We start from the raw sequence: 126,454 nt of genomic DNA on the forward strand, positions 1-126,454 counted from the left end.
TTTTCTTTTTCTGAAATGAGAGCACATGTTTGCAGTGGAGTTATTTTAGTAACCCGTTTACTGCCTGTAGAATGTTGGGGGTCCCATGGCCTTCTTTCCTTTAGTCTTATCTTTCTGCCTGAGCTGGCAGTGTTTCTACTGATGATACATTCTCAAAAACCATATGGGTCTCTCATGTGAGTTGTGAGAATTCATCCTATTAAACACAGGTCTTTGCTGGACAATATCATCTCCATGCTTGGCTTCTGCAGAGACAACTGAGGATATCCATGAGTCACACACCTAATCTCTTTGAAGAGCCCTCTGTGCAGTGGAATATCCAAATATATATGCTCCTTTCCAGGTACTAGCAACATGTTGTCCAGCCACATCCATGACTTTCTCTCCCGAGTATAGTTTCCTTACACTGAATCTTCTAAATTTTTCCATTTCTTGCAAAGTGGATAGGCTGAGAATTTCCCAAAAGTCCTGGTTCCCCTCCACCTTTTTTCAGACAGTTCTTCCCTAAATTTATTTCTTACCTCTCACATTTTACTAAATGCAGCCAGAAGAAACCAGTCCGTACCTTCAACATTCCACTAAGTATCAGAGTTCGTCGAGTACAAATTCTGCTTTGCATGCCACTGTGGGAGGCAATTCACCTAAGCTTCTAACACTATGTCCTAAGGATCTCCTTTCCTCCACTTTTCCGTAATGTGTTTCTCATTTCCCCGTGAGCCCTCATCAACAGTTTGTTTACCATTTTTATTTGTATCAACATTCTATTTATGACGATTTAAGTATTCCCTGAGACGATATACACCTTCTCTTTTCACTTCCTTGTGAACGCTTACCAGCAACATCTCAAACATCCATATTTCTACCAATAATCTCTTGAAAGAAATCTAAGATTTTTCTATCATGTGCCTCAAAATTCTTCCAGCCTCAGTCCATTAACCAATTCCCCAACTGATTTAATATTTTTAATATTTTTTATGTTTACGCCCTCTAAGTTGAATGACTATTCTTCAGGGCATAGAAGTCCAGGTTCATACATTTTTCTTCAGCACATTGAAAATATCACGTCATTATATTCTGTCTATGTTATGGCTGATGAGAAATCTGGCTTTCATTCCCTTGCAGGTACACAGATTTTTCTTTCTGCAAATTGAAGTTTCCTTGTTTTTCCTTTATGTTCTGTGTATTTGTTGAAATATATATAGGCCTGTGTTTCTTTTCATTTATCCTGTTTGCAACTCACTATGTTCTATCAATTTAAGGATTTGTACCTTTTTACAGTTCTGTAAAATTCTCAGTCACTTTCATTTTTAACATTGCCCCCTTTTGCCCCATTCTTAACTTCTGGAAGTTTAATTAGAAGTATATTAAATTGGGGTGCCTGGGTGGTTCAGTCAGTTAAGCATCTGACTCCTGATCTCAGCTCAAGTCTTGATCTCAGGGTCGTGAGTTCAAGCCCCACGATGGGCTTCTCGCTGGGTGTGAAGTCTACTTAAGAAAAAAAAAAGTATAGTAAATATTCTCACTCTATCCTTTTTGTCTTTTAACCTATTAAGTTTTTATATTTATTTATCTCTTCATACTACATTTTCATCAGTTCCTTATCTTCATTTTTTTAAATCTATCTTCCTTTAGTTTAAAAACCACTTAAGTTTTTATATTTATTTATCTCTTTGTACTACATTTTCATAAGTTCCTGATCTTTTTTTATTCATCTTCCTTTTTTTTGAGTTTTCTTTTCAGTTAGATATTAAATGCAATTTAACTTTTAAGTTGGGCTTCTAATTTTATTATTACAAATTTTGTATTACTAGAAGTTATGCTTTTTTATTTTCAAATCTTCCCTCTCCCTTTTGGTAGTCTCTTATACCTACATGTAGTTTCTATAACCTCTCTTGTAAAAAAGGTATTGCACATACTTATGTTCTTTTGCACAGTGACCGTTCCAATGCCTGTCCTTTTTACAGATTGTTCTCCACATTTTGTTCTTTATGTTGATTCTTTTTTTTTTCATCATAATTTATTTTTTTTTAATTTTTTTAATGTTTATTTATTTTTGAGAGACAGAGACAGAGTATGAGGTGGGGAGGGGCAGAGAAAGAGAGAAAGACACAGAATCTGAAGAGGCTCCAGGCTCTGAGCTGTCAGCACAGAGCCCGAAGCAGGGCTCGAACTCACAAGCCATGAGATCATGACCTGAGCCGAAGTCGGACACTTAACTGACTGAGCCACCCAGGCGCCCCTATCATAATTTATTTTATATGTGTGTTTTATAGTTTGGGATGATGAAATCAAGTTCCTTGGAATTTTATGTGTGTGAATTTCCTGAAACCTAGTGTATTCGTTTCTTAGGGTGACCATTGCAAATTACCACAAACTGGGTGGCTTATGGAACAGAAATTTACTGTCTGAGGCTTCAGGATGTCGAGAATTTGAAATCAAGGTGTGACCAGGGCCATGCTCTCTTGGAAGTGCAGAGGAGAGTCCTTCCTAGCCTCTTCCAATTTCTGGTGGCTCACAGCGTCTCTTGGCTGTGTCAGCATGACTTCAATCTCTGCCTCCATATTTACATGGCTTCTTCTTTCATGTATCTGTGTTTCCCTGTGTTGTCTCTTCTTCTTACCAGGATAAGTATGCCAATCATTGGATTGAGGGCCCGCCCTACGTTCAAGGTGATTCATCTTGGGATCCTTAATCACATCTGCAAAGATCCTATTCCCAAATAAGTCATAGTCTGAGGTTATGACTAGACAAATTTTAAGGAATCACTCTTCAGCCCACCATACCTAAGATTTAAGTGTGTTTTGCCAATTAAAGTTTGCTTTTGCTTTTGGAACTTGGACTATCTACCACTTTTTGGTTGTTTTAACCTAATATTTCTCCTTGGATGTTTTCTTTTTCTTCTTCTTTTTTAAATTTATTTTTAGTTATTATTATTATTATTTTTATTATTATTTTGCCTCACAGAAGCCTATGTGAAAGTGGGTTGTTAAAAATTCTCATATTATTTTCCTCATCTGAGGAACACAGTCAACACAGGCTATATCTTCCCCATCTTCTGTGAGATGGATTGCTTTCTAGATTTTTATCAGGGTGCCACTCTTTGAGGGGACTTGGTTTATTTTTATGGTATTCTTTTTTTTTAATTTTACTTATTAATTGTAGTATAGTTGACATGCAATATTATATTACTTTCAGGTGTACAACATAGTGTTTTGATAATTCTGTGCATTACACAATGTTCACCACAATAAGTGTAGTTACCATCTGTCACCATACAAAGTTATCACAATATTGACTATATCCTGTATGCTGTACTTTTCATCTCCATTACTTACTTATGTTATAACTGGAAGTTTGTATCTCTTAATCATCTTCACCTATTTCATCTATCCCCGTCACCTCCTCCCCTCTGGCAACTACTAGTTTATTCTCCATATTTATGAGTCTATTTCTGTTTTCAGTTTGTTTGTTTCTTTGTTTATTTGTCTGTTTCTTTTATGTTTTAGATTCCATCTGTAAGTGAAACCACGTGGTATTTGTCTTTTTCTGTCTGACTTGTTTCACTTAACAGAATACCTTCTAGGGGCACCTGGGTGGTTCAGTCAGTCAAGTGTCCCACTCTTGGTTTCGGCTCAGGTCATGATTTCAAGATTTGTGAGTTTGAGCCCCATGCAAGGCTCTGCGATGACATTTTTTAATGGGATTTTTTTTTTTTAATTGTTGAGTTTTAAGGGTTCTTTGTATATTTTGGATAACAGTCCATGATCTATTTTGTCTATTGCGATTATTTTCTTCCAGTCTGTAGTTTGTCTTCCAGTTCTCTTGAGATTGTCTTTCGCAGAGCAGAAGTTTTTTATTATAATGAAGTCTAGTTTATCAATTATTTCTTTCATGGATCGTGCCTTTGGTGTTGTCACATACAAGGTCATCTAGGTTTTCTCCTATGTTTTGTTCTAGGAGTTTGATAGTTTGGCATTTTACATTTAGGTCTAAGATCCATTTTGAGTTAACTTTTGTGAAGGGTCTAAGGTTTAGGTATAGATTTTTTTTTCTTTTTTTTTTTTTTTTTTGCATGTGGATGTCCTATTGTTCCAGCACATTTGTTGAAGGGACTATCCTTGCTTCATTGTATTGTCTTTGCTCCTTTGCCGAAGATCAGTTGACTATACTTATGGGGGTCTATTTCTGGGCTCTCTAGTCTGTTACATTGGTCTATTGTCTATTCTTTTACCAATACCACAATGTCTTGATTACTGTAGCTTTATAGTAAGTCTTGAAGTCAGGTAGCACCAGTCTTCCAATTCGGTTCTTCTCCTTCAGTGTTATACAAGTTATTTTAAGTCTTTTGCCTCTCCATATAAACTTTTGAATCAGTTTGTCAGTATCCACAAAATAACTTGCTGGTATTCTGATTGGAATTGCATTTAATCTATAGATCAAATTGGGAAGATCTGATATCTTGACAACATTGAGACTTCCTACACATGAACATGGAATCTTTCCATTTATTTAGTTCTCTGAATTTTTTCATCAAATTCTGTAGCTTTCCTTATATAGATCTTACACATATTTTGTTAGATTTATACTTACATATTTCACTTTGGAGGGTGCTATTTATTATACATGGTATTGTGTTTACAGATTTCAAATTCCACTTGTTAAACGCTAGTATGTAGGAAAGTGATTGACTTCTGTATGTTAACCTTGTATCTCGCATTCCTGCTATAACTGCTTATTAATTTCAGGAGTTTTTGTCTATTCGTTTGAATTTCCTGCATAGACAATTATATAATCTTTAAACAAAGTAGTTTCATTTCTTCTTTCCAAATCCACATACCTGTATTTTCTTTTCTTGTTTTATTGAAATAGCTAGGACTTACAGTATGATGTTGAAAAGAATGGTAAGTGGGAAAAACTTTGCCTTGTTCCTGATCTTAGTGGGAAAAGTTCTCATCATTAAGTACGATGTAACCTGTAGTTTACTGTTAATGTTCTTTATCAAGTTGAGGAAAGTCTCTTTATTTCTAGTTTTCTGAGAGTTTTTCTCAAGAATGGGTGTTGAATTTTTTCTGCACCCATTGACATTTGATGTGATTTTTTTCTTTAAATCCTGTTGACATGATGAATTACATTAGTTGATTTTTTAATGTTGAACCCACCCTTGTATACCTGGAATAAATCTCACTTGTTCATAGTGTATAAATCTTCCTATACACTGTTGGATTCGATTTGCTAATTTTTTTGAGGATTTTTGTATCTATGTTCATGAAAGATACTGGACTATAGTTTTCTCGTATGTCTTTTTCTGATTCTGGTATTAGGGTAATGCTAGCCTGATAGAATAAGGAAGCATTCTCTCTGCTTCTATTTTCTGAAAGAATTTTAGAGACAACTGGCATACTTTCTTCCTTCGGTGTTTGTTAGAATTCATCCATGAATCCACCTGGGCCTTGTGTTTTCAGTTTTGGAAGTTTACTAATTATCATTATTTCTTAATTTATATTTTACTTAGTTTATAGTGCAATATCGGGTTTAGGAGTGGGGAAGTTTATTAATTATTGATTCGATTTCTTTAGTAGCTATAGGCCTTTTCAGTTCATCTATTTATTCTGGTGGTTGTTGTGTCAGATTGTTATTTACAAGGAATTGGTTTATCAAATTGCAGGCATAAAGTTGTTCACAGTATTCTTTCATTATCTTTTAAACCATCCATGGAAATTGTAGTGATACTTTATCTTTCATTTTTGATATGAGTCATCTATGTCTTTTCTTTTTCTTAGTCTGGCTAGCAGTTTATCTATTTTGTTGGTCTTTTCAAAGATACAGCTTTTGGTTTTATTTTCTCTGTTGATTTGCACCTTTTAATTTCATTGATTTTTGGTCTAATTTTTATTATTTCTTTTATCTTACTTTAGATATAATTTGTTCTTCTTTTTTTAGATTCCTAAGGTGGAATCTTAGGAATTCCACCTTTCTCTTTTCTAATATATGCATCAAATGCTATAAATTTCCCTCGAAGCCCTGCTTTCCCTGAATCCCACAAATTTTGATAAGTTGTATTTCCATTTTCACTTAGTTCAAATATATATATGTATATATATATATATTTGAGCTATATATGTATATATATACACATATATGTATTTGAACTATATATATACATATATATATTTGAACTATATATATATATATATATATATATATATATATAGTTTGTTTTAATTTTAGAGAGTATTGTGAGCAGGTGAGATGGGCAGATGGGGAGAGAGAGACAGAATCTCAAGTAGGCTCCATGTTCAGTGCAGAACTGAATGCGGGGCTCAATCCCAAGACACTGAGATCATGACCCGAGCCAAACTCAAGAGTCAGATGTTCAAGTGACTGAGCCACCTACATGCCCCTAGTTCAAAATATTTTAAAGTTTCTCTTGAGATTTCTACTTTCACCCATGTGTTTTGGAAAAGTGTGTTGTTTAATTTCCATGTATTTTAGAGTTTTTCAGTTATCTCTTGTATTGATTTTTAGCTTAATTCCATTGTGTTCTGAGAACAGGCATTGAATAATTTATATTCTTTTAATTTTGTTAAGGTGCATTTGATAGCTCAGACTGTGGTCTATCTTGGTGAATCTTCCATGTGAGCTTGAAAACAGTGTGTATTCTGTTTTTGTTGGATGAAGTAGTTTATAGATGTCAATTATAGATGGATCAAAAGTGCTATGTCTTTAATGATTTTTTGCCTGATGAATGTGTCCATATCTGACAGACTGCTGGTAAAGTCAAGTCTCTAACTATAGCAGCGGATTCACCTACTTGTGGCATTGCTACCAGTTTTTGCCTCACGTATTTTGATGCTCTTTTCTTAGATGAATACACATTAAGGATTGTTATGTCTTCTTAAAAAATTGACCCAGATATCAATATGTAATTTCCTTCTTTACCCCTGATAATTTTCTTCCTCTGAAATCTGGTTCCTTTGAAATTAATGTAGCTACTCCAGCTTTCTTTTGATGAGTGTTAGCATGGTATAACTTTCTCCACCCCTTTGCTTTTCCATCCTTTAACTTCTAATCTTTATATGTCTTTGTATTTAAAGTGGGTTTCTTACATATAACATACAGTTGGGTCTTGTTTTTTGATTCACACTGAAAATCTCTTTTATTTAGTGTATTTAGACAATTGATATTTAGAGCAGTTATTGATATAGTTTGATTAAAATGTATTCTATTTGTTACTGTTTTTGATTCATTGCACTTTTCATTTATTCCTGTTTTTTTCTCTTCCCTTTCTGCTTTTTGTGGTTTTAGTCAAGTGTATTACATAACTAAATTTTCCCTCCTCCCTTAGTATATCAATTATACTTCTTTCTAAAAATAGGATTTGCAATATACATTTACAACTAATCCAAGTCTGCTCTTAAACAGCACTATACTGCCTCACAAGTAGTGCAAGTACCTTACAGTAAAAAAATATTTCTAATGCCCTCCTTCCATTCCTTTTATTATCGCTGCCACTCATTTCACTTATACATACCTCTAAGCATCAGACACATATTGCTATTATTATTTTAAACAAACTGGCTTTTTTAAGATCAATAAAGAATAAGAAAAAAAAGTTTTTATTTTACCTTATTCCCTCTTTAAGCATCAAAGATGCTCTTCCTTTCTTTATGTAGATCTGATTTTTTTTCTTACCTATATCATTTTCCTTCTTTCTTTCTTTCTTCTTTATTTTTTTTTAAATTTTTTAACGTTTATTTATATTGAGAGACAGAGTGTGAACGGGGGAGGGGCAGAGAGAGAGGGAGACACAGAATCCCAAGCAGGCTCCAGGCTCTGAGCTGTCAGCACAGATCCAAACACGGGGCTGGAACTCACAAACCACGAGGTCATGACTTGAGTCAAAGTGAGAAGCTTAACTGACTGAGCTACCCAGGGGCCCACATTTTCCTTCTTTCTGAAGAAACTCTTTTAACATTTCTTGTATGGCAGATCTGGCAACAAATTCTACCAATTTTTGTTTTTCTGAGAAAGTCTGTTTCTCCTTCACCTTTGAAAGATAATTTATGAGGATACAGAAGTCTAGGTTGGTAAATTTTTCTTATAAATCTTTATGTATTACACTTACTTTTTTCTTGCCTGCAAGGTTTTGGAGAAGATGGACATAATTCTTATCGTTGCTCTTCTATAGTTAGAACATTTCTTTATATCTGGCCTCTTTCAAAATTTTTTCTTTATCTTTGATTTTATGCAGCTTGAATATGATATTCCTAGGTGTAGTCTTTCGGACCTGTATTTTGCTTGGTGTTCTCTGAGCTTCCTTGACCTGTGGTTTGCTTTATGACATGAATTTGGAGAAAATTTTCAGTCATTTTTGCTTATAGAATTTCTTCTGCTTCTTTCTTTCTTTTGTTCTCTTTCTGGTATTCCCACTACATGTGTGTTACACCTTTTGTAGATATCCCACATGTCTTGGTTGTCTGTTCCTTCAGTCTTATTTTCAGTTTTAGGAGTCTCTATTGACATGTTTGTAAGCTCAGAGATGCTTTCCTCAGCTGCGTCTAGTCTGCTGATGGGCCCATCAAAGGCATTCTTCATTTCTGTTACAGTCTGTTCACCTGATTTATGAAAAGTTATTGGGAGTGCACTGGGAGAGAAGATGGGTTTTTCAACAAGCGGGCCAATTAAGTATCCATATAGAAAAATATAATCCTGATCTTTACCTTATACTTTACACAAACACACATACACAAAAATAACCCACAATGAGTTGTATACCTACTTGTGGAAACTAGAACAATAAAGTGTCTAGATCTATAGTATGCAATATAGCAGCCACTAGCCCAATATGACTATTTATATAAAATTATAAAAATTTCAGTTCCCCAATCATAGTAGCTACATTTTAAGTGTTCAATAGCCACATGAGGCCAATGGCAACCATATTAATATAGTGTAGATATACAACATTTAGTGTAGACATAAAACATTTCCATCATCAGAGAAAGTACTATCATACAACTATATACTAGAATGAAATAAAATAATTTCTTTGTGACTAAGGCAAACATTTGTTAGACAAAATACCAAGTATACCAAACATAAAAGAAAAGATTGAAAAATTGGACTTCACTAAATTGAGAACTTCTCTTTATCAAAAGATACCATTAAAAGAGGGAAAAGCCACACAGAGAGAAGTTATTTGCAAAATGTATATCTGACAAAAGTAATATAGTAATATAGTAATAATATATAAAGGACTCCCACAAATTAATAAGAAAGAGACAAATGCCCTAACCCCCACCCCCAAATAAGCAAAAGACCCAAAGAGGCACTTCACAAAAGAAGATACCCAAATTGTCAATAAATATGTAAAAGGTGCTCAAGAGAAATGAGAATTCAGACTGTAACACAAGATTCTACACACTCACCAGCATGGCTAAAACTGGATTAGCACACAAGATCAAGTATAGGTGGGGATGTGGAGTAAATTGGAGTGCTATTGGGAGGGCAGATTGGTACAACCATTTTCAGAAACCATTTGGCAGCATCTAAAACTAAATAAATGCCCACCGTATGACCCAGAAATTCCACTTTAGGACACATACTCAAAAGAGATGTGTGTTTATGTCCAGCAGTAGATTTGTACAAAATGTTCATAATAGCTGGAAATAATTTCATTATCTCAATAGTAAAAATGAATAAAATAAAAATAGTAAAATGAATAAAAAATAATAGGCTACGGTATATTCATATAATGGAATATTACCCATCAAACAAACCAACATATATACAAGCAAACCAACTGATACATGGAAAAACATGAATTGACCTCACAGACAATATGTTGAATGAGCATACATATCATATATTTCTATTTATATAATGTTTCAAAGAGAAGACAAAATTAATCTATGATTATAGAAGCTAGAGTAATTATTATCCTTGAATGTAACCCCTGGGAGAGGGCATAAAGAGTCTTCTGAGATGTTAGAAAAGTTCTATATCTTGGTTTTTGTGGTATATCCAGTTATACAATTAAGAATTATATATGCTAGGGGTGCCTGGGTGGCTCAGTCGGTTGAGTGTCCAACTTTTGATTTCAGCTCAAGTCATGATGTGAAGGTAGTAGGATTGAGCCTTATGTTGGTCTCTGCATTGAGCGTGGAGCCTGCTTAAGATTCTCTCTCTCTCTCCCTCTCTCTCTCTCTCTTTCTCCTTCTGCCCCCTCCCCTGCTCAATCTCTCTCTCCTTCTCTTAAAATATATGCATATATATATATATATATATATATATATATATATATTACTGTCCATAAATAATCACTTGGAAACATATAAACATATATGTGTATGTGTAATGTGTATCTGTGTGTGTTCATATATGTGTATGTGTGTGTGTCTATGTATGTATACACACACATACAATTGGTAGTAAGTGTTGTATAGGAAACAAAATGGGCAAATAGTAATAAGAGGAACACTATCTCCTTAAAAAAGGAAGTCCTCCGGGCGCCTGGGTGGCTCAGTCGGTTAAGCGACCGACTTTGGCTCAGGTCACGATCTCGCTGTGTGTGGGTTCGAGCCCTGCGTCGGGCTCTGTGCTGACTGCTCAGAGCCCGGAGCCTGTTTCAGATTCTGTGTCTCCCTCTCTCTCTGACCCTCCCCCATTCATGCTCTGTCTCTCTCTGTCTCAAAAATAAATAAACATTAAAAAAAATATAAAAAAATAAAAAAATAAGGAAGTCCACAATAGTCTTGCTAAGGAGGTGGCTTTAGGCCAAGATCTAAATATTGAAGTGCCTTCCAGAGCCTGGATTCAGCAAAAGGAACTGCAAGCACAAAGACACTGAAGCAAGGAAAATCCAGGAATGGTAGAGGCCTTGATGGAAAGGCACTGGAGCTGGAAGGAGCCCCAGGATGGATGTAGTTGGAGCTGCAGTCAGGGGCCAGATCATGCTGGATTTAGATGCTATGGTAAGGAGTTCAGACTTATTCAAAGAACCATGAAGAATCACTGCAGAGTTTTAAACAGGGGACAAATAAGATTCAATTTATGTTTCTTAAAAAAAGTCGTCCTGTCTTAAAACTTGGAAGAAGGCATGGGAAGAAACAAGGAGAATAATTAGAAGGTAACTGCTATTGCATGTAGGCTGTAAAATAGCCGCATCATGTAACAGGGGTGGAGACTGGGGGGTGGGGAGTGGAGTTGTCACAATTTATATGGAATATGGTAGGAATCAGGCTATTAAGAATTTATCAACATTTGGTCTTGTCAGGCAATCATGATTGGCAATTCAGAAGGAGAGAGCTGGACAGATGGCAATCAGATTTTAGAAGTAGCTTTGACAGAATTTGCTCGTTCTCTGGATATGGGAGGTGAGAAAGGCAGCCTTCTAAAATGACTCCCAATAATCCTGGCCTCCTGATATTCAAACCCTTGTGTAATCTTCTCCTCTTGAGTATGAATGAGATGTAATGACTTGCTTCTAGCAAGAAGAACAAGACAGAGTGACAGAATGTCACTTCTGAAATTAGGTTATAAAAGACTGTGACTTTTGTATTGCTGCATCCTACCTCTGACTCTTCTTACAGGCTTAGGCTTTTGCTGATAGAGAGGGTCACCCGACAAGGAACAGAGAGCATCCTCTGGCCAAAAGATAGCAAGGAACTGAGACTCTCAGTTCATTGGCCAGAAAGAAACTGGATTCTTCCAGCAACCATGTACGGGAGCTTAGAAGTGGATCCTTCCCAGTTGAACCTTCAGATGAGACCACAGTTCTGAGCCAACACTTTATTGCAGCCCTGTGAGAGCTTGTGAAGCAGAGGACCTACCTAAGGTGTTCTGGATTCTTGACACACAGAAATGATGAGATAGTATGTGCATTATCTTATGCTACCAAATTTGGGAGTAGTTTGTTATGAACAACAGATAATAATAACTAATAATAGATGATAGGTAACTAATGCAGGAGGTGAGGGAAACAGAGAAATCAAGGATGACTGCCACCTAATTTCTGGCTTGAGCAACTAAGTGTCTAGAGATATCAAAACTCCAGGAGGAGAAACAGATTTCAGGAGTGAGGGTGGGGGTCAAATAAACAAGCATTTTGTGTATTAAACATCCAAGTGAGAAGTTGTGTGAGCCATAGATAGATATGGAGTCTGGAACCCCTTTTTCATGATGTCAGAAGTTGTACTTCTCCGCCAATCAGAGCAGTGAAATCCAAAAGTTGAGTATGGATTTAGGAGAAGGAGGTAAGTCAGTAGAGTTTAAGAAAATTAAGTCCTCTGTTTGGTCAAGCATAATTATCCCAAGTTCCATTCTGGTGTTTGAGGCTAAAACCCCAGGTGCTACTTCATTGTCCCTATGCCTAATTTTATCCTTGTTGTATGTGTCCTCCTTGAGGAAGAAGAGAGGCGGTAAGACAGAGTATGGGAGTTTTTGCTTCACTGGGCCACATAGCAACATGACGGTGGCCATTTCTAAATCTGAAAGGCCTATACACCAAGCTTTAGCATAGCTCAGCATTTCTCCGCAAGGCGTCCATGTCGGCATTTGGCCCAGGACAATTCTTGTTGTGCTATTGTGTCCTGAGCATTGTAAGAGGGTTAGCATATGACAGTAGAACCAGCCAATCATTGTGACAACCCAAAACATCCTTTTCACATTTCCAGATGCCTCCTATTGGAATGGTACCTCACCCTCATAGAGAACCAATGGTGGCCTACGCTTGACCTTGCACTCTGCCATTTCCGTGGTGCCTGCTTTGAAGAGTTTCCAGGTTAGTAAACATTCTCATTCCTAAAATGTTAAATACAATGGGATCCCAAATAATTAAAATATAATGTTAATATAAGAATGATTCAGAATATAATTGAATTTAAGAAAAAAAATTAATGTTTATTTTTGAGAGAGACAGAGAGTGAGTGGGGGAGGGGCAGAGAGTGAGAAGGAGACACAGAGTCAGAAGCAGGCTCCAGGCTCTGAGTTGTCAGCACAGAGTCCGATGCAGGGCTTGAACCCACGAACCGTGAGATCATGACCTGAGCTGAAGTGGGGAGTTAAACTAACTGAGCAACCCAGGCTACCCAGGAATATAATTGACTTTGAAATGATTTATGGGGTGCCTGAGTGGCTCAGTTGGTTGGGCGGCCGACTTCAGCTCGAGTCATGATCTCACAGCTCGTGAGTTCGAGCCCCACATAAGGCTCTGAGCTGACAGTTTGAAGCCTAGATCCTGATTCAGATTCTGTCTCTCCCCCTCTCTGTCCCTCCCCCACTCAGGCTCTGTCTGTCTCTCTCTCTCAAAAATAAATAAACAGTAATTTTTTTTTTTAATTAATGATCTATAAGTCAACATGGAATCTGGTAGAAACTCAGAGACATTGTTATAACTGATCTTCTTTGGCCATGCTGAAAAGAGAGTTAATAGAACATTGGCTGGCAGTTCATAGTGAATAATAACACTTTGTGTCCTCATGCTTCAGATTTGTGACTGGAGATGCCCTGAAAGAATAGTTTGAAAGTTCTAAAACTTAATCTGGTGACTATAGCTGTGAAGGTCTCACAAGACTCTATTTGTACGTTGGGGGTAAAGTATTACTCTATCTCAAATCTGTGTCAGAGAGAAAAAATATTTGCATTTACATATTTATGATAAGCTACGTTTTATTGTAGTGATTATCACAGAGCTTTTATTGGGCACCTATTATGAGCCAGGCACTGTGCTAGTTTCTTTGAATGTGTTTTTAAATTTAATGATAATACTGCCGCTGTGGAGAGCAGTATTATCATTCCCAGTTTGCATGTAAGGACATGAAGGTTCTAATTGTGCAACTTGCTCAGGATCACTAAGCCAGTAGGAGACTGAGTCAGATTTTACACCGAGGCTTTGAAATTTTTTCTATGACTTCTTTAGACTACGTGGACCTGGAGTGATTTGGTCCAACAGATATCCACCAAGGGCCAGGCCCTGCATTGGGCAAACAGAACAGAGATGCCCCTGCCTGAATGGAAGTGTATAAATAGGTGCACGGGTGTGTGGAAAGACGGATAAAAATAAATGAGGGGAGAATGCATACAGTAATGAGATGCAACCGGAGGGTAAGTGAGTGAGTGACCGACCGAATGAGGGAGGAAATGGAATGGTTAGGGAGGGAATGAATGGATGGATGGATGGATGGATGGACGAGTAGATGGAAGGATGAATTAAAGAATGAATGAATGAATGAATGAATGAATGAATGAATGAATGAATGAGTGAATGAATGAAGAGGTATTGAGGCTGCCCTACCTGAAGCCGAAGCGCCAGTCTCCCGGCTGCTGCCGGGTGGGCGGACGGGCGGCTACTCCACACAGTACGGTAGACGCGGGCCGCTCCTCCTCGAGCCCCGCTCGCGCCTCCTCCTTCCCTCCCGCCCCCTCCTCGTCCTCCTCCTCCTTCGTCGCCCGCCCGCCGGCCGGCCGCCCGGACCCCAGTCCCCGGCGGGCGGGCAGAGGAGGCGGCCGCCCCGCTCTACTGCGCTGGCCCCGCCGCAGCCGCCCGGCGCGCAGCGATGCGCAGAGGGGCCGCGCCGCCCGGGGGCCGCCGCCGCCGCGCCGCACCATGAAGCTCCGCAGCAAGGCGGCGGCGCTGCTCCTGCTCGCGCTGGCCGCGCTGCTGCTCGCGCTGCTGTCTCTGCGCGCCGGCCGCGCCGAGCCCCCCGCGCCGCCCGCGCGCCCCGCGTCCGCCCCGCAGCGCCACCCCGCGCCGGCCCCCGCGCGCCTCCCGGGCCCGGGCGCCTTCCCGGGGGCCGGTCCGCGCGCTCGGCGGCGCCGGCCCCCGCGTCCGCGCCCCCGAGCCGGCCGCCGGGGCGCCGCGAGCCTGGAGAAGTTGGCGAGGTGAGTCGTGGCAGCCCCAGAATCCCCTCTGGGACCCGTGTCTCACTCCCTCAGCCGGTGCCGAGTCCAGGGGAGGCTTTGGGCTGGAGGGACGGACTCCCAAATTCACCCGCGGGCTGCCCACTTCTGTTTCTTGCTCCGCTGGAAAGTAAGAGCCACCTTCGTGGAGTCCTGTTGACAGCCCAGTGCTGTTGATCACGTACATTTTTGAAAGAGAAGTGTCAGGGAGGGTGGCTTATATATTACATTTCTTAACAGTCAGGGCAAGGCGTGTGTTTGCATTCTTGCAAACGTGCGCCCTTTGTTTAATCTTTCAAAAGCCATCACGATGCAAGAATGCTTTATCTAATTCTCATGTTTCACTGGAGGATTTTTTTTATATATATACCAAAAACTTAGATGTAATTCAGTTGGAAAAGTTACATGTTTACCGAAGACTAGCTGCCTCTCATTGAACCTTGAATCGCCCTGTGCTTAGAACAGAAGAGGCACTCGACCTAAGTTTATTAAAAAGTTTTCTTCTTGGAAGGAGCGTGGCGTGGCACGGGCAAAATAGAGTGACGGTTTCCCTGTTCCTCGTTGTGTTTCAGACTTAAGTACGGTCCAAGTGTCTTACAAGCAAAACATCTTAACCTTTGACATTATGTTTGATATTCTCTTTCTCTGCGTGGAGTTTAACCCGCCACAGCTTTTCATCTGAGCGTTTTATCTTTGTCCTCAGGGTTGCTGGACCGCCCCCAGGTTAGGGATTTGCGTTCATTTCCTTTGTTGTGGAGAGCTTTTTAACAATCCCCTTGCAGCGAGTCTGTTTCCTCTGCCCTTTGGAAGCTGGTGATGTTTGTAACTGCTGTTGCTGCGTCTGCGTGTGCTGGGCTCCTTAATTACTTGAAATGAGTTGAAGAATTCTTTTTGGCTGTAATGACTAAATCTGTTTTGCCGCTTTTACTGTAAGAGGAAAGACACAAAACGTCAAGAAGTAGCTGTGTCAGCTTTTGTTTCTCTTCTGCCTCATAATAAATGTACAGATGGGTAGTGACAAGTTTTAGAGGGGGAAAAAAACCCCCAATGATCTACAGAGTTGCTTTTAAGCCGTTAGAGCCATTTACGGCATTTTATGAATGTATGCATACTTTAAGGCTATATCTGTTAGGAACTGAGGTTTCTTAGAATGTATTATGTTAAGGTTCAACTGCAAGTTTACTATGATTTGTAGTGGATGGGACAACTTTTACATCAGTAATAATTGACACCATTTAACATAGCTAATAACCTTTTGCCAGGTACAGTGCTCACAGGGGTATGTAAAAATAGTCATTGTTGACATATACTGTGCATATATTAACCATGTCAACCACACGGCAACCCTATGACAGTGGTTCTCAAAGTGCAGTCTGAACCAACAGCAGCCGTGTCACCTGGAGCCTTGTTAGAAATGCAGATTCTCAGGCCCCACCCTAGCCCCATGAAATCAGAACCCCTTGGGATGAGGTCAGTAATCCGTGTTCTAACAAGCCCTCCTACTGTTTCTAACACACACCAGCGTTTGAGAGCCTGCTCTACGAAGTAGGCACTAATATCATCCCTATTTTACAGTTAAGGAAGGTAATGCACACAGTTCAGCCACCTGTTCAAGGTTCATAGATCACGTGTGATAGATAAGGATGAAGATCCAGGCAGCCTGGGCCCAGTACATTCTTACCTGCTATGCTGATGTCCTATGCTAACTAGTCTTGCCTGTGTGTCGTAAGTTTTTCTGAGATTTTTCTAAAGAAACATCATAGATTTTTACAGCGGTCTCATTCTTCAAGGTATTGGGAACATGGGACAGCATCTTCTTGTCTCTATCTGAACAAATTGGCTCTGACTAGGAAGAGATCATGAACAGAATCCAGATGGATGTTTTAGGAAAGGACTATTTCCATGAGCAGCAGTAGCTCCTGAAGCCATTTTTCTTTCTGAACATATCTCTTATATCATCATGGAAGTCATGGCCAACACCATAGGAATATAGAACAAAATTTAAAAACTCAGGGCAGAGTGGAAAACAAAAAAGCCACCAGAAGTCTCAAGCTCAAATGCATAAAGATAAAAGTCTAGTGTCCTCTGGAGAAGTTGACATTTTCTGGGATGTAATAACTTTTTTTTTTTTTTTTTTTTTTTTACTACCTGGACAGAAATGGCGACAGAAGATTCTGAGACACTGAGGGAGCAGAAGGAAAGATCTCTGCATGGGCTCCTTTATTGCTTTCCTAATCCTGCTTGGGTTAAATTTTTGTGGTTTAGAAGGAATTTCATTTTAGGGAGGGAAAAGAAAGCCTCGTGTTTTTAGAAATTGGGTGCTTTAATCTCGTTATGTGGCTAGAATCCAGAAGAGATGAAGGTTACGTGATCTCATTTCTCGGGCCTGGGGAGTAGTGAGAGCAAGCTTGCAGTTGGATGTGATACAGTCCACCACCTGCTGACCATCCGTGGACCCGGCTGCCTTGCCTCCCCCAGGGTACTGTTGGAAGTGAAGTTCTGCCACGTCAGCGCAGGAAACATAGCCCTCTCCTTCCACATCTTGTTTTCATTTTAGAGAAGTTTCCAGGGACTTGCCTAGTTAGCAGACAGACCCTACAATTTTATAACTAGTCATTTGTATGCAATCTGTCCTGCGGTGGCCTCTCCTCTCTATAAATATAAAGCCCGGAGGTAAGGTCTAAGCTTTTAGGTCAGGGGTGGGATCTGAAAATGGATACCACGATCTAAGTAGCAGTTCCAAGCACACAAGAGAAATGAAATCTTCCTTTTGTTTTGGTTTATTGGTGATTTATACCTGGCTGACTTCCATAGAAAATTTGAGATGACTTTCAGTAAAAAAAAAACATATATAATAAGGCCATTGAAATCATCATAAAAAATGAAAAGTCATAAAAAAGAGGAGGAGATAAGCACTGTTTGTCAAAAACTGAGCCACCATTGTTATGAGGATTAAGTATTAAATTTAGCTTTAAGCTTCCTGGCAGCCATGTCAAAAAGAGAATCACGATGGGCTACCTTATTTTCACTGAATGATAAGAGGAAGAGTTGCTCATGAGGGATGATTTGGTTTTCATGGAAATGAATTCCAAAAAGAATTTTACTGGAGAGTAAACTTTAGACGACTGTCTCTCCAGTTTGCTTCTGAAAACCTCCTCTGTGAGCCTACGTATGCTAAAGGCAGTTGAATAGCACTGCTAATCAGTGCAATGTAGAAAAGAATTTGGCATCTCGAGGCCAGAAAATTGGGTTCTAGTCCCCAAGCCATTTCACCTTAATTTCCTCATCTGTGAACTGAGCACATCAATCCAAAAGTTTTCCAAGATCTCTTCCAGCTCTGACATTTGATGATCCCGTGATGAGATCATCCAGTTTAGCTGTGAAATCCCAACAATGGCTCTTGCTAGGCCCTGTGTGCCCTCTCTTGCAAAATCAGTTTCTCATTTATTGGCTGTAGCCTAGAACCCTTACTGATTACTCAATCTCAACCCTCTCCTGAACTTTTTTCTTTTTATTCTTGCACTAGCCTGGATATTGCTGTTTTCTCTCTTAAAATATGGTTTCTACACTACTCTAAACTCTGCAGAGGTCCCCTGCCATTTTATTCTGCATTCAGCAAATGTTTATTGCACGTATATTCTGGACCAAGCACTCATTGTACAGTGGTGAAAGGAGTTGGTGCCCTCCCAGAATTTGGGAGGGATGGGGGCGGGGAGACAATAGAGAAACACGTTACCCTTGGCAGCCGCCCCAGCTGCCCCAGTGAGAGGAAGCATGTTTACTCGCTCGTCAAGAGACACCATTTCCTGCGGTTCCCTTTGGTGTCTGAGATAAGTCTTCTCAGAGGGTTCAAGCCTGAATAAAGGTCTCACTTAAGCAGCATGGTGTTACAGAGCAAAATGCCAACACTGCGGTGATCCTATAATTGTCTGGTAGCGCCACGACACATTGAAGGTACTGTCTGTGATATTCTGTACTGCTGAGTCTTGATTCTGTTCACATTCATTTTTGTGGATTGGTCCATGATTCCTCCTTGTATCGATCAGCAAGCCATTCTGGTTCAATCTCAAAATATATGCCCCCTCTTGGGGCACCTGGGTGGGCTCAATCAGTTAAGTGTCCAACTCTTGATTTGGGCTCAGGTCATGATCTCATGATTCGTGAGATGGAACCCCATGTTGGGCTCTGTGCTGAAAGTGCAGAGCCTGCTTGGGATTCTCTCCCCCTCCTCCTCCCCCACTTGTGCACACCCATTCTTTCTCTCAAACTAAATAAACCAAAAAAAAAAAAAATACCCCCACTCTCACCTTTTCTACTGCTGCCATGCTTACCACTGGCTTCTAACCACCATCTTTTACACGTGGACCTCCACAACAGCACAGGATCAGGTTGGCATCCCTCCACTCTAGCACCCTCTACAGTTTGTTTTCTGTACAGCTGCTGGGATAATGTTAAAGATGGCAGACCACATCAGGTCTTTGCTGGTGAAAGCCCTTCGGTGACAGACTTCTTGTCACCGTGAGAAAATTCAGTTTCTTAGTCCGGCCTTCAAGCCCTTGTCTGATTTCAGCCCCATTTAGGTCTCTGACATCATTTTCTACCACTCTGCTTCAGCCACACTAGCCTTCAGATACCCTCAGCTCATTCCTGCCTCAGCACTTTTTACTTGTTCTCTGTGCTGGAATATTCTTTGCTCACATCCTTGGGTTGCTAGCTTCCTTCTTTCAAACTATGCTTTCTTGTTTTCTTCTCAGACGGATCTTCCCAGCTGCTCTAGAAAAAAGGACCCTTCCCACCATTCTCTACACCCTTACCCTGGTTCGTGTTGTTGTTGTTTTATAGCTTGCGTTATTATATGACCATTCTATTTTATTTGCTCCTTCCCTACAATGTACACTTCATGTCTTATTAATCACTGCACCTTGCCACCTAGAACAGAGTGATCTCCTAGCAGGTACTCAATACATATTTGTCAAATGACCTAATGAATTAATTCAGCACCCACCTTGTGCCAGCACTAGGCTAAGATTTTACTTATATGAGTAAATTACATATTTAATAATGTTCAAAATAATCTCATAGTGAAGAACAATGAGAAGCATAGTGAGGATCTTTAATTATAAAGATCTTTAATTATAAAATCTTTAAAAGAGAGGGGTTCTTTTTTCTTAAAAAAATTTTTTTAAGTTTATTTATTTCTTTTTAATGTTTTTACTTATTTTTGAGACAGAGAGAGACAGAGCATGAGCAGGGGAGGGGCAGAGAGGGAGAGAGAAATCCCAAGCAGGCTCCATGCTGTCAGTGCAGAGCCCTATGCAGGGCTTAAACCCATGAACCCTGAGATCATGACCTGAGCAGAAATCAAGAGTTGGACATTTAACCAACTGAGCCACATGGGCTCTCCAATAGATGTTAATTGTTAGAGCAGTTTGGGATTTTTAGAAAAACTGAGAAAGTAGTACAGGGTTTCCCAATACCCTGCACCCAGTTTCCTCCATCATTAAAGCCTTACAGTAGTATATTATAATTAATGAATTAATAGTATACATTATTACTAGTGTTTCATTTTTTTTACATTTCCTTAGTTTTTATAGAATGTCCCTTTTCTGTTCCAGGGTCCCAGCCAGGATAGCACATGACATGTAGTTGTCATATGTCCTTAGGCTCCTCTTCATTGTGGCAGTTTCTCAGACTTTCCTTGTTTTTGGTGACCTTGAGAGTTTTGACGAGGTCAGATATTTTGTAGGATGCCCCACTATTGGAATGTGTCTAATGCTTCACTCATTATAGTACTAAGTTATGGGTTATTGGGAGGATAGCCGAGAGGTAAAGTACCATTTCCATCACATCATATCAAGTGTATATGCTATCGACATGATTTATGACTGCTATTATCGGCCTTCATCACCTGGGACAGGTGGTGTTTGTTTGTTCAGGTTTTTCTACTGGCAGCTTGCCCTTCCCCCCACTCCCTTTCTATACTGTGAAATTTAGAAGGAAGTTTCTGCATAGCCCACACACCTGAAGAGTGGGAAGCGATTCTCTCTCTCCCTCCTTGAAGGTAGAGTATCTATATAAATTATTTGAAATTGTCCTGCAGGGGAGATTTGATTCTTCTCCTCCATTTATTAATGTATTTAGTCATTATATCACTATGAGCCTGTGGATATTTATTTTATACTTTGAGTTACAAGCCAGTAGGACTATTTTGTTGCTGGAATTGTTTCTTTATTGGCCATCAGGAGCTCTTACAGTTGGCCTCTGTTCTTCTTTGACATAATCCCATTGGTGTGTTTTTGGTTTTTGTTTTCATTTCTACTTTTTTGAGCATTTCCTTACTCTCTGGCCCTACAGGATGCCCCAGGCTTGTCTTGTATATTTTTCTGCTTCATTTTTTGAATCAGCCATTTCTTCAAAGGGCCCTGATTCCTCTTATTGGAGCCTTGTATTCGAAACCAAGATCTGGGTATGAGGCATGCTAGTTGCTACTGGGATACCATTTCTTTTAGACCCTCACAGCTGACAGAGCAAAACATGTATGTGTTAATACTAGCCTACTTATTTACACATATATATATTTCCATATGTAAGCATCTCTGTGTTAAGGTAAACACTACTACCTGGACCATTATAGCTTCCTTCCCTTACCTGTTGGGGAGAGAGAATTTTTTTGGTTCCCAAGCCCCAGTTTTTTCACATCTCATTGACTTTGATTGGCTTAAATGCCTGTGGTATGGAGGAGGGACTGGAAAGGAGTGGAGGGGTAGGATAGGATTGACTACTTGACTGAAACCGAGCAAAACCCAACACCTGAGTTAGAGGTGAGGCCATGACCACCCAAACCACCTGGGGAAGGTGATATGGTAGATCTTATGATTGGCTCCAACCTATATTCCTCCCACCCCTTGCAGTTTGTGGGTGGACCATACATACCTCCAGGAGATGGTCTACGCCAGGCCCCACCACTTTCATGGTATGAACTGCATGTATCTAGGACTGAAACATTCAATAAATTCATTTCTTGGCAATGGTTATTGTTCCACAGGTGTTACCTGACCCTAGTTGACTGAATTGACGGACATATTTTATATTATTAGATGAAAGACTCCATGTGCTAGATATGGACAAGGAAATAGATAGTCCTAGTTACTACCATGATTCTTGTAGAACCACCTTTAGGATGAAGCCATCACTGTGAGCAGTAGAATAGAAAGGAGAATATGGATCCTTGAGGACATCGCTGAGTCCAAGAATCAGCGAATCCTGACTCCTGCCCTGTCTTGGGCCCTCTAGTTACATACTTTGGAGTTGAGGTTTCTGGCATTTTTATTCAAAGTCATCTTGCCCAAACCAGATGGTTCTTTAGATCAAAATCCGCTGCTGTTGATGGAGAGAAAGGGGAATGGTTGCAGGGAGCACATAGGATATAAACGTCCACCACACCGTAGAGCAACCATTTTGTGCCTTCAACCTTGTCCCAGTTGGCAGGTGATTCAGAGATAGGTTCTTGGGCCAAATTAGACCCTTTTTTAGGGATTTAAAAAATTGGAGCAGAGACAGTATAATGGCAAACTGTTTCTAGTGGCTAAGACTAAGGTATGAAATTCAGGATTGACAGCCATGTTTCTGCCATGTGGAGAAAGCTGGTGTGCACTGAGAGTACATGAACCCAAAGTGAGAAGCTACACAGAGCAATGGGGGTGAGGGGCGAGGCCTAATGTTGTTCCCAAGGCCAGCTTCTGCCCATTGCTGGCCATGTTGTTTCATCCCTTTCCTAGAATCCATGAATTGAGTTTCTGTCACTTACCACCAAGGAGTTCTGACTAATTTCGATACGTAGCTACTGCTTTTAACACCTTCACTAAGTTCAGTAAATAGTAGCTATAGTGACTCTTATCCCCATACACATTCACAGATGAGATTCTTTGGAAGAAAATTTGACAACAGATTTTGTTTTTCCCTTTGGAGATACCTCCCTTCACATGATCTCACTGCAAGAAAATAAAAGAATTATATATGTTATATATTTTACTACCATTTAAAATATTTCTTAGAAAAGAGAAAATAAGAGATTTCTGTTGAAGAGGAAATTCCTTTTGTGTTCCTTTCCAAATATTCCCCAGCACTTGATTTATTCCAGATCATGAAATTCTAAAAATTGCCCCTGGAAAGAGGAATTTCTTGACTTGATGCCTTTATTGGGACTCCTTGATTTTGTGCCAGCAAAGAGTGACTTTGATATATATGAAGGTGATGTTTTGATGTTTGCCCATGCCCCCCCCCCCACCTCTTTTGGCAACAGACAGACTGAAATGGTCTAGTAGAAATTCATCACGGTATAATTTAGAATCCAAGCTTTACATTAAGTAAGAGACAATGGAGAACACGACCCCTTTTCACAGGGAAGGAAACTGAAGTCCAAAGAGGTAAAATGATAATAATAATGTACATAAAGTACCTAGCACAGGGCTAGCTCATGGTGGCCGCTCAACAAATGACTCATTGTTCCAAGTACTGTTATTATCCACTGTTGTTTATTAGGCAGGAACTGAATCTTAACTAGACCCAGCTCACTGGCAGTCTAACTTTGAATTATTCCTCCTTGGCAAATCATGGCTTTCTCCTAAGTTCAATGATGAAATGAACTATCGCAGGTAGAATGCTGGCACAGTATGTAGCACGCAAGAAACTTTCAGCAAACGGGAGCTAGGGCTCAGATGCAGATTAGGGCAGGCTTTTCTTGGATTATGAATTGAGGAAATCAAGACTCAGCTTTCACATGTGATAAATAATATAGGGGCACCTGGGTGGCTCAATTGGTTAAGCATCTGCCTTCTGCTCGGGTCACGATCTTGTGGTTCGTGAGTTCGACTCCTGGATCCTCTGTCCCCCTGTCTCTGCCTCTCCTCTGCTCATGTTCATTCCCATTCTCTCTCTCTCTCTCTCTCTCTCTCTCTCATAAATAAACATAAAAAAAAATAATACACCAACCCCAGTCTTCTGATCCTCAGTAGAAGCTGAAGGAGTAGATTAGGGAGGATCATTTTGACTGCCTCTCGGGCAGTTGGACTGTTGATCTGGAGAGTGTCAAGCCTGGAATAGTGGCTCTCTGTAGCTTTGATGTCTCCTCAAGGGCAGGGAGCTATTGTTTGCCAGCTCAGAAAAGTGGAGGGTGAGTGAAGCGTTCACGTTCATGTGCATGGAAATTAGGAGGTTGTTCTCAGGGCACCCAAATGCAGAATTTTGTCCACTGTCGCTGCTATTCAAGGGGTCTGCCTCTCCAGTTGAGCTTGAAAAGGCTCTGCATTTTCCTCCCTCCAGTTTTGTGAGACTCACAAGGACCTCAGCCGTCTGGCTGCCAGCCTTAAAGTAACAAGCTCTGATGTTCGAGTATCAGATTTTACCCCTCAGGGAGAATGGGTTGTTAGGAATTCCTGCCTTATTTTTTTACTTTATTTTATTTTTCTTTTTTAGAGAGAGAGAGGGACTCTCAAGCAGGCTCCATGCTTAGCTTGGAGCTCGACACAGGGCTCAATCCCACGACCTTGGGATCATGACCTGAGTGGAAATCAAGAGTCTGACTGAACTACCCATGGGCCCCCAAATTGCTGGCTTAGAAGAAACACAAGAGAAGTTGGAAATACATTGGAAATTGGCATTTTAGAAGAAACATTTAGAGTTAAAAAGTGTACAAAAACTTCAAATCTGATCTGCAATAAGATAGAGTACTGATACTTAAAGTAATATGCTTTTTACTGCTCTGCCTAGCCTGTTTTTATCATGGATTTGAAATAGAGAAAAATAAAGGCTTCCTATACATTTCAAGTTATTTAACAATAACGATGATGGTAATAATTAATGTTTAATGAAGACTTAAAATATGCCATGCTGCTGTATGAAGCACTTCCACGCATTATTTCATTTCACCTTCCTAAAAGCCTATGAGGTACTATTACTGGATAGGTCAGAACACTTTCTGTTGCAAGAGTTAGAGTCTCAGCTCATCACCTTATACCACTTAGTCATAAAAGGGGGCTTACAGGATCAGTGCATGGGCGCCTTGGGTGGCTCAGTCATGTGAGCATCTGACTCTTGATTTCTGATCAGGTCATGGTCTCAGGGTCGTGGGTTTGAGCCCAAGTCAGGCTCTGCACGGAGCTTGGAGCCTGCTTGAGATTCATTCATTCTCTCTCTCCCTCTCTCTCTCTCTCTCCCCCTCCTCCCTCCGGCCAACCCTCCCCCACTCACATTCTTTCTCTCTCTGTCAAAAAAAATAAATAAACTCTCTTAAACTTAAAAAAAAAACCAAACCAACAGCTGTAAAGTGCAAAGGTTACAGGTGTATCCCGGATTTCTAGCCATCTTGCCTCTGTCTTCAATCTCTGCTGCCTTCTGTGTGGGCCACACCCTCACGTGGGTTTCTCCATTGGAGAATTCCAGCAGGTCTGGGCTTACCTTTTCCTCCTTCAGTCACTGCCAAGGGAAAAACTTCGTCCAACGAGAGTCCCAGAGTTGCCTCTATTGACCTGATATGGATCCCATGCATATCTGATTGTTGATGTCATTGCCTAGGGAGTGGATGAATCAGCCCCTCCAAACCTCATAGACCGAGAGCAGAAAAGGAATGGTTTCCCCAAAAGACAATTAAGGTGCTCTTATCAGAAAGAAACTCTTGGAAATGGATGCTAGTAAGAAACACCAAAACCAGAAGCGGATGTCCACTATAATCAGTATGCCCATTTTACAGATGTGGAAATTGAGGGTTAGAGGTGGTTAAAGCATTTGCCTGAGATGGAGCAGCCAAGAATTTGAAGCCAAGCCCATGTGCTTTTGAAGTCAAACTGCTTATCACCATGCTGTCCTTGGGAACAGATCTTGCAATTTGAGCTACTCGATTGCTTTCTAGAATCCCTTTGAAGAAGATCCTTTGATAAAGTCTCTCTTTATTTTCAAAGATTTTTCGTATTTGTAAGGGAAAAATAGGCTATAAAAATTATCCCTTAAAAATGTTTTAATACGTCAGGCTCTGGGCTGATGGCTCAGAGCCTGGAGCCTGTTTCCGATTCTGTGTCTCCCTCTCTCTCTGCCCCTCCCCCGTTCATGCTCTGTCTCTCTCTGTCCCAAAAATAAATAAACGTTGAAAAAAAAATATTTTAATGTATTTACGTAGTTATATATACACATTCACATATATTGAATGTAACTCTGGAAGGTTATTCCATTGTATGTTAACAGTGGTTATGGAATTGGAATTATACCCCCCCCCCTTTGGCTTGTCTGTATTTAAAATTTTTTCTGTGATGAATGTTTGCATTCCTTCTATAACTTACAAAATAAGTTAAAATATATAAATTATAAAAATTAAAAATCCCTTATTGGTCTGAGGCGTAGGAGGATGGAAATTAAATGGAGAGACCATTTCTCCTCCCCTTAAGTTGGTGTTTCATGTTCTTTTTTCGGAAATGGGCTAGAAGTGTCCATTTGCAGAATATGTAATTCTCATTCTTTTCCCTCGTATGTCACCAGCCATTTATTTATCTCAAACTAGCTCTGCTAGTTCATATTTTGCCATCTCAATAACAGCTTAATTTGAAAAGAAGAGGGAGGTGGAGAAATAGAATCTCCTGTGTGTCAGAAACAATCATAAGGGGAACAAATGAAATGAGAATTAGTCCAGGCAGTATCACAGATTTAGAGGGAGAGGAATATGTATAAATACATTTGTGCATGATGTCAGGTAATGGCGGATGCATGGGTTACGAAGGCAGAGTTGGTAAAGGTGTGCATTAGGCATCCTGCCCGGGGGGGCTGTGCATGGATGGGGTCTAAAATCCTACCCAAGCTCAGATCACTGAGTGTTGAGCCCTGAGTACAGATAAAGGGTTTATTTGCCCAGAGCAGGCTCCTTTTCTAGATCACTGGTGTATAGCTCCAAATAGAGCATAATGATGAAATGATTTTTTGAGAGAATCTCAAAAAAAAAAAAAAAAAAAGCTCCAGCTTTTCAAAGTCCAGCTTCCTGAGTCTGAATCCTTGCACTGCCACTTACTCACCATAAAGGAGGTATATGTGTCCAAGAGTTTCTAAAAGCAGACACGCACACATATAGACATATAGATAAGATTGACAACTTCAGGCTTTGAACATCTCCTATGTATTGGACCTAGACTTTGTTTAGGAGCATAGCCATATTTTAGATATCGTGATCCAAACTAAAAATATGCTATTCATAATTGAGCATACTTATCAAATAATTGTATTATGCACTGCCCCCCCCCCCAGCAGTTTTTTGGCACTGTGTACACACTATTCGTATAATAGCATGGCTTGAAGGCAAACGTCAGCTTCTCTGCCTATCGTGGAAGATTAATGATACTTGATTTAACTCCAAACCATGGGTCATTAAAAGTGATTTAACTGTTAGCACGGTCCTCAGCGTCATGTCTGGGTTTCTAAGTGAAGGCTGTACTCACAGCTCCAGCAGGGAAATTTTTTGTCAGGGGACGAACGTGTTCCCAGACCTGTGGTTTGCAGGGAACTTTATTAGTGCCTCTCACTGCCAACATGTAACGTGGATATAATTACCCATTACCAGACTCCTTCCAGGGGCTGAATCGAGGTGTTTCCACTTCTAACCTGCCACTCTGGCCTCATCTGCAGGCCTTCTGCAGGTTCCAAATAGCTATGGTTTCATCTGGAAGGATTCCGCTTGGGAGGGAATCTATTCTTCCCCTAGATGTGATTTCTTCAAATTCATCTTCTGCCCTTCCCCCACCCCCCAAATATTTCTATATTTCCTTCCCTCTTAAAACAAGTTACCAACAGCACGGTTTTAGACTGTATTTAAAATTTTTTTTCTTTCTAATGTTTATTTATTTACTTATTTTTGAGAGACAGAGAGAAACAGAATGTCAGTGAGGGAGAGGCAGAGAGAGAGGGAGACACGGAATCCAAAGCAGGCTCCAGGCTCTGAGCTGTCAGCACCAAGCCCGACAAGGGGCTCGAACCCACAAACCACGAGATCATGATGTGAGCAGAAGTTGGATGCCCAATCAATGAGGCACCCCTGTGCCCCAGACTGTATTTTAAAGAACTAGGATTTTCTGCGAAGCTTCCACAGCTTGTCTGTATCACAGCATCAGGTTTATCTGAGTTAATTTAGCTTGTCAGTTCAGGAGAAGCCTTGGTAAGAGAGGTAGCAAGAGACAGCAGGAAAGAGGGTCTGAGTGCAACCAATTACTTGCTTTAATAATTCAGTGTGTTTTGCAGTAATAGGCTACAAAGTAAATAGTGCTACACATAAGTGCCGTATTTCATTATTTATACACTCCAGAAATTGAAGTTTAATTAAGTCACACTCCTGAGACTTTTAACGATTAAGGAGACGCCTTGTGTCGGACAGTGTGAAGCTGGTGAGGCAGCTCTCCCTCTGAGCCTTCTCTGAATATCATTTTTCGTTTGTACAGGGAGGGGTTGAGCCAGGACAGTTGAGGCAATGTTTTCCAAACTGCAGGCAATCCCACATCAGAGCCATCATTCTTATAATATGGCTCTACTACCATTGCTAACCTGAAACATTAAAAAAAAAAATTGTCATTAAACATCAGTGATTTATTTACTTAATTAATAGCTTGATAGCGATACAATCCAAATACCCTTTCAAGGTGTACAAGACAGTGGTTTTTAGTTTATTTGCAGAGTCGTGCAACCATGACCACATCTAATTTCAGAATATGTTCTTCACCCAAAGAAGAATCCCTGCACCCAGTAAGCAATCAGTCCACATTTGCCTCTTCCCCTAGTCCCTGGTAAGCACTAATCTGCTTTATGTCTCTATGGATTTTCCTCTTGTGGACTTTTCCTGTGTATGGAATCATCAATATGCGGTCTGCTGTATTTCCGCAAGGTTCACACTTGTTTAAGGTTCATCCATGCTATAGTTACGTCACCACTTCATTCCTTTAATTGGCAAATCATTTTCCATTTTATGGATATGCCACCTTCTGTTTGTCCGTTCATCAGTTGGTGGACTTTTGGGTTAGACTCTTTGGATATTATGAATAATGCTGCTGTGAACCCTTGTATACAAGTTTGCGTGTGGATGTATGTTTTCATTTCTCTAGGGTAGATACGTAGGACTGGAATGGTCAGGTCACATGGTGGCTCTGCGTTTAGCCTTCTGCAGCACTGGGGAACTGTTTTCCAAAGTGGCTGCACCATTTTACAGCCCCACTAGCAGTGCGTGAGGGTTTTAATTTCTGCACATTCTAAGTTTATTCATTTATTTTTGAGAGAGAGGTGGGGCAGAACCCAGTGTGAGGCTCACCATCGGTGAGATCATGACCTGAGCCAAAATCAAGAGTTGAGCGCTTAACTGACTGAACCGCCCAGGCACCCTCTTAGTGTATTTATTTTAGGGGAAACTTTTCTATCGCGGCCATGGATTGTCGGCAGTAACGTAAATAAGAAATAATCATCAAAGGAGACACTGAGAAGATGAAACAACCTTGCGCATTTCTAACTTGGCCGTTGAAGGTTCTGTATCTGAGTTCTGCTGTCTTTTTAATTGAAAGGGAGGATTAGGCAACATTAGAAAGGTGTTCAAGACATGTTAGCACCAAGTTGAGACTCTCTCATTGACATTGTTGAGAAACAACCGGAAGTGGAATAGCTTTCTCACTCAGAGACTCAGAGTGATTTGATGCGGTGTCTTAATGATAATTGTAACTGACGCATCACCCTCTAGAACATGCGGAATTTGGAGGCACAGATGCCGTATGCAAACCCATCTCATCGTGTTTCCACAGTCGGCTCCATGATTATGTCATACAAATACTCAGAGGTGTAGGGGATCGTGTTTGTTATGTTTGGGGGGGGGTTGTTTTTTCTCATGGTATGGTGTTTTCTAATAACTCTTGGGTAAATTTGAGAAACTGTCAAGGTTACTACATTCTTGATAGGATGATGACCCACTAATGTCATTTCTGGGAATGTGGTCAAAGGACATAATGAAAAGAAGAAAACAGTCTGTTGGCACACACACGTTTAGTGTCAGACTTTTTTTTTAAATACGGCAGAACAGTTGGAAACACCCAACAAAAGGGAAATGCTGATAAGCTATGGTGTTTTAGTTGGAGGGAATAGTAGAGAGGCAGTGAAAATGATGGTTCTAAAGACTTAAAAGTGACAAGAAGAATAAAAATCAGATGAGAAACAGAATATAAAATTGAAAACAAAAAAAAATTGAACGCATACTATTAATATAGCTGTAAAAATATGTATTCAGTGGAATAAAGACCAGGATATAACATGAAAAAGTAGTCATATAGGGCAAGATCCTTTTTCATTTACCAACTTTAATGTTTCAACACATATGTTTTATATTTTTTAGCTGGAAGTGTACATTGTGTATTTTTTTCTGATCTTTTTTATTTTTTTTATTATCAGTTTTTTTTTTTAATGTTTATTTATTTTTGAGACAGAGAGAGACAGAGCATGAACGGGGGAGGGGCAGAGAGAGAGGGAGACACAGAATCGGAAGCAGGCTCCAGGCTCTGAGCCTTCAGCCCAGAGCCCGACACGGGGCTCGAACTCAAGGACCGAGAGATCATGACCTGAGCTGAATTCAGACACTTAACAACCGACTGAGCCACTCAGGCATCCCTATTCTGATCATTTTTTTAAAGATAGATATTTTTTGTTTACTTACATGGCCTCATTTTGATGGTATATAATGTGCCCTTGATATAAATTAAAAGGAAAGAATTTGTAACCACCAGCTGAGATAAGATTTTGGAAGAAAATAAGCAAAAACCGTGACAGAGAGTAAAAGGGAGGGTGTTCCCTTGATGAGGTAGTCAGGGAAGCTCATCCTGCTATTTAAAAGAAAAGGAGGATCTGTGCAAAGGGAAGAATATTCCAGGCGGAGGACACAGTTTGTTGTAAAGGTCCAGGATGTGAGCATAGCACTGGGTGTCTCAGGTAGAAAGAAGGAAAGGTGGTGGGTGCAGAGGTCATGAAACACAAGGGTCAGGAGGCTTGAGCATCTTCTGAACAGTGGGTGAAGTCCTCAAGAATGCTAGCAGGGATTGGTGGGGGGAGGAATTCTGTGAGTGAGGAGCTAAGTCTCAGGAAGCTGGGAGATGCCAGCAAGAAAAAGGTAGAAGAGTTTTCATCCACAGACTTCACTCTGAAGACACGTGCCGTGTCTGGGTGTAGCAGTGAGAAACAAGGAGGACACCAGTCCTCTTATTGCCCCGGGGGCTCCCGGGGCAGGGGAGGAAGAGCAGCCTCCACTTGGGGGTTCTGCCGGGGGGGGGGGGGGGGGGTGGCATCCTCACAAAGCGGCCATGTTTTCATTGTCAAGATGCGAAGAGAATTCCCTGAGGAAAAGCTGAGCATAGAGTGGGTTTTCCTGAGGGCCTGGAGGGAGAGTTTGGGAGAGAAAGGGGAGGTGACAGGTCAGCTCAGATCTTTGGTTCTTGGCTATAGCTGAACTGTGGGTGGTTGTGGTACAACTGTGTTAATAAGCAAGCTCCAGGATCTCTCCCAAGCCCCACTGATTCGGAATCTCTGTGGTGTGGAGGTTTGCATATTAACAGGCACCTAGCATGACTATAATGTGCAGCTGGGTAGGGAATCCCCTGCGCTAGATGCTAATTGGTATCTCTTCCAGCTATAAAACTGTAAGAAGGATGAGCCTTTGGATCAGGGCCCTAGCACTGAGCAACAAGGAAGAAATGGATTCAGTGAGCATTTCAAAAGCTGACTCAAGGTGAGAATATGAAAGAGGTGGCGCTAGTCAAAGGGGGTTGGAAACATTTTTTTTTTAATTTTTTTTTTCAACGTTTTTTATTTATTTTTGGGACAGAGAGAGACAGAGCATGAACGGGGGAGGGGCAGAGAGAGAGGGAGACACAGAATCGGAAACAGGCTCCAGGCTCTGAGCCATCAGCCCAGAGCCTGACGCGGGGCTCGAACTCCCGGACCGCGAGATCGTGACCTGGCTGAAGTCGGACGCTTAACCGACTGCGCCACCCAGGCGCCCCATCCATGTGGCTTAAGTGAAAGGAAATGTATTAGCTTAAGAATCGAACTGTATCCAGTTATGGTCAGTGGCACCTGGACGCAAGTATTCAAGTAATGCCAGCAGACATGTGACCCCACCCCACCCCCATCACCTTTTGGCTCTGCTTTCTACTGTGTTGACTCCCATTCGGGTTCTACCAGTGTGGTGGCCAAGATGGGTACCATCACTTCCCGCCTTAGCTGGAAGTTCCTCAAAATCCTGGACAGCAAGTGTCTACTCCAGTCTCCTTTTATAAAGTATAAATAAGAACATAGTTAGGCATCCGTCAGAACAGTGTTCCAGTTCTCTATCACCCATTCCCTGCCCAAACTCTGTAATTCAAGGCGTTAAGGAGTTTTAGGTTCATAGACTGGACTTGCTTGATCCTCAAAGGTCTCAAGTGACATCGGAGAGGTACTGAGTGCGTCATTGGTAGGAGCTGGTGAAAGGCACACCATTTCAGTGCCCTTAAACTTGACTATTCATTGTGATCACGTGACAGAAATGCTTACTACCTGAAGCCTGAGATTTTTAATGTAATGTGAGAAGTAAGAGAGTGGGGGCAGCAAAGGTCTCGTTAAATCCCAACCACTGATACTTGACCTGCCACCAGGAGAGGCCTTTATTTTTCTTTTTTAATACCTGTCACCAGACACCAAGAAAGATTGCAGTCCCTAGCCCCTGCTTTTTGTACTGTGCAGTCCCAAATTATGGAAATCTGCAGAGAGTAGCCTGTAGGTTGCAGAGGAGGGCAAGCTTTTTTTAATTAAAAAAAAAATTGTCTGGACACCTGGCTCAGTTGTTTAAGTGTCTGACTTCGGCCTGGGTCATGATCTCACTGTTCGTGAGTTCGAGCCCTATGTCGGGCTCTGTGCTGACAGCTCAGAGCCTGGAGCCTGCTTTGGATTCTGTCTCTCTCTCTCTCTCTCTCTCTCTGTGCCCCTCCCCTGCTCGTGCTCTATCTCTCCCTGTCTCTCAAAAATAATAAACATTAAAAAAAATTGTCAAATAGTTTGGGCATACAAAATAATACAGATAATAACATAATGAATTTCTGTGTACCTAGCACTCATCTTAAGAAATAAAAATTTAGGGGCACCTGGGGGCTCAGTCGGTAGAGCATCTGACTCTTGATACCTGCTGAAGTCATTGTGTGATTGAGCCCCATGTTGGGCTCTGCACTGACAGCCTGGAGCCCGCTTGGCATTCTCTCTCTCCCTCTCTCTGCTCCTCCCCTGCTCTTGCTTTCTCTCTCTCACTCTCAGAATGAAGAAATAAACTTAAAAAAATTTAAATCCCCAGAGATAACCACCATCCTGCATCTGATGTTTATCATCCTCCCATATGTTTACTTTTACTACACGAGTCTGTGAACAACACAGAGTGCTACTTTGCTTGCTTTCAATCTTCATCTAAGGTATTATTCTTTTGAAAGTTGCTTTTTCCCTCTTTGGCCTTATGTGGATATGTGACATTCTGGTTTGTTCATTTTCACTGCTATGTAGTATTCCTCTTAAGCACATTACATATATTCATGTTCTCCTTTGCATGGACAGCAACGTTATTTTTAGTTCTTCACTATTACAAACCGGGCTGCTGTGAACATTGTTGAATGGGTCTTGTGTAAATGTAAAAGATTTCTTTAGGTTACATATGTAGGTGTAGGACTACAGGGCTGGAGGGTGTATGTGCATCTTCATTCCTCCTAGACATTCCCAAATGGTTGTCCAAAATGTTTGGGTCAGCTTATACTGCCCCTGGTTCTTTCTGAGCTGTCCCCCACACTCATATCCACTCCAAAGCTTGGATGATCCAACGTTTATTTTATTCCTTAATTTTTGCCAATCTGAAAATAAAATGGAATCGCTTTATTGTTTACATTTGTATTTCCCTGATTACTAATGTCAAAGCCTTTGTTCAAGCAGAAGCTCAATATGTAAAGCTAAACTGGACAGAGTTATTTGGAACAGGGCAGTATTTCATATTTAAGGTAGCTATGCTATTACATTGACTGTTTTCGAACCTTTGGATGATACCTGTGCTCCTAAATGTGGAGCATAATTTCAAGGAAACGAGTTTGCGTTGAATCTTATCAGTAGCATATTTTGGCCAGTCTTTTGCATGATTTGTAACTGACTGTGATTTTAGCATTATCTGTGACACAGCCTTCCGATCCTTTTACATAAGTTAATTGGGAGCTGGCTTTAATAGTAGGTATGAAAACCCACCCACAGGGCTCAGGAAGGGAAGACATCAGAGTCCTTATTGCAGGGGTCCTTGAATTTACCAGACATGCTCCTGATTTTGTATCTTTGCTCTCACTGTCTCCTCTGCCTGGAATGCTCCTCACCCAGAAATGCCCATGACTCACATCCTCACCTCCTTCAAGTTGTCGTCAGATCTCACCATCTTAGTGAGTACATTCCCAGCTTTGCACTGCATAAAAATATCTACCAGCCCATCGGCCACTCCTGTATCCCTCCCTGTTCAAGGGTATACCTCCTTCATAGTCCTTATAGCCAGATAACTTTCTATATAAGCTATTTAGTTACTATTTGCTTTGAGTGCTACTTCCTTCTTTGTATTTCCCCTACCACGTTGACAATGTAATTTCTTCAAGGGCAGGCATCTATGTCCGTTTTGTTCACTGCTGTCTTCCTGGTACCTAAAACAGTGCCTGGCACATGGTAGGTACTCAGTATAGATTTGTTGGTTAATAAATGGTCTGAAGTTAGCAAGAAAAAGAGCAGAGGGGAAAATTTCTGAGAGACACACACAGAGAGAAAGAGAGAGAGAGAATACGTGTGCCAAGACCTGGAGACAACTCAGCAGTCTGCTGACCAGAAGTGAAAATGGATGGAAAGTATGAATATGTGACTGTGGCCACGGTTATGAAGGGCTGTCCACCGAGGCTGGAGGTGCTGGAGGCAGTTGCTAGAGATGTAAATAGGAGCCATGATCATCACTTTGGACTCAATCTTGAGGGCAGTCAGGAGCCCTTACCTTATTTTAATCAAAAGAATAACACAATACTAATTGCATTTTAGAAGAACTTCACTCTGGTGCCAACAAGAAGAAATCAGAGGGTGGGAGTTAAGGATAAGACTGGAGGCAGGTGGACCATCTAGGGAGCTGACAGGGCAATCGAAGAGAGAGAAGATGGTGGCCTCATCAGGTAGCAGGAGGAGGACGAAGAAAAGAGGACAACATTGGGAGATGCTTAGGACATCTCTAGTGTCTTCCTGTGATCCCTGAAGTCAGTGGAATCTGAGTGTCTCTCGGCATCTGGACTTCATTGAGCTTCCCCTGAGCATGCTCGTAAGTAACTGAATTGGAAAGATGTCTGGAGTGCCCCACCCACATCTTCACCTCTCCTCTTGATGAAAGAAATCTGGAGCAAGACTTCCATTATTCAGCAGAGCAGTGGATAATGGAGCAGTGCGCTGATTGGACTCGAAGCTTTTGGAAGGAAGGTAGCATTCCTCGTCCAAGTTTCCCTGGCCTCCAACTCTTTTGTGCAAGTAAATTAGTTTCATTTGTCTCAGGGCACCTTTTCCAGGCCAACTCCTTCCAACTTGCCTGCGAATGTCTCTCAGTGGTGTGTTTGAGGCTTGGCTGCGTCTCCTTGTCTGGAACAAATCTTTTATTACAAGGAAATAGCTGGATGATGATTCTAGACTCTTGGACCCTATTCCCCTCTCAGCTGTTGACTCAGTATCTGATACCTTGGTAATTTTCAGCTCAACCTGCCTCCTCTCCTGCCTGTTTCTCATTAATACGACTTACATGCTGGAGGCTGAATTTCAAGTCTGCCACCTCAGGAATCTTGAGCGAGACAGTTAGGATTAACACCTGTTTCTTCAAGACTTTCCGAGGATGTGATGGAGGCACATATGTTCTTTTCTTTGCTCACCTCCTGGACTCGCATGGTTTTCCTTTGGTGCGGTGGTCATGCATTCCACCGCAACCTAAAACCATCCAGATGATGGAAGTATCATGTTGCTCGTTTCACATGGGAAAGCCACGACCCACCCTTGTCTTGTTCATGTTGCGTTCAAATCTAATTTGCGTGGCCTCTCTGAGTGTGAGCACCACAACCCCTGTGTCAGCTGTTGAAGCTTAGCAATGCTATTTCCAAACATGGGCCATTCGGCAGGCAGCAGGCACTCGACAGCTGAGTGGGGCAGAAAAAGTCTCAGACACCTAAGGCAGGCCAAACAGTGACTCATGCTGCTATTGCCAGGATAAATATGGGAATAAATGGTATTTTTCTCTAAGCAGGAAGAATTGTCAAAATGCTTATCACTTTATAAAATATAACAGATTGTGCCTGTTCATGTTTTGAAATGTTCCAACTATTCACTAGCTGGGTTGTTTTGTTTTGTTTTTTTTGTTTTTTTGTTTTTTATGGGTTTAGTAATAGCTTTAACTTGTTTTTCCTCTTCCTAGGAGGCCTGGAGAACTCAGGAGTTTCCAGGCTGTGCTGCCTCCAGAGCTCTGGATCCACTTGGCCGTGGTGGCCTGTGGCAATCGGCTGGAGGAGACACTGGTCATGCTCAAATCAGCTGTACTCTTTAGCCACAGGAAGATCCAGTTCCACATCTTCACAGAAGACTCTCTGAAGCCCGAGTTTGAGAAGCAGGTGAATGTGTATAAATGGCAGCACCATATTCCTGAGTGCAGACAGACTGCATTTTGGGAAATGCATATCCTGGTTGCTAATGTATTTCTGCTGTGGACTCAGCTGTGTGGCCATAAACTCTTGACTGTCAGCCTTACTGTTCTTACTTATAATGCGGGGATCATTACACTTGCCTTACAGAGATACTGTAAGGGTTCTATGTGATGATGCCCTTGAAGCCCAGGGCTTGAGCCTCTGGTGTCGTTAACATTGTTCTTATTTGGGGGACAGGTAGCTTTTTAAAAAAATCTATTTATATATGTTTTTTGAATGACAAGTAATAGATGTTCATTAAAATAAATTCAAATGATACAGATGTTATGAATTAAAAGGTACGAGTCCTTGCTACCCTCAGTCTCACATAAGATACTATCAGAGTTAACGATTTTGAGTTATTTTTCCATATTTTTTCATGTGCAGATGTGTATGTGTGTGTGTGTATGTATGTATCTGTGTGAGTATATGTATATGTGTGTTCATGTGTATTTGTATATATAAACATCTGCATGTTTGGGGAGCTATTCCTGCCCATGGGTCCTATCCCTGTGCTTTAATAAAGTCACCTTTTGGCACTGAAAAAAAATTAAACATCTACATGTTTAACACATGCAATTGTATGTGCCTGGATTCAAGTGTGTTTCTTTTACAAAATCAAAGTTATTCTCTATGTGTTGTTCTGGAACTTGCTTTTCCCCCCTTAAAACCATATTGTCAGCATCATTCCAGGTCAGGACTCAAACCTTCTTACCTCTTCTCTTCTGGTGGCTGAACAGTATTTTGTTGTATATCTGGATCCTTGTTTATTTGACTTTTCCTATAGTGAGGAACAAGTAATGATTTTTTACCAGTACACAAGGAGAGCTTTGGAACCACCTCTTGTCCTCAGTCTAGGTACATGTGTGACTTTGCAGACCAAACTTTGCTTTGTCTCGGAAGTTTTCTCTTGTGGTAAGGCCTCGAGTACTGGGAGAGTGAGACCCTGTTTTGCTCTGTGTCTATTGACTGGGGTCAAAGCAGGGCGGCCTCCTGTCGCCAGGTTGGCCGCACTAATGAGAAATGCCAGAGAGGCATGTTGAGCAGAGAAAGGCTAATAACAGAAAGCTAGAAAACATGTTAGGTTTCCTAAAGAAAAATATCATCTTGACATCCTCACCAAGGGAAGCCAAAGAACAAATAGTCTTGAAGCTTTGAAATTGATTGGAAACTGCCTTGAAAAAGATCTGAGTCAAAGGAAGGGGTCAAAGGAACACACGTGGTTAGCTGCTCTGAAGCTGTGGGGACAGGAGATGGTGATGATGGTGATGGTGATGGTGATTATCATCTATCAAGGGCTTCTGATTTGTGATGTATTCTTCTTTAACCCTTACGGGAAGGTAGCACTCCTGTTTCTGTTTTGCACACAGATCATCGAGGCATAGAGAGTGTTAGTGGTTTGCTCATCAGGTGTCAGTTCAAGGTCACAGACTCAAAGCTCTGTGAGCCTAACCACTGTACCGTACTCCATCTCAAGCTAGTAGGCAGAAGACTCAAATGCAAACCTCACCTCCACTGTGTACCTGCTGCTTGATCTCCAGCAAGCCTGGTGGCCTTTTAGAGCTTCAGCTTCCCTGTTTGTAACTTGAAGCTAGTAGCATTGATCAAAAGAGCTAAGGTATCTGGAATCCGGATAGGCTAGGTCAGGCTGCTGTAACACCTCCTGAAAAGCTCAGAGACTTGCCTTGTGCCTGCTACATGTTTCACACAGGCACTCAGGTCTGGGACCGAAGATGACAAAGACTGTTCATGCTCTTTTTTTTTTTTAAGTATATATATATTTTTTTAGTAATCCCTATACCCAACGTGGGGCTCAAACTCACAACCCTGAGATCAAGAGTCTTATGCTCTTCTGACTGAGCCAGGCAGATGCTCCAAGACTATTCATGCTTTGAGTTGCACCTGCTGGAACATTTGGCATCTAAAGTTCTTGGGATGCCATACAGGAAAGAGAGAGACAAGTGCTTCATGACTATGCGTTTCACTCCCTCAGCTTGACAGCTATGTGAGTCTTTTCTGCTCACATGTAACTGCCCAGAAGCAGTCACGAGGCTCACCCAGCGGCAAGGGGCTGAGAAGTGCTCAGTGTGCAGGAAGGGAGGATAAACTAGCTGTGGGCAAACTCTAGCAATGTCTTACACAATATCCATCTAATAAGTATTTCTTGAGTACCCACTGTGTGCTAGAGGCTGGGACATGAGACGGAGCAGAACAAACTAGACTTGAACTTAAAAAAGATGAGGGGAAGGAAGATGCGTGTATGTACAATTATGTATATGGGGCAGACTGTGTTTTCCAGAGAAGCCCCAGCACCCCCACCTTGTGTTACTCACATCTTCCTGTGCTTCCCTCCTTCACTGACCCAGGATTGGCCTCTGTGACCAGCAGCATAGGGAGGATGTGACGCAACATCAGTTCTGAAGTTAGGATTTATTTATTTATTTATTTATTCATTTAATTTATTTTATTTTATTTTATTTTAATTTTTTTCAACGTTTATTTATTTTTCGGACAGAGAGAGACAGAGCATGAACGGGGGAGGGGCAGAGAGAGAGGGAGACACAGAATCGGAAACAGGCTCCAGGCTCCGAGCCATCAGCCCAGAGCCCGACGCGGGGCTCGAACTCACGGACCGCGAGATCGTGACCTGGCTGAAGTCGGATGCTTAACCGACTGCGCCACCCAGGCGCCCCTAATTTATTTTTTTTAATACATTTTTAATGTTTATTTTTGAGACAGAGAGAGACAGAGCATCAGTGGGGGTGGGGCACAGAGCGAGGGAGACACAGAGTCCAAAGCAGGCTCCAGGCTCTGAGCTTCAGCACAGAGCCCGACGCAGGGCTCAAACCCACAAACAGTGAGATCATGACCTGAGCCGAAGTCGGACACTTAACCAACTGAGCCACTCGGGGCCCCTGAAATTAGGTTTTAAAAGGCACTGCGCTTTCTGTCTTGGTCACATTCACTTTCCCCTTGGGTCACTTGCCGTGGGGTAAGCCACTTTCATGTCAGAGCAGTCCTTGTAGAGGTCGACATGATAAGGATTGAAACTGCTTGTAACACACGAGTGAGCTTGGAAATGGAAGGTCCCGCCCCATGAAGCCTTCAGATGACTATAGCCCCAGTCACAACTTGGACTGCACTCTCATGAGCCGCCCAAGCCAGAACAGCCCAGCTTACAGAATTTTGACTCTAAGAAACTACATGAGAGAATACGTTTTTGTGGTTTTGAACTACTAAGTTTTGGGGATAACTTGTTATAAGATAATAGCTAATGCATACACATCTACTTATGTCTTACATATGTATGTATGTATAAAAGAGAGTATGCTAATGTAATATTCAGGTGACATTTGAGGCTAGGACATGGAAAGGATACAGCTTCTGCCTCACTCTTTCTTGGGTTACCTGCCCCAGGAACCTGGCCAACATGTGAGGAAGCCCAAACTAGTCCATACAGAGGGCTCGTGTGGAGAGACCTGCTCAGAGAGAAGCTGAGGTCCCCAGCACGTAGCTAGCCTCCACTGCCAGGCATGTGAGTGGACCAGATTTCAGATTCTAGCCTCCAGCCTTTAAAGTTCCTAGCCGAGGCCACAGACATCATACAGCAGTTTAAGCCATCCTTCTGTGCCTTGTCCGAACACCTGAGCCGTGGAATCTGGAACATAATAAATGGTTGTTTTACACTGCTAAGTTGGGGGGTAATTTGCCATGAGCCATAGTAATGGGCACATTATAAATTAGGAACTGACTTGCATGGGAAAATTATTGAATTTGAAAAATCATTTGAATTGCTCTGATGACTTTATTCCTTTGATGGCTCATTTCCTCAGGTCTTTGTCAGACCAGTGAAGCTCAACTAACAAAGGAAATTGTACTAGGGTGCTAAAAGACAGGCAGAGCATATGGCCTCATCCCTTTCTCTTCCATGCAAGGATTATGGTGCCAGTTTAGATAAAAAAAACTTGTCTCCTATGTAAGTTACAGAACTTCTCTCACTCACAATTTCTTCACCTGTATCAAAGGGCAAATGAATCTTACTGTAGAGCATACTTGAGAGGCTGACTCAGATCATCTATTTATTCTTTCATTCCACGAAGATTCTTTGGAGTATCTCCAGTATGTTGGGCACTTTGTTAGCTCTGAAGTAGTAGATTAGCAGCGGTTAGGCTGTGTGAAGCCACAGGAGATGCCGGTGTGCAGGGGCAAGTTACGCCTCCCTCCTTGAAAGTGTCCCTTACAAAACCAAGGCATTGTGGGAATATCCAGTTTCTTGTGATAACTTCTGGCGAAGCTCAGGGCCATATATCTTAGGGCAAAACACAAAACAAAGTGCCAGTTGATATCATGACTCCTCTAGAAGCTGTTTTATGGGTGAATTCTATATTTAAGTAGACCTTAAAAAATAATTTTTTAAGCTGTGTGAGTCCAGTAAGTCTGGTGATATTTACCAAGTATAATATAGATACTTAATATTTTGGAGTTTCATTTGGTCTTGTCATCTCCCAATATAGAAGCTGAAAATGCCAGCTGGTTGATTTCCTTGCCTCTCTAGGCAACTCGCGAATCAGACGTGTGCTTTAGGCTTGGCTCATCTGTCAGGAAAAAGTGGGACCCGGAAGTGGGGATAACCACCGTTGCATTCTGGTGATAGGTAGGGCCAGTGGGATGGCAGCCTTCTTTGTGGGTGTGGTATGTGGTTCTGCCACGGGAATACGTGTCAGCAGGAACTTTCAGTGGCTGGAGTTGAAATACATGCATTGATTTAAATGTAAAAGGACTGAACAGTCCAGTTAAAAGACATAGATTGGCAAAGGTAGATAAACCCTTCTAGAAGGTAGGATCCTAAAGATCAAGGAATCAAGGAAAGCAACAGACCATGGGACCTTCCCATTCCCCTTCCAGGGCTGATTTTGGGCTGTTGTGCCGTCGCACAGTTGTGCTGAGTGTTTGTGCCCGGTGTCCGTTCTGATGTGTCAGTGCAGTTGTGCTGGGTATTTGTGCCTGGTTGTGGCTTCTCATTGGTCAGTGGCCTTCATAAATCAGTTATTAAATCCTTTATCACTCTTCCTCTTTCTCATTCTGAGATTTCCCTCCCATATATCCATCTCAAAATTGCAAAGTTATTCATTTTTAAGTTTATTTATTTATTTTGAGAGAGAGTGTGTGCACAGTGTGTGTAAGCTGAGGAGGGGCAGAGAGAGAGAATCACAAGCAGGCTCTAGGGAGCCCATCATGGGGCTTGAACTCATGAACCATGAGATCATGACCTGAGCTGAAATCAGAAGTCAGATACCTAATCAATTGAGCCATCCAGGTGCCCCTCTTCAAACATTTTTATGTGACCATATAAGCATTATATGTACATTATTAAAAAATCATAAAATTATAAAGGAAAAAAATCAACCTTCCTATTAATGGTCAGGGAGAGCAATTTTTATGTATTTATTTATATTCTTTTTCTTTTCATATAAACATCAGAAATGAGATTGTATCCTACATTCCCTTTTCTATCACTGAGTCTTATATTATTGAATTTCTTCTAAAACTGGGGTTAGCTACTTTCTTATGTAAAGTACCAGACGGCAACTTTTTTAGGCTTTGCATGCTGTGTGGTCTTGTAGCTACTCAGCTCTGATATTCACTGTAAAAGCAGCCATAGAAATATGTAATAATTAGGTGTGGCAGTGTTCCAATAAAACTTTTATTTATGGACACCGAAATTCAAATCTCATGTCGTTTTCACATGTTGCAGAATATTACATTTGTTTTTATTTTTTTTAACTATTTGAAAATATCAAATCATTCTTGGCTATGTGCTTGTGGTAGCAGGTTGGATTTGATCCTTGTACAACCAACAGCTTGCCAACGCTCATTGTACATTGTTGTCATTAGTTGCTGCATCATATTCTGTCTGTAGACAAACCCCAGAGCTTATTTAACCAAATTGTTATTTAGGTTGTTTCCAACTTTTCACTGTCACAGACAACATTATGATAAACAACCTTGTAATAAATATGAATGTACTTTTGGAATTTTTCCTTAGAAAATTCTTAGAAGTAGAACTTTGGTGTCAGTGGGGAGGCAGATAAGCATACGGAAGGATGCTCAACATCAAATGTCCTTGGGGAACTGCAGCTGAAGACAGCGAGATACCTACACGCCTATCAGAATGGCTAAAGTCCACAACACTAAATGCTATCGAGGAGGTACAGCAACAGAAAATCTCATTGCTGGTGGGAACACAAGACAGCATAGCAACTTTGGAAAGCAGTTTGACCATTTCTTAGAAAGCTACATGGAGACTGACCATACAATCCAGCAGTCAGACTCTTTGACATTTTCCCTAGATGAATTGAAAAATTGTCCACACAGAAACCTGCACATGAATGTTTATAGCAGCTTTATTTGTAATCACCCCAAATTGGAAGCAAGCAAGATGTCTTTCTATGGGTAAATGTAGAAACAAACCATTGTATACCCATACAATGGAACGTTATTCTGCTCTAAAAAATAAATAAGCTATTGGGGCACCTGGATTTCTCAGTCGGTTAAGCGTCCGACTTCAGCTCAGGTCATGATCTCACAGTTTGTGAGTTCGAGCCCTGCGTCGGGCTCTGTGCTGACAGCTTAGAGGCTGGAGCCTGCCTCGGATTCTGTGTCTCCTCCTCTCTCTGTCCCTCCCATGCTCATGCTCTGTCTCTTGTCTCTCAATAATAAATAAATGTTTAAAAAATTTTTTAAAAAATAAAAAATAAATAAGCTATCAGTCTACAAAAAGACATAGGGAAAACTTAAATGCATACTGCTCTGTATAAGAAGCCAATCTGAACAGGCTATATACTGTATGATTCCAACTATATCCCATTCTGGAAAAGGCAAAACTAAGAGACAGTAAAATAATCAGTGGTTGTAGGGGTGCCTGGGTGGCTCAGTCGGTTGAGCGGCTGACTCTCAATTCTGGCTCAGGTCACTATCTTACGGTTTGTGAGTTAGAGGCCCACATTGGGGCTCCAAGCTGACAGCTCAGAGCCTGCTTGGAATTCTCTCTCTTTCTCTCTCTCTGCCCTTCCCCTGCTCCTCTCTCTCTCTCACTCTCTCTCTGTCTCACAAAATAAATAAACATTAAAAAAAATAATCAGTGGTTGTAGGAATTCAGTGGGAGGGAATGGTGAAGGGATTTTTAGGGTGCTGAAACTATTCTGTAATGGTACATACCTGCCATTATACATTTGTCAAAATCCATAGAATGTACAACACAAAGAGTGAACCCTAAGATAAGCTATGGACTTTACTGGCTAACATATTGATACTAGTTCATCAATTGCAACAATATGCCACACTAATGCAAGATGTAGATAATAGAAATGGAAACTGGGGGGTAGAGAGGGAAAGGGGGAAGGGTAGATGGGAACTCTATGCTTCCTGCTTAGTTTTTCTATAAACATAAAACTGCTCTGAAAACTAAAGCCCATTAATGAAATAACATATGCAAAGAAACTAATATATACTCATTGTAAAAGTTCTAAAGAACACTGAAGTATAAACTTAAAAAATGAAATCACCACCACCACCTCCACAGGTGCCCACTTGTAACAATTCAGTGTCCATCTGTAGAGATTTTTCTCTCCATATAAAATATATATGCATATGTTTTCCAAGACAGAACTTATATTATGAAATTTCTTTTTTATTTTGCTTTTTCTAAAACCTAACTATCATAAACATTTTTCCATGCCAGAAAATATAGATCTACCTAATTTTAACTGTTAACAGTAGTCTATTGTATAGTTCTATCATAATTAATTTTCCCAGTTCGTACTTATTGGTCATTTAGTTTGTTCACAAGGATTTTTTTTTTTAATTACAAAGTAGGTTGTGTTGAAAGTCTTGTGCCTTTATCTTTTGAAGTTCGTTACTGCCAGTTTCCAAAGTGCCCTCTTGGAAGTTTACTCAAATTTATACTCCCCTTGTGTTATTTATGTACCAGCCTCCTAACACCCTTGCTAACTCTGGATGTTATCATTATTATTTTGTTTAATTCTAGCCATGGTCTTTCATTCACTGAGCACTAATAGTGGTGGTGAAGTTAGATTTTCTGTGTAAGTTGCCTGAATAGTGTCCACTTGAACATGCAGAAGCTTCAGATGTTTTCTGTATCTCTGGGGCCTAATCATCCTCTTCTTGTATTCCTTGTTTTTTAGTTACGACAGTGGCCTGACTCATATACAAAGAAGTTCGAGCACCGAATCTACCCCATCACATTTTCGGTTGGAAACCCTCAGGAATGGAAGAAATTATTCAAACCGTGTGCTGCTCAGAGACTCTTTCTTCCGGTAGGAACACGAGCCTTTAATAAGGTGTTCTCAGGAGACAATTGCTCTTGCAAACATGGTGAAATTAACTGGTGTTAAACATTTTACTTAAAGCTGAAAATGTGTTTCTCTTGGATTCTGTAGTTGATTTTCTTACTCTTCAAGATATAGAGAAAGGGTTCTTGTGTGCAAGAAGTTGTCTTTCCAGGGGCACCTGGGTGGCTCAGTTGGTTGAGTGTCCAACTCTTGATTCCGTTCAGGTCATGTTCTGACGGTTCGTGAGTTCAAGCTCCACATTGGGCTCTGTGCTAACTGTGCAGAACCTGCTAGGGATTCACTGTCTCCTCACTGTCTGCCTCTTTCTGTCTCTCTTTCTCTCTCTCTCTCTCCCTCAAAATAAATAAATAAACTTTAAAAAAAAGTTGTCTTTCCACAAGATTGAGGGACTGAGAGCATCCAAAGCATGTCTTGTATTATGAGTCTTTGTGATTATTATTTCTCTTATAACAATAACTATTGCCAGATGTAGCCATGCTAGGGAATAGTTCAAAAAAGGCCCAGAGTTCTGGATCAGGCTTTCAGTTTTTAATTTTTTAATTGAATGCTTTTGTTACCTTTTTAAAAATCCTAAATAGAAAAATCACTGAAGATATATCAAAAATTTTTTTAATGTTTATTTTTGAGAAAGAGACAGAGCGCAAGTAGGTTAGGAACAGAGAGAGGGAGACACAGAATTCAAAGCAGGCTCGGAGCTGTCAGCACAGAACCCAAGGTGGGGCTCAAACTCATGAACTATGAGATCATGACCTGAACTGAAGTCAGATGGTTAATCATCTGAGCCACCCAGGTGCCCCTCACTGAAGATATATCAAAACTGATGTCTATCATGGAGCAAAGATGGCAGCTTTGACTTATGAATTGCACTCTTGACATTTGTGACAGATTCGTGCTTTTGGCAAACATTTACTTGGTGCCCATTAAGTACTAGGCCTTGGGTTAGTGATGGCAATATGGTAACGAGCAAGTTAGCGATAGCCTTGCTCCCTTGGAGTTTGAGCCTAGCAGGGCACTGGACAGGTAATTGAAAGTATGATCTATGCTGAAGTCCCATGGATATATGTAACCTGGGGTTCCACACTGGTCAGAGAAAGGTCATAGAAGATTCTTTTGGGATGTTGCATTTATGCTGAGGCATGAACACCGGAGAAGTGGGGATCACTGAGTGGCAAGGGCCTGGTTGGCAATGAGAGAGAAGAGGGTATTAAGCAGATACAGTAATATGTTCAAAGGCCCTGAATTGGGAAGGAGCATGTTTGGGATAATAAAAGAAGGTAGAGTAACCAGAACATAGAGTGAATGAAGAGGCCAGTAGCAGTTGTATTGTCTGGTCTTTGTGTTAAGGACACTGAAAAGCCATTGACTGATCTCTAGCTTGGAAGTGGCATGATCTGACTTGTGTTTTAAAGAGGACACACTAGTTCATTGCAGTGTGGACGGTGGAATCGCTAGACCAGTTGCTGATGAGGTAGGCTATGGTGGGTGCCCTGAAGATGGATTCAGAACCTCCCCAAGAAGCAGTATTTACCAGTCCTCGTGATTGGCTAGTAGTAAGAGTTGAATTGGGAGAGTGCAGTGATAAGTATTTCACCCAGGTTTCTGACCTGAACAGATATTAAGGCTGATCTGTTTGAAATTGCCTATATTCAGCTATTGATGACCTTGTTATGGTTCATCCTACTTAATGGATGGTGGTCTTCGGAGAGATGGAAAAGGCAAAGGGTGACCAGTTTTCATAGGAGGGAGATGAGTTTAATTTGGGTCCTATTTTGACTCAGAGGTACCTGGGAGATGGCCATGCAGAAAAATCTCACCGTGTGTCAGCTTGAAATCCTAAATGGCAAGTTGGTCCTTTTAGCATTTCTTACCTGGAACCCGTGAGAAGAAAAAGGCCTGGTGGTCCTCTTGGTGTCTGTGCACGCTCACTCACTCATGAAATGGCCTGTTTGTCACATGCCATGGACCTTCATGTGAGGTGGGATTAACTGCGTAAAAGTGTGGGTAAGGAACAACTAATTTAAACTGGAACTAAAATCTGTATGTTGGTAATATAATAACTAATCACCATGTCAGAAGATGAGAAAAAAATGTCAGGTTTCTTTTCCTTATCTCTGTTTTAGGGGGGGAAATGTATTCAAAACCCAGGTTCCTATTGGAAAATTGTCTCTCCCACCTATCCAAAAAATATAAGCAACCCAGTGGAGCCACATTTGAATTTTCCCTGACCTTGAGTTGTGCCTTTATTGCCACGATTAAAAAAACAAACCTACCACATGATGGTTTTTGTTCATTCCCAGCTAAGTAAGCATTCCATTTTGAATGACAAATGAGTGCTGGTATTCCTTATCTGCTTTTGATAATGGAAACTAGCCCTCCTTAAAAATAATAAAGAGGGATTGTAGTTGACAGGACATTTACCTTCTCCAAGTCGTGTATCATAACAGCAGATTATGAGCATGGCATTTTGGGGCATCAGTAGAAGTATTGAACCTCAGGGTAATTTGAAGTAAAGTCTAGGTGATGTTTTCCTTGAAATTCATCTCTGTAAAACCAAATCAAATGTACTACTGAGCCAGCAGAGTGAAGATGGAGGTTCCCAAAATGCAAACATTCTAGCAAGTGGTAGGTCAGTCGATTGAGAACCACAGTCTCACCCATATTCTGAGGCAGTGTCATCTACCCCAAGCCTGTAGAAATAAAACCCCTTCTCACATAAGATCTCACTATCAGAATAAGATCAGAGTACAAGTCTGCATCCAAAGCCTATTAGTTTCTTAAGTACAATTAGTGGAATTCAGATCCCACCAATTCATGATTTATGAAGTCCCAGAAACCAGTGGACCTTTAATTTTCTATTTCTGTGAATAATGGTTCTAAGAGCAGGACCATTATTAGTGCGAAGTAAGCTCCAGCTGGCTTGTACTAGTAAGCTGTCTAAGATGCATACCACTTTCAGGTAGCTCAGAAGCTGAAAGTTTTTAAAACAATCTGTCAATTACAAATAAATCAAATCTGTTCATTCAAATTTATCCTAGAGTACTTTTCCCTTTTCCTTTAGTGACAGCCATAAAGCTTTCACTATGGTAAAAGTAATGGAGTGTCATGAATTCATAATACCCTTCTCCCATTTAATTGGAATTACTGAGATTTTATAATGGCTCTATACATTTTGTTGCACACTCTGCCTCCTTGATTCCAAAAATCTACGTCCTCACTAATTGTGGTCTTCTGGGGACCCTAGAGATATTTAAAACATGACAGGGATCATTGAATTGCAGAATCTTCAGAGACTTTATTGGCAAATGGCATCCATTGTGGAAATTTACATTAGGTTAAGGTGCTATGTAGTTCTCACTCGAGGAGAAAGGCCCCCTTTAACAAAGTTTTGATAAATTCCAAGATTACAATAATGTCTCATGTCATTCTTGCTCCCAACACTTGGCCACAACCATCCATCTCAGAGGAAGAAGTTAGTGAAGGATATTGTCATGAGAGGTAGGATACAATTGCTTACAGCCTTGACCTGTAAATTCTTCCTGAATTTTCTGGACATTTCGATATTTCTAACAAAGTTGACTCATCCTTTAATATTTCAAAGGCATACCATGACAAATAAATAGAAATCTTAGATTGCCTAGGTTTTCTACATCACATCTCAAGTAGCAATATGTAATCTTTCCTTTTTCTGCTTACAGTTTGTTAAAGAGGTTTGTAACTGGTTCCAATATTTGGAAAACTGTATACTTACAAGAAATATTTTAATGAGTCAGCTATAAGCTAATGGACAAGAGAGGTTACCTGACTTATAAGAATTTTCTATAATTAAGGTCAGGCCTCTGTGCTATTATTAATATTATAACTCAGCGTTAGCAGTTAACATTCAGGCTTCCTTGGAACCAGTGCTTTGGACGTCAACAAATACTGACAGATATATGAGAACATATTAAAAATCCTTAGTAAGAGGAATGTCTATTAGAATCACTACAAATGATGTCTCTGTATTTCATTAAACATTAAGAAGCCATAAATTATTAGGATAAGATGAGCTATCAAAAAGATCCCTTGAAAATGACCCTCGATCCCAGTTTGGTTGAACAAGCTTTCCACACTCCTTATCATTTACTCACACACTATTAAAAGCTTGACATTCAGGATATTAGTTACAACTCTTGGTTACCTGTGAAAAAACTCAACTCCCAAGTAGCTAAAGAAAGAGGAAATTTTTTGGCTTAACTGACAGTGAAATGCAGATGATCCCAAGCATAGGACTGATCTGGGTGCTCACATATGTCACCCAGGCTCTGAGTGCCTCTACCTCAGTCCTTCCAGGGCTCACTCCAGGAGTATAATGATTGCTTGAAGCAGCCTGAGATCCAAATGCTAGAAGCTTAGCCTAGTAGAAAAAGCAGAAAAAGCAGAAAGGGTGGCTACTTCCAAAATGGTGGCAGAAGAACTCTGTGCAAATGTTCCCCAGAGAGATAGGCATAAGTGGTAAAAATTATTTTTAAAGCAACTATCTAGAATCTTTGGACATTATGATAAGGACCTAAGCAAATAAAGAAACAGATTATTCAAGAAAATCTACTAATGTAACCAAATCCAAGCTTGCTTTGCTTGCTACATAACAGGCCCATAATCTAGAGGCAAGATATTAGGGTAAGTAAAGTGACTTTATTTGGAAAGCCAGAAAACCAAGGGGATGCAGACCATTGTCCTAAAGAACCATCTCCCCTTGGCAGGAAATTTGAGCTTCTTTTATGTTGTTAGCAAAAGAGGGAACTGAGAGGGAATTGGAGTCCAAAGATGACTGATGTCTGTAGATATCTGAAGAAGGTTGTGTAACTTATTTGTCCTTGGTCAGTGATCTTTGTGTACAGGAATCTGGTCATGTCATTCCTGTGAATGTTAAGCATATCATAGTCATTTCTGTATGTGCTTCCCTATCTCCTCAGGTAAGGTAGATTTTGGGTAGAAAGCAGTGTTTCCAAATCTTAGCCGTAAGCAAAATGTCTTCGCTGATTAACATGGCTACCTCTAGGGCTAAAGCAGAAGTTTCTAAGCTTCCGTCACACTAGCAAGGGAAATAGAAGCAACATGGAGTCAGACATGCTGGTTTTCTCCCTGTTACAGTAAAACTTGGTAAGAAAGAGGGAGAGTCTGTGACATTTGAACCTCCCTCTGGTCTCTCCTTCCAACTCAGCATGATGGAATGTCAGCTCTGGGTAATTCAGTCAAGAATACAGGGATCCTTTCTCCCCAGCTCCTGGTTGAGAGATACGGTATTAACTTAGGGAGGGCAGGCCATGAGGAGTTCTCATCTCTACAGCTATGTATCACAGAGCTTAAATTCCAGGCAAATGTAGCCAACATCCTGGGGCTTCCTTAATTAAGAGGAAGCTGGTACCTTCATGAGAACAACAAACTAAACTATAAGCTAGTTAGTTTACCAGGGAGAACAGGGAAAGAGACAGACAAAAAGTGCCTTCTTGGTGCCAGAACAACGTTCAAAGACTGGCCTCAATAACTATCCCTGCAAATAAGCCAAATTGAATTGGATCAGATGGAGGAGCACTTAGTGCCTCAAAAACAATTAGCTGGCAGTTAGTGGAGGGTAATAGCTGGGTGTAATATCATCAGAGGTAGACAGCTTAACAGAAAGATTAGAGAGTCAGTCAAAGAGAGGTGATAAAACCACCAGCCTTTCAGGATGGCTGTGTGCATGCCCCAGGCTGCACCCAGTGAGGAACAATACCACCGGCTGCATAGAGTGGGTGAAGTGGACTTTCCTAAAATAGTCCAGGCAAGATTCTAAATAAATGAATAAATAAATAAACATCAAAGGGTGCCAGGGTGGCTCAGTCAATTAAGCGTCTGACTTCAGCTCAGGTCATGATCTTGCGGTTCGTGAGTTCGAGCCCCGCGTCAGGCTCTGTGCTGATAGCTCAGAGCCTGGAGCTTGCTTCAGATTCTGTGTCTCCCTCTCTTTCTGCCCCTCCCCTGATTGCTTGTTCTCTCTCTCTCTCTCAAAAATAAATAAACATTAAAAAAATTAAAAAAAAAAGAAATAAAAAACATCAATAAGCCCTGTAGGTTGGAGTTGCTAAAATATATTATCTAAAACATCCTATCATACTATAATACATTAACATGCTAAATACGTTATCCATATTTTTTCATCAAAAAAATTTGAGGCAAAGAAACGGAAAACTGTGACTCATTCACAGGAAAAAATGCAAGCAATAGAAAATGCCTGTGATAGGACCCAGATGTCAGATTTAATAGAAAAAGACTTCACCCCTTGGGGGCCAGGCCTCGCTCTGGTCACTTGATGGGGTCTCATCCCTAGGGACATAGTACAGCCCTGGGGCTCTGCTGGTGTGGGCTCAGGACCTGTGGGTACCAGCCTGATTCCTGAGGGTCTGACCAGGAGGTAGAGACATCACCACCACTTGGGACCCCAGCTCTCCCCAGCTGTCAGTAATTAAAAGCAATCTAACACGCATACACACGCACACACAAATAACAAACGACTTCAAAGCAGCCATTATATTTTCAAGCAACAAAAGGGAACCATACTTAAGTAAAGTAAGCTATGATGACAATACTTCATAAAACTAAGAATATCGGTAAAAAGATGAAACTTATTTTTAAAAACAGCCAAATGGAACTTCTGGAGTTAACAGTTACAATGATTGAAATGAAAAGTCATTAAAGGAGCTCACAGCAGATTTGAAATTAAAGTAGAAAGAATTGGTAAATTTGCAGATAGATCAATAAAGGTCATGCAATCCAAGGAACAGAGAAAAATAATGATTAAAATTGACCAGAAACTGAGAGAAATGTGCAACACATAAAGCAAGTGAGCATATGCATGATGAGAGTGCCAGAAGGAGAGGGGAAAGAGAGAGAGGAATAGAAAAAACTATTTGAAGAAATAATGGTTGAAAACGTGCCAATTTGATGAAAAACTATCTACCCATCAAAGTTCACAGAACTCTAAGTAAGATAAACTCAAGGAGGTCCACATGCAGGCAAATCATAATAAAGATCCTGAAAGACAAGTCTTAAAAGTAACAAGAGAAAAACAACTTGTTACATACAAGGGAACTCCATTAAGATTAACAGCAAATTTCTCATTAGAAACTGTGGAGGCCAGAAGGCCATGGGATGACATATTTGAAGTGCCAAGGGGTGGGGGGAAACTGTCAACCAAAAATCTTATATCTAGCAAAACTGTTTTAAAAATGAAGGTGAGATAGGCTGTGTGCCCAACAGTCCTCTGGATCTGTTTCTTGCTTCAACAGGATTTGGATGGAATAGACCCAGGCATGCCTCTTCTACCAGCCTCCTACCACCCTCCAAATTTTTTTCAGTCTCAACCTTCAGAGCCATCTTCTCAGCTACCCTCTGCCTCCGGGACCAGCCAACACCCTGTACTGAGCTTAGCTCCTTATTAGCAATCAAATATGAACTCTCAGATTCATCAGAATTATTCCACAGAAGTGGATGCTGCTGTCAACCACCTGGTCAGGATGGATCTACCGGCCTCCTACACCTACCTCTTTCTGGGCTTCTATTTCTGCAAAGATGTAGCTCTGGAGGGCATGGGCCACTCTTTCCACAAGTTGGCTGAAGCAGAATGAGCCTACTGAGCTGTCCCTTGAAGATGCAAAACCAGCACCGCAGCCATGCCCAGGATGTGCAGAAGCCATCCCCAGATGAGTGGAGTAAAACCTTGGATGCCATGGAAACAGCCCTTGTTCTGGAGAAGACCTGAACCAGACCCTTTTGGATCTGCATGCCCCGGGTTCTGCCCACGCAGACTCCTATCTCTGTGACTTCCTGGAGAACCACTTCCTAGATGAGGAGGTGAAACTCATCAAGAAGATGGGCAACAAGCTTTCTAACCTCCCCAGGATGGGCTGGGCAAGTATCTATTTGAAAGGCTCACACTTAAGCATGACTACGAACTGCTCAAGCCCAGCAGCCTTTGAGGGGCCCTCTGGCATCCCTGTGGTGTCGGGACTTATGCCTGAGCCTCTTCCTGAGGCCACAAGGCAGCTTTTAAACCACCCTGGAACCTTGAGGCCTCTCCCAACCCTCTCCCAAGCCATGCACCAAATGGAAACAATAAAACTTCTCACAGAAAAAAAAAAAAAAAGAAAAAGAAGGAGAAGGAGAATGAGAAGGTAAAATTGAGTCATTCCCAGATAAAGAAAACTGAGATAGTTTGGTGCTAGCAGAACTGACTTATAAGCAATACTAAAGAAAGTTCTTCATGCTAAAAGCAAATGAGTCCAGACAGTAATTCAAAATCACTTCATAAAAAAGAGCCTTAGTAAAGGCAATTATATAGAAAACATTATAATGAATATTTCTTTTCTTAGTTCTTTTTAAAGTAATTTCTGCACCCAGTGTGGAGCTTGAACTCATAACCCTGAGATCAAAAGTCACATGCGTTACTGACTGAACCAGCCAGGCACTCCTATAATGAATATTTCTTATCATTTATTCTCTTAATTTACTTTAAAAACAATTATATAATACAATATGTATGTAACTGTATTGTTGGGACTGTAACATAGAAATGTAATGTATTTAAAAATAATAACACAAAGGTGGTTGGAGTTGAGCAAAGTTGTGGGGATAACAAAATGATAACAGAGAGTAACTCAAATCCACAGGAACAAATGAAGAAAATCAGAAATGGTAGAAGAAGGTTAATATAACAAACTCCATAAATATATCCTTGTTCTCCTTCCTCTCCTAGCTTCTTTAAAACACGTACAATTACATGAAGTAGCAATTACAACAGTATATTACTGGGTTTGTGACAGGTATGGATGTAATACATACAACAATGACATCACAAAATGGAGACAAGAGAATAGAGTTATATAGGACTGACATTAGTGTACCTTACTGGAATTAAGTTAGTATAAATCTGAAGCATATTTTGATAAGATATATATGGTAAGCCCGGGAGCAACCACTGAAGAAAAATATGGTAAAAACAAATCACTATCTTAAAATGTTACATTAGAAAATATCTACTCAATGCAAAAGAAAGCAGTAAAGGAAGAGTATGGGAACAAAAGAGACAGGAGACATATTGAGAAGAAAAAGTAAAATGGCAGACATAAATTCAACTATATCAATAACATTAAATGAGAGTGGATAAAACAATCCAATCAAAAGGCAGAAATTGCCAGAGATAGGTAATAATAAAAAAAAACCATAATGTGCTATGTACAGGAAACATACCTTAGGTTCAAAGATACAAATAGGTTAGAAGCAAAATGATGGAAAAAGATGTCAATCAAACAGCAACCACAAGATAGCTGGAGTGGCTATACTAATATCAGACAGAACAGAACTGAAAAAAAATTGCTAGAGGAAAACAGGCACATTTTATAATGCTAAAAACATTAACCCACCAAGAAGATATAACAATTATAAATATACAACATGAAGCCTAAACTGACAGAATTCGAGGGAGAAATAGGCAGTCCACCAATAATAATGGGAGACTTTAATGCCCACATTCAATAATGGGTTTCAATAGGTAGATCATCAACAAGGAAATAGACCTGAACAACACTTAAAACCAATTGGACTAACAGATACCTATAGAGCCCTCCACCCAAGACTGGTAGAACCCATGTTCTTCTGAGTGCATCTGGAACATTCCCATGGCAGACCACATGTTAGGCCACAAAACAAGCCTCAATGAATTAAAAAGGACTGAAGTCATGTAAAGTATGTTCTTTGACCACAGTGGAATGAAATTAGAAGTCATTAAGAGAAAGAAATTTGGGAAACTCAAAAATAATGTGGAAATTAAACAACACCCTCCTAGATAACCAATGGGCCAAAAAAGAAATTACAGAAAAAATTAGAAAATACTTTGAGATAAATGAAAATAAGCATACCAAAACTTATGAGAGCAACTGAAGCAGTACTTAGATGGACATTTATAGTTGTAAACTGCTACATTACAAATGAGGAAAGATTTTAAATCAGTATTTTAACCTTCTACCTGATACACTTGAAAAAGAACAAACCAAATCCAAGCAAGAGCAAGGAAGGAAAGAGTAAAGATTAGAGTAAAAAATAATGAAGTAGAATAGGCAAGGAATAGAGGATAACAACAGAACTGAAAGTTCATTCTTTGAAAAGATCAACAAAATTGATAAACCTGTAGCTAGACTGAACAAGAGAGAAAAAGAAGACTCAAATTACTGAAGTCAGGAATGAAAGAGGGGAGATGAATACCAACATTAGTGATATAAAAAGAATTTTAAAGCAACAGTATAAAAAACTGTATGATGGTCAGTTAGATAACTTAGATGAAATGGACAACTTTGAAAATGACAACTCAGCACAGAGCCCGAGGTGGGGCTCAAACTCACAAACGGTGAGATCATGACCTGAGCCGAAGCTGGACGCTCAACCAACCGAGCCACCCAGGCGCCTCTGGTAGAGGTCATTTCAGAGAATGAACCCCAAAGGCAAAAGTTACAGGGTAAAGGCTGACTGTTCTGATCGTCTATTCTTTAATAATCTGTGCAAACAGTAAGAAAGTACTTTTGGGGTGCCTGGGTGGCTCAGTTGGTGAGCGTCCGACTTCAGCTCAGGACTAGATGGTTTCGTCGGTGAGTTCTACCAAACCTTTAAATAATTAATACAAATTGTTTCCAATGTCTTTCAAAAAAAAAAATAGAAAAGAAGTAAATATGTCCCAACTCACTCTATTAGGCCACATATTAACCTGTTACCAAAACCATGCAGTGACATCACAAGATGTCAGACCAATTACAGACCAATTACTCATGAATGTAAAAATTCATGAGATGGAAAAATCCTCAACAAATACTACCATAGAAAATCCAGCAACTCAAAAACGGATTATACACTATATCTAAGTGGGATTATCCCCAGGGATACAAAGTTGGTTTAACATAGTAAAACCAATTAATGTAATATAATATGTAAACAGAATAAAGAACAAAAACGTCATGAATATCTCAATAGATGCAGAAAAAAACTGACAAAATCTAGTACCCTTTATGAAAAAAAAAACAAAACAAAACACATTCAACCCTAAGAATAGAAGAGAACGTTCTCAACCTGATGTAGGGCTTCTATAAAAACTTCACAATTGGTGTGATACTTAATGGCAAAAGACTGAATTCTTTACCTCTAAGATCAGATAAAAAATAGTTAAATGCTCTCAAAATTTCATTTATTTATTTATTTATTTATTTATTTATTTATTTATTTATTGTAGAGAGAAAGACTATGCACACACACACATGCTTTCATGAGCATGGGAGGGGCAGAGGGAAAGAGAATCTCCAGCAGGCTCCACACTCAGCACGGAGCTCTATGCAAGGCTCGATCTCAGGACTGTGAGATCATGACCTGAGCCGAAATCAAGAGTTGGATGCTTAACTGATTCAGCCACCCAGACGTCCCTATGCTCTCAAAATTTCTATTCAGCATTGTAGTGAAAGTTCTAGTTGGGGCATTCAGGCAAGAAAATGGAATAGAATGAATTCTGATTTGAAAGAAAGAAGTAAAACTATCTCTATTGTCAAATGACTTCATATCGTATATAGAAAATCCTAAGGAATCAACTTAAAAAATAATTAGCATTAATACACAAATTCAGTGGGGTCCCTGGGTGGCTCAGTCGGTTAAGCATCCATCTTCAGCTCAGGTCATGATCTCACGGTTTGTAGGTTTGGGCCCCGCATCAGGCTCTCTGCTGACAGCTGGCTTCGGATTTTGTCTCCCTCTCTCTTTGCCCTTCCCCCACTCACACTCCAAGTGTCTTCCTCCAAAATAAATAAATACCAATACAAATTTAAAAAATAAACAAATTTAGTAAGGTTGCAAGATACAAAACCAAGACACAGAAATAAATTGTATTTCTAAACACTTCCAATAAGTAATCCCAAAATAAGATTAAGAAAACAATTCCATGTATAATGACAAAAATAATAAAATGCCTAAGAATAAATTTAACAAAATGAGTGTAAAATCTGTACTCTGAAAATTGTAAGAGTTGTTGAAAGAAATTGAAGAAGAGTTAAATGGAAAGACAGCTCATGTGCATAGATCAAAAGACTTAATATTGTTAAGATGGCATTAGTCCTCAACATTGTCTACAGAGTCAGTGCAGTCTTTAGCAAAATCCCACCTGACTTCAGTGCAGAAATTGACAAGCTGATCCTAAAATTCATACAGAAATCCAAGGAACTATAGTGTCAGTAAACTTCTAGCCAGGCTAACTAAATAAAAAAGAGAAAGGACACAAATTACTATTATTAGAAATGAAAGAGGGGACATCATTAGTACAGATTTATTTTGATGGACATTAAAAGTTTAATAAAAAAATACTAACATTTCTATGACCACAAATTTGATAAGTTAAATGAAATGGATTGATTCCTTGAAAGACACAAACTATCAAAACTCACACAAGAAGAAATAGATCATCTGAATAACCCTGTGCCTATTAAAGAAATTGAATCAATAATTAATACCTTACAAACAGAAAGTACCAGGGCCAGATGGGTTTGCTGGTGAATTCTATCAAACATTTAAGGACAAAGTTATGCCAGTTCTCTACAATCTCTTTCAGAGGATAGAAGAAGAGGGAATACTTCCTAACTCATTATATGAGGCCACCATTGCTCTAATGCAAAACCAGACAAAACGATAATAAGGGAACTATAGACTAATTATCTCTCATTAACACAGATGCAAAAATCCTCAACAAATTATTAGCAAATCAAATCCAAAAAAGCATAGAAAATATTATACACCTTAACCAAGTGGGATTTATCCCAGGTATGCAGGGCTGGTTCAGCATTAAAAAGTCAATTAACAAGGTGCCTGGGTGGCTCAGTCAGTTGGGCGTCCAACTTCAGCTCAGGTCATGATCTCGCTGTCTGTGAGTTCAAGCCCTGCGTCAGGCTCTGTGCTGATGGCTGGGAGCCTGGAGCCTGTTTCAGATTCTGTGTCTCCCTCGCTCTCTGCCCCTCCCCCACTCATGCTCTGTCTCTGTCTCTGTCTCTCAATCTCTCTCTCTCCCTCTCTGTCAAAAATAAATGAACATTTAAAAAAATTGTTTTAAAAAGTCAATTAGCGTAGCCCATCACATCAACAGGCTAAAAGAGGGAAAGTACATGATCTTATTAATAGATGCAGAAAAAACATTTGACAGACTTCAACATTTATTCATGATAAAAACTGTCAGTAAACTAGGAATTAAAGGGAACCTTATCAACTTGATAAAAAACTGTCTATAAAAATCCCTACAGCTGGGGCATTTGGGTGGCTCAGTTGGATGAGCGTCCAGCTTCAGCTCGGGTCACAATCTCATGGTTTGTGAGTTTGAGCCCTGCATTGGGCTCTCTGCTGTTAGCACAGAGCCTGCTTCACATCCTCTGTCCCCTGCTGTCTACTCCTCCCCTACTCACACTCTCTCTCTCAAAAATAAATAAATAAACATTAAAAAGAAACCCAACAGCTAATTTTGTACTTAATGAATCTTACAAAGTAAGCTTTAGGACCTTAATAGGATAGGGAGACTCAATATTGTCAAGATGTCACTCCTTCCCAAGACAATTTATAGATTCACCTCAATTCCAGTCAAAATCCTACCAAGTTACTTTAAAAATATAAACAATCTGTAAAGTTCTTATGGACAGGCAAAAGGCTCAGAATATCCAATACAGTGTTGAAAGAGAAGAACAAAGTTGCGTAACTGATGCTACGCAGCTTTAAGACTTACTCTAAAGCTATAGTAATCAAAACAGAGTTGTATAGGCAAAAGAATAGACAAATAGATCAACGGAACAGAATAGAGAGTCTATAAATAGACCCCCATAAATACAGTCAACTGATCTTTGACAGAGGAGCAATACAATGGAACAAAGATAGTCTCTTCAACGAATGGTGCTGGAACAACTGGATATCCATATACAAACTGATAAATATAGATGCAGACCTTACATACTTCAAAAAGTAACTCAAAATGGGTCAGATACTAAAGTGTAAAATGCAAAACTATAAAACTCCTGGAAGATAACATAGGAGAAGACCTAGATGACCTTGGGTACCATGGTGGCTTTTTAGATATAATGCCAAAGACATGATCCGTGAAAGAAACCATTGATAAGATGGACTTTGTTCAGTTTAAAAGCTTCTGCTCTGTGAAAGACAGTATCATGAGAATGGGAAGACCAGGTATAGGCTGGAATAGAATATTTGCAAATTTCTGATAAAGGATTATTATCCAAAATATACCAAAAACTCTTTAAAACTCAACAATAAGAAGCAACCTAATTTTTTTAATATATGAAATTTATTGTCAAATTGGTTTCCATACCACACCCAGTGCTCATCCCAAAAGATGCCCTTTTCAATGCCCATCACCTACTCTCCCCTCCCTTCCACCCCCCATCAACCCTAAGTTTGTTCTCAGTTTTTAAGAGTCTCTTAAGAAGGAACCTAATTTAAAAGTGGGCCAAAGACTGGGGCGCCTGGGTAGCTCAGTCAGTTAAGCGTCCGACTTTGGCTCAGGTCATGATCTCACAGTTAGTGGGTTTGAGCCCTGCGTTGGGCTCTGTGCTGGCAACTCGGAGTCTGGAGTCTGCTTTGGATTCTATCTCCCTCCCTCTCTCTCTCTGCCCCTCCGCGCTTGCTCTCTCTCTCTCAAATATAAATAAACATTAAATTTTTTAAAATGGGCAAAGACTTTAATAGACACCTAATCAAGGAAGATGTACAGATGAAAAATAAGTATATGAAAAGATGCTTTATATAGTATGTCATCAGAGAAGTGCAAATTAAACCAATAATGAGATACCACTACACATATGTTAGAATGGCCAGAAGGAATGCTGGTGTTACCAAATTCTGATGAGGGGGTGGACCAACAAGAATTCTCATGCCTTGCTGGTGGGAATGAAAAATGGATGGGGTGCCTGGGTGACTCAGTCAGTTAAGCATCGGCTCAGGTCACGATCTCATGGTTCGTGAGTTCAAGCCCCACATCTGGCTCTGTGCTGACAGCTAGCTCAAAGCCTGGAGCCTGTCTTCAGATTCTGTGTCTCCCTCTCTCTCTGTTCCTCCACTGCTCGTGCTGTCTGTCTGTCTGTCTCTCTCTCTCAAAAATAAATAAAAACATTGAAAAATTAAAAAAAAAAGAAAAGAAAAATGGTACAGCCACTTTGGAAGATAGTTTGGTGGTTTCTTACAAAACTAAATGTACCTTTACCATGGGACCAGCAGTTGCACTTTTAGTATTTACCCAAAGTAGCTGAAAACATGCCCACACAGTAACCTGTACTTAGATGTTTATAGCAGCTTTATTCATAATTTTGAAAACTTGGAAGCAACCAAGATGTCCTATGGCAGGTAAATGGATAAATAAACTGGACACATCCAGATAATGGGATATTATTGAGTGCTTAAAAAGAATTGAGCTATCAAGCCCTGAAAAGTCATGGAGGAAACTTAAATGCATATTACTAAGTGTAAGAAGCCTATCTGAAAAAGCTACACATTTTTGATTCCAGCTATATGACTTTCTGTTAAAGGCAAAAAGCTATGGAGATAATGAAGATGTTTGCCTGGTTGGGGGGCAGCCAGGGTAATGAATGAACAGGCAATGCACTGAGGGTTTTTAGGGCAGTGATAATATTCTATATGGTATTACACTGGTATATATATGTAACTATACCTTTGTCCAAACCCAAGAATGTACAACACCAAAAGTTAACCATCATGTAAAGTATGTACTTGGGGTTATTATGATATGTCAATGTAGGTTCATACTTGGTAACAAATATACCATTCTGATGAGCGATGTTGATAATAGAGGAGACTATGCACGTGTAGAGACAGGAGATATAGGAGAAATCTCTGTACTTTCTCTTAATTTTGTTGTGTACCTGAAACTGCTCTTTAAAATAATCTTTATTAGAAAGAAAGAATGAGGGGCGCCTGGGTGGCTTGTCGGTTAAGCGTCCGACTTCGGCTCAGGTCATGATCTCACAGTCTGTGGGTTCGAGCCCCGCATCGGGCTCTGTGCTGACAGCTCAGAGCCTGGAGCCTGCTTCCGATTCTGTGTGTCTCTCTCTCTCTGGCCCTCCCCTGCTCATGTTCTGTCTCTCTCTGTCGCAAAAATAAATAAAAACATTTAAAAAAAAAAAAGAAAGAAAGAATGAAAGAGGGAAAGAAAGAAAGAAAGAAAGAAAGAAAGAAAGAAAGAAAGAGGGAGGGAGGGAGGAAGGAAGGAAGGAAGGAAGGAAAGAAGGAAGGAGAACTCAAGGGACCCAAAATATCCAAAACCAACCTGGAAAAGGTGAGCAAGGTTGAAAGATTCTCACTTCCTGATTTTAAAATTTACTACTAAGGTACAGTAACCAAGCCAAAGCAGTACTGGCATAAGGATAGACATAGAGAGCAATGGAAGAGAATTGAGTCCAGAAATGAATCCTCATAGTTACAGATTCATTCAATGGAGAAATAGTAATCTTTTCAACAAATGGTGCCAGGAAAACTGAATATCCACATGCAAAAGAATAAAGTTGTATTCCCTACTTCATGCCATATTAAAAAAATTAATTCAAGTGGATCAAAGACCAATATAGAAGAGCTAAAAATGGAAAAGTCTTAGAAGAAAATACAGGAGTAAATCTTCAGGACCTTCAATTAGACTGTGTTGTTTTTTTTTTTGTTTGTTTGTTTTAAGATATGATACCAAAAACCCATGGAACAAAAGAAAAACTGGATATTTGGACTACATCAGAATTGAAAACTTCTGTGCTTCAAATAAGACCATCAAGAAAATATAGAGAAAGACATCCACAGAATGGGAGAATATATTTGCATATCACATATCTGATAAGGAACTTGTTATAAATAATTCTTACAACTCAATAATAAAAAGATAAATAGCCCAATTAAAAAATGGGCAAAGGATCTGAATAGACATGCCTCCAGAGAAGATATAAAAAGAGGAAGTATACGTATAAAAGATGCTCAACATCATTAGTCATCAGGGGAATGAAATCAAAACCACACTGAGATGCCACTTCACCCCACTAGGATGGCTGTAATCAAAAAGACATTATAACAAATGTTGGCAAGGATGTGGATAAACTGGAAGCCCTGTGCACTGCTGGTAGGAATATAAAATGGTGCAGCTGCTTTGAAAACAGTCTGCCATTTCCCCAAAAGATTAAACATAGAGTTACCCGATGACTCAACAACTCCACTTCTACATAATGAAGAGAAATGAAAACATATGTACACAAATATTCATAGCAGCATTGTTCCTAAGAGATAAAAGATGGATACAACCCAAAAAGATGGATACAATCCATCAACTGTTGACTGGGTAAATAAAATGCATTATGCGTGTGAAATGGAATAGTACTTGGCAGGAAATAGAAATGAAGTAAGTATTATTGATACATGCTACAGTGTGGGTGTGCTTTGAAAGCGTGCTAAATGAAAGGAGCCATTCAAAAACATCACATATTGTATGATTCCATTTGTATGAAATGTACTGAATAGGCAAATCTATTTATAAAGATAGTAGATTAGTGCTTGCCTAGGGCTAATCAGGATGTGGAAAATAGGGAGTGACTGCTAATGTGTACAGAATTTCTTTTTGACATGCTGAAAATGTCCTAAAAGTAGATTGTGATGATGTTCAGCAATCAAAAAGAATGAAATCTTGCCATTTGCAGCAACAAGGATGGAACTAGAGTGTATTATGCTAAGCAAAATTAGTCAGAGAAAGACAAATATCATATGACTTCACTCATATGTGGAATTTAAGATACAAAACAGATGAGCATAAGGGAAGGGAAGCAAAAGTAATATAAAAATATAAAAACAGGGGCTCCTGGGTGGCTCATTCAGTTAAGCGTCCGACTTCGGCTGCGGTCATTATCTTGCAGTTTATGAGTTTGAGCCCTGTGTCGGGCTCTGTGCTGACACCTCAGGGCCTGGAGCCTGCTTCAGATTCTGTGTCTCCTCCTCTCTCTGCCCTTCCCATGCTCATGCTATGTCTGTCTCTCTCTCTCTGTCTCTCAATAACAAATAAACATTAAAAAAAATTATATATATATATATATATATATATATATATATATATATATATATACAAGGAGGGGGAGAAAACACAAGAGACTCTTAAATACAGAGAGACAAACAGTATTGCTGGAGGAGTTGTAGGGAAGGGGATGGGCTAAATGGGCAAGGGGCATTAAGGAGGACACTCACTGAGATGAGCACTGAGCGTTATATGTATGGGATGAATCACTGGATTCCACTCCTGAAATCATTACTGCACTATATGCTAACTATTTGGATGTAAATTAAAAAAAAAAAAAAAAAAAGATTGGGATGATGTTGCACCACTCTGTGAATATATTAAAAACCATTGAATTGTTCAGTTTAAATGGATGAATTGATATGTAAATTATATTTCAGTAGAGCTGTTAGAAATCAAAAGCATGGTATTTAATAACTGTCATAAAAATTCTGGGGTAGGAGCAACGAGGTGGCTCAGTCAGCCAAGTGTCCAACTCTTGATCTAGGCTCAGGTCATGATCTCACAGTCATGAGGTTAGTCATGAGATCATGCCATACATTGGGCTCTGCCCTGAGCATGGGGCCTGCCTAAGATTCTCTCTTCTTCTCCATCTTACTCTGCACCTCTCCTGCTTGCTCATGTTCTCTCTTTCTGTCTCTGTATTTCAAAAATAGAAAAAAATCCTGTGGTATATTGTGATTGCCCCTGAATGGCTCATGTGCCCATCCCTGAATAATCATTATGGCCAGAAAGGTAAGATACTCTGATTAGCCCAAGTTAAATCACATTATCATCCATGGGCAACAGGGGCCACCTACATGTGAACCACAGGTATTTGATTTTTTCACAGGAGAGAGGGTTTTTCTTCTCAGAAGATGAAGGAAGATATGCTGGAGAGGCCAAACAACAGATTATTATCTGAGTTAAAAATGACTAGTTCTTGGGGCGCCTGGGTGGCTCAGTCGGTTGAGTATCCAACTTCGGCTCAGGTCATGATCTCGCGGTCTGTGGGTTCAAGCCCCGCGTCAGGCTCTGTGCTGACAGCTCAGAGCCTGGAGCCTGCTTTGGATTCTGTGTCTCCCTCTCTCTCTGCCCCTCTCCCACTCATGCTCTGTCTCTCTCTCTCTCTCTGTCAAAAATAAATAAATGTTAAAAAAAAATTTTTTTAAAAGAATGACTTGTTCTATAACATCTCTTCTCAAGCCTTCAGATAGGCCCTTTTACTTTGTTAGGATAAAGAATATATATATGGTGGGGCCTTTAAGAAACTTAATAGCCACAGTACTAGGAAGCATGTAATGGAGATAGAAATTAATTTGAGATATATCAAGGCAATATGGTGTGGTTGTTAAGGCTATAGACTCTAAAGCAGCCCAAATATGTTCAGATCTTGCTTATACCACTTACTGCTGTGTAACCTGAGGAAATTACTTTTCTTTGCCTGAATTTATTCATCTGTAAAATGGGAGTAAGAATATTGCCAACTCACAACAATAAATTTGTAAATAAAATAGTAAAAATTTTAGTTAATACATTTAACATCCTTAAGAATTGTGCCTGGCACATAGTAAGTGTGAGCTTCTATTTTTATTATAGTTAGTGTCATTTTAAGGACTGATATGTGGCAGGAAGCTACTGAGATTATTAACTTTTTTCTCAAAGGGACCTTATCTTGGCTAATAGCAACAAAATTTTTTTTGGTCTATTTGGCCAAGCCATAACCAACACAGAACAATTGGAACATACCTCAGCAGAGAACACCACTGTTATAATATCAGATACACTGTAGAAAATTGTCTTTTTGTCCTCAACATGATTACCCTCCTAGTAGTTCTGGAAGTATCATGTTTGTTATGAAGCATAAGAATCATAACTCATATTTGTTGAGGACCTACTATAATTCTCTGGTTGCAAGCAATCAAAATTGATTCAGACTGAGTTAATGGAAACCCAGAGATCACAAGACATTTGAAGAAACTCTAACAGAAATGACAAAGGTCAAAACAAATAAATGGAAACTATCAACTTAGAGAAAATAATATATGCAGGATAAATAAAACTTCTAAAGAAGTTATCATTAGTATCCTCAGAGAAAGAAGATATTACATGAAGAAGCATAGGATTTTTTTGAGGGGGGGGGAGAGCATGTAAGCAGGACAGGGGTAGAGGAACAGGAAGAGAGAGAATCTTGAGCAGGCTGCATGCTGGGTGTGGAGCCTGATATGGGGCTCAATCTCATAACTGTGATATCATGACCTGAGCAAAAATCAAGAGTTGGACACTTAACTGACTGAGCCCCAAGAAGCATAGGATTCTATAAAAAATTAAACATTTAGAGACCAAAACCAAAATGTTTACAAATTCAAATGTGTAGGGGCACCTGGGTGGTTTAGTAGTTTAAGTGTCTGACTCTTGATTTTGGCTCAGGTCATGATCTCATGGTTTGTGAGTTTGAGCCCCATGTTGGGCTCTGTGCTGACAATGTGGAGCCTGCTTGGGATTCTCTCTCTCCCTCTCTCTCTCTCCCCTCCCCTGCTCACTCTCTTGCTCTCTCTCAAAATAAATAAAAATTTGATAGCAGACATGAGCAACTCAATACAAAAACTGCAGAAAAAGTTGAGGAAATTGTTCCAAAAGTAGAGTGATAAACAATAAAAACCAATGAGATGGAGAATAGCAGTGAAATGAACAGAAAATTAGAGGAAAGATCCAATATATGAGCAATAGTAGTTCTGAAAAGTGAGAATAGAGAGCACAAAGGATAGGAATCAACATTGAAATTAATTCCAAGAAAATTTCTTACAACAGCAAGACATAGATTTCCAGGTTGAGGGAACCACCAAAAGACTATTACATTAAGTGAAAAAAAGTCATACATCATGAGGTAGATTGGCTTCAATTTTCAGGGTTCCAGCCCAAGATGGCAGTATAGGAGCCTCTTGAATTCACCTTCTCTCATGGACACCCTGAGTCTACAGCTACACATGGAATAATTCCCTCTGAAAGAAATTTAGGAACAGCTGAGTGATTCCTACACATTTGGCAAGCAAGGAAATACCCATTTCACCCACATTGAAATGGGTCTTGGCACTCTCAACTACTGGGAGCCACTAAGAACAAAGAAGATGGATTGAATCATCACAAATGTTTGAGAGACATCCTAGAGCTTGAGTGAGATGTATAGGAGACTGGAAGAGGCAGCTGTTTTATCTAATGCACAAAATCCAACACAGAGAGTCAAGGAAAATGAAGAAACAGAGGAATATGTTACAAATTAAAAAACAAGATAAAACTCCAGAGACAGACCTTAATAAAATGGAAATAAATTATTTACTTGATTAAAATGATAACAGTAATAAAGATGCTACCAAAGTCAGAGCACAATACATAGGCAAAGTGAGAATTTCAACAAAGAGATAGAAAGTATAAAAAAGTACCAAACAGAATCACAGAGCTGAAGAATACACTAACTGCACCAAAAAATTCAAAATTCAACTGCACCAAGGGATTCAACAGCAGACTGGATCAAATGGCAGAAAGGACTTGAACTTTGAGAACAATAGAGAAAAAACGTCATATTATGTGTCAATAGTGAAGAAAGGGTCACATCCAAAGGATTAGAAATCAGAAGGGCTCCATATTTCTCAACAGCAATAGTGGAATTGCTAAAATATTGCAGCAATGCCTTTGAAATTCAGAGCGACATCATTTCCAACCTAGAATTCCATACCCAGCCAAACTACAAACCAAGCACATAGGTAGAACCAAGACATTTCCAGATGTGCACAGTTTTGAAATATTTACCTCCTCTGAGTCTTCTCTCAGGGAGCTACTGAGAATGCTCCACCGGAATGAAGGAGTAGATCAATAAAGGAGAGGACATGGGATCCTGGGAGCAAGGAATCCCACAAAAGAGATATAAAAGAGTTTTAGGGGAAAGAAAGTGAGAGCTGCACAGCATTCTGATTAAAGCATATCAGGAAGCTGTGGAATGAACTTTGCTAAATGTGTGTAAAACTAAGCAACACAATAACAGCAAAAAAGGCATTTATTAATTCCAGGGAAAAAAGAATTGTGGTAAAGTATTGTGGTTCACTCCATGGCTTGATTGGAAATAGTGTTCACATGCCATCATAAGATAACAGTGTATATTGAGCTAAACAGTAGTTTGGTATGCTGTATTAGGGGATGAGAAGTGTGTATTTGAGAAGTATGGTGGGGTTGGGAGTTTGTGTGAAAGGGAGCTACATTATCTTCCAGGGTAGAAAGTCAATAGATAAGACATGTGTGATATAGTAAGAAATACATATCTGGACTCTGCCCCTGGTTTTTGATACATAGCTCCTAAAACTCTTGTGATTTCCTGAGTGAGAGGGGTGCTAGGAATACCTTTTGTTCTAGTATTTATTTGGTCTTTGACCCTCTTCCTGACACAGAGGTCCTAAAAAAATCTTGTAATTTCCTGAATGATTAGGGTAATAGAGCATCTTACACAGAGATTCTAAATTCCCTGGAATTCCCTGGGTGATAGGAGTGTTTTTTGTTCCCCTGAGGTGACTCTTCTTGGGCTGGTCATCAGAAAGACGAGGTCATGATTAGAAGCTTGGAACTTTCAACCCTACTCCCCATCCTCCCGGAAGAGTAGAAGGAGATTAGAGATTGAGTTAAACTATTATGCCCCTGTGATGAAGCCTCCATAAAAACATGTAGACTTTGGAGTATAAAGAGATTCCTGGTTGGTAAATATATTCATGTGCCAGGGTGGTGACTTACTCCATGCTTTGTGCAGATGGAAGCTTCTGTGAGCGCAACCCCTCTGGACCTCACCCTATGTACTTCTTCATGGGTATCCTTTATTATATCCTTTATAATAAATCCATGAAAACGTTTTCCTGAGTTTTCTGAGTTGTTACAGCAAGTCATCTAACTTGAGGAGTAGATCATGGGAACTCTAATGTACTTGTAGCCAAGTTAGACGTAAGTGTGGGTACCTGGGAACCAAGTACTATGATTGGCATCTCAAGTGGGGTGCAGTCTTGACAGACTGGGCCCTTATCCATTGGCATCTGCACTAACTCAGGTGGTTAGTGTCATCATTGAATTGTAGGATACCCAGTAGGTCCGCAGTGTTGGAGAATTTACACATTTGGTGTCAGAAGTGCTGTAGATTCAGAGAAATATTTGTTATTTTAACATATTATTTAGTGACTTGAATGCACATATCCAAAACAATTTAAATTGTATTTTAAAAATTTTTTGATGTTTGTTTGTTTTTGAGAGAGAGAGAAACAGAATGCAAGCAGGGGAGGGGTAGAGAGAGAGGGAAACACAGAATCCAAAGCAGGCTCCAGGCTCTGAGCTGTCAGCACAGAGCCCAATGCGGGGCTTGAACCCAAGAACTGTGAGATCATGACCTGAGCCGAAGTCAGATGCTTAACCTACTGAGCCACTCAGGTGCCCCTCAAAAACAGCATTTAAAGAATTGGAATTGATTGTTAGTTGTGAAAGTAGTAAATGCAGTGGGAGACATGGAAATTTTATTTGTCCACTTGTCTCTCTATCTGTATTTAATTATTTACCAAGCCTTTGTTAACTTCAACCCTTGTATTTGTTAAATTGTGGAAAATTATCTACTGGTAACTCTTCAAATCAATTCAGTGGATTACGATCAGATTTCAAAAAAGTAAAATAAAGTAGAATACAATAGTGAGCATGCACTGCATAGAGCACAAATATTATTTTTGAATTTTTTGTTTGTTTCATATATTTATGCACATACTAGAATCATGATGTAAATGCATTTCTTATTGTGAGATGCAGTTGAAAGTAGTTTGAGAAATGGGCTTTAAGATGTATCTTCAGGACGTACCACTGAAACCAAAGAATGTTTGGGATGTGGCCCAAGACCATGCAGTGTCTGTTGCACTTAACACTTGGAGGATCTTTAAGTTTATGGTTTCATTACTCTTCATAACTCTGATTTGTATCCTTTTTATAAATGAGGAAACTGAAATTAGCCCAAGTTTCTTCTATAACATAGGTATTCTGCCCTACTTCTTGCATTTTCAGAGGGCCCCGTTTTCTCCTATACTTACAGAAAACATTACCAAAGTGTTCCAGAATACCTCCCAAGCCTTCCATTCTTCCACTATGAAATGGGTGTAACGCAAGCACATATGTCTTTGCTTTGCTGTTTAGTGAGGCTGTTATATTTAAAATTGCTACACCCCTCACTTTGCTTTTCCCCGATTCTGCTGTCTTCAGTTAGAAGACTGCATGATGTATTTATTTGTTTCTTTTTTTCTTTTTTTACTTTTCCCACTAGCATGTGAGTCCTGTCAGGAGAAAGATCTTTGATATCCAGCACCTAATAACAGATGGCACTCTGTAAAAGTATTTCCGTGCATGAACAGATGGGAGGGAGGGAGGGAGGGAGGGCAGGAGGGAAGGAAGGAGGAAGGAAGGAAGGAGGGAAGGAAGGAAGGCAGGAGGGAAAGCAGGAACGAAGGAAGGAAAGAAGGAAGGAGGGGGGAAGCAGTAACAAAGAAGGGAAAGAAGGAAGGAGGGAAAGTAGGAACAAAGGAGGGAAAGAAGGAAGGAAGGAAGGAGAAAGGGAGGGAGGGAAGGAGAGAGGGAGCATTGACTTACAATCAGGGCTTTAGCAAGTGCTTCAAAGAGCAGTAGAGAGGATTTGAAGGTATAACGCTCGTAAGAGTGTCCAGCCTTGCACGCAGTAAATACTCAGTAAATGTTGGTTGGATTTGATTTTCAAATATATGGAAAGGGAAAACATTCTTAGAAAACGAGTCCAGGTTTAGGGAAGACCTACAGTTCCTGAAGACCTACTGATCCCGTTTCCAGCAACTCCCTAGCAGAGAACACATCCTCTGGGGAGGCACCATCTGACCAAAAGACTAGACTGCTCTAAGTGACAGTTTCCCTGGCTACCAGGATGTCTACAGTCAACAGGAAAAGATAATGTGTACTTGCTGGCTGGGACTGCAACACCTGATAACAGGAGGAAGAAAGCCAAAAGGGATGGAAGCAGATGGAAGATCTGAGACAGCCATCATCTCAGAACGCACCAGAGAAACCAGACACCTTCAGTAATGCAAGGCCTGTGGAAAACGTCCTGCGTGCAGCTATGACAGTTGGCCACACAGCTGCGATGATGAAATCAAAGACCAAATACAAGTTTGATGAGCCAGAATTTTAGGAGAACCATCCCAAACAAAGCCATCGTTTATTTGCCAACTTGGAGGCAGTCTGATTGTGTTTGCATGGAGATCAAAGATTAAAGTGATCAGAGGAATCTGTTAATGGGGAGCATGTGTGACTGCAGTCATGACATTGGTACATTCTGCTCTTTTTTAAAACTTCACAAAAATGAGTATGTAAGTTACATGTAATTCCACAAGAGGGCACAATGGAAGCAAAAATACAAATTGTTATCTTAATTTTCTCCTGTGCCACCGTATTTTATGTTGGTAATTTAATGATCAACCTTAACATCTCAAAACAGTTAAATTGGTGGATCACTATTTAATAAAAAATGGGTATTTATTTTTGTACAGACTCCCAGTGTTTGTACAGGAAAGGGGCGTCTGGGTGGCTCAGTCGGTTAATCGTCTGACTTTGGCTCGAGTCATGATCTCACCGCTTGTGAGTTCAAGCCCCATGTCAGACTCTGTGCTGACAGCTCAGAGCAGCTGAGGAGCCTGGTTTGGATTCTGTGTCTCCCTCTTTCTCTGCCTTTCCCCTGCTTGTGCTCTGTTTGTCTCTCTCTCTCTCAAAAAGAAATACTACAAAAAAAATTTTTTTAACCGGAAAAAAACAGTATATAGGAACAGTACTTTCCAAGTGTTCGTGATTCTATCCTATCTTAGGCTAATTTAACATTATCAAATAGGATGTTTGAGAATATTCAGCATGGAACAGAAAGTCCTTTGCTCTCTGCACATCCAAAGTGAAAGGAAAGTATCTCAAAGCAGACAATTAGCAAGTATGTATAGCATGATTCCACTACTATTTTTAAAAACCCAAATGCACATATGTGGGTGAGTGTATATATACACACAGCCATTCATTCAACAGTGTTTATTGAGCCCCAGCTATGTAGCTGTCCCTGGAAATACGGTTGTAAGCAAGGGAGCCAAATTTCCTGCTCTTAAAACTTACATCCAAACCATGAAAGAATGACCAAAAAAAAAAAAAAAAGTTATACATTTTATTTTAGGTAGTTAAAAGAATTATGGGGAAAAAAACTTATGAGTTTAAAGTGACGGAGTAGAGATCTCTGAGGAGGTAATAAGTGAGTTAAGATCAGAATGCCTAGCCATCCTACAATCACACGTGTAGATAAATGTGTAGAAACAGTCAGGGTGCTGTTCACTGAAGTGTTTATTATGAGTTCGTTTTAATGAAAAGAGAGAGGATGTGGGGGCTTGGAGTAGTGGTGTGTAGGGAGGGGATAGACAGGAAAAGAGGAGCTTGAATTTCTGACGCCACAGACTGCTGCCTTGTCTGTTTTGCTAACACACAAGCATGCATTTGTGTATTGTGTACTTTGGAGAATTTCTTAAAATGGCAAACCAATAAGAAAGAGAAGAAAACAAGAACATAAGAGCTTTTCATAATGTATGGAAGCTAGAAGACATACAGGCACACTGTGAAAGTACAGGCCTCTTTCTGACCAGGTGTTCTGGGTCTGGCTGTATTTACATTAATACAAAAAAATAAACATGGCAGTGATAATAGAGAACATGATGGTTGTACCACCCTGGTTACTCATCTCCCTGCCAACTGTGTCCCTTCCCTCCTGCATGCCACTCCTGGATTTTTGGATTTTGAATGCTACTCTTAGCCTGTGAATTCTGAGCTCAGAACCTTTGCAGAGTCTCTGTTCCCATGTAGGATCCAGTCCGAACCCTTTTGTTCAGGGTTTTTGTTCAGGGCCAGCCTTTTGTTCAGGGCCCTTTGCATTTTGACTGAGTTCACCTGTTAATTCTTCAGCATTATTCCAAATCATGATTTACCTGTCCAGCCAGGCTGGTCTGCCATTGTCCTCCTGAGATGCTGAACATATTATCCTTCGCCATACTGTTGCCTGGGGGTGATGTCCTGGCCACTTCGCTCCTCTGCATCCAGCCTCACTTATTAAAATCATACCCAATTCTTTAAAACTCACCACGACACCCTAATAATCTAAGCTCAAATTTCTCATTACCTTCAATAAATTATTTCTCAGCATCACACAGTCATACAGGCTCCCAAGCATCGATTTGGATCCATGTTTTTGATAGATAAGTAGATAGATAGATAGATAGATAGATAGATAATTATAGATATATGTGTATGCATTGGTTAGTATTACATAGGTGCACTTCCTAACTATCCACTGAAAGAGGCTAGAAGCAGAGTGTATTGTGGTGCTGGAAATTAATGATGTGTTAAAATATAAAATGAATGAATGGATGGATGGAGGGATGGAGGGATGGATGGAGCGATGGAGGGAGGGAGGGAGGGAGTCATACTGAAAGGGCGTGGGAAGCAATCTGAAAGAGCCCCATACTGAAAGAACAGCATGGGCAACAAAATAAACAATGACAGTATGGACCTATAACCCCTGAAATAGAATAATTTTCCGTAAGTCTATACTAATATAAATAAATAACTGAATGGATAAATAAATGGGGAGAAGTCACAACTCTTCCCTTCAGAAGAATTCTGATTAACATTTGTAGAAAGAATGCGGAAAATAGAAAATGACCATTAGAATGCCATAGTACTAATGGCTGTAGGTAAGATCTAAAATTAGGGGGTGAGGGGCGCCTGGGTGGCTCAGTCGGTTAAGCGTCCGACTTCGGCTCAGGTCATGGTCTCACAGTCTGTGAGTTCAAGCCCCGCGTCGGGCCATGTGCTGATAGCTCAGAGCCTGGAGCCTGCTTCAGATTCTGTGTCTCCCTCTCTTTCTTCCCCTCCCCTAATCATGCTCTGTCTCTCTCTCTGCCAAAAATAAATAAACATTAAAGAACATTTTTTTTAAATAATCTATGCTCCTCTAAAAAAAATAAAATAAAATTATGGGGTGAAACTTTAACCCGAAACGAGATGTTTGCATGTTTCAAAGCATTTCCTCCAGAATATTTGGCAATTATGAAGCGGGAAATAATATGTTTATTGCAGAGAATATTGGGAGACAGTACCTTAACCAAGTGATCAAGGTTCATATCACTAGTAATACATATCAACATCATATACGCCCAGATATGATACACTGAGAGGGGCACTTCACCTCTGCTGTGTTCTTCCCAATGATGCATAATCTCAGTCTAATCATGAGAAAACACCAGACAGCAAATTGAGTGACTTTTACCAAGTGGTTGACCACTACTCTTCCAAGGTGTCAAGATCATGAAAAGACAAGGAAGGACTAAGGAAAAGACAAGGAAAGATTCGAGGAAATTAGGAAAATGTACCAACTCAATGCAAGGTGGGATCCTTGATTGAATTTTGAACCAGAAAAGGGACATTAGTGGAAAAGCTGCTAAAATTAGAGTCAATTCTATAGTTTTAAGTTAGTAGTGTTGTACAAGGTTAATTTCTCAGTTTTGACAAGTTCTCGGTGGTCATGTTACACGTCAACACAGCGGAAGCTCAGTAATGAGTACGTGGGAACTCTCTGGACTCCTTTTGAAACTCTTTGTGAAAGTCTAAAATGGTCACAAAATAAAACATTTAAAAACACATACGTACATATACGCTGGTTCCAGGCGCCGACGCCAGACCTAATAATTCAGAATCTGAGGGTAGGGACCGGGGATCTGCATTTTAAACAAACTTCATCAATGATTCTCAGGTACACGGAGGTTCAAGAACAACTACTCTGTGACTAACCACATCCACCAGTCATGTTGTGAACATGTACGGTTAGCATTAGGTGAAAATCAGCATGAGCCTTGGTATCAAAGAACCCTGGTTTCACTCTGCCATTTTTCAGCAGTGACCTTGGGTACATTATTCAAGCTCATCTGTTAAATGCGGGTAATAATACCACCTTAGCAAGGTTTTTGAGGTACCATTGTATATGAAATGCCCAGAAGGATGCTTCACATGCAATGGGTATTGAGTAAACAAAGGGATTAATTTATTTTTCCTTTACATTTGTAAATTAGTTTATTGACAAAAAAAAAAAATCTGTGGATTCATTATTTCATAGAGTTCTGTGACCTTGGGCAAGTAACTTGACCTCTCTGTGTCTCAGTTTCCTCATCTATAAATAGATAATACTATTATTATCTACTAATAGTACTAATAATACTAATACTACTACCTATTAGGTTGAGCTGGTAGAACAGGGCTTCGCACATAGTGCTATATGAGTGTTTATAATTATTATAATTATTTAGCCAGAATAGTATCTTACCTACCTAATTATTTTATGGGATTATTGTTTACATGGGTCTCAGGCTATTATTACCCCTTCTGATCAGTTTTCATTCTTCAGATTTCCACCTCTCTTTACTAGAGGACCTCCCAGATTACCCAGACGTTGGTGGAAATGTTCATTTTTATTCAGCTTTCTCTCTTTCCTCAAAAGTTCCTGTCTCTGTAATAGCCTGTTTCAATATAGGTCCAGTGTGCATTTTTTTCAAAAGGAGTGTGAAAGAATGGTGGAGGAAAAGGGCACTTATTTTTACTTATTTTTATCAAATTGCAGATGTACGTTGCTGTGTACTTTCCTTTTTTCTTTTCGTTTGGAGACTTTGGAATTTTGGTCCCAGTGCGGAAGGTCCAGAAAACCTTAGAAGCTCTGTTCCATCCAGTTGATCTTCCTGTAGAATGAGAAGGGGCAGGGGTCACCAAACATTTTCCCAGAATCTGCTCACCCACCCCCCTCCCCATCCCCACAGGGGAAGACTTTCTGTTAAGAGAGCTGGAGGCAGGTAGCAGAGGGGTTGCTCTCTCTTGCTCCTTTCTTGCCCCGAGATGTCCTCTTGGTCAGCTTTGATAGACATCTTGCCTGGAGGAGAATGTGCTATACGACTGATATTTCAAAACAAGAAGAGAAGAAAAGGACAGGGACCTGATTGAACTGTGGAAATGAAAGAATGAAAGAATACCTTGGAAAAATGCCTTGAGTATATTTGGCTTAGGGAAGTGAAAATTCACCAAGGTAGAAATAGGTTAAGTAACCCCACGGAGTACATTGTGTAAACCGCACTTTAATTGCAAAGGCGTGCTAACAGTGCCTGTGTTTCCCTTTCCCCTGTTTTTACTGTAAGATATATGCAATATAAAATGCTTTTAACCATTGGAACTGTGTTTAAGCCTCCAGTACTATGGCCCTGAGTACATGCAGGGCTGTGCACCGCCATCCGTCTCCAGAGCTGTTCCATCTTCCCACACTAAAATAGCGTCTGCCTGGGGCGCCTGGGTGGCTCAGTCGGTTGAGCATCCAGCTTCGGCTCAGGTCATGATCTCACAGTTTGTGGGTTCGAGCCCTGCGTTGGGCTCTGTGCCGACAGCTCACAGCCTGGAGCCTGCTTCTGATTCTGTGTCTCCCTCTCTCTCTGCTCCTCCCCCACTCATGCTCTGTCTCTCTCTTTCCTTCAAAAATAAATAAAAACATTTAAAAAAAATTAAAATAGTGTCTGCCTTTCCTGTGTCTTTCCACGGGAACACCATTTCTTCACTCATGATCTGATTTAGTAAATACAGGGTCTGTGCCTTGCTGATTCTGACTAGATGGATTGTGGCTATTTTAGTCATAAGCAGGTCTCTTATTTTTCATATGCATAGATGTCTTCTTCACCTGGCCAAGAAATATTGCTTTTTTTCTACTTCTTGAAATCTTGTCCTTTCCTCCTCTCTGTTGCCCCCTCCTGCTCTAACCCTCTTTACATGTTTTTACCTTCTTCTGATTATCGTTGATGGCATTTTCCAAAGGCTCCCTCTCTAGAGTTTGGTTCTACTTGGATCTGAATGGCTCCTTTGTCTTTCCTTCTGTTCTGTCCTCCCCCCTCTGGTTCCTTTACCTTTCCTTCAGTTTTAAGGACGTTGTAGAGATGCTTGAGAGGTAAGGGAATGGAATTATATGCTTAGCCCCTAGCTGTCTTATATTATATGCTTAGACCCCTTGGGTCTTCGAGACTTCATTTGCTCACAGACCATCTCATTTCTCAGGACCTGTCTTATCCACCGATCAGCCTTAAAGCATTTCAAGTTTTACAGTGGTTCTGATGCAGGTCAGCAGTTGAATTCCTTAGTTTCTGTAAATATTTATTGGATGCCTAATCTCTATACCAGGCATTGTGCTAGGTACATGGACTTCAGAAGTTAAGTAGACACAGAGGGTCTTGCCCTCACAGAGCTTCTATTCTAATCAGGGAAGCAAGCAGTAAATGAGAAAATAATTCAACAAAGGCCACTGGTGTAAGAAGTGGTGGGAAAGGGTTCTTAGGTGTTGTGATGAGGAGACTGGGAAGGGGGAAGGGTGGGCGTTCTCCAGGAAGCCTTCCTGGGGAGGTACCATCTGAGCTCAGATCTGAAGGATAAGTCAGAACTGGGTGTTCTAGAACAGTGAGTGGAAATCTCTGCTTCCCATGGGGGAAGGCTTCACTGACAGGCCAGGGAAGTTGCTTATTCCCAGTCACAGAAACTCAATGGAGCTTTATGGACAGGCTCCCAAGGAGGGGAGAAACATCAAATCATTGCTAACTTATTTACAGCAGCACGTATGATCTGGGAACGTCGTCCATTTTCACACTAATCATAGTTCTGATTTTTTAAGCAATTATCTAAAACAATAGCTCACAAACCTTGAAACTGACGAAAGCATCAGAGGCCGCACATGTATTTCATAGCCAAGAAACATGCTCTTTTTTAAAGAATTTTTTAATGTTTTATTCATTTTTGAGAGAGAGCAAGCAGGGAAAGGGCAGAGAGAAGGGGGACAGAGGATCCAAAGCAGGCTCTGAGCTGATAGCCGAGCACCCAATGTGGGGCTCAAACTCATGAGCGGTGAGACCGTGAACTGAGCCAAATTCGGGTGCTCAACTGACTGAGCCACCCAGGTGCCCAAATAAACATGCTCTTTTTGAGCATATTTGGAGACCTTATCTTCTTTACCTCAGATGTCAAGAACTTAGGGAATGTAGTGAGAGAACATTCCCAAAGCTGATTCCTTGGTAAGTAAGAAGTCCCCAGTTTCCATTTATTTTCCTTCTGAAAGAAGAGATTTATGTGTTAGTGCCTGTCTCAGCAAAGACTTAAGACTCCGACAGAGGAGACCTTGGCCATATGTAGGAAGAGAATCAAGAGCTTATTGGCTCTGTAGTAAGTTATTTCACTCCCCAGCCTCTACTGACTTTGACAGTAACAGAGTGATAATGAAAAGTTTAAGACCCTGGGGGCGCCTGGGTGGCGCAGTCGGTTAAGCGTCCGACTTCAGCCAGGTCACGATCTCGCGGTCCGTGAGTTCGAGCCCCGTGTCGGGCTCTGGGCTGATGGCTCAGAGCCTGGAGCCTGTTTCCGATTCTGTGTCTCCCTCTCTCTCTGCCCCTCCCCCATTCATGCTCTGTCTCTCTCTGTCCCAAAACAAAACAAAACAAAAAACAAACAAAAAAAAAACGTTGAAAAGTTTAAGACCCTGAAGCCAGAAAAATCTTAGGTTAGGCTAGGAGGTGAAAGAACACCACTGATAGAAGACGAGGTTGGAGGTGAGCAGAGCATGTCCATTCTCCAGGGCCTTTTATGGACGATGGTATGTCTGTCACTACTTAAAGTTCAGTGACAAGTCTTGAGGGGGTTTAAGAAGGAAAGTGGCATCCTCTAAAGTAGATTTTTTGAAAAAGCCTCCCAAGCAGTTCATAATGGTATAAGGATCAAGCCATCGGGAAGATGTCACCCACCTAAATGAGTAACAGAACTTCCAAAGCTACAAAGCAAAAACATACTTAGACAAATAGACAAATCCACAGGCTGAGTTGGAGACTTCAACACTTCCCTTTTTATAATTGACTGATTAATGTGAAAATGAGTGATGGTCCCAAATCATAGCTGGATTTTTTTTTTTTAGTTTTTATTTAAATTCCAGTTAGCTAACATAGAGTGTAATATTAGTTTCAGGGGTACAATTTAGTAGTTTCACACTTACAACACTCAGTGCTCATCACAATAAGTGCCCTCTTTAATTCCCATCACCTATTTCACCCATCCCCCCAACCCACGCCCCCTCTGGTAACCATCGCTTTGTTCATTGTCGTTAAGAGTCTGTTTCTTGGTTTGCCTTTCTCTCTCTTTCTCCCCCCAAGGATCATTTGTTTTGTTTCTTAAATTCCACATATGAGTGAACTTCAAAATGGATTAAAGACCTCAATGTGGGGGCGCCTGGGTGGCTCAGTAGGTTGAGTGTCCGACTCTTGATCTCAGCTCGGGTCATTTTCTCAAGGTTGGTGAGTTAAGGCCCCACATCGGGCTCCACACTGATGGTATGGAGCCTGCTTGGGATTCTTTCTCTCTCCCTCTCTCTCTGCCCCTCATGCATGCCCTCTCTCTCTCTCTCTCTTTCTCTCTCTCTCTCAAAATAAACATGGGGCTCCTGGGTGGCTCAGTCAGTTAAGCTTCTGACTCTTGGTTTTGGCTCAGGCAATGATCTCACAGTTTCATGAATTCAAACCCTACATCGGGTTCTGTGCTGGCAGCATGGCGCCTGCTTGAGATTCTGTCTCCCTCTCTTTCTGCCCCTTCCCCATGCATGCTGTCTCTGTCTCTCTGAAATAAATTAATAAACTTTAAAAAATATATTTAATAAATAAATACATAAATACATAAACTTAAAAAAGTGTTTTAAAAAGACATGAAGGTGAAGCAAGAAACCATTAAAATCCTAGAGGAGAACATAGGCAGTAACCTCTTTGACATCGGCCAAAGCAACTTTTTACTAGATATGTCTCCTGAGACAAGGGAAACAAAAGCAAAAATAAACTACTGGGACTTCATCATATCTGTTGATGTAAGTGAATTTGTAGTAATTTCACAATTCTCTCCCCCTTCTTTAATGTCTGGAGGTAAAACTCCATGGAGCTCCTTTGGTTAGAATAAACAAACAGAAAATCAGTATGGGTATAGAAGTCCTTGACAACAGTATCAAACCAAGTTGACAGCTACAGAACTTATAGAATACTCCACCCAACAACTGCAAAATAAACCTACTTTTCACATGTATGGGGAACATTCACCAAGATCCACCATATGCTGGGCCATAAATTTGAGAGGACTGAAACCATGTAGACTCTGCTCTGTGACTACATGATAATGAAGTTAGAAATAAATAACAAGAGATGGGGCGCCTCGGTGGCTCAGCTGGTTAAGCGTCCGACTTCGGCTCAGGTCATGATCTCACAGTTCGTGGGTTCCAGCCCTATGTCAGGCTCTGTGCTGACAGCTCAGAGCCTGGAGCCTGCTTCGGATTCTGTGTCTCCCTCTCTCTCTGCCCCACCCCCGCTTGTACTGTGTGTGTGTCTCTCTCTCTCAGAAATAAACATTGAAAAAATTTTTTTTTCTGATGAATAACAAAGAAATCTGGAAAATCCCAAATGTTTGGAAACCAAACCACACACTTGTAAATAACCCATGGGTCAAAGATTAAAAATCCCTCTGGATACTCTGTGAAGAATACATTCCGGGGAGATAAGTGTGGACACAGACTAGCAAACAGACCTTTCCAGACTTCTGGGGGAGCTGTAATCATGCCTTGGAGAGGGAGAGTAAAGGGTAGATTCACATGTTCTTGGAGGAAAAGCTGATGGAACTCTCTAGGGTTTGGTGTGGGCAATGTGAGTAGAAGGGGAAGCATCTGACCTTGGGTGTTCTGTCACATCATTTTTTTTTAATGTTTATTTCTGAGAGAGAGAGAGAGAGTGCGAACAGGGGAAGAGCAGAGAGAGAGGGAGACACAGTATCTGAAGCAGGCTCCGGGCTCTAAGCTGTCAGCAGAGTCCAATGTGGGGCTCGAACTCAGGAACTGTGAGATCATGATCCAAGCCGAAGACGGACGCTTAATGGACTGAGCAGCCCAGGCGCCCCCGTGGTTCACATCATTTGACATCTCCCCTTTGGTCTCAGGATCCAGTCACCATAGCTTCTTTTGGGGCCGTGCTCACTCTGCTAGTCTAATCGCTCACCAGCCTGGCTTTCCTGCTTTCAGCTTCAGCCCCACCCGGCACCTTGCCATCCCATTCTGCATCATGCGCGCTCTCTCTCTCTCTCTCTCTCTCTCTCTCTCTCTCTCGGTTGCGAACCTTTTCACATGCTGTTCCACTTACCTTTAGAACTCTTTGCCCGCTCTTCACTTATTGCTCAGCAGAGATGTTGCTTCTTCTGGGAAGTCTTCCCTGCTTTCACCGCAGACTGGTTTAGGGGCCCTGCTGTGTGCTTCCGTGCTATCCCTGTCATCCCCCACACCTCACTTTGCTCTGCCTTTTACCTGCCTCCCCCATTAGACCTCCTTGAGAACAGAGGATATGCCTCGTTCTTTCTATACTGCTTCTACAACTGCCGCTACTGCTATAGCCAGGTACTTGTACCCCACACTGTGAATCAAGGATCTTAGCCCTTGAGCAGAGCATGGACTGCCAACATTGACCAAGTGCCTGCTATGTGTTTGCCACACACTTCGCACGCCCCGTCTCATTTCATCATCCCAGCAGTGCTATGAAGTGGGCTACCTATGCCCCTCACAGGATGAGAAACTGAGGCTTAGGAGGCGTCAGTGGCTTGCCCAAGACCACACACTTAGTAGCAGACACGGGATTTGAATTGTTTTCAAATACAGTAATCCTGTCTCATCCGTGTTTTGCTCTTTGCAGTTTCGGTTACCTTTGTTCAGCCTCAGTTCAGAAGCAGGTGGTCCTCCTTCTCACATAGGGCCAGAGGTCCTCGGTAGCCTGACGGTTCGTCACAGTGCCTGTGTCACTCACTTCCCGTCATGTCATCTCATAGGCGTTTTATCATCTCACATTGTCATAGAAGGGTGAGGAGAGTACAGTAAGATATTTTGATGCTTATTTTTATTTTTGAGGGGGGGAGGGGCAGAGAGAGATGGAGACACAGAATCTGAAGCAGGCTCCAGGCTCCACGCTGTCAGTACAGAGCTTGACACGGGGCTCGAACCCACAATCCATGAGATCATGACCTGAGCCGAGGTCGGACACTTAACGGACTGAGCCACCCAGGCGCCCCTAAGAGAGACAACAGTCACGTAACTTATTACAGTATATCGTAATAATTGTTCCATTTTATTATTAATTATTGTTAGCCTCTTACTGTACCTAATTTATAAATTAAACTTTATCATAGATATATACACAGAGGAGAAAACACAATATAAATAGGGGACTCAGTATTATCCACCGTTTCGGGCACCCACCAGGGGTCTGGGAATGTATCCCTCCTGGACTGGGGGGGGGGGGGGGGTGGGGGCGCTACTGTAATTAGACTTCAAACCCAAAGCTTTTAACCGCCAAATTGTACTGTCAAAGTCAGAACAGGACTGGAGCAAAACAAACTTGAAGGTAAGCTGTTGAGCCCTTGAGAATTTTGTTGCCTGTGGCCAGCCTCTTGTCCTCACAAAGCACAAGGAGCCAGCAGGTTGAGGCGGTGAATGGAGCAGGTCCAGGAGTGCCCATTACACCCGCAGGATCGTGTACAAATAGCTATTGTGTGCTCCCTATCTGCCCCGCTTTCCTAAGAAAACAAAGGCCTCATTTCTAGCACTGACTGATTTCCATAAGGGAATTAGAATGGCTAATTTTACATCCTTTCGGTAAATATTCCTCTTCCCATTATATCATGGCCAAATGATCTTCTTCAAATTAATACCCGCAATCATTGCTGCAGAATTAGCCTCCAGAGACACACTGTTACAGAAAGAATGAGGTTTTTTTTTTTTTTTTCCTTTTCTCCTGGTGTTTTGTTGTTTTTTTCAGATAAAGAGTAAAAAGGCCTTCTGGACTTGTTTTCCCTCAAGGTAATAAGTAGATTATGATATTAGAAAGTTCAAAAACTTCGTTTCTTCTCTGCCTGACTCTGTGTAAGAGGTTTTTTGTGGTTGACGTGTTTTGAAGGGCTGTGGGCATTGCTAGGAATGGTGGCTAATTGCACTTGACGCCTGACGAGGGAGAACAAGAGCCTTCTTACAGTAACAGCACTGTTAGTTACGGAGTACTTACTGTCCACCAGCCATGGTACCACGTACCTCGTGTGTGTTGTTTCTCTGGGTTGTGAGGACAACCTGGGGACAAGGGTGGTGGTGGTGATACTGCTTTACAGTTTTTACAGATGGGGAACTGAGGCCTGGAAAGCCTGAGGGTCTTGTCCAAAGTCACAGGGCTAGGAGGTCATCCTGCCAGGAACTGAACTCACAAATACCAGACTCGAGATTTTAAGGATTGTCCCTTCTCCGAAATATATCGTTAGGGCTGCTTCTGTGTGTCTGTTTGGATATAGGGCCTACATACCAAAACTCTAAATGCTTAGTTTAATAAGCTCACGCCCTTGTAACCACCACTGTGGTCAAGCACTAGATGATTTGACCATTGCCCCAGACACTCCCCATCGATGTATCCCCTCCCAGGAGCACGCATGGGCTTCTTTACATTTCAGGGAGTGCTGATGCGGAGGAGGGAGTGAAGGAACTAGGCTTCAACGGTCACAAATGGGCTGTTGCCCTGCGAGGGCCAGACAGGTAACTCGGGAGTGACACATATCAAGTGGCATCTCAGTTAAAGGTGACTCTGTGGTACCTTTTGTTCAGGTTAAAATCCTTGGAGTTGCACTTGACTTTTCCCTTGTCTCACATGACACATAGAGTCCATCAGGAAATCCTGTTGGCCCTGTCTTTAAACTACATGGAGGATTCAACCACTACTCCCTTGCTGGGTTGCCACTACGCCGTCACATCTCAACTGAATTATTAAAATGGTGTCCTGGGGCGCCTGGGTGGCTCAGTCGGTTAAGCGTCTGACTTCGGCTCAGGTCATGATCTCGCGGTCCGTGAGTTCGAGCCCCGTGTCAGGCTCTGTGCTGACAGCTCAGAGCCTGGAGCCTGTTTCAGATTCTGTGTCTCCCTCTCTCTCTGCCCTTCCCCTGTTCATGCTCTGTCTGTGTCTCAAAAATAAATAAACGTTAAAAAAAATTAAAAAAATAAATACATAAAAATAAAAAAATAAATAAAATGGTGTTCTCACTGGTCTCCCTGCTTCCCCTGCATACTGCAGTCATCTGTTCTCAGTGCAACATCCACAGTGACCATTTCTCTGAGTCAGATCGTGTCACCCCTCTGTTGAATCTCGTCAGTGGCTTCCATGTCATTCAGGGTAAAAGCCAAAGTTCTTCCCAGGGCAAACAAAGCCCTAAGTGGCCCACGTACCTCTCTGTCTCCTTCCCTGACTCTTCTTCCGTGTGTTGGCCCTGGTCCAAGCACACTGGTCCCCAGCTGTTCTGGAAGTGTGCCAGCCTGCTTTATTCCCATTTGCTCACCCCTTCTGAGCAACACTTTCTCTCCAACCCGATTCAAAATTGCAAACTCCCTGTGTTCCTGGTACCCCTGGTCCCTTTCCCTGCTTTATTCTTCTCCTGCTTCCATACTATATCATCAGTATAATGTATCTTATTTATTATCGGACTCCCTCATGAAGGCAAAGATTTTTGTCTGTCTTGGTCACTGCTGGTCACCCCTGGCACCTAGTGGACCCTCCAGAAATGTTTATTGTATAAATGAGCAGAAAATGCAAGGAGTGCCTGTAAACCAGCACCAGCAGATTTTTCCCTTGTAGGATGCAGGCTGTTCTTGCTGGGGCCATCGATTTCTTTTAAGACAGAAATGCAGATATTTTTGAGAAATCTTCAGTTTTTAAAAAATGTTGACAACTAAACCAATTTTTTCAAAAGGCTATGTATGAAATTTTCTTAAAAATCCATTCACTGGCTGAATTTGACCCACAGGCCTTAGTTTGCAATCTGTAGCATAAGTTGAACTGGCTTTGCCTTTTGTAAAAAAATTTGTTTTAATGCTTTATTTATTTTTGACAGAGAGAGAGAGAGGGGGAGAGCGAGAGAGAGAGAGAGAGAGAGAGAGAGAGAGAGAGAACAAGCGGGGGAGGGGCAGAGAGAGAGGGAGACAAAGAAACTCAAGCAGGCTCCAGGCTCTGAGCTGTCACCACAGAGCCCGACGCGGCTCACAAACCACGAGATCATGACCTGAGCAGAAGTCAGATGCTTAACCGACTGAGCCACCCAGGCGCCCCTGGCTTTGCCTTCTTAACTGAAGATTTGCAAGTTTTCCAGAATTAGCAGCCAGAAAATGTATTCCTAAATTTTTCTTCCATGTCCCTTGGTCCTAGTCCAGGAAGCACATCTCCAGAATCACACATCACCAGAGGAGGGGTTAGATATGGCTTGGAGAAGGTTTGTAGAGGGTTTCTACCTATGAAGCATTCGGATCTGGGGCCTGCGTGGGTGCCATCTGGTGGTGCCAGCACTGGAATCCAAGTGTCCTTAAATGTTCGTCACTGGTCTTCCAGATATGCATCACTTCTTGCCATAGTGCACGATCTCCAGGGCAAGACTTGCAAGAAAATATGAACTAAAATGAATTGCAATGCTGAAACCCTGAGGTGTGCTCCGTGTAGGCGCAGACCCTGAAGTGTGATCAAAAAGGCACCCTCTTACCTTGCTGGTTGAAGTCCAGAGGGGTCCACTTCTAGAGAAGTAGTTTGGCAATATGTATCACGCGTACAAATGCATGTACTCTTTGACTAAGGAATTTACCCAACAGAGAAACTCATGTGTGTTGGAAATGAGTTAAGATGAGGAGGTTTCTCACTGTGACACTTTTTTTTCATAACAAAAGCTTGAAAACGACCTAAATGTTCTATAACATGTAAGTGGATAATAATAAGTAAAAAACAATAAACAAAATCTTTGTGTGCCGATACGTCAAGTCCTCCTGCGTGACTGTTTTATTTATTTATTTTTATAGCAGGCCGATAACATTGTGTATGCTCTGCTACCATTTGTAGCATGAAAGGGGATTGTACATGCATAGCTCTATACATGCATAAAATATCTCTGGCACAGCAAAGGGCAGTCCGTTATCAGCGGTTACCTCTAAGAAAGGGAGTTGGTGACAGAATCACAAGGAAGAATAAACTGTCAATAAATTTACTTCAGGATATTTTTATTTTGAACTGTGTAAATATTTACTACATTAAAAAGAAATGCCAGGGTACCTGGGTGGCTCAGTTGGTTAAACAGCCAAGTCTCTGTTTCGGCTCAGGTTATGATGTCACAGATTCATGAGCTCAAGCCCCACCTGGGGCTCTGTGCTGACAGCGTGGAGCCTGCTTGGGATTCTCTCTCTCCCCTCTCTCTCTCTGCCCCTCCCACACTCATGCTCATTCCGCACACCCCCCCAAATAAATAAGTAAATAAATAAACTAACAAACTTGAAAAAATTAAATTAAAAAAAGGAGAAAAAGAAATGCCTTATTATGTGCTTAGAAATTTCCCTAGAAAGGCACCTATTGTAGTGTTGTTTCTAATAATGAAAAACGGGAGCAGTCTTTCATATCAAATAATTGGATATGGGTTAAATAAAAATTTTACCCTATGTAAGTGAGTTTATTCTCATTTTGTAAATTTCTGATACAACTTTTTTTGCCTTTTTCTCTCTTGATTAAAGATATTGCCTGTAACTTCATGTTGGAATATGTCCATTCTTCGGATCTTTTTAGTTTTTTTTTTTCCAGACCTCTTCAGAAGAGTCTTTTTGTTCTTTTTTGTTTTGGTGAGGAGTGGTAACATTTTGAGGAAGAAAGTAATGATAACTTTAATAAAAATGATTAAGGCCAAGAAAAAATTAGGGTGATCAAGTCAGCAAGCTTATCACTTCTTAGCCTTTTGGCTAAGATCAAGTGCAAATCACCAAGCTTGATTCTTTTGGGCAGATGACTGCATAACCCTTAATTTATTAAAACATTACATTGTGAGCTTTTATTCAGGCCTTATTAGATAATCAGCCATAAAGAGAAATTTGTACTATTTCACATGGGTTTAAATAGGTTTCTCTTCCTCTCGAATTCTGTAATTCTAAGTTAGCTTTATATTGGAACACCATACAGTCTCTTTTCCCTGAAAACACATTCTAGAAAGTGACTTAATCTTGTTATAACCTTATTAGCCAAAATGCAGCCATCATTAGCATTATTTGACATATGAACTTGGGCAGAGCCCTTTATTTTGCTTTAGTTTTTCTTCCCAGTAAAATAAATTGGCAGAATGTTGAGCCCTTGGGATTGTGTTGGACATGCAAGACATCATAATTGTATTTACGTGTAGTTCATAATTTTTATCATAACATGCATTTACTAATGCTTTTGTAGAGAGTTTGCCCTTGCTCCAGCGTACTCTGGAAATGTAATTAAAAAAAAAATTATCAAACAGAGGCTGATCTGTGGCAAATTTTTTTACCTTTCCATGGGAAAATAAGAAAAAATAAGGATAAGGTAGGGGAGTTTTTAAGTTTGTGTGTTCAATTCGAAGGATTCATCTTAATTCTAAAATCGAGATTGTCAAGTTGTTAAGATGGATGTCAAGATAATCTTTTAAGAAATGATAGGTGATCATTATTATTATTAATTTTTTGTGTGATCGTTATTCTTAATTTCATTTTATTGGTTTGTAAAATCTATTCCTCTACTAGATGAGAAAGAAAGCTGAATCCTGTGGCTGATCACGTAAGCTCTGAAATCATTCAAATCTGAAATCTGCATGATACCTACATCATATAGTGCACATACCTGTTCATCAGTTTTAAATATTGGAGATTCCAATGGAATATTGTCTTAGTCGGCTTGCCGTAACAAAATATCATAGATTGGGTGGCTTAAACCACAGAAATTTCTTTTCTCATAGGTCTGGCGGCTGGAAGTCAAAGATCAGGGTGCCAGCATGGTCGGGTTTTAAGTACCTCTTCCTGCCTTGAGACACTGCTTCTCATTATTTTCTTTCTTGATAGACGGAGACCAAGGTGTCTGGCCTCTCTTCTTATAAGGGCACTCATCCCTTCATGAAGACCCCACTCTCATGACCTAATTGAACCTTAATTTCCTCCCATAGGCCCCATCTACAAATACCATCACGTTGGGGGTTAGGGCTTTAGCATGTGAATTTTGAAGATACAGACAGTCACCCCAATGCAAGTGTCACTATGGTAGTAGGTGTTGTGGTGCTGTTTGGATAACATTAGGCCAGGGATACAGGAATATTCAAATCCTTCCTTAATTAAGCTACCACTAAATTTGGGGAATAATGGCAAAACAAGGCAAATAACACTATTACTAACTAAGGCTTTGAAATCTCTAACTCCAAGGCAAAACTCTGGTAAGCAAAGCAGTTAGGACAGGAGAATTCATTTGCTTTATTAGATGGCTGGCTTGAAAGAACAGCAATAGAGGTTGAAATCCACAGCCCATGAGCCAAGAATGGCTTTTACATTTCAAATGGTTAAAAAAATAATCAAAAGATTTTGTACCATCTGAAAATTCTATAAAATACAAATTTTAGTGTCCGCAAATAAAGTTTCATTGGAACACAGCCCTGCCCGTTCCTTTATGCATTGTTGTAACTTTCATGCTACCATGGCAGACTTGTATTGTTGCCATGAAAAGAGACTGAAAGAGACTGAAAGATTTATTATCTGACCCTTTAGAGAAAAAGTTTGCCAATCCCTGATCTACAAACCAAGCTTGCCAATGATTTGTTTCGCCTGTTCCCGAGACTAAATCTTAGCTGAAAATGTTTATTCAAAAAGGTGCAGTTATACCCATCGGCACTAGAAGAAATGGATCCAGAGACAGAGAGTATTTACCCCAAAGCCTGGCATGAGCTAGTCTAGGGATTGTCCACTTCAGGCTGTCCAATGCCAGACCCTCATTCTAAGAAAAACTGAGAAAGACAGATGGCTTCACTGAAGGATGAAAGTACACAAGAGACCCTCAGTCCATATGCTGATGGACTGAAAGTTCAACCCTTCCCAAATACAGTCTAGGGTCCTAGAATTGAAGCAAACTAAATGAAGGTTTACCTTCCTTTGAGTCTCTACCCTTCAATTAATAGGTATCCTTGGAGTCAAAGGAGGAATGGAAGCTAAGAGTGGTACCACCCTTTCTGCAATTCAGCCTTGACCAGTGAAATTGATGGCACTGTTGACATATCAGGCTACTTCCTCTCTTTCTGATTTGTTTTTGTTTTGGTTTCTCTCCCCTCCCCGCCCCCCCCCCCCCAACACACAAAGGTGATTTTAAAGGATGTGGATTCACTTCTCTATGTGGACACCGACGTTCTCTTTCTGAGACCTGTCGATGACATATGGAAGCTTCTGAGGCAGTTTAATGCCACCCAGCTTGCAGCCATGGCCCCTGAGCATGAAATCCCCAAGATTGGCTGGTACAGCCGCTTTGCTCGGCACCCTTTCTATGGCTCTGCGGGAGTTAATTCAGGAGTCATGCTGATGAATTTAACTCGTATAAGAAGTGCCCAGTTTAAGGTAAGGAAATACTTTATATTTCATGTTTAAAATTCGGGATTTTGTCATTTCAACAGTGATGTTCCTAGATTGTCAATGTACTGCTTTTGGAAGTAAGGCGCTTGTAGGTGAGGAAGGAAGGAGCCAGGGAAGAGGAAAATATTTGCAAAGTTATGAAATGTTTGTTCAGGAAGAGCCCAGGTGTTTATGGTATTTAAAGCTACAGCAGAGTTACTATTCAAGAATGTTATGTTGCATTTCTGAATTCTATAATGTTTGAATTCTGTGTTTACCCAAAGCTTCAAAAACCATGGAAAATTTTGTGAAATTATCCTAGGGATATATTTACATATGTATACAGAGATATTTGTACAAGGCTGCTCATGGCCTCATCTTTTATCCTAGTAGAGAACTGGAAAGAACTTAAATGAACCTCAGTAGAGAGCTAGTCAATTAAAAAAAATCATCCTCTAATTAAGAAGTAGATCAATCTATAGGTAAGATACATAAGATCTCTAAAAAGATATTAAGGGAAAAAAGTTAAAATGCAACAAAGCATGGTACCATAAGTATGATCTCTTTTATGGCTTAGAAATTTCCGGAAGGAATACCTAATAGAATACCTGATTGTTAACCGTGGATATTTCTGGGAAGAGTGGGGGTGGAAATGGTAGGAGGATGGAGGAAGAATACTTTTACCTTTTAGTTTTATCTTTGTGTGCTATTTGAATATTTAGTCTATAAATGTGTTGCTTTTATTTTTAAAGTAAATTATGTTAAGACAAGGAGAAGGTGTTTTCCCTTAGATACCTTAACTCTGCCATCTGTATTTTGTTCCTTCCCCTCTGAGGCAGGAATTAAGCATAAGAAAGAGAGTTTCAATTTGGGCATAGTTTTCTGAGTGGAAACTACAGCCCCAACTAGTGGTTCCTGGCCCATCTAGTATCTATGTGCTACCCCATCTGGCAAAACTCTACAGTTTCCAGCCCTAGTTTTGCTTTGTCCTATGTCTTGAGGCCAGCAGGACCCCTCCTATTTGCTTCATAGGGGGATTTGGGGGATTTGGGGTCCTCTGCACTGTTTCTCAGTGGACAAAATGTATTTGCTTTGCCTCAGCCATTCTAATGGTTGTCTCTTTTCCAGAACAGCATGATTCCAACAGGCTTGGCTTGGGAGGACATGTTGTACCCTCTGTACCAGAAGTACAAGAATGCCATCACATGGGGAGACCAGGATTTATTAAATATTATTTTTTATTTCAATCCAGGTAGGCTCTCTTGCGAGAATGCCCTTTGTGTAGGAGTCCGCCCACCTCGCCCCTCAGAGCGCATTCCAGCCTGGTCTGCTATTGACTGAGCCTGAATTGTGCCTGTGTCCCCTGTGAAGTGCGTCCTTTCATTCACCCCCTGGGCTTCTCCCAGAGGCGGCCCACACACTTCTGACACAAAAGGCCAAATGTTGAAACCTCCAACACTGGACTCCGTTTTTTGAGAATATCTTTTCGATTTTTGCCACACCATTCTTCTAAGAAGTGTGGTCCAAACTAATGGCAGGGCACAGAACTGAATGACAGCATTATAGGCTAGGCACGAGGCCTTCCACAGCTGAACAATGGCTAGATTGAGGGGAATTGATTTCTTGAGATCCCTACAGTTAAGTGACTTGTCTGGGAGTTAAATGAGCCTAAAATAAGGACTTAGATTCCCCAGTTCCTTTTTCTTTTCACGGGAGGCAAAAGATGTTCTTAGATTGTTACATCAGTGATTTGGCGGAGTTGGGGGACAGAGGGAGAAGAACATTTCTGATCTATGTTTCTTGGCTGTTGTCGACACCTAAAACTAATAAAATTTCCCTCTTCTTTGCTAAAACCATTATTTATGTTGTTAAAAATCAAAACCATGTTTTCTCCTTGAGAAAGACCTTTGGGGGAAAAAAAGGGCACTCCTCACCTGGACCTATTCCATCCATTTCTTTGCCTTTAAAAAATCCTGAAGTAGAGACTCCTGTTTATAAAGACTTCTTTCTGTCTGTCATGTCACCTTGGAAGCACCTACTTTGTACTTGAAATTTTTTTAAAACAAAACTCTGAACTAAAACCTAATGTCGTATGTCGTTGGATCTAAATGGAGCAAATCCTGGAAAAGAAAAAAAAGCAGATTGAAACTGAGTTTCTGGGGAAAATTCCCACTAGTAATTCATTGATGAAGGGACTGTCTTGGCCATTCACTGGTGGCCTGTTTTAATCCATTTCCCTCTGATAGTAACAGGGAATTTAAGGTCTGTATCTCCTCCTTTTCTTCATAAGCAGATTTCATCTTTTTTTCTAGGTGTTGATGTATTAGTTAGGACTCTTGGTTGCATATAAAAGATCCCCCAAGTTAGCCCAAGCACAAAGGATACTTTTTTATAAGCAAACTGATGTCTGCTAGAAACCAGGGCAGGAAGGCCAGCAGGCTCAGCCCGGGACATGAAGCAGGACGGGGAAATTGATGAGGATCCCAGGTCGGACTTGCTTTCTCCCACTGAGGTTGTTTATTCTTCTCGTTGTGGACCTCATTCTCTGCTCCTCAGGCCTCAAAGTAGAGTACCAAGGCTTCATACGCCAGGTGCAGCCACATGGAAGGATTAACCCCCAATTCCATCCCAATTCCAAATTCCCAGGGGGAGAAAGCAGACGGTTCCAGCTAGACCAGGAGCATGGAGCTGAGAAATCATGGCTGACATTTATTATTTACTAAATGCCAGGTGCTGTTCTAAGCATTATCTTCTTTAATCCTCAAAACCACCCGAGAATATAATCCCCATTATACAGACAAAGATACCAAGGGACAGAGAGTTTGTTCAATAATTTGCAGCACTGCTAATGAGTGACGGAGGAGGGGTACAAACCCAGGCCATTCCCAACTTCAGCCCTATGGGTTTGGGAGAGAGGGGAAATGCTAAACAAGGGGAATCCTACAGAGCTGGGCAGACATCCCAAAATGTATCTCTCCACTGAATTATTTGTCCTTTAAATATTGCAATTTTCCCTCTGTAATGTGGCTAAAACTATCTTTTACAAGCCCATCTGTACATACTCCCAAATAGGAATTCAAAAGATTCGCACAATTTCCTCCCCAGAAATCCTCTTAGCCTGTTGCAGATTATTTGAGGACGTGATCAGTGAGTAAATAATACTTGAATGCAGTTGTAAGCAGCTTTGCAATTAGACAGGAGCCCTTGTCTTTAATTGGAGCTGAAAACCAGCTGGTTTTCTCTGTGCTCCCCATCGTAAATCCATTGAGTACTTGAACATTATAAAATAATTTTTCAAGTTGTTCTAAACCCTGGTTCTTAGCAGGACCAATAACCAAGTTTTCTAGCTTTAGATCAGCAAATTACTAGGTAACTCCTTGATTATTCTTTGTGTCATCTGCATTGGATCTTCCTCTTTCATACCTTTTTCAGGTGCTTTATTAAACATGAGATCTTTGAACTGAAATCCATTGATATCTTTCACATTATAAGCCTTTTCTTTGTTTATATGGGTTGCGATCACTCTCTCTAAACCCGAAAACTATTTTGAAAAAAGATGTGTCACCTTTATCCCTAGAAAGGAGAGAGGGAGAGGAGATTGGCCCGAACACAGGATATAAACATACTTGCTATTATGGTTCTGTAAGTTGCCATGGACAAAGAAGCAACGCACAAAAAACCTGAACACATGTCTGGAACATTACTCTTATAGCCTCCTGTGGTCAATAACACCACTTGTTAAAATGTGTGTGTGTATTTTTTTAATGTTTATCTATTTATTTTTAGAGAGAGAATGGGAGGAGGGGCATAGAGAGAGAGAATCCCAAGCAGGGCTCCACGCCATCAGCACAGAGCCCGACGCAGGGCTCAAACCCATGAACCGTGAGATCATAACCTGAGCTGAAATCGAGAGTCAGACGCTTAACCAACTGAGCCACCCAGGTGCCCTTTAAAATGTGTTATAGTCAGGCCAGCTAAGGAAGGGACCAGGGGGCGGTCCTGGGAACACATGGGGCAGACTGTGCTAGGCCTCTTGGGAATCTGCTAAGGACCAAAGCTGATTTCTCTATCCCTCAGACGCCCCAGGATCTCTGCTGTCCTTGCTTCTCTCCACACCTACCTGATTCCATTCTATTTCTCAGCATTCTCTTTATATGTGGCCCAGCCTAACAAGCCCACAGCCAATGATGATGCATATTTGGTAACAGCCCCCTATGTTTCCTAATTCACATTCTTGAAGAGAGAGAGAAACCAAGGAGAGAGAGAAAGAGAGACAAATTTGCCCAGCCCAGCCTATAACTGATTTCCAGCCCAGCTGAAACTTAGTTCTCTTTGGATAGGGAGACCACCCACAATCTGGTCATCAGGAGCCAGAAGATCAAGGCCTTGTGGCATTTTCCTTTCTCAGACATGAGCCCCTAGGTCTCTCCTTTCTTCGGGAATAATTTTCATAAAGGTGGGCTGTGCGCAGGGAAGGAAGGAAATGGAACCAGCCAAGTATAGATGACGAGGCAAGGCACTCAGCCAGATAGTAACAGTAGGATGCTGCCCACTGGGAGAGGGAAGAGCTGAAATATCCCTGGAATATACCCAGGTTGTCATGGGCTCTACATAGGGTAGTTGAGTGAGGGGTTTGGTGGGGCCACAGGGAGCAGGACACATACTCACATGGCACAGGTCTCTTCAGTGGCCCCATTAGGGCCTTGTTCTCACACTGCCAGGGTCACTGGAGCCCTGCATTTGAGTGTGCAGCCACCCTGGACCCTCCCCCACCCCAAGAGCTCCCAGCATCTGGCAGCGATGAGTGTGTTGCCGGAGTTGACAGCCCCCACTATCTGGTGTTAGGACTGTTCTGGGAGACTGGAAACACCTTATTGTTTGGGGAATCTGGGGGTTTCATGAGCTCTGATACAAAGCACAAGAATGAAGATTGTAGGGTCCTTGTGGGAAGGGATTGTATCTACTTTTTGTCTTTCACGTGCAAGACTTCACGCCTGAAGCAGGGTTGGTCTTCAGAAGTGTTGGCTGGTTGAACACATGGATTTAAGAGAACAGAGGAGAAAGTCCACAGGAGGGAAAGCGAGGAGAGGAAGGAGAAAGAGAAAGTAAGAGAAAGCAGAAGAACACGTGTGGTAAAGGAACGTATAAGGTTCCATGCACTCATTCATTCAGCAGGTATTTTTGAGCGCCTACTATGTGCCAGCCACCATGGTGCGCACTGGGGATATGACAGCAGACAGAATGGACAAGTTCCTCTTTTCATGATACCCACCTTTTAATTGGAAGAGGTAACCTTCCAAAGAACAGCAACTAGTTCCAAATCACACGTTGTGATAAATGCTATCAAGGGAACAGATGAGAGGTTGAGAGAAAGAGCCTGTCTGGAAGGAGAGGATTGCTTCTTTAGATTGTGCGATCAGGGAGGCCTTCTTGGAAGAATTAATTGCCCTTCTTTGGAACAGGGCACATTCTGGAAGAAGGAAGAAGAGGATGCTAGGAAAGCCTAGTTCCAGAATGAGACAGTAAAGAAACAAAACTAAAAAATGAAAATAACTGTTAATGATGATGCAATCCAACAGCCTCCATTCTGTTGGTAATATAGCAAATGAGGAGTAAGCCTGTTTCACCATGAAGTGAAGATGACCAGGCATTGAGCTCTTCCATAATCTTAAAGATCTCAAGAGTACGAAATAATCAGAAACGTAAGGAACAATCAATTCACACAGTACTTTGCAAATAGTTAGGAGGCTCTGGAAATAAATGTAGACCCCTGAAGGGATCACTGACGGACTCCAGAGCCATAGATAATCAGTTAATGAGCTTCTTTATCTATGTAAAATGAGAGGAAAATAGCAAAGACTCAGGGCTTAAACAGGGCTTGGCTTGGAAAAATATTTTAAAATAAATTGCAGTGGTTTAAGGCTCTGGGGATTTGGAATTTTAAAACCACTCACCGTATTATTTCCCGAGCAGCGGAAAGTAACCTGGACATTTCCCCATGCTATCATTTTTAACCATCAGATTTTGACAGCCCTGATAATCGTGCTTAAAATAGATCCATTTCAGAATGGTTATTGATCACATGCCAAATAACCATCATGAGTCCACTCTGCATGTTCATCAACTGATCTCCATAGGGGATGCCTCTTCAGTCCACCCCTCTTCTCCTTCCCCCCTTAAAAAATGGAGATTACAAAGTGTAACCCATGCAAAATTTGTGAATAAAGAGACACGTCTGTTACTTTTTAACTGCCCACTCTTGATTTTCCTTTCTTTGGGTAACAGGGCTCCAGTTTTCTCAGGGGAATTACTCTTCCCTCTCTCTCTCTTTCTGTCTCTTCATCCCCTCCCTCTCCCCCTCCCTCCCCATACCCCATTCGCTCTTGCAAGCATTCTTAGAGCCTAGTCTGCTCCTGACTCCCACTCGCCCAGTCAGACCATGTCCTCCCAATCTGACTGGGGATCCAGGAGTAGAAAGTAGCCAAGGTTGTGGAACTGGCAGCAGTCGTGAAAAGCTGACATTAATTAGTGCCCACCTCTCAGAGCCCAGGAGCTGTCCCACTTCTTGACCCAGTTCAGCTTTACCTCTGATTTTATGAGCCACCCGCTCTTTCCAAAGGCAAATTCCTTTCTCTTATTCATTTTCTCCTTCAAACTAGAATCAAAGTTAGTTACTTGCAATCCACTATAGACTGATTATTTCTTGAATGTTTTAGGTCAGAGCATTCTATATATGACAAGTTTGTTACCATTATCTTCCCCTTGGAAGAGACTGAATTTATCCTAGCGAAATTGAACGGCTCATCTTTTGTAAAGCACACTCTGATTTCCAGACTCTTCACCATGATCCGGTCATTTTCTCCTTGAATGCTCTTCCAGGCCTGCATTTCTGACTGTCAAAGTCCCATCCTTAGTCTGTAAGCCTGAGTTCAAATGAAACTTTACTTAAATGTCCTCCTTTCTATGAAACCTGATAAAAACATGTTCATCTTACTATATACTCTATGCTGTCTCCTGTACAAGAGTATAAATTCTCCAAGAGCAGGAGCAGAACCTTATCATCCAACGACACCACTGCCTTGCAGTGTGTGAATAAATGCTTGTTTCAATGTATATGCTCCATGTGTTTTGTGTTTCTTCCTCTGAAAAATTCTGAAGGAAAAATTCTGAAGGAAAAATTCTGAAGGAATTCTGAAGGATTGTAAAAGATGTGAATTGAATTCTGTCTAGAAACCAGTTGCATACTCAGAGTTCAACCGCTGGGTTCTTAGCTGGTCTTTGGGAGATCAGTAAGCCCCTAAACTTATGAGCAAATGTTCTTAGATATATCTAGTTGTACTTTTCCAACGATGGGGTCTAAAGCTTTTGTTAGATTCTTTTTTTACAATTTTTTTAAAGTTTATTTATTTATTTTGAGAGAGACAGAGGCAGTGCAAGTGGGGGAAGGGCAGACAGAGAAGGAGACAGAGAATCCCAAGCAGGCTCCGCACTGTCAGCTTGGAGCCAGATGTGGGGCTCAAACTTACAAAACCGGGAGATCACGACCCGAGTTGAAACCAAGAGTTGGACACTTAACCGACTGAGCCCCCCAGGCATCCCAAGGTTTCATTGCATTCCGAGAGAGATGCGTGGATCCATAAAAGTTTAATAATTACTGGCCACCTGCATAGCTACAAACAGTTGGAGTAAAACATTTATTACCAATGTACTATGTGTTGGGAACTATGCTAGACTCATTGCTTTGATTTTGTTTTATCCTACCAGTGACCTAATGCAATAGTTCTTAACAGTAACATTGGTGATAATTATTACACCTAACAGTTATTGTGTGCTTTCTAATGTGCTAGGTACTCTTCCAAATACTTATTTTATTATTTTTTTAAATTTACATCCAAGTTAGTTAGTATATAGTACAACAATGATTTCAGGAGTAGATTCCTTAGTGCCCTTTACCCATTTAGCTCGTCCCCCCCCACAACCCCTCCAGTAACCCTCTGTTTGTTCTCTGTATTTAAGAGAATCTTATGTTTTGTCCCCCCTCCCTATTTTTATATTATTTTTCCTTCGCTTCCCTTGTGTTCATCTGTTCTGTGTCTTAAAGTCCTCATATGAGTGAAGTCCTATGATATTTGTCTTTCTCTGACTGACTAATTTCGCTTAGCATAACACCCTCTGGTTCCATCCATGTAGTTGCAGATCGCAAGATTTCATTCTTTTTGATTGCCGGGTCATACTCCATTGTGTGTGTGTATATATATATATATGAATGTATATATATATGTATATATATTGTATATATATATGTATATATGTATATATATATATTATATATATGTATATATAATATATACATATACACCCCACATCTTCTTTATCCATTCATCCATCGATGGACATTTGGGCTCTTTCCATATTTGGCTATTGTTAATAGTGCTGCTATAAACACGGGGGTGCATGTGTCCCTTCGAAACAGCATTCCTGTATCCCTTGGATAAATGCCTAGTAGTGCAATTGCTGGGTCATAGGGTAGTTCTATTTTTAGTTTTTTGAGCAACCTCCATACTGTTTATCAGAGTGGCTGCCCCAGTTTGCATTCCCACCAGCAGCGCAAAAGAGATCCTCTCTCTCCGCATCCTCGCCAACACCTGTTATTGCCTGAGTTGTTAATGTTAGCCATTCTGACAGGTGTGAGGTGGTATCTCATTGTGGTTTTGATTTGTATTTCCCTGATGCTGAGTAATGTTGAGCAGTTTTTCATGTGTCGGTTGGCCATCTGGATGTCTTCTTTGGAGAGGTGTCTATTCATGTCTTTTGCCCATTTCTTCACTGGATTATTTGTTTTTTGGGTGTTGAGTTTGATAAGTTCTTTATAGGTTTTGGATACTAACCCTTTATCTGCTATGGCACTTGCAAATATCTTCTCCCATTCTGACAGTGGCCTTTTAGTTTTGCTGATGGTTTCTTTCGCTGTGCAGAAGCTTTTCATTTGGAGGGGGTCCCAATAGTTCATTTTTGCTTTTGTTTCCCTTGCCTCCAGAGATGTGTTGAGTAAGAAGTTGCTGCGGCCGAAGTCAAAGAGGTTTTTGCCTGCTTTCTCCTCGAGTATTTTGATGATTTCCTATCTTACATGTAGGTCTTTCATCCGTTTTGAGTTTATTTTTGTGTATGGTGTTAAGAAAGTGGTCCAGGTTCATTTTTCTGCATGTCGCTGTCCAGTTTTCCCAGCACCACTTGCTGAAGAGGCTGTCTTTATTCCATTGGATATTCTTTCCTGCTTTGTCAAAAATTAGTTGGCCATACGTTTGTGGGCCCATTTCTGGGTTCTCTATTCTGTTCCATTAACCTGAGCGTCTGTTTTTGTGCCAGCATGTTCCAAATACTTATAAGCTCAGTTCGTACTCCCCAGAATCCTCTGGACAAGTGATATTTACAGTCCTCCTCCTTTTACAGATGATGAAACTCGGGCCCACAAAAATTATGTAATTTGCCTGAATGCATGCAAGTAGTGGTAATCCTGCATTCAAACCCAATGGATTGACTTCAGAGCTTGCCTCCTTAGCCATTACACTGTACGGTCACAGCCAGCACATGATAAAGCTGGAATTCAGCCCCAGATAATTTAGCTTCCCTTTACTGCTTCTAAATTGGGGTCCAGATAACTCACCAACGTCATAGAACCAGGAGGTGATAGAAGCCAACTTCGAACATAGCCTTTGTTTGATTCCACAGCCTTTCTATTCATCCTCTGCCTTAGAGTGCCCTCACTGGACTAGGTCCTCTACAGAGGCTGCAAAGAGGGGAAGGTTTCCTTTTTTAGTGGGTCCTGCATTTCCTGGGAAGAGGCAGAAACCTGCATCACCAGTCTCAAACAACACAAAGGCAGGAACCAGACTTTCCTTTGTCCACTGAATGCATAGCAGGCGCTCAATAAATATTTGTTGATTCAATCAGCATATTTACAGAAACAGAGATGGCTTCTAGGGTGATTCACTCAGCAGGGAACATTAGCAGGTGCTTAAGCAGGAATTGCAATTGCAGATGCAGGCAGGTATCAGAAATGAGTGATGGGATTCACGGGGTTACAAAAGGCCACAATTGGGCTGAGGTCAGACACCGTTTAAAAGCACACAGGCAGGGGCACCTGGGTGGCTTGGTTGGTTAAGCACCAACTCTCGGTTTCAGCTCAGGTGGTGATCTCACAGTTCATGAGTTCGAGCCCCGCGTTCACCTCTGCGCTGACAGCATGGAGCCTGCTTGGGATCCTGTCTCTCTGCCCCTCTTCTGCTTACTTGTGCTCTCTCTCTCTTTCAAAACTAAATAAACTTTAAAAAATAATAATAAAAAATAAAAGCAAAAAGCATTTTTAGATATTTTCCCTCATGGAACCCTTATGCCCCCCTCTGCACTGTTGGGCAGAAAAGTTGCACAACTAAAAGAGGAGTTTAAATCCAGATAATGTGACTTCAGGATGAGCACTACCCTCTCCCAGCTATGGATTCTAAGTGTGGAAGTGAATGTAAGAGCAACATCATGGCGGAAAGGGGTCCTCCAGAGAAAAGGAAAAGCTCACAGGGTGTTGGGAATGCTTAGGAATTGGAGGGTGCCTGGATGTCAGCGTGGCCTGTAAAAACTGAGTGGTAGAATTATTATACACAGTCTGCCAGAGAGGATGTGTGCTTTCCATCTTGAAGTTCTCTGTAATTCTCTAAGCTGTGGTCCTTTCCATGAGAAGGGAGAGCTCTCAGCCCAACAAAAGAGCACAGCTTTATGTTGCTCTTCTGACAGTGGTAATTGATTTGCTCTAATGCTTCTGTGTTCTCACTGGGGGCCTTTCTCATAAACAGTGACAAACATTCGCAGAGAGCTTTGATCCATACTTCTCCAGCCCCAGCCCTAAAAGGCATCAAGCTACAGAGCCAGGAAGCTCAGTGGACATGACTTTATTGCTGATTTTACAACCCTAGCTACCAGGAGGAAATTTTCTGAGTCCAACAGAATTAGAGCCGAGTTTTTCAACCTTGGCACTGTTACTTTTATGGGGGCTGTCCTGTTCGTTGTGGAATGTTTTGAGTATCCCAGGTCTCTACCTGCTAGATACCAGTAGTGGCCTCCTCCATATCTCCCTCCAGACATCACCCAATGGCCCCAGGGGAGCCCTGGCAAAGAACCACCAGCTTAGAGACGCACGCACAAATATACCAGTGTGCACATGATTGCTCACAGTGTATATAGTCACCTTGACACGGGGGCTTTTTTTTTCCCTTTGCTCTTCTGGGGGGATTCCCCCCCTTTACCCTTGTAGGGTTTTTTTTTTGTTTTTTCCTTCCTGTTGATTTTGTTTGTTGTTTGGTTTTTAATCCAAAGAGGAATCTTTGCTTTGATCTTGATTCCCATTCAAGTCTGTCTGTTTCATAAAACCTTTACAAAGAGGGGATTATAAGCGCTAGCATTGTTGACCACCGCTGTGTGCTTGGCATTCTGCTGAGTGTTTTTTAAATTTAATCCTCACAGTAAGAGGGAGGTCCTGTTGTACCCATCTTACAGATGAGGAAAATGAAGCACAGAGAGGTTGAATCACTGGCTCTAGGTTGCACTGTTTTTGAGTGAAGACAGTTGGGATTCGGACCCAGGCTGTCTGCTGACCTTGTCTGCCTCCTTGTCCGTGATACATTGCCCTTCTTTTTTGGGTGAAACCTACAGCCTCATTAGCATGTGCCCCTTCAATTCCCTACCTCAAAATAAGGACAAAAATGGAGTGACATCAGGGCTGTGGGTCACGGTCACATTCCCATGCACTGAAATCCCGTGTGGTGTGCAGATTATGGAAACACTGGTTTAAGCACCAGTCATGCAGAGGAGAGCCGGCACTGACTGTGGACACGTCTTTCTCTTGTCACCGCCAGAGTGTCTCTATGTGTTCCCGTGCCAGTGGAACTACCGTCCCGATCACTGCATGTACGGAAGCAACTGCAAAGAGGCTGAGCGGGAAGGCGTGTCTGTTCTGCACGGGAACCGAGGTGTCTACCATGATGAAAAGCAGCCAACTTTCAAAGCACTCTATGAAGCAATACGGGATGTAAGTGTGTTCTTGCCGCTCTTCAGCAGACACATGCTTATTCAGCCCGAGACGGTACAGGCACTTTGGTCACCAGTGCCTTTGAAGGCCAGAGAATCCCCCAGAAGCAGTGAGTGATATCCCTTTCCCCAATCCCAGTCACTATTTCATTATATCCACTTGCCCCCTCACACTATATCCACTCAGTATTTACAACTAAGTCACTCTTTTTTTTGTCCTTAAATAAGTTCACTTAAGGAGGAAATTAAATATCATCAGAAAGAAACCCAGTGCCATTTGCCATAATAGAGGGGAATGTGTTAGGGTAACGATAACATAATAAGAACAAAATGATATTATGCAGCTTGAGCTTAGCCTGTTGCCTGGTTGCCAGCATCCTGTTGAACAAGTGGGCGTGGAGGTGGTCGATTAGGACAAGGGGTCCGACTGCAAGTAAGAATCAAGTGTTTATTTACATATTGCAACAGTGTACTCAAGAGGCAAAAAGAGGCACTAGCCCCCGTGTTGCATTTTTACCTGGCAAAGGGTACTGATCAGCAGAATGCAGCCTAGAGGCAAAAGTCATCTCAAGGCCTCTGCATCCTTAGGACCCTGACCTTAGGCCAGGGGAGGAGGAAGGAGAAGGGAAAGAGGGAGGAGTGGAAAGATACCACCCTCCCAATCCATCCCCCCCTCCCGTGTCCATCCTTCCCATCCCTTGTCCCTGGGAGGCCTCGAAATGGAGGTGCCTGGGATGGGAATGCAGATATGCATCTGAGCGTGGCTGGCCCAGGGCAGGGACCTGAGTTTTTGACCCCAATTCCTTCAAGTAAACTACAGGGCGTTGCCTGTGCACCAAGTCAGGTGTCACAAGGGTAGCTCCCAGCCCCTCCAGAGCCAGCCAGCAGCCTTGTCATTACCTGTGATTGAGTCTGAAAGATCACACAGTAGAATTTTGGCCTGGAGCCGGACTTCTCACTGCCTGAGGTCCCCTCTTACAACCTTGAAGGGATTGATTAGCAAGTGCTAGGGAATTAAAGATACCTGGGAACTATTTTCTTGCAGTAAATGGGAAAGTTGATAAAAACCTCACTTTGGGGTTCACTACCTAAAATCTCAAATACTGCCTGCTTTTGCCTTGCATCCCACACTGGGAAACGCTGCATTCGATGTTGCTTTTTATCTGGAGATTGCTAGGAGTGGCAGAGATTCAGGGATGTCCCTTTTGAAACCGTAATTCCAAGACGTAGAGTAGGGGTCAGCAAACTCAGGCCAGATCTGCCTTGCTGCCTGTGTTTGCAAGACATGTGGGCTATGAATGGTTTTGTAAATCACTGGGGAAAAAGGAAAAGACGAATATTTCATAACGTGAGACAGTGATATGAAATTCCAATCTCAGCATTCATAAATACAGTCTTATTGGGACACAGTGACACCCATTCATTTATGTGTTTGGCTGTAGTTGTTGGAAGCCATCATGGCAGAGACGAGTATTTATAACAAACTGTGTAGCCCACAAAGTCTAAAATATTTACTATCTGGTCCTTTATCGGAAACATTTGCTGGCCCCAGACATCAAGTATGTAGATTTAGAGGATTTTTTTCTTAAGAATTTAGAAACCCTCACGGTGTCACAAGTGGGCTTTGGTGGGAGTGAATCCTGAGACACAGGCATACATTTTTGTGTGTGTGAATACTGTGCCTCTTGCTAAGGAGAGTCTCTGGAATTTCCAGAATTTTCTCTGCAGGGAATGAGTTTAGCCTGCATGTAAGCTAAGCTAACACCGCTTTCTTCTCCTGCATTTCCTGCTGGTGGTTTTCAAAGATCAGGTGATTTAATTACACAGAAAATTTGTTCTGTACTTAGTGCTACCATCACGTTAGATATTCAAACATGGCTCCAGGGGCAAAGCCATTGAGGAGTACAAACAGAAGTTCAATGAGTATGCAGCAGGTATATGTACCTCAGAGCTGTTCTTGGGTTTCTTTTGTGATCTGTCAACCCTAGTCTGGAATTGAGCAACTGTGGCTTGAGTTACAATACATCTTGTTTGCTTTCTGGAGGAGCAGAAAGAAAACAAATAACTGTGTCATAAATGATCCTGCCAAATACCCTCAATGATGATCCTCCCATGGGCCTAAAGGGACCATTTTCACTGAATCATTTCAGACAGGAATGCTCTAACCCCATCCTAAAACCTGAATAGAAGTAGACTCCCTCTTGGAAAACATGTTTCCCCGCTGTCCCCAGGGCTGGGCACCGTCATGTGGTGGGGTCAGGGCTTGAGGTAGGGGTCAACAGACCTTGGTTCAAGGCCCAATTTTTGCCCCTTTCTGGTGATTAGTCGTTAACTCTTTGCTCTTACCTTACTGGGCCTCAGTTTCCTCATCTGTGAAATGGAGATGATAATATTACCTACCTCATAAAAGTGTTGCAAGAACGCAACAAACTGATGGTTTTTAAACTTGTAGTATGGCACATGACCTATGGTTGTGCTCAATAATTAGAAGTTATTAACAGTTTCACACTTGCCTCCTTTTCTACCTTGTCCACATAGTCTCACTTGCTCTCTCTCTCTCTTCCTAAGTATTTTCTCTCTCTCACACTGTATTTCTTTCTCCCTTCATCCCTCTCTGAAAATATTCTTCTTGTCCCTCTCCCCTTTCCCCCTTTCCTTCTGTCCCTCTTTCCTGCTTCCTTTCCTTTCCATCTTCTGTCTCTCTCACACACACATCCTAAGCCTGTGTGTCTGTGTTTGGCAAAGGTCTCCTCCCATCGTGACCCAAGGAAGTCATCTATCAGGTACACGTTCTGTCAGTAGTTCTTCCAACAATCATCTATTGCAGGAACAATTCTAGCTTATAGAAACTCAGAAGTTAACAAGACTGATAAAGCCTGGTCCCCAGGACACATATATTGTGGGTGGAGGAAGCCAGACTATACTCACATAAACAAAGAAAGAAGAAAAATTGTACCAGGTAGTGAGAGGTGTTAAAAGGGAACCGGAGCAGGGCAATGGGCTGAGAGTCAGGGGTAGGGAGGAGCGTTAGTGAGCTGGGGTCCTCAGGGGGCCTCCGCTAGCCTGGTAGTGTGATTAGTGGGGGCAGCCCTGGGGCAGTTTAGGGGGAGATACTGCTAAGGAGAAGGAATAAGCCAGGGAAAGCCCCTGAGGCAAGGGTGAGTTTGGTGAGCCCGAAGGACAGGGAAGAATTCAGTGTGGCCAGAAGGACAGAGACAACAATGACAATTCCAGGTCACATGGAGCCTTGAGGACAAAGAGGAATTGGAATCTTACTTTATTGCAGCGTGAAGCCCCTGCAGGAAAGTGATACGGTCTGATCTTTGCTTTAAAAGTATCACCTCAGTAACTCAGTGCGAGGAGGCAAGAGTGAAAACACAAGGGCTATTGATGAGAGTTACTGGAGACATCCAGGAGCAACATGGGGATGGCACGTACTTGTGTGGCACCGGGAAGGTTGGCAGTGGTGGCCACATGTAGGATTCGTTGGAAAGACAGATTTTACAGCATTTGTGGATTAATGAAAAGAGGGACGTGGGGGAAAGAAAGAATCAAGGATGACTTCCAGGTTTTGACCTATTTTCCTATCACTAGGGACACCATGATGAAAAAGGAGTTGATCAGCAGTCTAAATTGTGCTGTGGAAGAAAACAGTTGTCCCAAACATGGTCCTTCTTGCGTTACATAATGCATAATCTCCTTCTGGGAAGAAATTCGCATTTCTGATAAACACGCTTATGCAATATTTCTGATGAACTTTAAAGGGATTAAGGCTTGTTCTAGGAAACCAGACACCCACCCACTCTGCTGCCAGGCAAGCATTTACTGACCTTTTCACTCTTCTTCCTTTTTTTTTTTCTACTCTCTTTGTATACAATTTCCTCGCCAACAATGAATCTTTAACTTCATTTACTAGAGGCCTTTTCCATTTCATCCAGATTGTAATAAAAATTTGACACATGCTCATAACTACATGATCTTCAGGATCTATTTTGGAAAATTCTGTTTATAGACACCTTTCATGGGAAGACAAGAGAATGTTTTTTTTTTAAAAATGGGGCACCGGGGTGGCTCAGTCAATTAAGCATCTGACTCTTGATCTCAGCTCAGGTCTTGATCTCAGGGTCGTGAGTTCAGGTCCTGCGGCATTGGGCTCCACACCCCACAGGGAGCCTGCTTGAAAAGAAAAGAAAAGAAAAGAAAAGAAAAGAAAAGAAAAGAAAAGAAAAGAAAAGAAAAGAAAAGAAAAGCAAAGCACAGGATTACATGGGGAAAAAACCAACAAGCAGTGTTTGGTACCTGAATTATTAAAATGAATTTCATTGATGTTAGATTTCACTGGTAATTGCCAAACTGTGAACTTCATCAGATTACTATAGACATACCCTAGAGTTTCTTCATTTAAGATTGAGACAAACACAGGGGCACCTGGGTGGCTCAGTCACTTCTGCATCTGACTCTTGGTTTCAACTCAGGCCATGATCTCATGGCTCGTGGGATGAAGCCCCACATCAGGCTCTGCAGTGGCAGTGCACGGACCCTGCTTAGGATTCTCTCTCTCTCTCTGCCCTTCTGTCTGTCTCTCTCTCTCTGTCTCTCAAAATAAATAAATAAATAAATAAATTGGAAAAGAAGAGATTGAGACAAACAAAATATATGAGGAATTCAGTGTCTTATTGCAGGTGATGTCACGTCTCTACTTGAGCCTTGCTTCTCTTCAGCAAGAGCATACAATGTAGAGAATATCCTGTCCCTGAAGATACATGTTGGTCTTAGCTTTTAAGAGTTTTAAGGACCCAAATAAACCATCTTTAAAAAAAAAAAAAAAAAAAAGAACAAAAGAAAGAAAGTGAAGCCCAAATAGGGTAAGTAATTGCCTCAGGTTGCACAGGATTGAATCAGGTTTTGAATTTCTATCCTCAGAGTTCCCTTCCACTATTCTAAGAACATCCAAACTGAGGCACCTGGGTGGCTCAGTCAGTTAAGCGTGCGACTTAGGCTCAGGTCATGATCTCACAGCTCGTGAGTTCGAGTCCGGCATCAGGTTCTGTGGTGACAGCTCGGAGCCTGGAGCCTGTTTCAGATTCTGTGTCTCCCTCTCTTTCTGCCCCTCCCCCACTCATGCGCGCGCGCGCTCGCTCTCTCCCAAAAATAAATATTTTTTAAAAATTAAAAAAAAAAAAAAAAAGAACTTCCAAACCTATGCTTGCATGCTTAATTCCCTGTTTCATTTTTCGGTAAATGTTGTTTGCGTTTTAAATGACATTTCAGTAACTAAAACATTTTCTTTCATTTTTTTTTTAAACCATTTTTCAGTTTCCCTTTCAAGACAATCTCTTTCAATCCATGTATTACCCTCTCCAGCTGAAGTTTTTGGAGACTGTGCACACTTTATGTGGACGAATCCCACAAGTGTTTTTGAAGCAAATCGAGAAAACAATGAAAAGGGCTTACGAGAAACACGTCATCATCCATGTGGGCCCCAACCAGATGCACTGAATATTTTTCATATTGTTGCCAGCGGATTGGGCATCTCAAGAACAAGGACATGTCCATCTTTAAGCTGCCTGGGTCTCTTTCGTGTGAATATTTAATGGTGCTCTGTGACAATTGCGTTTTAAAAGCTTTGTTAAATGTTGCTGAATTAGTCGCCCCTAAAAGGAAATGTGCTTTAATTTTTTCTAAAATGGTATTTATCTCTCTTTTTTTTAAAAAAAAATATTATTACACACTTAGCATTGTTCAAGCAGGTTGAGCTAGCTGTGAAGAGGAACTTTTGTGAGCCTTCCATTTCCTGTTCAGTGTCTGAGACAATGTCAGAGGCATCTCGTGTTGTATATTTATCTAGTATTCTTCAGACTCTTTCTATGTCAATGACTCCCCCATACCCTTCTTGTAAAAGTAATACATGCTTGTTGTAAAACAGAAAAATGTTCAAAGGTTGTAGAGGAGCGGGGCGCCTGGGTGGCTCAGTTGGTTAAGTGTGTAACCCTTGATTTTAGCTCAGGTCATGATCTCACGTTTGGTGAGTTTAAGCCCCACGTTGGGCTCTGCTCTGACAGTGTGGAGCCTGCTTGGGATTCTGTCTCCCTCTCTCTGTCTCTGCCCCTCCCCTGCTTGCTGTCTATCTCTCTCTCAAAATAAATAAAAATAAACCTTAAAAAAAAAAAGTTTGTAGAGGATGTAGGCCAGTGGACCAAAATCAAGATTAGATTAGCCATAATCCTACCAACCAATTATTTTAAAGGTAGTTACTTCCAGCCTTTTTTTTCCTACTCGTATATTTATTTGTTGGTTGTCTTTTCCATTGTAATACATATCTGGAACAGGTAGTTTGAGTAAAAGCTGGCCCCTATGCTGAGATTTTTATGTTGAGACAAAAATTTAGACAAAATGATTGTATTTACAGACCTGGAAGAAGTATTCAAATTTCAACTAATTGGGCAGTGTTAAAGGATGAAGCATATCTGGGGGTATTTTTTAAGAAAAATTGTTTAGATTAGTGGAAGGTTAAATCATAAGAAATATTTATGCAATCATACCTTCTGAAAGGAAATTCAGTCATTGTGTTAAATGCAAGGGGTCAGTTTAACAGAGATGTGTTTTTGTGTTTAACTACAGACAAAAACATTTTATCTCTTACTTTCATAGGTGTGACCTTCTGTCTTCTTTAAACTCTTGGGCAACGGTTGGAAATTGAAGGCCAACTTCAAACTTACGTGTACAGAATAGATAGTTCAGCTGATTCCATTGGCAAGAAAATTCAACTTCCTACCAGCCTTGGAAAGGTCTCTTTAAATGTTTTTTCTTCTCTAGGCTGACCCATCCATTAGCCAAGGAACTGGGCAGGTCTTATCACCTAGCTACAGTAGAGGAAATTCTATATTCCCCAGAGGGATCTGACTTAATCCCTTGTTGCTCCTGTAGCTGGTAACAGGGTAAGAACATTTTTTATAATGCTTTATTTATCTCAAAAACCTTGTGCCTAAATGATCTTGATGTTTGCAACAGCCTAATGAACTTAGTAGGGGCCTCTATCATTGGACAAAGAAGGAAATTGTAACCCAAAGAAACAAGCATACCCAATATAATTGCTGTTCTGTAACACATACAGGTATGTATAAGATGCATCCTCTTTTACAGAGGAAGTTTGGAGACAAAAATATCAAATACTTTTCATCATATATAGACAGTAATCTAAAAGTATAAAATGAAAAATAATATTTTGTTAATGCAAATATGGTATGCTATATATTGAAACCTGGTAGGATATAATAGGTACTATATCCACAGAAGAAGTCTTAACCGTGCAAAAATATATGAAAACCTCAGCACTACAAAGAAATATGTAGATGCCAATTAATATTGGGATATAGTACCATTATGGTAGTAGCAAATTTTAAAATGTTAAAGTATTAGCCCATACCCTCCTTTTGATCAGTTGGGTGTCAGGTGATTTATTTTTGTTAAGGAAATTACCATTAAGATGTGGAACTCTTCACTGTTATATTTTATGTTTCCTCATTTCACCATTAAAGGTGATGTCATTCGTTAGTTTATGTCTAAAGTCTGTGGAGGAATTTTTGGATTGTCTTTTGGATGGAGGAAAAGTACCCTACATACCCACAAATATGGTTTTACTGAAAGAGCCCGGATGTGAACATGATTGCCTGACTTCCATTCCAGTTTTGCTACATGTTCAGCATGGCCACCAAACCCTACAAATGTCATTCACATTTTTGGTGGTTTATAAACCTAAAAAAGTTCTATTCCTCCTCTGGTGAGTCCTACAAAAAATGTGCTATAAAGACTTTGAATATAGAAACGCCTTTTCTTTTATGAGAATCTTACCCGCAACTCTTAACTATTGGTTCTGGTCTGAATACATAGAATCAGATTTCCAGCAAAGGTCCATGATACAATTCTAGAACATTCTAGAATGATGCACGATGAGAATGTGAAACCTTAGAATTTAGTGTGGTTTTCTGCCTTGGAATTTCTTCATGGTATCCTGAAATTTTGAGGTGAGTCTGGTGGAGAATCTGCAGTTAATTTTCTCTCGCAATCCCTACTACCTGAAAATGCTAATTGTTTTCCATCCAGTGTATTACCATGAGGCGGTGTTTCCTCTGCCTTTGATAATTCCCAGACAACTACTACATTAATGCCTTTGAAATCTGGGAACCACAGATTTTAATTTGGTGGACTCCTAAAACACGTACCCTGTGATCTGAAGTTTGCCAAAGGTTGGGTTGTTCCATATGGCACGTAGAATCTATACAGGAAGAGCATGACACTGGTTCTGTCATCCCCTCTTCTTGTTTCCTTCAGAATTCTATTCAAACACATGTGACTACAGAGTTCCACTGGAAAAATGAAAGAACAGGGTCTAAGAGCAAAATGTAACAATATTGTTGTATGCATTGAGACTGAGACATTCAGTAGTAGGGTCACTAGAAATGCTTACAATATTTTTCTTGCTGAGTTTTTCTTTTCTAATATAAACCTCAGAAATTGTGACTTACATTGAAAATTTCAACATTAAAAAAAATTAACTGGCTAGAAAATATGTTCAAGTTTTCCTTCAACTTCCTGAATGACAGTTTAGCATTTCAGGGTATGACACTCCAGCTTTGCTATTTATTTGAAATGTCTAATACATATTCAGGACTTCCATTGCAAATTGTGACTATGGGTGGATTTATTATTGAAATTGGTATTTATATGGACTCATCCAGGTTGGGGAGTATTTATCTTATTACAATTATGGTGTTGATAAAACAAGCATGCCATACAAAAACTTATTCACGGTCACAAAATAGGGATCTGGTGATAGAGTAATTACTCCAACCCACCTGGAGGACAGGACAACATTTGTACAAATTTAGGTTTATGTACAAATTTTGCCTGTTATTTATACAAAAAAAAGATAGGTTGCATATGTTGGATAAGCTAACATGAACAGGATTTTATGACTGAATTTAGAAACACACTGACTGAGTTCAGAATTATGTTGGATGCCATGGGGGTACAAATTATTATATCATCAGTTAGTATTATGGTAAGCAAGCTTTCTTAGGTTTTTCTGTTTCTTGGGTCCTATGTTTTCATCTCCCTTTCACTTCTGCTTTTCCCTTCCTGTCTTTGATGCAGGCTTCTAAGCATTACCAAGAGGCTTGGTGCTAGTGGCAGAGTGACAGAACTTGGGGAACCCTGTGCAGGCAGAAGGAAGTTCTAATCCTTAGATGGAATCTTTATGATGAGAAATTTTCAAAAAAATTTACAAACCGTGCAACACATACATAGACATATACACACACGCACCGCACATGACTTTTACAGAAAGAGCTCTGTGAATCCGTTGTGCTCTGTGAATTGAATTATAGAGAGTGACACCTTAGGTCAACTCATTTCACAGTGACAGCGCTGGTATTTGAAGCCGATGAGATTTCTCTGCCAAACAGAGAAAGTTATCCTAGTTTTTGTTCTTCCCAGGTCAAAACTGGAAATAGTCTCGTGAGTCCTCAAGAAAAAGCACTGGTGTTTGTGTCACCGTATGCCTGAGTATGTAAGAATCTGGTGCGGTTTCTGCGTCATTAGTTTCACATTTGTGTTGTCCCTGAAAAGTGCGCCTGTTGTTTATAGCTCCCAAGGAAACCCCGAGTAGATTTTTTATGTTGGAAAACTTATTTCTTAGTGATTTTTCTTTGGGAAGAAATGCACATTAAAAAAACAACACTCCAAAGAAAATTAGTTGTTACAGCAAATTAAAAGAAACAGAAATATTATGATTTAATTACTTGTCCTTTTGAATGCCATCTCCTGTTTTATCGATTTCTTGTTGTTTTTGTTTTTGTTTTTTTAAATTAAAAGCTTTAAAAAAGACTTGTCTTTTTTGGTGTTATTTTGGAAGTGTGTTTCTTTTCTTTTATAAGATTTCAAGTTTACGGGGCGGCTGGGTGGCTCAGTCGGTTAAGCGTCCAACGTTGGCTCAGGTCATGATCTCACAGTTTGTGGGTTCGAGCCCTGCCTTGCGCTCTGTGCTGACACCTCGGAGCCTGGAACCTGTTTCAGATTCTGTGTCTCCTTCTCTCTCTGCCCCTCCCCTGCTTGTGCTCTGTCTCTGTCTCTGTCAAAAATAAAGAAACATTTAAAAAAAATGTTTTTTAAGATTTCAAGCTTAAAATTTTATATTAAATAGTAATATTTAATTCCTTCCTTTTAAGGATTGGTAAAGTAATATTTGGTTTGGTAAACAGCTTAGCCTATTTTTAAAAATTATTAAAACTTTGCTTCATTTTAAAAAATGCCGTATTATAGGGGTGCCTGCTGGATTGGTCCACAGAGCATGTGACTCCTGGTCTCAGGGTTGTGAGTTTGAGCCCCATAAAATTTAAAAAAAGTATTTTTCAAATACCATACTATAAATTATATGCTGTTTGGTTTTAATGGTGTTTTGTGTTTGAGATACAATGAGGAGAATTTGGAGGATGTAAAAATCAGTTGTCCCCATTCCCACATTTTATTTAGCAAAGTTGAAACTTACTTGTAAAGCTAGTAACATATCAAAAATAACTGAACTGTACCATGAGTTTTTGAGTCTTTATAAAGGTTTTCCCCCCAATCCCTAATCTCTTTTTTAAAATCAGCACAAAGTACTCCATGCATCTACTGAGTTCCCTCCTTATATTTTAAAACATTTAAAAAGCTAAGATACTTGAATATGTTTTTCTGGAACAAGTGGGAACCCACAACCAATTATTATGTGACATATAAGCTTCAGGAACTACATGCAGTTTACATTGAGTTTAAATCCTAGCCCCACCATTCTCAGCCTGACCCTTTTTCCACTTCATACTTCCCACCTACTAGGACAGGGCTGAGGATGACTCTCCTTCTGGATTGTGATAAGAAATAAACACAGAAACACAAAATTTCAAAATTTTTAAAATTCCTTGTTTGTGGAACTCTACCTCCACTAAGTAAATGGCTAAGAGATTTAAAAAAAAAATTTTTTTTTAAGTCTATTTATTTATTTTGGGAGAGAGCCTGTGTGCACAAGCATGAGCGAGCAGAGGAGGGGCAAAGAGAGGGGGAGAGGGAGAGAATCCCAAGCAGGCCGTGCACTGCCAGCATAGAGCCTGACACAGGGCTCGAACTCGAAAAACGTGAGATCATGGCCTGAGCCAAAATCAAGGGTTGGAGGCTTAACCAACTGAGCCACCCAGGTACCCCTGGCTAGTGGATTTTTAAAGGATATCAGATTGAAGGGATGCCAGCTGAATTGTCTGCCGTGATGTCAGAGATTTTACTCACCGGAACATCGACATGCTGAAGTTCTGCTTTACAGGAACATAGGTGGAAATGTTTGAGACTCTCTGGCTTCAGTAGTTTTACCCTTCCCAAAGCAATCCTATTTTAGTTGGCTTTCTTATCAAGTCCTTAAGCTGGAACACAGTTCAAAAGTAGCTCTCTGGTATGCCATCATGATCCTATGGTATTCCCCTTCCTTCTCCTCCTTTGTTTTATAAGCTGGTAAACGTCACCAGCATCCATCCCCTCGCTGCCTCATTCCAGAAACCTGGGTGTTATTCTTTACTCTCATCTGCTTCCTCTCCCTCCTTGCACACCACCCTCCTCGTTGAATCATCATTTCCCCCACTAAAACACCCCGCCCCTGATACCAGTTTCTGCGGTAGCAAAAACCCTTCAAATTGTAAGTGACCACACACAACTTCAACCAGTACAGGAAAGCCAGAGAATACCTCCAGAATATTAAGAGTCCACTTCCTGTATTTATCCTCACTTTTGCCTCCATTGAAACTAGTACTGTCTGCGGTCTTTTGATCTCTGGCCTGGATTGTTGTTCTCATGCCTGTCTTATCTCTGCATTCATTCTGGCCCCCTCCAAACCACAACCCACCCCACCGTGTGTGAAGAGTGGTTCCTTTGCTCCTATGATAATGTCCAAACTTCTTTCCAAACTGCCCAGAAGTCCCTGTGTGATCTTACCTTCTGCCTATCTTCCTGGCCTTGTTTGAGTTATTCTTCTCCACTCCACTAATCATCACTTATGCTGGCTTGTTTTCTCTTTCTTTAAGAAGCCAAACTCTTACCCATCAAGAGGTTCTGCATGTGCCTGGAATCCTCCAACCTGCAAATTCACCTGGCAAATTTCTAGTATCCTTCAGGTCTTGACTTAAATACCATTTTCTCAGAAACCTTCTTGGATCCCCAACCCTCCCCCCTTCCCCCCACCACACCGCTATAGGGGCAGCTCCTCCTCTTACATTCATTCATGTCAACCTTTTCCTTTGCAGTGTATATTATAATAGCAACAATACTTATTTGCGTAGAACTTTTAGTTTATTGACTGCTTTCCCCACTAGACACAATGTTCCTTGAAGGTATGTATATTTCTTGCTGATCTTGTTACCTGTTCTATGCCCGTCACCTAACTCAATGACTAATACATTTCTGGTGCTCAAAATATATTTATTGAGAATAAATGAGGTGATTGTGCTGCATCATGAATTGGGACCAATTCCTATCCACAAAATTTCATGACACTCTGTATTGACTTTTGAGTGTTATTCTCAAAAACTATTTTTTTTCCTGTAAATGTTCAGGGTTCTAGGTTATAATACCCTATCCTCTAAAGTCTCATTCATTGAAAGTATATTGATTCATTGAATTTCTTGGAGATTTACTAACTTGTCCTAAAAGTGACATGGTTGGGTTAGATAATGTTTAAATTCCTTTCTACTTAAATGTAGTTTCCATAATCTGTGTTTCCATAATCTGTTTTTTGTGGCTCTCTTGTGGACATTTGTAGGATTTTGGCTGCCTGGAAACCACACCACGCATGGTCCAATTTCTGAATTAGTTAAAACTCTTTCAATTGCAAGTGACAGCAAATACAATTCAAATTAATACACAGGAAAAGACACAGAGAGAGGGAGACAGAGAGAGAGAGAATGTATTGCCTCATGTGAGTGAAAAGTCCAGAAATAGCTCTGAATTCAAGGCTTAAGTGATGCCAAGGGAAATGTATCATTTTAACAATGCTTTTTTTCATTAATATTTTATTGAAAACCACACATCCTTCTAGGATTCCAGCCATAAAACTTTCATGTCATTTCAATAGAATCAGTCCATCTTTGGAAAAATACATTGTCTCCGTGTCCAGCTGAAAAATTGTATTGTCAACCTGGGTCAAGACATCAAGAAAAGTGTTCTCCTGGTGTATGTTTTAAAATTAATATATCTTTTTCCCTTCATTGAGAACTACCATTGACCAAATAAGGCTCTCATACCAGAAATGACTCACCAACTAATATGAATGGATGATGCGGTAGGGGGTGCATTCTCATAAACTATTGGACAAGAGTATTTTATCACCATCCCCCCAGTCCACAGTCGCATAGACTCCGAGAGGTGAGAGTCAAAATCATGAGCATAGATGTGTCTTCTCAGGCTAGAACTATAAACAGACTCTTGGGAATGACTTTGCCTGTTTATTGAGCATTTAGATCTTGTCAGAATAATAGCACTTCTTGATTCATAGGGACACATGTACCCCAATGTTTGTAGCAGCAGTTTCAACAATAACCAAATTATGGAAAGAGCCTAAATGCCCATCAACTGATGAATGGATAAAGAAGATGTGGTTTATGTATATGATGGAATACTACTTGGCAATGGGAAAGAATGAAATCATGCCAATTGCACGAATGTGGATAGAACTGGAAGGTATTATTCTGAGTGAAATAAGTCAGCCAGAGGACAGATACCATATATTTTTGCTCATATGTGGATCTTGAGAAACTTAAGACCATGGGGGAAGGGAAAGGGAAAAAATAGTTACAAACAGAGAGGGAGGGAGGCAAACCATAAGAGACTCTTAAATACAAAGAACAAATGGAAGGTGGATGATGGCGTGGGGGAGAGGGGAAAATGGGTGATGGGCATTGAGGAGGGCACTTGTTGGGATGAACACTGGGTGTTGCGTTGTAAGTGATGAACCACGGGAATCTACCCCAAATACCAAGAGCACACTTTACACGGTGTATGTTAGCCAATTTGACAATAAATTATATTTAAAATAATAATAAATTTTTAAAAAATATATATTTTTTAAGGATTGCTACTCTGTGCTTTGGGTCTAGTGACAGAACAAGTCTAAATATCATATTAGGAAATTGAGTTCTCCTGCATCTAAATTATTGTTATTAGATATGATTGCAAGCAGACAGAGTTAAAGGAAAAATAAAAGAGCTGATACCAGCTTTGGCATGTTTAAATCTTGATAGTTGTTTATAAGTGTTCCCCTGATATTCTGCTATTGTCTGCATGTGCATGGTTGTGTAGGAGAGAGCTAACATCAAACTAAAAAGCTGTGTTCAAGTGAGAGGAAATTTAAACATCTTAAGGTTGCTATCGGTCTGTTTAGTTGTTACAGTATCTGGCATGTAATTGATGACCAGTACAGAATGCCCTCCCTTGTTTCCTTAACACACATTATTTCCATTCATGTCAGCTTGAAATCTAATTTCCAGCCCCTGGGACTCTGCCTGAAGGTTCTATTTCCACTGCAGCCTGCTCCTGCTCATCTATGGACAGGCTGGAAGTGTTGGAAAGTTAACACATCTAAGAGTAGCCCTCAACCATTGATTGACAGGGCTTGGTGGATACATACCCCAGCTCTCTCTCCTCTCAGGTTGAGTGACACTTGGTTTTCTGTCCCAGAATTCTCCACTCTTGAGAGAGAGCTCAAACTACTCACACAGAATTCTTCACAGAAAGAACGCTCAAACTCCCCACACAGTAATTTCCTTGATAATATATTATCTTTTAATATATAATGAAATTCAGATTGCATTTATTTATCTTTAATATAATTTTTTGTCATGTTTGCTAACATGTTCACTTCCTTCCCTTCCCTGTCTCACTTTCTCCTCTTCTACTGGTGTTTCCTTGGATTTGGCCCCAAATAAACCACTTGTACTCAAATCTTTGTTTCATCATCTGCAACTGATAAATTTTTCATGCCAATAAAAAATCAAAATTAATACTTATGATCTTATTTTACTTATTATGAATTTAATTCTTCTCCTTCCCCCAGTGTGTCTCCCCCTCCCACTTTCTCTCCCCTTTTCCCTGTTCCTCCTCTTCCTTTTTTTCTCCTCCTTCTGTCTCTTCTTTTTCTTCTTCTTCCCTTTTGCCTTCTTCTTCATCTCTGTTTGCATTTGGGAAGATTTTAATTAAGCCCCCACACAAAATATTTGGAAACTAGAATTCTTATACATCCTCCTATTCAGTTTTCTCCCATCACAGGATTTTATTAGCTATTATTATTGTACATATTCAAGCTGTATAACATTTATACTCTGAGCTGTAGCATGGTTATTACTTCCATTATATTATAAATAAGCTTAGTTGGATGTTTTTATTGATCTTCAAAGATTCCCAAATGCTTTGAGTTCCATTATCCTTTATTTCCTTTTTAAGGTATGCATTTAAAATACATTATATTTTGGACTTGGGTTTTTATTTTGTTTGTTAGGTTTATGAGTTATATTTAGCTAGTCATTAATAGTTTTGTATAACTTTGTCATGGGTAATAACTGAAATACCATAAACTACTCATATTTAAAAGGTATAGTTAGATTGGTTGTACCTTATGTATGATCACTTGAAACCATCTTCACAAGGTAACAAATATTTCATCACCTCTAATAGTCTCTAATCTAATAGTCTCTTCATACCCCTTTCAATCTATCTCATTTCCCATCTGTGTCCCTGGCTAACTGTTGATCTACTTCCTGTTCCTGTACATGAGTTTTCAGGTTCTAGGATTATATATAAATGAAGTCACACAATATGTGCTCTTTGCTTGACTTCTTTCACTCAGCGTAATTGAGATTAGCCCACATTGTTGCACGTATTAATAGTTCATTCCTTTTTACTATTGAGTAATACTTCTTTCTATGGATTAACCATAATATATTTGCTCATTCTCCTGTTGATGGATTTGCTTGTCTCCAGTTTGGGGATTTACAAGTAAAGCTGTTATGGACATTCATGAACAAGTTTTTGGACATTTTTTTTCCTCTCGGTCAAAAACTAGGAATGAAATAGGTGAGGGGCACCTGGGTGGCTCAGTCTGTTAAGGGTCCTACTTCAGCTCAGGTCATGATCTCACAGCTCATGGGTTTGAGCCCTGTGTTGGACTCTGTGCTGACAGCTCGGAGCCAGGAGCCTGCTTCGGATTCTGTCTGCCCCTCCCTTGCTTTCTCTCTCTCTCTCTCTCTCTCTCTCTCTCAAATATAAAATAAAACATAACAAAAATTTTAAAAAAATGAAATAGGTGAGTAGTACAGTAGTATAGTAAGTGTATGTGTAATTTTTCAAGGAACTGCTAAACTGTCTCCCAAAGTGGTTGTACCATTTACATTCCCGCTAGTACTTCCAGTTGCCCCACGTTTTTGCCAAGATTGTGTGGACAATGTTTTTAATTTTAGCCAATTTAAGTGAGTATGAAGTTATGCCTTATTGTGTTGTTTTTAATGTTTATTTATTTATTTATTTTGAGAGGTGTGGAGGGGCAGACAGAGGGAGAAAGAATCCAATGCAGGCTCCAAATTCAGTGTGGGGCCTGACATGGGCTTGAACTCTCGAACCATGAGATCGTGACCTGAGCCAAAATCAAGAGTTGAACACTAACCGACTAAACCACCCAGGCGTCCCTCCTATTGTGGTCTTAAGTTGCGTTTTCCTAGTGACTATGATATTGAGCATCGTCTCATGTGTTCATCTGACATTCATATATCTTTATAGATAAAATATTTAAAATATCTTTTCCATTTTTTAAAAAAATCAGGTTGTTAATATCATATTGAATTTTGGGAGTCTTTACATAGTCTGGATATAAATTCTTTGATATATGTGCTGCAAATATTTTTTCTTAATCTATGGTTTGCCTTTTCATTTTCTTAATGGTGCTCCATTAATGCATTTTCTTTTTTTTTTTTTTTATTTTTTTTTAATGTTTATTTATTTTTGAGGCAGAAAGAGACAGAGCATGAATGGGGGAGGGTCAGAGAGGGAGACAGAATCCGAAACAGGCTCCAGGCTCTGAGCTGTCAGCACAGAGCCCGATGCAGGGCTCGAACTCACAGACCGCGAGATCATGACCTGAGCCGAAGTCGGCCACTTAACCGACTGAGCCACCCAGGTGCCCCATTAACGCATTTTCTAAGAGCAAAAGTTTTTATATTGGTAAAGTCCAGTTTGTCATTTTTTTCTGTTTTATGCTTTGTGTTTTAAGAAGTGATTGCCTATCCCAGGTTACAAAAATAATCTCCTGGTTTTGTATAGTATAGTTTTATGTTTTATACTGCAGGGACTGAATGTGTCCCTCCAAAATTCTTCTGTTAGAATCCTAACCCCCATGTGATGGTATTAGAAGGTATTAGAAATTACCTTTGAAAGGTAATTAAATCATGAGGGTAGTTTAATGCTCTTACAAAAAGAAACATAAGAGACATTTCTCTCTCAGCCATGTGAGGATACATGATCCATTTTTAGTTAATTTTTATGTATATGGAAAGAGATAAGGGTTGATGTTCATTGATTTCCGTATGGTATTCGGTTGATTCAGCAATCGATCCTACTGACTTGTGTTTAGCTAGACATTAATGATTAGATCAACATTGAATAAGGAGAATCAAAGGCAACAGACCCTCTATTCATTCATTCATTCGTTCAATTAATATTTATTGAGTGTCTATTAAGTGCTAAAGTCACTAGTATGCTTTGGAGATCCATGATAAATAAGATACAATCCCAAATTTCAAATAGATTACATTTTAATTGAGGATATAAATATAAAATTACAATGTGATAGGAGAAAAGTGTACTGGAGCTGTGTGTTCATTTCAAGGTCAATTTAAAAAGTCATAAATTGGGGGACACCTGGGTGACTCAGTTGGTTGGGCGTCTGACTTCGGCTCGGGTCATGATCTCACGGTTTGTGAGTTCCAGCCCCATGTTGGGCTCTGTGCTGACAGCTCAGAGCCTGGAGCCTGCTTCGGATTCTGTGTCTCCTTCTATCTCTGCCCCTGCCCCGCCTATGCTTTGTCTCTCTCTGTCTCTCAAAAATAAATAAATGTAAAAAAAAAAAAAAAATTTTTTTTTTTAAAAAGTCACAGCTTGGGGCACCTGGATAACTCAATCATTAAGTGTCCAACTCTTGATTTCCACTCAGGTCATGATCTTACAGTTGTGGGATCAAGCCCCACATCAAACTCCAAGCTGAGCACGAAGCCTGCTTAAGATTATCTCTCCCTCTCTCTCTGACCCTCTCCACTGCTCATGCATGCTTTCTCTGTCTATTAAAATAAATAAGTAAACGTTTAAAAAATAAAAATAAGGGCGCTTGGGTGGCTCAGTTAAGCGTCCTTCTCTTGATTTCAGCTTATGTAATGATCTCGCAGTTCATGAGTTCGAGCCCCACATCAAGCTCTGCACTGAGAGTGTGGAGCCCGCTTGGGATTCTGTGTGTGTCTCTCTCTCTGCCCCTCACCCTCAAAAATAAATAAAGAAAGTTAAAAAATTTTTTTAAATAAAAATAGGGGCACCTGGCTGGCTCAGTTGGTTGAGCGTCCAACTTCAGCCCAGGTCAAGATCTCATCATTAGTGACTTTGAGCCCCATCAGACTCACTGCTGTCAGTGCAGAGCCTGCTTTGGATCCTCTGTCCCCCTCGCTCTCTCTCTGTCCCCCTCACTCTCTCTCTGTCCCCCCTACCTGTCTCTCTCTCTCTCTCTCTTCCTCTCTCAAAAATAAAGAAACATTTAAAAAATAATAAAAATAAAAAGTCATAGCTAGCTAGTATTTAAAAAAATGAAATAGAATATCAGTGCATATTAATATTGTTTTACAAAATCACATTTTAATTTCTTATATCTTTTGTATATTTCTTATATGCGTATTTGGTTTCAATATAAAATGAATTTTTTACTTCCATTCTTGGTCAAAAATGTTTTGGAGTCTCTATGTTAGAGATGTATACAAAGTGTTAGGCAAGCCAATGAAAGAAGCAATAAATATCTAGCACAGCGTTGGGGGACACTCAACACAGAAGGGACAACATTTGAGCAGAGTCTTAAGGGAATGATTAGGTGAAGGGCATGGCAAGGAGAAAGGGTAGCATGTGCAAAGGCCTAGGAATGGGCCCAGTAACAGCAAATGCCAGGAATTGTTGGAATTCTGTGTCAGGGAAGGAAAGAATGCCAGCAGGTGTCCCAGGGCAGAGAATGGGTGTAACAAGATGAGACCAAAGAGATAGTCTGGGGAGATACTACAAAGGATCTTTATGACATACTGGTAAGATTAGCTTTAGTCCCTGGGCTTGTGTTTCTCAAAGCGTGGTCCCAGAGATCACTTTTATTAGACTCACCTTGGGCAGTAGTTCTGAAAATGTTGTTTCTGAACCAGTAATATCGGTAGCATTGGTATTACCTGGGAAGTTGTTAGAAATACAGATCTTGGGGCGCCTGGGTGGCGCAGTCGGTTAAGCGTCCGACTTCAGCCAGGTCATGATCTCGCGGTCCGTGAGTTCGAGCCCCGCGTCAGGCTCTGGGCTGATGGCTCGGAGCCTGGAGCCTGTTTCCGATTCTGTGTCTCCCTCTCTCTGCCCCTCCCCCATTCATGCTCTGTCTCTCTCTGTCCCAAAAATAAAATAAAAAACATTGAAAAAAATTAAAAAAAAAAAAAAAGAAATACAGATCTTGGGCCTCACTGGAGATCTGCATCAGAAATTTTGGGGGTGAGGCACAGACATCTGCGATTTTTTGTTTTATGTTTGTTTCGAGAGAGAGAAAGAGAGCGCCTGCACATGTGAGTAGGGGGGAGGGGAGGGGGAAGAATCTTAAGCAGGCTCCATGCTCAGCACAGAGTCCGGCACGAGGATTGATCCCATGACCCTGGGATCATTACCTGAGCCAAAATCAAGAGTGGAATGTTCAACTGAGCCATTCACGGGACCCAGACAGCTGTGTTTCAATAAGCCCTCCAGGTAGTTCTGATCAGCCTGAAATTTGAGCACTACTGATGTAGGAGTTTGCTAAAATGGGGATTCCTGGCTCCCCTGCTCCAGGCCTGCTAAATCACATTCTCTGGGATAAGGACCCAGAATACCTATTTTTATCAAGCTCTCCTAGTGATTCTAATGTACCCTAAATTTTGAGAATAACAGTTCTAGGTGGAATGTCATCCGTTGGAGATTTTAGGATGCCAGAGGAAATGACAGGAACTAGGACATCACTAAAAGAATGTGCCGCTCTGGGCTCCTGGAAGAGAAGACTGGACAAGACACCATGGTGATTTTGGCAAACATAAATTGAATCATGCCATTCCTTACTTGAAACTTTCCGCTATCACCTTTTTTTTTTTTTTAAGTTTATTTTCAGAGAGAGCGAGTGGGAGTGAGCTTAAGTGGAGGAGGGGCAGAGAGGGAGAAATAGAGAGAGAGAATCCCAAGCAGGCTCCATGTTGTCAGCACAGAGTCCCACACAGGGCCCTAAGCCACCAACTGTGAGATCATGACCTGAGCTGAAATCATGAGTCAGACACTGAACCACCTGAGCCACCCAGGTGCCCCATCCACTATCACCTTAAGATGACAACCAAACTGCTGAGGATGTCTTAGGAGGACCCACAGTGTCTGGCTTACCCCTCGCTGCCCTTGCTCTGTTCTCCAGTCACCCATGGTGCTCCAGCCGTCTTCCAGGTTCCTAGAGCACACCATGTCCTTTCCTTTCTCAAAGCCTTTGTCCCTTGTTTCCCCAGCTCTTCCCCAACATGGCTTAGGTCTCAACCCAAATGTCACCTCTCCAGAGAAAACTTCCTCGATCATTCATCCAGACTGGCTTGCCCACATGGCCCTCATATCATATTATCCTGTTTATTTCCTTCACAGTGCTTACTACAGTCTACAATACCTGGGCTTTTATGTAATTGTCTATTTCCTTTACAGTTCTCTGTCCTACTAGAATGTAAGATCCGTGACAACAAGGATCCTGTCTGCCTTGTTCACCACTGTCTCCACACATCAGTGCCTAGTATAAAGTACACACTCAGGAAATATTCAGGCCCTACTTACTCCACCCCCTTGCGCGTGGTAACACTATAAAATCCACATGCAATAAGGCAATTGCAAATGAGACACACCTGGTGACAAGCCAGAAAACAGCCAGATCCAAGCAACGGCAAGGTCATCATCCTAAGTGGGGAGTGTTCCCACAGGCTGAGGGTGCCTCCTGGAGACCAGCGAGGTTGGGGCAGCTTGAAGAAGGGCTTGAAAGCAGTGGTGGGAGATGAGGTTGGAGGGATCAGGAGTGGCAGAGTGGCCCGCTGGAGGAACTGTGGTTTTTACTCTAGGGGAAATGAGGAGTAACTGCAGGGCTACTTGCAGAGTGGTAGGACATGATCTGATCTTATTAAAACGATCCTGGCTGTTGTGTTGAAAGCAAGGCCAGACGGCAGGAGGGCTGGTGGAGGCTGGTGTCATAATACAGGTGAGACACATGTAAGCACCTAATACATATCTGGAAAGACTTACGGCAAACTCATCATGCTTCCTATAGTTGTGGTAGGTATTGGGTGGGGCAGAGGGTCCTAAGAGACTTTTACTTGCCCTGTATTTTTTGAATTGTTTGATGAAACACTATTTACCTCCTATTCGAGGAATTAAAATTTACTGTTATTATTTTTATTATAAATACTAATATTTTTTACCACCCCTTCCAGGAAAATTCAGTCTCAAGCCAGTTAAATGTGTCCAAGGAAAGAAGGAATCTGCAAGGGCATGGGGGGAGGTAGCCTGGGGCATGGTGTCAGGGCCCAAGAGAGGTAAGATGGGCCACTCTTTTTTTTTTTTTTTAATTTTTTTTTCAACGTTTTTTATTTATTTTTGGGACAGAGAGAGACAGAGCATGAACGGGGGAGGGGCAGAGAGAGAGGGAGCCCAGAGCCCGACGCGGGGCTCGAACTCCCGGACAGCAAGATTGTGACCTGGCTGAAGTCGGACGCTTAACCGACTGCGCCACCCAGGCGCCCCAAGATGGGCCACTCTTAAAGGGATTGGCAATGGTAACAGGTTGGTCACATACCAGGAGGACTTCTCCAATAAAAAAATATTTTGAGGACAGTGGCAGCAGGTTTTTACTGTTGGAGACTTGTACATATGGAAAGGGAGAAAACTAGAATGAGTCCCCAGTGTTGGGTTGGAATTGGAAGCTGTGAACTCTTGGTTCCAAATATATGCTGATATAGATAGATACAGAAATAAATGTGGATGTGTGTGTATATGAATACATGTGTATATTCTCTAGCTCTGTCTGCTAATAGGGTCCAGGAGCAATAACTTATCAATGGCAACAAGTATGCTAGCAGTCTTGTTTAGATTCCTAAATAGCACTAAAAGGAATCAGGATTTCTTAGAGAAATGACCAATTCCAGGTCTGAGGAAGGGAAGAGACTCAAGATGAGCCCGGAATAGTGTTGTACCAGAAAATGAAGATGTCCTCTAAGAATGATGGGAACATGTTAGAAGGACACAGAAGCCAGCTGGATGAAGGTCCTACTGGCCAAGTCTAGAACAATTTAGGTATCAAAATAAATAGTTATAGTAATGAATTACGACCCATTAAATAGGAATCCATGAGTTCAAACTACTATAAGTTAAAAAAACAAATAAATGCGAGGAGATGATGTTTCCCTTATGTTATATTGCCAACTAATAAATGTAAAGTGAATGATGGGATTAGAAACCCACCATTTGGCAACCCTCATAGTATTACTTAATTCAACCCAGAATGATCAATGGATATGAAAACTGAAGAGTGAAAGCTTAATGAGAAATGGGATATTTACAAAGCTTCAAAGTCCCTTGCCACAAAGCACTTTTAATTACTATAGTTAGCTGAATAGTAGCCCCCTAAATAATATGTCCATGTCCTAATCCCTGGAACCTGTGATTGTTACCTTACTGGGAAAAAGGGTCTTTGCAGATGTAATTTAAGTATCTTGAGCTGAGGAGACCACCCTGGCTTATCTAGGTGGGCCTTAACTCCAAAAACCAATGCCCTTTTAAGAGTAAGGTCAAGGGAGATTTGACAGACAGATGAAGAGGCAAGTGACCACGGAGGCAAAAATTAGACTGATGCAGGCAGCTACGTGTCAGGGAATGCCAACAGTCAGCAGAGGAAGAGGTAAAGAATGGATTCATCCCTAGAGCCTCCAGGGGGTGTAGCCCTACTGACACCTTGGTCTCACATTCCTGGCCTCCGGAAATGTGAGAAAATACATTTCTGCTGGTATAAGCTACCCAGTTTGTGGTAACTTATTACAGCAGCTACAGTAAACTCACCCAATTCCAACGGGGAAAGGGCAATCTTACAGAGGAGAAATCTGGCAAATACTACCTTAACCACATGATCCAAGTGAATGTTACATCATCGGTAATGAGACAAATTGAAATTGTGGGTCACCCAGTAGGATGGAATGAGAAGACCACAGTATCCCTTCTACGACATTCCTGACAGAGATGCATCACCTGAATCTAATCACGAAGAAATGTCACACAAACCCAAAATGAGAGACAGTCTACAATTGTAATCTTCAACAGGGTCAAGGTAATGGAAGTCTCTTCAGTCTGAAGGAGACTAAAGAGACCTCACAACAATGCAACAGGTGCTCCAGGACTAGATATTTCTCTTAGAAATGGACACACTGAGTCAACTGGTGTAACTTAAACAGGTTATGAGGATCGGATTGAGATAATCTATGACTGCCAACTTCCCGATCTTGATAGTATTGTGGTTATGAGCAGATGGCCTTGTAGGATTTGCATACTAAGGGGAATGTCATTTCAGGAGCCTTGGGGGAATGTGTTTGGCCACTTACACTCAAGGGCTTTTTAAAAACACGGCCTTTGTGTTCTACTTGCAACTTTTTTATGAGTCTGACTTTTTTTCTTAACAAAAGGAAACAAAATCGCAAATGTTGTAATTCTTAATCTAAGTAACAATAGCTAACGTTGATTGAATCAGATCATTTGCTGGATTCTCACAGCAAACCTATGAGCGAGGTACTACTACTGTCTCCAATTTGCAGATGAGGAAGTTGGGGCATTTTGATATTAATCATTTACCAGAGTTCACACAGCTAGGACGTGATAAGCCAGGAATTGAACCCAGATCTATTTGATGTTAGACCCTTTTCTTTTAACCAGTACACCATTCAATTTTATCATATTCAATTATTGAACGTTATATGTGTATAGATATTAAGAAGGGTTCTGTGGAGAAACAGAACCAAAAGGGTGTGTGTGTGTGTGTGTGTGTGTATGTGTGTGTGTGTGTGTGTGTGTTTAATATAAGGAATTGGTTTACAATAATTGGTTATTATGGAGGCTGGAAAGCCGCAAGATCAGCAGGGTCAGTCTGCAGGCTGGAGACTCAGGAGAGCCAGTAGTTTAATTCCAGTTTGAGTCGGAAGGTCCGGGAGAGCCAATGGTGTAGTTCTAGTCCAAAGGCCAATAGACCTGAGACCCAGGAAAAGTCAGTGTTTCAGCTTGAATCTAAAGGCAGGAACAAAGCCAACAACCCAGTTACAGAGTCATTGGGCAGGAAGAATTTTCTCATACTTGGTAAGGTGGGCAGGAGGGAGGTATTAGCTTTATTGGTTTATTCAGGCTTTCAAAGGATTGGATGAGACCCCCTCAAATTAGGGAGGGCAGTTTGCTTTAGTCTACTGATTTAAACGTGACTCTCATCCAAAAACACCGGGAATCATGTTTGACTGAGTATCTGGGCACTCTGTAACCCAGAGAAGTTGACATGCAAAATTAACCATCACAGTATATATACATATAATATATGAGAGACAGAGAAAGACAGAAAGAGAGAGAGAGAGGGAGAGAGAGAGAGAGAGAAAGACAGACACTAGGCTAAACAGTGGACTTTGATAGCAAGAATTGATTAGCACCTATCCAGCCCCGCCTGAGGGAGAGAGCAAGGTGTGGTTTCTTGCACACGCTGGAAGACTGTACTCTCACATAGGATGGGATGGTGTTTCTAAACAACATGCACAGTCAACATGAACTTTCTCTCAGATTACTCATTGGCTCAGGCTCTTGTGTGAGTTTGGTTAGGGTCAATCAGGCCCCTTGTTGTAGTCATTTCTTGGGGTCTCTGATCACTACTCCCCTCACCTCTCGGAATTCTTCATTGCCTGGCCCTGTTGCCCCACATTCATGGACAAAGCAATCAGGTTTACACCAGGACACCCTGCTTTCCAGGCCACAGTTGAGAGGGCACTTGGCCCATGTTAGGTTGTGATTGAGAGATACTGGTTAGTTATCTTAGCAAGTCCTTGGAAATGAGAACACCTTTTTGTGAGCTTTCCTTGAAAAGCTTACAGACAAGAGAAGGTAGTAGAAATGAACACACTGGCTGGGAGCCAGATGTTTTGGGTTCTGATGCTGTTTTGCCAGACTAGCTTTCTACACCTCAACTTTCCCATTTGTAAAATGT

At 40.9% G+C, this 126,454-nt stretch overlaps 1 protein-coding gene and 1 pseudogene across 1 annotated transcript; both read left to right on the forward strand.

Annotated features, from left to right (window-relative positions):
* The first annotated feature begins 14,480 nt into the window (after positions 1-14,480).
* GXYLT2 (glucoside xylosyltransferase 2) lies at positions 14,481-106,867 on the forward strand. Its single transcript, XM_047850381.1, has 7 exons — positions 14,481-14,880; positions 36,416-36,608; positions 44,885-45,016; positions 88,534-88,785; positions 89,908-90,031; positions 100,683-100,855; positions 106,171-106,867. Exons 1-7 carry the CDS (start codon positions 14,606-14,608, stop codon positions 106,351-106,353), a joined length of 1,332 nt encoding a protein of 443 aa, XP_047706337.1. The 5' UTR covers positions 14,481-14,605; the 3' UTR covers positions 106,354-106,867.
* Positions 52,374-53,046, forward strand: LOC125160916 (ferritin light chain-like; annotated as a pseudogene).
* Positions 106,868-126,454: the final 19,587 nt, after the last annotated feature.

This window comes from Prionailurus viverrinus, chromosome A2, assembly GCF_022837055.1.
Source record: "Prionailurus viverrinus isolate Anna chromosome A2, UM_Priviv_1.0, whole genome shotgun sequence".
Taxonomy (NCBI): domain Eukaryota; kingdom Metazoa; phylum Chordata; class Mammalia; order Carnivora; family Felidae; genus Prionailurus; species Prionailurus viverrinus.

What these genes read in the sequence shown, in the direction of transcription:
- GXYLT2 (XM_047850381.1), top strand. Translation starts at nt 14,606, where the DNA reads ATGAAGCTCCGCAGCAAGGCGGCGGCGCTGCTCCTGCTCGCGCTGGCC. An exon ending in AGCCTGGAGAAGTTGGCGAG is followed by an intron (nt 14,881 to 36,415) that starts GTGAGTCGTGGC and finishes TCCTCTTCCTAG; the next exon opens with GAGGCCTGGAGAACTCAGGA. An exon ending in TAAGAAGTGCCCAGTTTAAG is followed by an intron (nt 88,786 to 89,907) that starts GTAAGGAAATAC and finishes TCTCTTTTCCAG; the next exon opens with AACAGCATGATTCCAACAGG.